At 44.3% G+C, this 144,179-nt stretch overlaps 1 protein-coding gene across 1 annotated transcript; it reads left to right on the top strand.

Annotated features, from left to right (window-relative positions):
* Positions 1-29,334: 29,334 nt before the first annotated feature.
* On the top strand, positions 29,335-133,554 carry PARM1 (prostate androgen-regulated mucin-like protein 1). The gene is made up of 4 exons (XM_045993455.1): positions 29,335-29,520; positions 97,176-97,982; positions 118,043-118,121; positions 129,558-133,554. The coding sequence occupies exons 1-4, from the start codon at positions 29,478-29,480 to the stop codon at positions 129,640-129,642; spliced, it is 1,014 nt and encodes a 337-aa protein (XP_045849411.1). The 5' UTR covers positions 29,335-29,477; the 3' UTR covers positions 129,643-133,554.
* The last annotated feature ends 10,625 nt before the right edge of the window (positions 133,555-144,179 follow it).

The raw sequence follows: 144,179 nt of genomic DNA, 5'->3' as shown, positions 1-144,179 counted from the left end.
AGTTGACTTATGGTTTCATAACATTGTGGTTTGAAAATATGCATGGTATTTTCTCAATCTTTTTGTACTTGCTGAGGCCTGATTTGTGACCCAGTATATGATCTATTCAGGAGAATGTTCCATGTGCACTTGAAAAGACTGTGTACCCTGCTGCTTTAGGATGAAATATTCTGAATATATCTGGTAAGTCCATCTGGTCCAGTGTGTCATTCAAAGCCCTTGTTTCTTTGTTGATCTTCTGCTTAGATGGTCTGTCCATTGCCATAAATGGGGTGTTAAAAATCCCCCACTAATATTATTATTAATATGTTTCCTTATGTTTTTTATTAATTGATTTATATTATTTATAATTGTTAGAACTTCTGGATGTATAGACCCTTTAATTATGATATAATGAACTTCTTCAACTCTTGTTTTAGTCTTTTTTTTTTTAATCTAGTTTATCTAAGTATGGATACTTCAGCTTTCCTTTGCTGTCCATTTGCATGATGGATGGTTCTCCATCCCCTCATTTTCATCTGTGGGTGTCTTTATGTCTAAAACGAGTCTCTTAAACTAGCTAAAACCTGGGGAAACAACTTAATCATATACCATCAGGGCAGTTAGGTGGTGGCGCCACAGGGACCAGATGTTAATAAAAAACAAATAGTTAACTTGCAGAGATCACAAACCTGCAAGACAGGAGTCTCCCTCGGTTTACAAATGTCCTAGTGATTTACAACAAAGAAGCCATCTTCTCAATAGCCCAATTTCCAGAGACAAATAGAGCAGTTCCTTGAGGCCTAAGGTCGCCCTCGCCACCATAAAACTGAAGAAGCTTGAGGCAGAAGGAAGGGTAAATAAAGTTAAATTTCTTCTGAACCTAAATCTCACTTAACTGCCAGGGTGACACCGGGGTGGCAAGAAGTTAAACAAAGTTAAACTGTCAAAGTGCGGCAAAGATATGTATGTAGCTATTAAAAAGTGCCTTGAAAATGCTATATAAACCCTTGACTTTAGTGCTCGGGGTCCTTGTTGAAACCCGCTGCGCTGGGCAGATACTTGGACCCCAGCTGGCTGGAAATAAACCTCGCTGTGTGACTTGCAAAAAAAAAAAAAACAAACAAACAAAAAAACAAACAAAAAAAAAAAAAACGAGTCTCTTGTAAACAGCTTATAGATGGAATTTTTTTTTAACCACTCTGAGACCCTATGTCTTTTGATTGGAACAGTTAGTCCACTACCATTCAGAGTGATTATTGAAAGATATGAATTTGGCGTCATTTTATTATCTGTAGAGTTGGTGTTTCTGGTGATGTTCACTGGTTCTTTCTAGTATTTGTTGCTTTGGGTCTTTTTTCCCCATTCACAGAGTTACCCTGAATATTTCTTGAAGAGCTGGCTTAGCGGTCACAAACTCCTTTAGGTTTTCTTCATCTTGGAAACTCTTCATCTCTCCTTCTATTCTGAATGACAGACTTTCTATATAAAGAATTCTTGGTTGCATATTTCCTCATTCAGCACATTGAATATATCCTGCCACTTTCTTCTGTCCTGCCAAGTTTCTGTGGACAGATGTGTTGTGAACCTGATCTGTCTTCTCTGGTAGGTTAAGGACTCCCCCCCCCCCCTTGCTGCTTTCAGGATTCTTTCCTTCTCTAAGTATTTTTTAATTTGACTATGATATGCCTTGGCAATGGTTGGCTTTTGTTGAATTTAATGGGAGTTCTTTGTGCTTCTTGAATTTTGATGCCTGTATCCTTTCCCAGATTAAGGAACTTTTCAGCTATAATTTGTTCAAATAAACCCTCTGCCCCTTTTTCTCTCTCTTCATCTTCCAGGATTCCTATTATATAAATGTTATTCTGTTTTAATAAGTTGCTCAGCTCCCTAAGTCTACCTTTTTGACCCATTACCTTTGTTTCCCTCTTCTTTTCAGCTTTGTTATTCTTCATAATTTTGTCTTCTATATCACTGATTCATTCCTCTACTTTGTCTATCCTTGTTTTTATGGACTCAATTTGTGTTTGCATTTTGGTATAGCATTTTTAATTTCAGTCTCACTAGATTTAGTTCTTTTATCTCTGCCATAAGGGATTCTCTAGTGTCTTCTATGCTGTTTTTGAGCCCAGCTACTATCCTTATAATTGTTGCTCTAAATTCTAGCTCAGACATTTTACCTATATATGCATTGATTAAATCTCTGGTTGTCATTTCTTCCTGTTCTTTCTTTTGGGATCAATTCCTCTGTGTGTAAAGGGGCAAAAAAAGAAAGAAAATGAATTTTAAAAAATGAAAAATGAAACAAATGAAAGAAAAAAATTAAAAATGTAAGATAGCATAAAATATATATAGGAAGCTAGATCCTAGGTGTGTTTTGGTCTGCTTGTTATGAGAAGCTTGTTAGGAAAAAAAGTTGAAAGAAAGAAAAGAAAAGGGAAAAAGAAAAAAAATAGTAAAAATTAAAAACTTATAAAGTAAAATAATTTTTAAAATGCTCTTTCTCTATCTTAAAAACAAAACAAACAACAACAACAACAAAAAGACACAAACAACAAACAAACCCCCAAAGGACATTAGGTCTTGTTTCCCTTAGAGCTGAACCTCTGCAGCACTCTGTGATCAGCAGACTTGGTGTGGGTGAGGGGTTTGTGCTGGTCTTTTGGGGGAGGAAACTGCTGTTTTGATTCCCAAGTGGAATTGCCCCAATGGACATGTGCCTGCAGGACAGGGCAGGGGGCTGAGTTTGGTGCAGCCACCACATTCTCCACTTGGCACTGTTTAGCTCACTGAGGTGAACCAAACTCACGGATATGCAGAGAAAATGGCTTCCCCGTTTTCTCATCTCTGGAGCAGGAAATGCACACCACCCCTCTTTAGTGAGCCCTCACATATGTGCAAACAGTGACGCCTCCTGTGTCCCTGGTTGCCATCAGAGCCCTGCCTTCACCCTGTCTGTGTCCCAGCTCTCTGCCCACCAAATGGTGCAGCACTCCTGTGTTTCATCTCAGGCACAGCTATGTTTCAAAACCCCACACTTCAGAGACCACTGAATTGCAGACCCATATTGATCCTCTGGGGGAAGATTCCCTTGTATTGTGGCTGCACTGGCTTGTAGGCAAAGACACTGGCATGACCACACGGCAGTTTGGAGTTTACAGTGAATCACATCACATAGCTGGCACCAAGGTTCACCACCCTCAGCCTTTGTTCCTGGTGGATGGGCAGCTCGATGGTGCCCACAGGGTTTTTGCCTGTGGACAGGCCATATCACCTCTCCCAAATGCATTCCAAGTAGGGGAACCTCATCTTCCCATGTGCCCCTGGGAATCTTCATGTGCCCCCTGCCGGGGCTTGGCTCTTCTCCCCCACCAGTTCACTGCTCCTTTCCCCAGATGCAAACCCGGCTATATCACAAACCTCCCATACCTCTGACTCTGTCCTCCACTGTGTATAGAAAACTGGTGGAATTGTAACTCTCTCCTTTTCTTCTGTCAGTGGTTTTAAGCAACAGTTTTCTCATTCAGATCCCTGCGTGTGTTTTCACTCTTTTCTTTTTCTTTTCTTCCATGCTTTTTTTTCCTCTCTCCTCTTTCTCCTTTACTAGTCCCTCTTTAGTTGGGGCTCCCTGCCCTGGGCGGCACCCACCGCTCTTTTCTTCCATGAATGAACTCTCCATAGTTCCTACCTTCCACAGGTCATTTTTCTGGTTTGTAGACATGCAGCTTCATTCTCTGAGACTTAGGTATTCAGAACAATTTGATACTTATCTAGCTGTGTTAGAGGGAAGAGGCAGGCTTAGGATTGCCATACTCCTCCACCATCTTACCTCCCCTCCTCACCCATGTTATCTTTAAATAGAGACAATTTTACTTCTTTTCTGGATCTGATGTCTTTTCATTCTTTTTCTTATCTTACTGCCCTGACTAGGACTTCTAGTGCTATATTGAATAGGAATGGTGAGAGTGAGTATGCTTGCCTTGTTCCTGATCTTAGATGAAAAGCTTTCAACCTTTCATCATTGAATACGATGTTACCTCTGGCTTGTCATACGTGGACTTTATTGCTGTATAATAAATTTCCCTCCATTGTAACCAACCTAATCTCTGGTGGTCAAGTCTAATTCCCTATGATCCCCATGAAGCAAGACCTGAGTGGGCCTCTAGGGAAGCAAGCTCAATGCTAGGGAAGCTGGATGTCCACCTTTGGCTCTCTTTTTCCCACCAGAGAAACCATAGGCCCCAGGAGGCCCTCTCAGTATGGAGATGTGCCAACCTGGGGGAGGGAAATGTGGTGAGAGCCCACCATCTTACCTTCCTAATGCTGTCTCTGGTCTCTGTGGTCCAAGGGGGTGCTCCAGCCTTACCCCATGTTCTGAGATTTTCACAATAGTGTCTTGTCGATGGATAGGTGCTAGCTGGTCTTTCTTTGAGAGGGACAGAAGTCAGGAACAACATATGCTGCCATCTTGATAGCATCATTGCCAAAAAACCTGCTTTTCTGAGCCATTAGTCAGAATTTTTACTAATATAGATCAGTTCCCCCAAACCTCATTAGCCTAAATAAAAAGGACTTACTAAAATATGATACATTGTGCTTAAAGTAAAACAACATGACAGTGTAAAATTAAAGATGGGAGCAAAGGGGTAGTTTCCAATAAGGTGGCTGATTGCTAGTGCACTTATTATAAATGCAAGTTTCACAAGCTGGTAGGAATTTTTTTCCTATAAAATGCACACTATTCAACAATATAGGCATTTTCTTAATATATTACGAAATAAAATAGGGAAATACAAGGTGTAGTTGGAGTTAAATAATATTTCCCAGTATAATGAAACAGAATTGAACTTGGTAACCTCAAAGATCTCTTTTAGCCCCCAAAGTTTGATTAATAGCTCAACTTTGTGTGAAACTTAACCTGCTCCAAGCACTTTGAAAAAGTAAACTTTTTAAATGTGATTCTAATATTTATGGAGTGCTTGCTGTGTGCCAGACCCATTTAAAAGTATTAACTTTTTAACCTTCTAAGCGGTTTGGTAATGCAGTTATTATTATTATTCTCTTTTTGCAAATAACAAGTGAAATCCTGGAAAGATTAAGTACCTTGACTCCAAGCTATTCTCCCTCTATTTTGTCAACCTACTGTTGTTCCCTTGCAGGGAAGGGAGTCAGTGGAACTGCAAGGTTGGGGATGGTGAGCAGGAGGCCAGATGAGGCAATATCCTGAGGCGGGAAAGCTAGAACCAAGGGTCTTGCCTCCAAGTTATTGGGTGAGATCGGGTAGCCCAACCCATAAGTGGGTAATCCAAAACCAAAACCAAATCAATCACACCACGGTTTCAAGAACCAAGAAGCTCAAGCAAGAGCTGAGTTGCCAAAACTCAGCAAGAGAAACCTAAAATAGCCAAATTGTAAACAAGTTATTCACTTAAAAAGCCAAGATTGTTGTGGTCATGGTGTGCAGCAAAGGGTCCTCCTGGAGAGGGAGGGAGATAACTCCATAGCTGGCAAGTGACCAGCTGCCTCAATTCCTATCAGTCTTGCAGTGCCAGGTGAGGAGGAATTCAATCAGATTGCAGAAAAAGAAAGCACTCCACAGAGTGAAAGGGACTTGGGGCCATTGGTAAAGGGCAGCTTTAGGAAGCAGCGATTGAAGAAAAGAGTCAGTGCTCAGGAACATTTTGGACTCTGCCACTCGTTGGATGTATGACTTTGGGGAAAGCCATTCAAACTCTCTGAGCCTTAATTTCTTCTTGTATAACCCTGAAATAATAACAACCATACAAACCATTTGTTACCCAACCTACAATAATCACATTGTCTGAAAATAGTAATTAGAGCAACAGACATCCTCATCCTGCCACTGACCCCCAGCCCATTCCTGAGCAAGGCTGCATCAACACAGTGCTATCTAAATGATCTGTGTTGTTGAAGAAAACAAATTTAACAGAACCTGGAACATAATAGGAATGTAATCACCAGTACCTGTTATAAGTGTTGGATTTCTTATACACAAAGGACAAGGGGAAATAGGAGAGACCTCTCTCTAGGGAGTAATTCTCTTGGACTGACAGATATTCAACTTGTTTCTCTCAATTAACTAAAACCTAATTAACTAACTAAACAATTAACTAACAATTAACTAAAACCTCAATTAACTAAAACCGACTCTAATAAAATTCATCTTGACTGTCTTTTAAGAGACAAATCTTTCCGCTGCTTTGCGCTTTTAGAGGTTTTAAAACTATACAGTATGATTCAGTACAGATGTTTGCCAAATTGATTTCTTCCCCCTTGGGTTCTGTGCCTGCTTTGTACATGAGGAAATCAATGCCTGGGGAGGAGGTAGCAGGAGAGAGCTCAAGAAGCACTTTTGATATGATAAGTATTTCTAGTACACAATAATCCAAAGCTCCTAGACATGAACCACTAGGTGATACAGGGGCTTCCATGGTTCATTGATAACTGCCTTTTGTTCTTCATGAATTCCTAAAGATGTATAGCACAGCGATTTAATATGCTACTTGCCTATAGTAGTTTTTACCCAAAGAAATATAATAACTGACTTGCGGAAGGAAGGAAGAGAAGCAGGAAGAGGAGGAAAAGGGGAAGAGGAAAATAAGTAAGTAGAATCAGCATGGCCTCACCAACTTTGGTTCTGACTTAAAAGTGCATTTGGAAAAATAATAAGACGAAATATTTAACACCAGTACTCCTGGAGAATCAGAGATGTATCATTGTCATATCAATAAAGGACAACTGCTAAAAGTCTGCTTATAATTAGCTGGTTTGTTCCTAGTCTGACACAGCAACAGGACAGCTTACAAAAGCAAAAGAAAGATACAGCTTATCAGGCCATACTAACTAACTCATTAGTTTCCATTTCAGATAGCACTGAAACCAATTTTTGATGAGAATGAGCGGTCACATCAAATCCCTTTGAAAACGTTAGTGCTGTAATTTGTCTGTCTATTAAAAAAATAATATATATACAAGAATATATGAGCCATTATCTTCTTTTTGTTCTTAAATTACATGCATTTTTCCCTTACCCTAAAGATTCTCACATATGATGTTGTGTTTGCTTAGAACACTTTCTGGGCTTCCCACCTCGATCTCCGTCTCTTACTTCTCAGCCTTTCTCTGATTCATTCCTAACAACATTTCTAACTTTAGTTTCAGAGTCACTTCACAGAAAGGCCGTCCTGACTCCCTAGACTGGGTGAGGTTCCCCTGCATACGTGTTCTCGCAACAGCCTGTGTCCTTATTTTCACTCATCATACAACTGACTTCTTTTCATTTTTTAAAGATTTTTAAAATTCACTAATTTGACAGAGAGAGAGCACAAGGATGGGGAGCATCAGGCAGAGGCAGAGGGAGAAGCAGTTCCCCCGCTGAGCAGGGAGCCCAACTGGGGCTCCATTCCAGGACCCTGGGATAATGACTTGAATGGAAAGCAGACGTTCAGCCGACTGAGCCACCCATGCGCCCCCTGGCTTATTTTAAGTACCTGTCTTCTCCTGTTTTTCCTCCACTCCATTCCAACAAATTCACCCCTTACACTCTAAACATCAGAAAAGATCCTGCCTATGTTTTCATTACCATATGCCCAGCATACCACCTGCCCCATAATACTCAATAAATATTTGTCGAATGAATGGATCGATAGGGCATTAAAGGAGAGAATCACACAAGTATCCTGATAGAGGTACTATATTAGTCAAAATAATACTAGCTTTGATAACAAAAACATCAAAATTATAACGGCTTAATACAATAAAAGTTTTTGCTTGCTCACATAATATTTTAATGCAGGTGTTCTTACTCGGGGAGAGGCAATCTTCTTCATGGTGAGTCAGAAGGTCCCTCCATCCTGGGAAAGGAGGAGAGGGAGCGTTAGAGAAGCCTCATCTGTATCTTAAAAGTCTCAGCCTGGAAGGGACACAGATCACTTCTGGTCACACTCCATTCAAAGGGACTAATCATCTGCCATTTCTGGAGGCACAGGTGCTGAGAAATGGAGTCCTCGTCTGGCTTTCTCCTCCCAGTGACAATACCACATGTGAAAAAAGAGTCCAAATTCTCAGTGGACAGTTAACATCTAACTAGCATGAATATACAATTAGGCCAATCTAGACAATTCAAACTGAAACAACCCTCCCTACCAAAAACACAGAAGCCCAAATTCTCGGGTCCACGCATTGCTGGTTAATGATGTAAACTTCTGCTCCATTTTGCACATGAAATCATGGCCCTATTAAGACCTTTTCCATACTGATATTTCACATTATTAAAAGTAAAGTCCCCAAAGTTCTCTTTAGCCTCCTTGAAGCTGTTGCAGGCTTACTGCGTTATTGTTATAGCTTTATTTAATAGTGTGTCAAAATTCTACATGCAGCAAAAATGACCTTAAGAGTTTTCAACATTGCCTTGGCTGCCAATGTTCTCTTCTAATTGCCAAGCCTGCCCTTATTAAATTGTCAGTGGTATAACCTGGGTATGACTGTATACCCAGAAACAGCTTTGCAATAATATATAAAAGTGTAAATAATTTAAAATAGGATGACACTGGGTTTTAAATTATAGCTCAGTATATTTTTTATGAGTATCAAGGAGAACTAATACAAGAATCTGTAATTGATTTTAGTGAACTCTTGCCACATCTGAAGACAAGAATTACTAGTTAATGTCTCTGGATGTTTTTTAGGCACACAATGTCAGTCAAATACTAGCAAGTGTACACCCAATGTCAAGTGGAATAAACAGAAAATAACTGCAAGAAATAGTCAAAACAAATGTGTTGAAGATCACAGACTTTCCTTGGATTTACTATAGGGAAATGGATTCCTATTTTAATGCAAATATCAATAAAATCACATTTTCAAAGGAGAATATTCTTTTTTTTTCCATTTTATTTATTTTTTCAGCATAACAGTATTCATTCTTTTTTCACAACACCCAGTGCTCCATGCAAAACGTGCCCTCCCCATTACCCACCACCTGTTCCCCCAACCTCCCACCCCTGACCCTTCAAAACCCTCAGGTTGTTTTTCAGAGTCCATAGTCTCTTATGGTTCGCCTCCCCTTCCAATTTTTTTTTTTAATAAACATATAATGTATTTTTATCCCCAGGGGTACAGGTCTGTGAATCGCCAGGTTTACACACTTCACAGCACTCACGATAGCACTTACCCTCCCCAATGTCCATAGCCCCCTCCCCCTCTCCCAATCCCACCTCCCCCCAGCAACCCCCAGTTTGTTTTGTGAGATTAAGAGTCATTTATGGTTTGTCTCCCTTCCAATCCCATCTTGTTTCATTTATTCTTCTCCTATCCCCCTACCCCCCATGTTGCTTCTCCATGTCCTCATATCAGGGAGATCATATGATAGTTGTCTTTCTCCGATTGACTTATTTCACTAAGCATGATACGCTCTAGTTCCATCCATGTCGTCGCAAATGGCATGATTTCATTTCTTTTGATGGCTGCATAGTATTCCATTGTGTATATATACCACATCTTCTTTATCCATTCATCTGTTGATGGACATCTAGGTTCTTTCCATAGTTTGGCTATTGTAGACATTGCTGCTATAAACATTCGGGTACACGTGCCCCTTCGGATCACTATGTTTGTATCTTTAGGGTAAATACCCGGTAGTGCAATTGCTGGGTCATAGGGTAGTTCTATTTTCAACATTTTGAGGAAACTCCATGCTGTTTTCCAGAGTGGTTGCACCAGCTTGCATTCCCACCAACAGTGGAGGAGGGTTCCCCTTTCTTCACATCCTCTCCAGCATCTGTCATTTCCTGACTTGTTAATTTTAGCCATTCTGACTGGTGTGAGGTGATATCTCATTGTGGTTTTGATTTGTATTTCCTTGATGCCGAGTGACATGGAGCACTTTTTCATGTGTCTGTTGGCCATCTGGATGTCTTCTTTGCAGAAATGTCTGTTCATGTCCTCTGCCCATTTCTTGATTGTATTGTTTGTTCTTTGGGTGTTGAGTTTGCTAAGTTCCTTATAGATTTTGGATACTAGCCCTTTATCTGATATGTCGTTTGCAAATATCTTCTCCCATTCTGTCAGTTGTCTTTTGGTTTTGTTAACTGTTTCCTTTGCTGTGCAAAAGCTTTTGATCTTGATGAAATCCCAATAGTTCATTTTTGCCCTTGCTTCCCTTGCCTTTGCCGTTGTTCCTAGGAAGATGTTGCTGTGGCTGAGGTCGAAGAGGTTGCTGCCTGCATTCTCCTCAAGGATTTCTCACATTGAGGTCCTTCTTGTGAGGTCACATTGATTTAAAAAGTTAAATGTGTGGTGTTTACCATCAAAGATAGGTGATGCTGATTCTATGACAGGGGCTCCCCAGATGACCATTTCTACTCTCCTGAGTTCTCAGGATACTCCCATCCAATGGTTGCTGATGCCGTAAGGAAGTAGTTACTCAGGTCACCACTGGTGACTTGTCATATATTTTCTATTTCAATGAGTAGACATATTGTGATCTTCAGCCAGGGGCAGCTGAGTTGACATTATTTATGTGGCTTTGTTTTCCTTTCAGACAGACAACTTATTACAACTTGAAGGATTAAGTGAAATGGGAGTCAGTTTTGGTGGAAAAGTTATACTGTTCCAAGTTTGCTTTCTAGCATGAGTTTCATCTAGAATGTAATAACATCAAACGTGATTAAATACTGAGGTAGGTTTATAATGGTGCTGGCATTCCAGTGCTTACCCCAAAAGTCTATTTCATTGTCTTGAAAGAAAACAGAGTTATCCAAATGGTTGTTACCCCAGAAGATGGTAGGGCCATCTTTGTTATTAGCCTTCTAAGTTTTAGATTTTCACTTCTGAGGTCGTAGTGTCTGTTTTTCTTTGGAGACCTCCCTGATCAACAGGCAGCACTTTACACAAATTAAACCAATGAACTCATTCCCCTAAGATTTATAATCCTGTGGGGATAGTCTTAACTAAAAATGGATGAAGAAAAGTCTACTGGAACCTCATGTGGGTGCTTGCCAAAGAAACAGTTCTTGAGTTCCTGCTGTTCAGGAGGACCCCTTGTTCCTGAGGCCTGATGTATAAATATTCCTTCAATTTCAAGTTGCCCATATCCTTCAAATAAACTCATTTATTGCTTAAGACTTTAAAATTCGTAATCAAATAGTTACCGCAAGGCACCAGATTTCAGAGATTTGATTGGATGTCATTTTTACAGCTTTAAGAGTTGAACAGTTCCACCAAACAGAAGCATATGAAAGAAATTCTGTCAAGTTTAAAGACTTTACAGCTAGGTTAAGAGCCAAAGAATTCAATAGAATATTTTTATGCCAACTTCAGTCAAGCCACCTAGATGGCAATACAGACTTCCATGAGCAGAGCAGAGAAGTGGGTTACATGGACTGGAAGACTAAACACTTTGCATTATGAAGTCCTCCTAATAATTGGTGTTGAAACAAGAGTCCTGTCATCACCTTGGCTAATATCTTTAGTCATTATACATGTGATTCCTAACTAGAATTTGGTAAATGTTTCTAAATATTTTAACACAGGAAGATTTAAAATTAAGAATAAAAACATTTCAAAGAATTATATTTAAAACAAACCAATATTAATAATAATAATAATAATAATAATATTTTTGGTTTAGGAATCTCCACATATTTTGATTTTATGTACTACCATTCTAGAAAATTTATCCTATTAATAAAGTTATTTTGTAATTATCTTTTATTTTTCCCCATTTTTATAAAAGATTTATTTATTTCAGAAAGAGAGTGTGCAAGCAGGGTTAGGGTGGGTTGGGGGAAAGGGCAGAGGGAGGGGGGAAGCAGACTCTCCACTGAGCAAGGAGCCCGGGCAGTGGGCCTGATCCCACAACCCCAAAATCACAACCTGAACCAAAACCAAGAGTGGTTTTAGAAGGGGGGGGCAGTGAATGGGTGAGCCTAGTGACATAATTTTCTTTTAAAATACACAAATATGTAATTTAAATTGGTGATTTTAAGCAGAAAATTTCTTATTTTATATAGTATTTGAATATTTAAAGGAAGTAAAGAGTCATTGTTTGCAAATTTAATTTGTTAGACTTAAAAGACTTAAAAGAATTATTAGACTTAAAAGAATTGTTCAAGAATTCAGAGAAGTTTTGTTCACTGAGTCAGACATCAGAAATCCCTAAAAGAGAAATACAAATATTAAATTCATAATTGAAGTTTAAAATGCCATAAGATACTTAACTTGCTTTGTATAAGAACCTGTTACTCCAAAACTTTAAAAATGATACCAGAATTTGACTAATTAACAAATAGAATAAAATCATAAACTGACGTAAAATCATCAGTATTTGTAACTTCAATAAACGGAATATTTTTATGTTCAAAACAACCAAAAATGGTAGGGGGAGAAACATAAGTTTCAAAACCAGTTCAGAGTGTGACATACAATGTAAATGTATTATTTAATCATCTTTTTTTTTTTTACTCAGCCTCAGAGTTTAATTTCTCCAGTGCTTTCTGAATACATGTTTTTTTTTTCTCTGAAGACACGCATAAAGTTATTAGAGCTTAAATCAAAGCAAGCATTTTCAAGCTTCATGGGTTGCCTCCCTTCACAAAGACAAGAAGACGAAGACATGACACTCAGTTAAAGGGTAGGATGCACAAAGCACTGACCCGAGGTTGTTGGAGCTGGGTTTCTTTCTGAAACCAATTACTGTGTTGGTCACATCACTGAACCTCTCTGTTCTGTAGTTTCCTCATCTGCAAAATGAAAAAAGACAATAAAACCACCAAGATTTTTCTACCTTCGAGATATCATTAGTTGTATTAATCCATTACACTAATTGTAATTATTCTACTATTCTAACAAGAATTTAGACCAAAGACATTAAATAATTTCATAAATTGTGATTAACCCGTAAAAAAATAGTTTTAAAAGGAAAAGTCATGACTCCTAAAATGAATGCCTATAAAAGGTTTTACTCAGCTCCCTAGGAAATGAGAGCACCAGTAAGATGTTACAACAGACTCGAGGAACTCAAAATATCGTACATTTCGAGACAGATAAGGGATGCTGTAGTGGATTTACATATGGATGTAAAATTGGCCAAACTCGTCACTGTCCACAGAGTGAGGTCCCAGCAGAAATCAGAAGTCAGGCTTGATTCCAGCCTCCCCTCTCAACGCCACCATGTTATCAGTTAATAGTCTTATTGCCTTTGCCTCCAAAATATCCCTCCATCCTCACTGCCAAGTGCCATCAGCTTTCATCTACCATTACCTTTAAAATACGTGGCGGGAAAATATTTTGAACTATTCATCTACTTCTTAAATTGTTGCTGTACTTTCTTTCTTCATTTGCCCCAATCCAGAGAGTCAATCCAGTTTTTATTGCTTGCCAGGTAGGGAGGAGGCAAAGAGAAAAGAACCTTGGCAGAGCGAAAATCAGAAGTAGCTTGGTAACCTCGCAGGCCTTTGTTTCCAAAGACGTAATTCCTACAAGTGGGAGAAAATTAAAGAGAGAACAAATAAAGCATCTAGGCCAGAATCATCAAAGAAAAATGATTTCCGGGGGCGCTCCAGGCTCAGTCTGTTAAGCATCTGCTTTTGGCTCAGTTCAGGATCCTGGGGTCCTGGGATTGAGACCCTGATCCTTGCTCAGCAGGGGCCTGCTTCTCCGTCTGCCCCTCCCCCTTCTTGTGATTTCTCTCTGTGTCAAAATAATAAATAAAATCTTTTTTTTTTTTAAGAAAAGAAAAGATGAGAAAAATGATTTCCCGAAAACAGGAAAGAAATTCCCAGGACTTTAGGGCATATGCTGCATAAAGAGAACAGAGAAGTCTGAGGGTCTAAATTCAGAGGAAAGACCCTAGACCAAGTCTGTTGAGGAGTGGGGAAGCCTTCAGTCATGAAAAGACTACCCTTTCAAGAGTCTGGACAGCCTTGCAAAAACTCCTGCATCCCCACCCTGACAGAGAGCCCCTGGATTTGAACAGTTGTGCTGAAGGGAATGACTGATTCTCAGTAATAACATGGATTTCAAAATAAATGACCCAATAGCCAGAGGCCATCATCTTCACTCCAAACATTAGTATTGCAGAAAACTGGAACAATCCAGAAAGCTGGGGGTAAATCACAATGACTAGGGTTCAAGTTTTCCACCAGTTTAATGGGATGTGAGGCTTATAACAGAAATCGAGTTAGACAAAGTAAAGAGAATTAAAAAAAGAAAATGGGAGGGGAAACAGAAAATACAAGGGACGTTCGTGTCTGTAAATAGGTAAGTCTAGTTATTTTGAAAAAAAAAAATCCCCTAGTTATTTTGAAAAAAAAAAAAAAACAATTTGCAAGTTGCTGTATACACGACTGCAAATTTTTCATAAAGCTATCACTGGACTCGTGAGAAAGCAAAGCCTCCCTTCCCCCAATGACAACAGAGCCCTGTGTGGAGTGGTCAGCAGTTCCTAAAACTGCAGATGCCCTAGCTTTAACCACCAGCTGGGGAACAAGAGACAAGAGCTTGACTTGCATAAGCTGGAGTAATAGGATTAGATTTCTGACCTCTTGCAGGGGTGATATGTGACCACATATTTTGTTTTCAAAGACATAATCCCCTTGAAGGGTGACTATAATTTCAATAAAAAAGGTAGGCTAGAAAAAAATAATGTGTCCGTTGGTAAAAGGAAGCAAAAAAGGTAACCTGTCAGGGCCTCTGCTCAGCTCCAGGTTTAAAAAAAAAGGAAAGAAAGAAAGAAAGAAATAGTAACAAGGAGAAAATAGTCCCTTATGACCAGAACCAGAGCCCTCACCTCACGAGGGTCTGAGGTGTGACTCCACCTTACCAAGTTCAGGAAACTGCAGGCTAATGATTTGAAGCTGTTACAGGTTAGAACCAATTCCAGGTACCCAGCAGAATCAAATGCAAATGTCTGCTAAAGCAGAGGTTGGTGAACTCTGGTCAGGACGCCGGATCTGTTTTTGGATAGCCTGTGACCTCAGAATGGCTGAAAAAAAATCAAAAGATGTTTCATAAGACATGAAAATCATATGAAGTTCAACTTCCAGCGTCTACCACTGAAGTTGTATTGGGACCCTCTTGTTTACGTGCTGCCTGTAGTCACTTTCACATGAGAGCAGTGTGTTAGTTAAGGAATCGTGACAGACTCCTGTCTGGGACACTACCAAGGGACACTCTCTGAATCTCTGACACACTCGGGGACACTCTCATGGCTTCACACTGCCGCTCAAACCACAAAGATGAAGCCACAGCCAGGCAGTTTGGCACATCACACACACTACCACACCACCACATTTTGGTTGACTTTTTATTATTATTGAATACCCACCGTGTCAAAACAAATTTAAACAATGAAAAGTAGACTCTAAGCACCATACAGTTAAAGAGCAATGGAATGTGGATGATGTTAGCTAAATGGAACTGCAAAACATCAGGCTATCGCTGAGCTAAGTTCAGGAGTACCAGACTAAATAATGGCCACACTCTTACCAATACACAGGATCAAACCCCACACTGGGCACCCCGCTCAGCAAGGAGTCTGCTTCTCCCTCTCTCACAAATAAATAAAATTTTAAAAAGAAAAAATATAAAATTTAAAACAAATATCTCATTAAAACAGAATTTTCCATGAAAATTCAAAATCAAAATGAAGCTGCAACCAAAGGAACATTCTCAGTAGCTCATTTGTTAGCCAAGCGAGGAAAACTGTTTACCAATTTTGAGTTAATTAAAGTATATTTGCTTGCAGCAGCCAAAAATAAGTGTCCAGAAAAAGTAAACTAGTTTGGCCTATTAGCCTTTTTGTTGCTCCAAGTGTTGAGGACATTGGGAGAGACAGCAATGGTCAATTTAAAAACCAGGAAAACGATTTCTAATGGTTTTTCCTTGGCTTGATGTGTCAGTAGATGCTACCAATGCTGTTCAGTTGTAGTTATTTGACTAGGTTTGAAATGACTGGAAAATTAGCCTCTGTGAATGGTCTGAATAAAACTAAAGTCAAGAATATTTTCGAAGAAGATAAAAAAATCCAAACTCAGTGCAACCTGAGGTGGAGTCTACTAAGATGTAATACAACGGATGGTGGCAAAAACATACCTAAAGCAGAAAAAAAGCTTAGTTGCATAAATTTACCAATATTATGAAAATGCAAGGTGTTTACAGCCAAGGTTATTCATTATAGTTTTCATTACAACAATTTGTGGAAATCCCTGGGATTTATCATGTATTTAAGTCCATCGTGTCATTGGTGAACCTTATTTGCTTTTATGAACTTCACCACTTTCAGTTGCATGAATTTTTTTCTAATAGAAGTTGAATATCTTAACTTGCTCCATCATACATTGGTTAAATAACTTAGTGTGGTTTTGCTGTGATTTTTTTAGCTTAGAGCTGAGAATGGAATTTTCCTGAACGAGAAGACTCCCTTCAATCTCTATTATTGAACCCTGAATGACTTTGGAAGTTCGCTTTTGCTGCCCTCTCCATGAGCTAATTTCTTTTGGTTTCAAGTGACAGAAACCCAGTTTGAACCAGCATGACCCAAAGGGGAAACTGACCGAAATTCTCGTAGAATGACAAGAAGGGCAAAGGTGTGGTGGCATCACAGACAAGTGTGGCTAGGAACCAGAAAGTCCCAGACAGACCTCTTTTCTCCCATTTCTCCTTTTCTCTGAAAGTCAGTTTTCTGGATCTTACCTCAGACTAGCTACTTTTCACATGCTAGAGTGGTCCACCAGAATACCAGAACCCCATCATTTCATCTTCAGAGAGCAACTCTTAATGGCATTCCCTGGCCCCAAGTTTTAAAATTCTGGGGAGTACACTCAGTCAAGCAAACAGAGTCTGATCCACCCTATACCAGTTACTGTGGCAAAAGAAGCATACATAGGAAGATGTAGTCAAGGGGAATAAGCATCTCCCTTAAAAAGAAAGAAAAAAAAAGGTCTTCTTGGGACAGATAAGAGTTCACATTCTTAGCAATCTTCAAAGATGTCCGCCTACACCAGCAGTTCTCAATGTGTGGTCTACTAACTCCTAGGAGTCCCAAGATCTTGTCAGATCTGTAAAGTCTGCAAAAAAATATTCTCATAGTAACACTAAGATGATATTTACCTTTTTAATTTTTTCTATTTATTTATTTATTTATTGGTGGATGTTGACTTATGCATTGGTGATACAAAAGCAGTTGTAGGTCAAACTTTGGTGTTTTGGGATGCCTCGGTGGCTCAGTCAGTTGTCTGCCTTCAATACAAATGAGAACCACAGTGAGATACCACCTCACACCAGTTAGAATGGCTAAAATTAACAAGTCAGGAAATGACAGGTGTTGGCGAGGATGCAGAGAAAGGGGAACCCTCCTACACTGTTGGTGGGAATGCAAGCTGGTACAGCCACTCTGGAAAACAGCATGGAGGTTCCTCAAAAAGTTGAAAATAGAGCTACCCTATGACCCAGCAATTGGGTATTTACCCTAAAGATACAAATGTAGTGATCTGAAGAGGCACATGCACCCAAATGTTTATAGCAGCAATGCCCACAATAGCCAAATATGGAAAGAGCCTAGATGTCCATTGACAGATGAATGGATAAAGAAGATGTGAGATATATATATATATATATATATATATATATATATATATATAATTCAGCCATCAAAAATGAAATCTTACCATTTGCAATGATGTGGATGGAACTAGAGGATATTATGCTAAACTAAATAAGTCAATCAGAGAAAGACAATTATCATATGATCTCACCAATATGAAGAATTTGAGAAACAAGACAGAGGATAATAGGGAAAGGGAAGGAAAAATGAAAAAGACAAGACCAGAGAGGGAGACAAACCATAAAAGACTCTTAATATCATGAAACAAATTGAGGGTTGCTGGAGCAGAGGGGCGTGGGAAGGATGGGGTGGCAGGCAGTGTTATGGACACTGGGGAGGGTATGTGCAATGGAGAGCAATGTGAATTATGTAAGACTGATGAATCACAGACCTGTACTCCTGAAACAAATAATGCATTATATGTTAATTTTTTTTTAAAAGTATCTGCCTTCAGCTCAGGTCATGATCCCAGGGTCCTGCTTCTCCCTCTGCCTGCCACTCCCCTAGCTTGTGTGCTCTCTCTCTCTCTGACATAAATAAATAAAAATCTTAAAAAAAAAGCAAACTTTGGTGTCTTAACATAACTGAAGGCAGCAGCACTTTGTTATACTGCTAGGCATTTTATTCCTCACCACCATGCCTGGTCCGTTTAAAAGGGGGAAAAAACAAATTTCACTCAGGAACGTCCTTAAAGAAGTAAAAATCATTTACTTGAACAAATTTCTATCTTAAACCCTCATCTTTTTCATATCCCATGTAATTAAATGGGATGTATAAAGCATGCTTGTTGCATCCCCAAATGAGATGACTATCCCAAGGAAAAGCATTTATGTGATGACTCAAGTTGCAAGGGGAACAAACCACTTTTTTGGGGAACGCAATTTTTATTTGAAAAAATTACTAAGACAGGCAATGGTTATTCAGACTTGGATATTTACATGACATTTTCTCCATGATGTTAGCCTGTGACTTCAAGGAAAACAGTTGACAGTATTTGGTGCCAATGGTAAGATTCAAGCTGTCAAGTGAAAATTAGAATTTGGGGGCACTTGGGCGGCCCAGTCAGTTCAGTATCTGACTCTTGATTTTGGCTTAGGTGATGATCTCAAGGTCATAAAATAGAGCCTCTTGTGGAGCTCCCCACTGGGTGTGGAGCCTGCTTAAGATTCTCTCTCTCCTTCTCCCTCTGCCCTTCCCCTAATCTCTTTTTCTCTTGAAAGAAAGAAATAGAGAGAGAAGGAAAGAGAGAAATAAAGAAAGAAAGAGAGAAAGGGAAAGGATAGGAAATTAGAATTTGGTCAAACTTGTATCCTCCACCATTAACTTAACAGTTTCCTAATATTTAAAGTCTTTTCTGATGATAGAGGTGCAGATACTAACAAATATAACTTTTGGATGTTGTATATAATAAAATGTGTTAAAATTTGGAAGGTCTTCATAACACCGAACCAGTATTTTCTGTATGACCAATGCATGATGTTATAAAACCATATATGAGTAAAAGATAAAAAGTGCAAGATAGACCAATGGATTTTAATGTAATTGAATATGAAAATTTCATTGAGATGCTTTCAGATTCTACATTGCTGCTTATTTATAAGAAAATACTGCTAGTTGGGTTTTGGTGCAGAAAAGCCATAATTATCTGAAAGTGTCCTTAAAATGCCCCTCCCACATAAACAAATGGTTTTTGGAGTTCTTGACCCATTTTTAAAATGCAAGGGGGTTCCTGAAATCAAAATGTTTGAGAAATACTTCTCTAAATTTTGCTTGCACACATAGACATCTAGGGACAAGCGATCTTGTCTATGCCTCTGAATAGTAAGGAACTTCTAATGCTACAATGCCAATTGGAAAGATTTTACTATTAATAATCATTTTTCATCATCATCATAACCATTCCTACCAAATAGACAGGCTCTTCTCTGTCTAGAATTTGTTCTAAATGCTTTCTGTGCATTTAATCCTTACAGTAATCCTTTGAAGCAAGATATCATGATTTATCATCACCTCCTTTTCAAAGGAGGGGAAACTGAAGGTTAAAGAGGTTAGTGAGGGTCAGAGGCCATGCAGTCAGCAAATCCTAGATTTCTAACTCCCCCACTGTTGGTTAAGAAAGTCCCAGAAGCCCAGCTCTGTACTTTCATAGGACGTATCATGAGACAATGCAAAAGATGCACTTCAGCCACACTACCCATTACGATAGCTGCTAGCCACGTTTGGTTACTGAGTTTTCAAAACGCACCCAGTCTGAATTAAGATGTTATGTAAGTACAAAATATGCACTGGGTTTTGAAGGCTTGGCATAAGAAAAAGAATGTAAAATATCTCCTCAAGGTGTTTATATTCATTAAACGTGAAATGGTAAGTATTTTAGAGACTTTGGGTTAAAAAACATATTATTAAATACACTTGAATTAATTGGTTTCACCTCCTTCTCCTTTTTTACAATGTGATTTCCAGAAATTTTAAATTACATATGTGACTTGTATTTTACTTCTTTTGAACAACATAGGTCTGCCGCATCCATGAAACCACGTTTCAGACTTGTTTAAATAAGAGTTTTCATTATGTGCATCACCTCCAAGAGGCCAGTTTCTTCCTTCCTGATATATTTTAAGGGCTTCCTCTAATTAATTAATTCTAATTAAAATAGAAATTAGTGACATGTGGTTTTGTGCCCTCAAAGAGCCCAGGTAGCTTCAAACAATTTTATTTAAATCAGGGAAGTAATCACATTTCATCATGCCTTTTTAAAATTGCTCTTGTTCAAGCAAATATTCCTTGCTAAGTTCCAAATTTACGCTTTTACACGTATCGCATAACTGCTTTTAATCTTTTTTTCGCCATTAATAGTTAAAAAGAAGGAATCACAGTTAAGAAGAGAAATGCAAAATGATGGGAGGAAATGTAGCAGAACCCACGGAGACATTCTCCCAATGCAATGTGAGAAAAGAAATAAAACGAAGACAAAATAGATCAGTGTCTTCCGGCTGCTGCCTTCCTGCCTTTGGGGAGGAGAGCAAGGTGGGGAAGGAGATGCCAGAGCCAGTTTCCAGCCTTCCCCTGCACCTCAGCCGTAGCAGGGGTGGAATTCCTGAAGGGCAGAGCCTGAGTCACATAACCGAATGTGTGAGAAACAGCTGCAGCAGGCAGCAATGCTTTGCTCCTGTACTTTAGATACAAAAATGCTTTTTTTTTTTAATATATCCCCCAAATTTCCCCTCTAATAACAGATAGCATTGATTGGCACAGGGAACATGCCAACCCTTTTACATATCTAATCCACTTAATCTTCCCAATAATGCCAGGAGGAAAGGGAGATACAGCAGTGCCAAGTAATTAGAGTCATTCAGTGAGTAGATGGTAGAAAGCAGATTCAAATCCAGCCTTCAGGGGCCATGGGCGGGACATCAGAACCCAGCCTCTAACCACTTCACAATACTGCTTCACCCAGCTCTCTCCACTAAGTTATTCTGTCTCTCCTAGGCTAGGAAGAGTCCAGAGCCCAAAGCTAATGCTTCTCGATTCTCTAACATACATTATTTGACATTATCTGTAAATTATAATAAATTCAGGGTGTTGAAAACGAAGTCAAGCAAGGGCAATTTTTTTTAAGCTGTTGAAAGTCTACTGCCTTAGAAATTCATTTTTAACAGTGATCAAAAAAGAGTGGAAGTCAGCAAAAGGCAGATTTATCTCAGATTTTATCCCAGTGGAGTCCATAAAGGAACTTAGAGAATTCTACGAAGAAACTGGTTTTTGCTATAAGGCGTAACTGAAGAGTAGCATGCAAATTCCATCCCGGACCCCACTCAGGAGTGTGAAGCCCCCTGGTGTAATATCTAGAGCATCTTTTGGTTTCCTTCACACTTACAGTCTCTATAAGTATCTCTCAGCTCTTTATTTGTAAAATTAGTATGACCTTATGGGGTATAAAGTTTAAACAGATTACATAAAATGTTTGGAATGATTCCTGATACATAGCAGAAGCCCAATAAATGTTAGTGGGTATTATTATTTCAAGTATTTAATGTAATAATTTATTGCATATATTTAAAAACCCTTTACAAATCAATTTATTTGAAATGCAAAAAGAGTTCACCTATTACCCCCATCCTCCATGTTTAACATCATAAATTATTGCATATTTTTTCTGATTGTTCATTCAATGTTTGACTCTTCACTACTCAAATATAAGCTTCCTGATGGCAGAAACAATGAACCACTGTGGCGTACATCGCAACTATTCCTTGCTCTCTAACTCTCCTCTCTATCTGGGCAAAGAAAAAGATGTGCTTCCTTGCTTTCTTGGAGTTTTGCATGGCCACTGACTTGCTTTAATCAATGAAATATAAGTTCCACTTCTGAGGAAGAGGCATAAAGCCTGCACGGAACTCTCCACTTCTCTTCCCCTGTCTCAGTGAGTATGGAAGTGGGTTTGGATATGGAGGTACAACATTGAGTCCCTCAACACAGAGGATAGATACTCTAGGAAATGACCTGGACCCATAGCAGATGTTGGTGAGCAAGGAATAAATCATTATTGCTTAAGTATCTGAGACTTTGGGGTGTTTGATGACAGCAGCATAACCTAGCCTACCCTGATTATTACAACCTGAGACATTCCTCCAGCCTAGCATATGATCTGGCATTTAGTAGCTGATCAAATATGTTTTCATTAAATTAATAAGAGGTTTTAGGGGCACCTGGGTGGCTCAATGGGTTAAGTCTCTGCCTTCAGCTCGGGTCATGATCTCAGGGTCTGGGATCAAGTCCCACATCGGGCTCTCTGCTCGACAGGGAGCCTGCTTCCTCCTCCCTCTCTCTCTGCTTGCCTCTCTGCTTACTTGTGATCTATCTCTGTCAAATAAATAAATAAAATCTTTTTTTAATAAATAAATAAATAAATTGAACGTTTTAATCATTAATAAGAATGAATTATTTCAGCTAAAGAAATCAATCATTTTCAACTCTATTCTGTGTACAGTGAAAAGCTTTGGAAATTTTAACTGAATCAGAAGTGGAGGTCACCATCATCTTAGGTATCAAAGTCAGAGTCACATATGCTTTGCACTCCAGGGAGGTTCCATTAAAGTTTTGCTGAATTACAATTGAATATTTTTTTCTTTGCAGGGGTTTTGAAAAATGTTTATTTATGTCATAGACTTACTTACTTAAATGGCCCGTCTTTAAAGTCACCATTACCTTATATAAATTTCACATCGAAATATATGAATTTCAGTTTATATATAAAATTCATCTGTGTGTGACCCTTGCCCCCACGACAACCAAAATTATGAAATTCTTCATAATCATATAGATTATACTAGAAACTGGGAAAACCTCAAGGTCAAAAGAACTCAGAAAACATGTTTAGCAAATTAAATGTGCAGTTTCTCTGACCAAGGTGGAGGAAAGGGGGGTAGGCATTTGGTTGTGACATATTTTACTTTTCATTCCAACAGTGATCAACAAATGAACCAAAACCAAACAACAACAACAACAACAACAACAAACAAACCATCAAAACTATGAGCCCATGGATCACAAATCAGGTCTCAACTAGTACCAAAAGATTGGGATCATTCCCTGCATATTTTCAGACCACAATCTTTTGAAACTAGAAACCAGTCACAAGAGGAAAGTTGAAAAGAACTCAAATGCATGGAGGCTAAAGAGCATCATACTGAAGAATGAATGGGTCAGTCAGGAAATTAAAGAAGAATTTAAAAAATTCATGGAAATAAGTGAAAATGAAAACACAACTATTCAAAATCTTTGGGACACAGCAAAGGCAATCCTGAGAGGGAAGTATATAGCAATACAAGCCTTTCTCAAGAAACAAGAAAGGCCTCAAGTATACAACCTAACCCTATACCTAAAGGAGCTGGAGAAAGAACAGCACAGAAAGCCTAAACCAGCAGGAGAAGAGAAACAATAAATATCAGAGCATAAATCAATGAAATAGAAACCAAAAGAACAGTAGAACAAATCAACAAAACTAGGAGCTGGTTCTTAGAAAGAATTAATAAGATTGATAAACCCCTGGCCAGACTTATCAAAAGAAAAGAGAAAGGACTCAAATTAATAAAATCATGAATAAAAGAAGAGTGATCACAACCAACACCAAAGAAATACAATTATAAGAACATATTATGAGGAACTATGCACCAGCAGATTTGACAATCTGGGAGAAATGGATGCATTCCTAGAGACATATAAACCACCAAAACCGAACCAGGAAGAAATAGAAAACCTGAACAGACCTATAGCAGTAAGGAGACTGACCCGGTAACCAAAAATCTCCCAACAAACAAGAGCCCAGGGCCAGACTGCTTCCCAAGGGAATTCTACCAAACATTTAAAGAAGAATTAACACCTATTCTCCTGAAACTGTTCCAAAAAATAGAAATGGAAGGGAAACTTCCAAACTCATTTTATGAGGCCAGCATTACCTTGATTCCAAAACCAGACAAAGACCCCACCAAAAAGGAGAATTACAGACCAATATCCTTGGTGAACACAGATGCAAAAATTCTCACCAAAATACTAGCCAATAGGATCCAACAGTACAAAAGGATTATTCACTATGACCAAGTGACAATTATTCCTGAACTGCAAGATTGGTTCAACATCTGCAAATCAATCAATGTGATACAATTATATTAATAAAAGGAAGAACAAGAACCATATGATATTCTCAATAAATGCACAAAAAAGCATTTGACAAAGTACAACATCGTTTCTTTTTTTTTTTTTTTAATTTATTTATTTTTATTTGTTTATTTACAGCATAACAGTGTTCATTGTTTTGGCATCACACCCAGTGCTCCATGCAGTACGTGCCCTCCCCATTACCCACCACCTGGTCCCTCAACCTCCCAACCCCCCACCCCCCCGCCGCCCCTTCATAACCCTCTAGTTGTTTTTCAGAGTCCATAGTCTCTCATGGTTCATCTCCCCTTCCAGTTTCCCTCAACTCCCTCTCCTCTCCATCTCCCCATGTCCTCCATGTTATTTGTTATGCTCCACAAATAAGTGAGACCATATGATACTTGACTCTCTCTGCTTGACTTATTTCGCTCAGCATAATTTCTTCCAGTCCCGTCCATGTTGCTACAAAAGTTGGGTATTCGTCCTTTCTGATGGAGGCATAATACTCCATTGTGTATATGGACCACATCTTCCTTATCCATTCATCCGTTGAAGGGCATCTTGGTTCTTTCCACAGTTTGGCGACCGTAGCCATTGCTGCAATAAACATTGGGGTACAAATGGCCCTTCTTTTCACTACATCTGTATCTTTGGGGTAAATACCCAGCAGTGCAATTGCAGGGTCATAGGGAAGCTCTATTTTTAATTTCTTCAGGAATCTCCACACTGTTCTCCAAAGTGGCTGCACTAACTTGCATTCCCACCAACAGTGTAAGAGGGTTCCTCTTTCTCCACATCCTCTCCAACACACGTTGTTTCCTGTCTTGCTAATTTTGGCCATTCTAACTGGTGTTAGGTGGTATCTCAATGTAGTTTTAATTTGAATCTCCCTGATGGCTAGTGATGATGAACATTTTTTCATGTGTCTGATAGCCATTTGTATGTCTTCATTGGAGAAGTGTCTGTTCATATCTTCTGCCCATTTTTTGATATGATTATCTGTTTTGTGTGTGTTGAGTTTGAGAAGTTCTTTATAGATCCTGGATATCAACCTTTTGTCTGTACTGTCATTTGCAAATATCTTCTCCCATTCCGTGGGTTGCCTCTTTACAACATCGTTTCTTGATCAAAACTCTTCAGAGTGTAAAGATAGAGGGTACATACCTCAATACCATGAAAGCCATCTATGAAAAACCCACAAAGATTATCATTCTCAATGGGGAAAAACTGAGAGCTTTTTCCCTAAAGTCAGGAACATGGCAAGGCTGTCCACTATCACCACTTCTATTCAACACAGTACTAGAAGCCCTATCCTCAGCAATCAGACAGCAAAAAGAAATAAAAGGCATCCGAATTGACAAAGAAGTCAAACTCTTACTCTTTGCAGATTATATGATACTTTATGTGGAAAACCCAAGGACTCCACTCCAAAACTGCTGGAACTCATATAGGAATTCAATAAAGTGTCAGGATATAAAATCAATGCACAGAAATCAGTTCCATTTCTATACACCAACAGCAAGACAGAAGAAAGAGAAAATTAAGGAGTCAATCCCATTTACAATTGTACCCAAAACCATGAGATACCTAGGAATAAACCTAACCAAAGAGACAAAGAATCTGTACTCAGAAAACTATAAAGTATTCATTAAAGAAACTGAGGAAGACACAAAGAAATGGAAAAACATTCCATGCTTATGGATTGGAAGAACAAATATTGTGAAACTGTCAATGCTACCTAGAGCAACCTATACGCTTAATGCAATCCCTATCAAAATATCGTCAACTTTTCTCAAAGAAATGGAACAAATAGTCCTAAAATTTATAGGGAACAAGAAAAGGCCCTAATTAGCTACAACAATGTTGAAAAAGAAAACCAAAGTTGGTGGCATCACAATTCCAGACATCAAGCTCTATTACAAAGCTGTCATCATCAAGACAACATGGTACTGGCACAAAAACAGACACATAGATCAATGGAACAGAATAGAGAGCCCAGAAATGGACCCTCAACTCTATGGTCAACTAATCTTCGACAAAGCAGGAAAGAATGTCTACTGGAAAAAGACAGTCTCTTCAACAAATGGTGTGGGGAAAATTGGACAGCCACATGCAGAAGAATGAAACTGGACCATTTTCTTACATCACACACGGAAATAGACTCAAAATGGATGAAAGACCTCAATGTGAGACAGAAATCCATCAAAATCCTTGAGGAGAACACAAGCAGCACCCTCTTCAACCTCAGCTGCAGCAACTTCTTCCTAGAAACAAAGGTAAAGGAAGCACGGGCACAAACTAACTATTGGGACTTCATCAAGATCGAAAGCTTTTAGATCAAAAGCTCATTCAAGATCAAAAGGAAACAGTCAACAAAACTAAAAGACAACTGACAAAATGGTAGAAGATATTTGCAAATGACATATCAGATAAAGGGCTAGTTTCCAAACTCAACACCCAAAGAACAAAGAATCCAATCAAGAAATGGGCAGAGGACATGAACAGACATTTCTGCAAAGAAGACACCCACCCAGATGGACAAAAGACACATGAAAAAGTGCTGCACATCACTCAGCATCAGGGGAAATACAAATCAAAAGCACAATGAGATATCACCTCACATCCGTCAGAATGGCTAAAATTAACGAGTCAGGAAATGACAGATGCTGTGAGGATGTAGAGAAAGGGGAACCCTCCTCCACTGTTGGTGGGAAGGCAAGCTGGTGCAGCCACTCTGGAAAACAGCATGGAGGTTCCTCAAAAAGTTGAACAAAGAGCTACCCTATGACCCAGCAATTGCACTACTGGGTATTTACCCCAAAGATACAAACGTAGTGATCCAAAGGGGCATGTGCACCCGAATATTTATAGCAGCAATGTCCACAATAGCCAAACTATGGAAAGAACCTAGATGTCCATCAACAGATGAATGGATAAAGAAGATGTGGTATATATATACAATGGAATACTATGGAGCCAACAGAAAACCAAAATCTTGCCATTTGCAGCCATGTGGATGGAACATAAGGGGTATTATACTAAGCGAAATAAGTCAATCAGAAGAAGACAATTATCATATGATCTCTCTGATATGAGGAATTTGAGAGGCGGGGGGGGGGGGCGTGGGGGGCAGGGAGGGAAAAACGAAACAAGATGGGACCAGGGAGGGAGACAAATCATAAGAGACTCTTAATCTCATGAAACAAACTGAAGGTTGCTGGAGGGGAGTGGGGTAGGGGGAAGGGATAGGGTGTCTGGGTTATGGACACTGCAGAGGGTATGTGCTATGGTGAGTGCTGTGAATTGTGTAAGAATGATGATTCACAGACCTGTACCCCTGAAGCAAATAATACATTATATGTTAATTTTAAAAAAGGAAAAAGAAAAGAAACTATGAGCCCAGTTTAATCTGGTTGTGGAAGGGAGACAAACTGCAGAGGTGGTGATGGTAGGGTCAGGCAGGGGAATGAATGTGGTCACAGGTACAGTGGCAAGACCCAAACAAGTGACAAAATGAAACCGGAGGCTCTGGTACAGGAAAAAGAAGCCACGGGAAAAAGAAAGCTTTTCCCAAGGTCTACAAACAGTCCTGAGCTAATTAATTCTTAGGAAGGCTCGTTAATTCCGGCCGCTTTCCAGGTCTGGTGACGAGGGGACCAGCAGACTCCTACCAGCAGAGAGAGCGCACATGGATCTGGCATCTGTCCTGACAGAGGTGTGAGAAATAAGCAAGTCTGAGTTGGTGGGGAGGCCTAAGGGCAAGGTCAGCTTTGATCTGTGTGGACATACAGAAACCCTGGGCTTTGGAGAGCAAGTACCCTACAGGGATGACCCAGGGTGCCCGGGCAGGCATGCTATCTGTACCACTCGCTACCTGCGTGACCTTGGACAAGTAGTTAAACCTTCCTGTGCTTCCACTGCTTCCACCGAAAATGAAGATACAGTAGTGCCCAGCTCAAAGGATTGCTGCGAGAACTTCACTTGGTTAACACCCGTACAGCACAGTCGCTCAGCACACAACACTCACTCAGGAAATGTCGGTCCTTGTTTTTATGGCCCTGATGCACAAACTGTTCGATTACGGGAATAATTCGATTAAGGATTCCAGTCCTTACCAGCCATGTGACCTGGAGTGTATTACGTATCTTCTCTGTGCCTCGGTCTTCTCGTGTATACAATGGAATAACAGTAATTCTTATGTCACAAGATTGTTAGAAGGAGTCACGGTACCACACCTCGGAGGTTGCCTGGCTCCGTTATCCCATGATCACTATTACCTGACATTAGTATCATCTCCCCTGGTAAGAAGCTGAGAAGGATAAAAGGCAGCCTGCCTCAGGCACCAGGAAGTGCAGTGGGGTTCAATGTGTGGGAGGTTTTCAAGTACACGCAGGAACATTAAAGAAATGAAAGAAAATTCCTTGGAAAGTAACGTGTATTCTCTTCTGCAGTAGTGGGGTCTTGGCTCTTCGAGGGGACGCCTAAGACGGCGTATGGTCCCCTGTGGTAAGCTCGCATAAGAAAAGCTGAGATGGGGCGCCTGGGTGGCTCAGTGGTTTAGGCCTCTGCCTTCGGCTCGGGTCATGATCTCAGGGTCCTGGGATCGAGCCCCGCATCAGGCTCTCTGCTCAGTGAGGAGCCTGCTTCTCCCTCTCTCTCTGCCTGCCTCTCTGCCTACTTGTGACCTCTCTCTCTGTCAAATAAATAAATAAAATATTAAAAGAAAAGCTGAGATAAATTCCCCGGGGGCAGAGATCCGCTCGTGCTTCTCTGAGTCCCCTCAGTTCCCAGCAGGTGCACCTTCGCGGAACCCGGTCCAAACGCGAGTCTCGCGCCCTCACTGTCCAGCAGAGGCCGCCCTGGGCCTAGGCTCCCGGGACCCGAGCGCCGGGAGAGTGGAGGCCGGGGGGTGGCCTTGTCAGCGCCGCGGGGCCCGGGTGGGAGGGGTTTGGCTGGGGCCCGCGCGGCGGCAGAGGCGGCCCAGGCTCGGGCGGCTGGGATGGAGCAGAAGCGCGCCGGGCGCCGGAGGACACGCAGCTGACGGAGCCGCGCTGCGTTCGTCTTGCTTCTCCGCCCTTCGCCGGAGCAGCCCGAGCCCGAGAGCGCAGAGCCGCCCTCGCCTCCCGGCTCCCAAGGCCGCCAGCGCGGCAGAGGAGGAGCCGGACGCGCTCCGAGCGCTCGGTGGGTCGCGGAGCTCGGCACCGCACACCAGGGTACCATGGTCTGCAAGACTCTCTTCGCTCTCTGCATCTTCACCGCAGGTATTTCGGGGCGCCGTCCTACCGGAGGAGCCGGGCGCGCTCGGGGCCCCGGTGGCCGGCGCCGGGTCTGGGGCTGGGGTTGCAGCGGCGACACCGGGAAGTAAGTCACCGCGCGCGGGTGGCCGGAGTGGGACGAGCCTCCGGAGTTGCGTGAAGGTATGTGCGCACTTGGATTTGGGGTGGTGCCAGCCTGTCGGGGTCCTGGGCCGTGTGGGACCGAGGGGATGGCAGGGTCCTTCCTGCCGCAGCCCGCGCCCACACAAACTCCGGGCGTTGTGGAACAGGTGGCCGCGCGACGCGTTCGGACCCCGGGTGGGCGACACTGCGTGCGACTCGAGGCTGCTCGGGTCTCCGAGCACACCGTGCCAGAGTCGGGCAGCACACTTCTAGAGGCGGCTGGACCCGGGGAGGGAGGGACGGGAGAAGCGGGGGGAACCGCATCTGGAAGGCTCCATCCAGGCAGTGGCTGCGCGCGCGGGGTCTCGGTCTCAGGTCCCCGGCGTCCCTCCGTGGTTGCGCGCTGGGGGCGATGCGGCACTAACAGCCCCGCCGGCCGCTGCCTTCACCCGGCTCAAGCTCGCCTCCTGGGTTTGCAGTTCTACCCTGTGGGCCGCAGCCTCCCTGAAATGTGTGCAGTGGCGGAAACTGCCAAGTTGGCTCAAAGTGCCCCCAGCCCCGACACTGAATCTGGGCGGCTTCCCCGCGCGCGCCTCGCTGGTCTCGGGACAGGCCGCGGCGGCCTCGCGCAGGGGCTGCGGAGAGGGGAGCAGGAGGACTGAGCCTGGCTGAGTGGGGGCCGGGAGACAGCGCGCTCAGCCTGGTGCTGGGGACCCAGTTTTTCCAGAAAATGCAGCCGCACCAGGGACAGCCGACTATGGATAAGGCGCCCGAGGAACGAGCAGCCCGAGCGCGCGGACGCGGTGTTTCGATAAGAATGTTCAAAAGCCACACCGCACAACCCGGTTTGACTTACGCTTCTAGTCCGTGATTTTGATTTTGATTTTGATTTTGATTTTTTTACCTCCTGAACTGCTTGGGATTGTGTTCTTGTGGACACAGGTGGTCCCAGCCCCTTGAAACGAAGCTAGGGGTTTCCTGGCCGCTCACAAAGGATAATGCAATTTTGAGGAAAAGTTTCCCAACTTAAGACTATAGCGTGTTCTGTTTCGTTTTTGTTTTCTTCCTTTCCTTGCTGCAAGTCGGAGGGAAAAAACCCTTTTCGTTTCGGTATCCGCACTGTTTGCAGTCGCGTCCGCGGACGGTTCCCGAACACTCTGGCGGCTTTGGCTCGCAGCCTCGCAGCCTCCTGCGCCGGGATCCCAGCAGGTGTTGACGGCCGCGTCCCAAACCACGGGACTGCCATGTGAGGCAGCAAGAGATGTTTGCGAAACGACAGGAAAGGTGCCTTTACTTCCCCCCTCACTAGACATCTTTTCATGAAGCCCGAGGCGCAGAACTCGAGTGAGCCAGTAGAGTCAGTGGGTAGGTTTGTTTCCTAATTTTATCCTGCGGCTTGTCTTTTTTTTTTTAATCGACAGCTCTGGCAGCTGACAATACCCGGATTAACCCTACCAGGCAGTGTAGTAGCATTTTTTTCTAAGGAGTTCAATTTTTTTTTCTTGGTCAATTTTAGAGTTTAGTCCAGCTGTTCTGGGGTGAGAATATTGCCCTTGTGCATCACTGGAGTGAGGGGGCGGGGGGGGCCAGCGGGGCCCACTGAACAGCCTCATCCGCGCACTAATGTTGGGGAGTGGGTCAGAACCAAGAGGATCACCGCCTCTCAGTTCTGGAGCTCTCCTGACCCCAGAAGACATGGTTATGTTTCTGCGTGCATCTTACAAACAGAGTGAGGACGCTTCAGCCTTCCCTCTTTAAGGATCCTTGTGTTGTTAGAGCTACTTGCAATAAGCTGTGAGAAAATAATATAAAAATTGGCATAAATACCTCATGAGACTCTCTGCATCCTAAAGCTGGGTGTTTTCAGAAACTGAAATAACGCTTTTTCTAGGGAAAAATAATTGCTGTGTTGGTAAAGGAGAGGGGTGAGGGTTCCTGAAATGAAAGTGACATTCCCCAGCTCCCTTGTAAAGCTCTGGTGAGTTTCACCCAGCAATTGCTTCTTTTCTGTCCTTGTGGTCCTGGTCCTCGTCCTCCTCCTCCAACTTCCTCCCCACCCGTCCTCTTTTTCCACCTTCTTTTCCTTCTTCTTTTTTACCCTTCCTGTAAAACTCTTAAGGTGATACTTTCTTTTCTTGAGCCAGGAATGAGGTTTGGCAAGGGTCTTTTTTTTTTTTTTTAGCTTAATAAATCCACTCATTAAGTACATAGCATTTGCTCCTGCCTGAATAACAGACACTTTCAAATATGTGGGCACTATCAACAACAACAATCTCTACACTTATTCACTTGTATTTTAAAAAGAAGGAAGGGAGGGGCGCCTGGGTGGCTCAGTGGGTTAAAGCCTCTGCCTTCAGCTCAGGTCATGGGGATCGAGACCTGCATTGGGCTCTCTGCTCAGCAGGGAGCCTGCTTCCTCCTCTCTCTCTGCCTACTTGTGGTCTCTCTCTGTCAAATAAATAAATAAAATCTTTTTTTAAAAAAAGAAGAAGAAGGAAGGGAGAAAGATCAGACTGTCTTCAGTTCTTTCAAAGTTCATTGTGGTGTAAAACTATCATGGCTGTTTTAGAGACCATTCTCAAACATCTCTGTGTATAAGGCACATAGGAATACTGCCTCCAAATTAAATGATAAGGCAGCACCCCCAAGTTTTGGCTACAGAACTGATGAGGAGGGAGGATGGCAGGATTCAGGAAGCTTCTGTCTTCATCGCTCTTCCCTCTGGATTCTCTCCTTTTTCCCACCATCATCATTACCCCCTCTGGTGTTCCATGGCCCCATTTGTTTAAAAACTCCCTCACTGAGACATTGGAGATGTACTGGAACTTTCTAAAGGCCTTTTCCAGCACTCAAGGAGGACAACAGGGAAAGAAGCATAGGTCAAAAGAGGCACAAACCCCATGATCCTACTCTACTGGTACCCTGGATTCTGCCATGTCTGTCCCTACTCTTCCCACAGAGAGACTATCACATCCCACCCCATGACCCTGGCCATTGGTGATCAAACTCAGGAGAGTTAGACTCCAGCCTGCCACCCAGCTAGAGATCCCATCTGTGTCCTGGGCTTGTCAGATCGCTCTTCTCTGGGTGACCAACATCTAGAATGTCCTTATCATTGACGGGAGACCCCACCTTACACGTGTACAGCTCTGCTGTCACTACAGATCCCAATGTATGTCAACACCTCGTCATAAGCATACTAAAGCTTCTTCAGGAATCCTATCATAAATATATTAAAAATAAACCAAAAATGCACACACTTTTAGAGAACAGCAAGGTTGCCTGTGGTTGTTTGGGAGTGGGGGTGAAGGGTTACTCCCATTCCTCTGAAGTCTGTATCTCAGTCCAAGAAGTGACACCTCCTTCCCATGAAACCTGACCTGAGGAGGTGGAAGGTCTTCACTGTTATCTGATACATGAGCTGAAGCAGTGTTGCAAAGTGGTAAGCGGGTAGATTCTGCTTCTAGATCATTCTGCCGCTAGATCGCCTAGGTACAAAGCTGAGTTTGACTACTTACTAAGAGTGTAATTTAAGGCAAGTAACTTAACCATTCTCAGCTTTCTCATCCACAACATTGGGGAAATAAAGCCCATAAGATTATTGAAAGTTTTAGATGACTGAATGTACTTACAGTGTCTGAAACGTAGGAAGCACTCAATAAGCATTGGCTGCCATTGTTTCTATTAATCTTATTAATAATGTTTACTAGTGTTTGGTACCCGTTAAATCATCCTCTCGGAAGTAGGGCTTCTACGTTTGTACTTAAACTATATAAATCAAAGATCTCAACTAATTTACCATCATAGTGCCAGCTGTTTGGGCAAACCTTAATGTGCAAATTAAGAAAATATTCAGCCTAGTCTACTAAGTGCCTAATTTGCAAAGGTTAATCGTGTGCCAGATTAGATTTAGCACAACAGTCCAAAAGAACGCTCTGTAACAAACAGATGGCAAGTCTCACGAAGGACTTTATTTCTTCCACAAAGTCTTTTGCAAACTGGTGTTCAGAAGCCCAACTCAGCTAAACCTTTAAGTCAGGTTCCCAGAGCCACAAACTTTAGATAATTCCGGTCAAAGAACTTAGGAAAGGGCAGCTCCTGGTACCTGAATGATCCAGAATAGCTCTCTCGAAAACTCAGAAGCATCAGTAATGGCCAGACCTTTAATTTACCTTGAGCATGTGGGCCAGGTCTAATTGTGCATGTGTTTTTATAAGGAAAATATTGGCCAACTATTTACCCTGTTTGTTCAGATTTTCTTAAGCAATAATTTTCCCTGTGGGAGTGGGAAGGTGGGGAGGTGGTTACCACATCCACTGGAAACAATGGAAAGGTGTATTTTAGAAATATTTTCAAAAGGGATTGGCTGTCTTAACATCCAAATGAACCGAACCCTGCCATAGTACTTCTATTAATTTGCTTCCTTTTGGAAGTAACTGTCCCTTAAACTGGACATGTTAGTTCAGGAATCAGATATTTGCTTTGCTAGTAAGACACTGACTGAAACAGTTGTTTGAAAAAATTAATGTTTCATTAGAAGACATTGGCAATTCTGAGAAGAGGTGGGCAAGTGGTAAGTGTGTGCCTTAGGCAATACTGGCTTTTTACTTGGAAATGCAAGGCTAATGGGTTATCGTCCAGTTGAGGTGACTATAAAATAAGACTGATTTGTGTGCGGCATTACTTTGCTTTTAGTCATAGCTTAAATTATTCAAATGTCAGAATTCGTGTAACAGCAGATTTTCTGATGTGTGGATCTTTAAACATTCATCATCACCCTTATACCAGCATAGCCCATTTCTTTTACCTGTTTTAATGTCATTTATAAACTTGAGACCTTTGCCACTTTTAAATAATAGAAATCTTTACAACAAAATAGACAATTACGTAATTCTTTTTATCCGTGTTTTCCAATGGTACAGGGCAGTATAATGTCAATTGAAAATAAGCTGTTTTAATTTTCCTTTGGCTAGTGGTGCCAGATTTAGCAAATAAAAATACAGATTGCCCAGTCCAATTTGAATTTCAAATAAAGAGTGAATTCTAAGCATGTCCTGCACAGTAGTTGGGACAAACTTAAACTAAATAATTCTTCCTGGTTCATCTGGAATCCAAATTTAACTGGGCACCCCGTATTTTATCTAGAAACCCTATGTTTGGCCTTTTATCTGCAGTTCGTCTGTACGATGGGTTTGATATAGGATTCACTTTACTTTGAACCCCGCCCCCAAACTAGGTTAACTTGCCTGCTCCATTTCTGTCTGTTCATGGGAAAACTGGGAAATTTCAGAGCAGCTCTCTCTCTCTAGTCTATAGCAATTGCCAGGAATGGGGTTCAGAGGCACCTCTTCAATGAAACATTTTTAATATGATTGTATTTCTTTTTATTTTCAAGATTTATTTGTTTATTTTATTTTTCTTTTTTTTTTTTGGTTTTTATCCAGATTGTTGATTTTGCTCAATTTTTTTTTAATAAACATATAATGTATTTTTATCCCCAGGGGTACAGGTCTGTGAATCACCAGGTTTACACACTTCACGGCACTCACGATAGCACATACCCTCCCCAATGTTCATAACTCCCTCCCCCCTCCCAACCCCACCTCCCCCCAGCAACCCCCAGTTTGTTTTGTGAGATTAAGAGTCATTTATGGTTTGTCTCCCTCCCAATCCCATCTTGTTTCATTTATTCTTCTCCTATCCCCCTAACCCCCCATGTTGCATCTCCACGTCCTCATATCAGGGAGATCATATGATAGTTGTCTTTCTCTGATTGACTTATTTCACTAAGCATGATACCCTCTAGTCCACTATTTGTTTATTTTAAAGAGAGCATGTGTGCATGCTGGAGTTGGAGTGGGGTGGGGTGGCTCAACAAGGAAGCCAACTCCTTGTTGAGCGCTGGAGCCAGAGCTGAGCCAGAGTTAAGGCTCAATCCCAGGACCCTGAGATCATGACTTGACCCAAAATCAAGAGTCAGACACTTAACCGACTGAGCCACCCAGGAAACCCTCTAATTGCATTTCCATTAACTGTGCATTGTTACGTGTTTCTGAACACCTGGGATTTCTATAGGCTTCCTGAAGCTACTTTACCTTGCCTCTTGTGACTTTTCCCTTAAAAAAAAAAAATACGTATTTTAAATGGTAGCAATGTTCTTGCCTGGGAGCTGGAACTAGAAGCCCTCTACAATCCAGCTGGCAACTGATTAAAAAAAAAGTTATAGAATAGCTTTGGATTTCAATGCTCTTTTCTGTGCCAGGATCTTAATACATCTCACAAATATTAATTATTATAAGGTTTACATAATTCCTGCAGGATAGGTCTATTGGTACACTTGAAATCTGTAGGTATGAAGCCTGAAGCGTCATATTAGAATTTCAAGGCAAATTGGAAAACAACAACAAAAAAAAAACCCCTTAAGCAATTGGACTGAGGTGGAAATTTGCACTTTTGATGGTATCTATGACAAAATCTGTGAAGTCAGTGAATAGGTAACTGTTAAGTGGGAAAAAAAATTGTGGCAAATTACCAGCGTGATATTTAAGAAAACACATCTATTCAAAACAAGATAAGATGCATGGTAGACTACAACTTTGATGATAATATCTTCCACTTCCATTCCACATTCTGCTACCTGATTTTGTTTTCTATCAGGGAGGAGATAAGGACATAGGAACTTGAGCACAGGTGCTGAACATGAAAAGAATTGGAGCAGAGAAAATTTTGTTTGATTTTGTGTGTGTGTGTTGGCCTTGATTGAATGGGGGTGATCAAAACATGTAACCTTTTAAATGATGATATTCTTGCCAGTTTTGTGTTGTCCAGAAGCATAACTTCATTATGGACAGTTTGTTCACTTAATATCATGTCCCGTGATGATGCTTCTGCTTTTTTTTTAAAAGATTTTATTTATTTATTTGACAGACAGAGATCACAAGCAGGCAGAGAGGCAGAGAGAGAGAGAGAGGAGGAAGCAGGCTCCCTGCTGAGCAGAGAGCCCAATGCGGGGCTCGATCCCAGGACCCCGGGATCATGACCTGAGCCGAAAGCAGAGGCTTTAACCCACTGAGCCACCCAGGCGCCCCAGATGCTTCTGCTTCTTATGAAATCTTTTCAGTTTCTGTTAGAAAAGCTTTTGTGATCCTACAGATGGACAGCAGACAGATACCATTCTACAGGTGTTGAACATTTCTTTGATTGTTACACACTCCACGCCATGTGATTCTTGCCTTGTACTGTCATTTAGATTCTTTAGGAAGAACGATACCAATTATGGTACAAAAGCTACAGTGCCTTTTCTGTAGGTGTTTAGGGAAATGTTAAAGATGCCATCATTCTACTGAGTTCCTGTAGGTGTCAAATTATGTCAAATTACAGGACGACTTCAGTACATCCCAGAATTACAATATAGGGGAGTCTTGATGCCCGTTTGTTCATCAGAGGGACCTAAAGAAATCTGGGGGACTGAATACCTCTTTGTTGGCCTGGGAAAATGGGCAAGTCACACTCTGCCAATGGGAAATTCTTGCTCTCCGTGGATCTGCTGCATGAGAGGCAACACCAAGATGAATATGGCCATCACCCAACTGGTGAGGAACCTGGATGTTTTGTCTTAAAAATTACAACTTTGATAGGGACAGCATTCAAGATGAAAGAGCCCTTTCATTCTCCCTTTGAAGGGCTATTCAGACAGTCTGAGCAAGGGAATGATGAGTTTTCAAGGACATAAGATCATTCATCATTTACCTTCTAGGAAATGTTGGTGGGGAAGTAAGTGTGATATCAAATTCCATGTGGAAACTGGTAAGAAATGGTTAGTAGGAAGGAGTCATGGCTGTTCCAGAAATTCTGCGTAGGATCATGGGAGAGGCTGGGGGGTGGTCTGTTACATGAGACTGAGAGTATGTCAGATGGCTGAATGTGGTGGCTGTGGAAGGGTAATTGGGGGTAATAAGTAAAATTATTGGGGACTACTAAAGACCAAACCACCCCCTTCCTGCTGCTCCTGCTGGGAATGGAAAATGCATCAAGTTTCGTTTTAGGTGGAGGGGGTAGGTGAGTGGGATAAGAGATTCCTCCTCAGATTTATGTGAATATAGAGCCTACTTTAGTACACCTTTTTAGGTTTGTGAAAAGTTGCAAATTGAACCTTTCTGATGAAACTGTGGTGGCCCTTAATGACAGGTAAGCAAGGTATCCTCAGCCTTGTAAAACAAGACAAAGAATGAGAAAATGCTTTGAGATGTCAAAAGGAATATGCTGCTTAGTTCAGATCCATTAAGGAGGGCTGAGTGGCCTGGGGGTGCTTACTTCAAGGCAGCCATCCTAGACCTCCACTTCAAAGAGTTCTAATTTGAGCAGGCGCCCCTCACGTGCTTATAGGATGAGGCACACTGTCCTGATATTTATCAGGTGAGGATGAGATTTTTTTTTTAAGATTTTATTTCTTTATTTGAGAGAGAGCATGAGAAACAGGACGGTCAGAGGGAGAAGCAGACTCCCCACTGAGCAGAGAGCCTGAGTGGGACTCCATCCTGGGACTCTGGGATCATGACCTGAGCCGAAGGCAGATGCTTAACAGACTGAACCACCCAGGCGCCTGAGGATAAGATTTGTGAGAAACAACAAGGCTGAACCAGGATTTGGCTAAGTCAGGCTGGCATGGAATGTCAACTCCCAAGATCTCAGTCTTCTGCCTTGTTGGGTTATGATATATACATTGATTACCCTGTAAGTAAGCATTCAACAAATGTTTATTAAGCAGGTACGCCAACAAATAGAAGATTTAATTTACTTTACTTCATCTGCTTGCCTGCATACCACTACTAGATTGTAAGGTGCAGGGAGAGCAGCAATTTTAGCTACTTTGTCCCCACTGTGTCCCCAACATATAGAACAGAGCAAGATACATAACGAGTGCTTAACAAATATTTGTTAAATTAATTTTTAATTGAGAAACTATATGTACTAAACATTATCCAAGATTCTGGAGAAACAACAATGAAGAAAATGGAACTCTACGCTCAGAGTATTTTCATTCTTTGAGGATGATGTATTTTGACTTGGTCGGAAGGAAATCAATGGTTGACTGTCTAATAGCCATCTTAAACTCAGCATGTCCAAGTCTGAACTCCTGGACTTCCCTCCCTCAGGAGGCTATGCATGAAACCTTCCCCATCTCAGTTAATGGCAAGTAAACCTTCTCATTGCTCACGCTGAAAGTCATGAGTCCTCTCTGAGTCCCTTTCTCCCATCACCCCTCATCCAATCCTTTCAGATCTCTTTGCCCTACCTTTAAAATAGATACATATTCAAACATTATTTGCCACGTCCACTGTCTTGCTTCAGGTGAACCATGTCTCTTTCCCCTGGAATACTGCAGTGGCCCCCTCTCAAGTCTACCAACTGGACCCTGCCCCTCCTAATGTCTGTTCTCCACATGGTAACAATTGATCCAATGGGAATACAGCAGATAATGTCATTGCTCAGTTCACGGCTTTGCAATGGCTTCCTGTTGCATGCAAAGCAAAATCCTGAGTCCTTCAAGACCATCAAGCCCTACGTGGGACCCTGCCTGCCCCACTCATTCTTGGACCCGGGCTTCTTCCTCTTCTTTGCTCACCCTACACCAGCCACACTGGCTTCCTTAGAGCATACAGTAGCTGGTTCCTCTGTCTAGGATATAGTTTTTCAGACAGCTAATTCCCTCACCTCCCTAAAGTCTTCGCTCATTTGTCACCTACATGAGATTCCTCCTGACCAGCATTTTAAAACTGCAGTCTGTTCCACCTGACAACACCACATTCCCTGTGCCCCTTCACTGCCTTTGGCCTCTATTTTTTCCTTAACGTCAATTTTCCTCCATCCCTTACCCATCCCTGCCCCCTGGGATTTTGTCTCTTATTTTCTGTGGTTTCCCCAGCGCTAAATACTACATGGCACTTAGGGTATACTCAGAATATATTTGTTGAACCTAATGACTAAAATATATTTTTGAGAGGCACATGTGACTCAGTGGGTTAAGTGTCTGCCTTCGGCTCAGGTCATGATCCCAGGGTCCTGGGCTCGAGCCCCACCTGCTCTCTGCTCAGCGGGAGTCTGCTTCTCCCTCCCCCTCTGCCCTTCTCCCTGCTCATGCTCTCTCAAATAAATAAATAAAATCTTTTTAAAAATATTTTTTGAGGGTTGGCAAAATGAAGACTTAATTCAAATTTTGCCTTAGATCACCCCAAAATGAGATATTTGGCAAACTTGCCTATAATCAGGTGCTTATGCCTAGTGTTTCCAAATAGCTTTTTAAAAAAATATGAGTCAGCCTTTAGTTTTCTTTGAGGGTTACAAAAGCTAAACTTTAAAATCAGCTCTTTTTTTTTTTTTTTGCGCATGCCCTTACAAAACATTTCTTTTAAAAATGTTCATTTTGCCCCCTCCCCCACCCCATGGATATAACTTTGAAACAGCTGAAATGTAGGGAAAAATGAAGAAAAAGAAGAAATAGCTGAAACATTTTAAGTTCTCTGGCCCATTAAGAAAATGTCACCTTTGAGCTCAGCTAGAAAAGATAAAGATAAATCTCCACTATTTGAACATTTTTGAGAATTTTCTGAATAAAAATAACCTGATGATAAAAAGTGAATTGAGTCTAAATGAAGCGTGACGGGCCATTTCCCACTGATGTTTGAGAAAGCTAAGTAAATTCAGGGCTGAATGTTGAGATCGTAAGAAGAACGAGGCATTCTCTTGGCCTTAAAGACTGCATTGCGCCCGCACTGGCGATTCTGAATGGTGTTGTAGTGCAAGCAGTAGTTCCAAGCGGTTCAAGTCCGGACTGGTATCAGGCCCGCATTCCTGTGAAGGCTTGTTATCAGCACTGCAGAACGGCCCCCCTCACGTGGCTGGTGTTACAGTCGCCCAGGCTGGCCTGGCTGTCAGCTTCATCATCCAACAAATACTCACGGTACTTTCGGGCTCAAATAGAAACATTTAAGTATTTAGCAGCTGCCAAAAAGAACACGGGCTTAGGAAATAACAACATACTTGTATTGAAGCCTCCGGGACAATGTTATAATTGAAGATTATGCTTGCAGAGCAACCTATAAACAATGAACAGAACAGAACAGAACAGAAAAGATGACACTTGGGCGCCTGGGTGACTCAGTTGGTAAAGTGACTGCCTTAGGCTCAGGTCATGATCCCGGGGTCCTGGGATCGAGTCCTGCATCGGGCTTCCTGCTCAGTGGGGAGTCTGCTTCTCCCTCTGACTCTACCTCCTCTTGTGCCCTCTCTCTCACTCTCTCAAATAAATGAATAAATAAATAAATTTTTTAAAAAGAAAATATGACAATTTATATTAAAAGCATCTGCCTTGCTTGTTCACTGAGGTCTGAGTGCCCATTTGTTTTGACATTTCAGTACTTTTATTCTTTTTTTATTATTTCTTATTTTTTTCTATAAACATATAATGTATTTTTATCCCCAGGGGTACAGGTCTGTGAATCGCCAGGTTTACACACTTCACAGCACTCACCATAGCACATACCCTCCCCAATGTCCATAACCCCCTCCCCCCTCTCCCAACCCCACCTTCCCCCAGCAACCCCCAGTTTGTTTTGTGAAATTAAGAGTCACTTATAGTTTGTCTCCCTCCCAATCCCATCTTGTTTCATTTATTCTTCTCCTATCCCCCTACCCCCCATGTTGCATCTCCACGTCCTCATATCAGGGAGATCATATGATAGTTGTCTTTCTCTGATTGACTTATTTCACTAAGCATGATACCCTCTAGTTCCATCCACATTGTCGCAAATGGCAAGATTTCATTTCTTTTGATGGCTGCATAGTATTCCATTGTGTATATATACCACATCTTCTTTATCCATTCATCTGATGATGGACATCTAGGTTCTTTCCATAGTTTGGCTATTGTAGACATTACTGCTATAAACATTCAGGTGCACGTGCCCCTTCGGATCACTACATTTGTATCTTTAGGGTAAATACCCAGTAGTGCAATTGCTGGGTCATAGGGTAGTTCTATTTTCAACATTTTGAGGAACCTCCATGCTGTTTCCCAGAGTGGTTGCACCAGTTTGCATTCCCACCAACAGTGGAGGAGGGTTCCCCTTTCTCTGCATCCTCGCCAGCATCTCTCATTTCCTGACTTGTTAATTTTAGCCATTCTGACTGGTGAGAGGTGATATCTCATTGTGGTTTTGATTTGTATTTCCCTGATGCCGAGTGACGTGGAGCACTTTTTCATGTGTCTGTTGGCCATCTGGATGTCTTCTTTGCAGAAGTGTCTGTTCATGTCCTCTGCCCATTTCTTGATTGGACTGTTTGTTCTTTGGCTGTTGAGTTTGCTAAGTTCCTTATAGATTTTGGACACTAGCCCCTTATCTGATATATCGTTTGCAAATATCTTCTCCCATTCTGTCAGTTGTCTTTTGGTTTTGTTAACTGTTTCCTTTGCTGTGCAAAAGCTTTTGATCTTGATGAAGTCCCAGTAGTTCATTTTTGCCCTTGCTTCCCTTGCCTTTGCCGATATTCCTAGGAAGATGTTGCTGCGGCTGAGGTCGAAGAGGTTGCTGCCTGCATTCTCCTCAAGGATTTTGATGGATTCCTTTCTCACATTGAGGTCCTTCATCCATTTTGAGTCTATTTTCATGTGTGGTGTAAGGAAGTGCTCCAATTTCATTTTTCTGCATGTGGCTTTCCAATTTTCCCAGCACCATTTATTGAAGAGGCTGTCTTTTTTCCATTGGACATTCTTTTTTGTCAAAGATTAGTTGACCATAGAGTTGAGTGTCTATTTCTGGGCTCTCTATTCTATTCCATTGATCTATGTGTCTGTTTTTGTGCCAGTACCATGCTGTCTTGATGATGGCAGCTTTGTAATAGAGTTGAAGTCTGGAATTGTGATGCCACCAACTTTGGCTTTCTTTTTCAATATTCCTTTGGCTATTCGAGGTCTTTTCTGGTTCCATATAAATTTTAGGATTATTTGTTCCATTTCTTTGAAATAAATGGATGGTATTTTGATAGGTATTGCATTAAATGTGTAGATTGCTTTAGGTAGCATGGACATTTTCACAATATTTATTCTTCCAATCTAGGAGCATGGAACATTTTTCCATTTCTTTGTGTCTTCCTCAATTGCTTTCATGAGTACTTTATAGTTTTCTGCATATAGATTCTTAGCCTCTTTGGTTAGGTTTATTCCTAGGTATCTTAGAGTTTTGGCTGCAATTGTAAATGGGATTGACTCCTTAATTTCTCTTTCTTCTGTCTTGTTGTTGGTGTACAGAAATGCAACTGATTTCTGTGCATTGATTTTATATCCTGACACTTTACTGAATTCCTGTACAAGTTCTAGTAGTTTTGGAGTGGAGTCTTTTGGGTATCATATCATATCATATCATATCATCTGCAAAGAGTGATAGTTTGACTTCTTCTTTGCCGATTTGGATGCCTTTAATTTCCTTTTGTTGTCTGATTGCTGAGGCTAGGACTTCTAGTACTATGTTGAATGGCAATGGTGATAATGGGCATCCCTGCCATGTTTCTGACCTTAACGGAAAAGCTTTCAGTATTTCTCCATTGAGAATGATATTTATGGTGGGTTTTTCATAGATGCCTTTGATAATATTGAGGTATGTGCCCTCTATCCCTACACTCTGAAGAGTGTTGATCAGGAAGGGATGCTGTACTTTGTCAAATGCTTTTTCAACATCTACTGAAAGTATCATATGGTTCTTGTTCTTTCTTTTATTAATGTGTTGTATCACATTGATTGATTTGTGGATGTTGAACCAACCTTGCAGTCCTGGAATAAATCCCACTTGGTCGTGGTGAAGAATCCTTTTAATGTACTGTTGGATCCTATTGGCTAGTATTTTGGTGAGAATTTTTGCATCTGTGTTCATCAAGGATATTGGTCTGTAGTTCTCTTTTTTGGTGGGATCCGCGTGCCCATTTTTGAGGGGGACAGGTGCTGGGCAGCTTGAAGGAGGACAGCATGAGCTGTTAACCGGGGAGTGGCCAAGGGCACTCAGCCTGTCCTGGTACTGGGGGGGCCAGGTGGGGTGATATGAGCGTGACACCAGAGGACTGGGAACAGTTCTGCCACTTCTCCTCTGTGGGAGGGACTGTGTTCCTAAAGGAACTGTCAGATGGTTTTCCAAAGTCGCTGCACCGCTTTGTATTTGTGTATCCTATCTCAATAAAGTGATTCAACTACATTTTTTTAAAAGATTTTATTTATTTATTTGACAGAGAGAGATCACAAGTAGTCAGAGAGGCAGGCAGAGAGAGAGGGGGAAGCAGGATCCCCGCTGAGAAGAGAGCCCAATGCAGGGCTCAATCCCAGGACTCCGGGATCATGACCTGAGCTGAAGGCAGAGGCATTAACCCACTGAGCCACCCAGGCGCCCCTCAACTACATTTTTTAAAAGAAGAAAGGAAAAGCCACATGCTCGTACAAGAGAAGCCTTCCCAGATCTCAAAGACGTGTGGCTGCTGAAGGAGGGGAAATTATTATATCACTGAGAACCGTTTGAGTTAGGAGGGATATCAGAAAGTGGGAGATGGGGTTTTTGAAATGAGGAAATTTGCAACCAAATTTTGGTTAAAAATATAAAATGTCATTAAGTGAAAGTCATGTCTTACAACAATTTTTCAAAGCGGCCCTCAAGCACTTTTTTTTTTTAAATCATTATGGAAACTAGAAGCAGGCACAGAAATTGACAAGAATGTATTTATCACCCACCCAGACCTGATTTTAGAGTCTGTCTTTAGAACTTTAAAAATATTAATATATTGGAAATCATGTAAATGTCTAACTATAAAGTGCTAGTCAGAAAGACTAGCATACATTCAATTTTCATTCAAACGGGCAACAGACATCAAGCACCTGCTTAGAAGTGTGGGGTGATTGGTTCCTTTATGGACCCACATATTAAATGGTTACAATATATTGAACTAATAAGTGTGACTTTATATTTCACAATTATATCGGAAAAGCAAACTACAGAAGAAATGTACATTGTGATGAAATATTCCAAACATTTTTATGTGTATACCTGTAGAGAAAATCATTTAGAAGAATACAATGGTTATTTCTGGCACTTGAGCTTTGGGTTAGTTTCACTTTTTATGACCTTTTCTTTTGTCTGAAATTGTTAAACTAGTTTGTATTGCCCTCACAATTAAAAAAGGAAAGAAAGATATTATCAAGATTTTAATCCCTCTTTATCCACACTTAATGTTGCTGTCGTAACTGCTGGGTAGCTACTTCTAACCCCAAAATCTTGATTCAGAAATCCTTCTGATGGATCCCTCAAAAAATACATCTTAGAAAAGCAAATAACTTCAGAAGGTTTACAGGATATCACTAATGTAATGGGTGGGAGGGGAGGTTCTGGGAAGAAATTGACTTAAATATTATATTTTATAAAACCAGAGTGCTACATAAATCATTGATCAGAACAACCATTTTGGATAGTGTTTTAAGAAACTCTGACTTAACTGATCAGTATTTGAGATACTTTGTTTCAATACCTTGGTTGTCATTTATGGGAGCAATTTTTAAATTTAAACATTATTCTATTCTTCTCCTATCATCCTAACCCCCCATGTTGCATCTCCACGTCCTCATATCAGGGAGATCATATGATAGTTGTCTTTCTCCAATTGACAAGATGGGATTGGGTGAGACAAACCATAAGTGACTCTTAATCTCACGAAACAAACTGAGGGTTGCTGGGGGGAAGGGGGGTTGGAGAGGGGGAGGGAGGTTATGGACATTGGGGAGGGCATGTGCTATGGAGAATGCTGTGAAGTGTGTAAACCTGGCGATTCACAGACCTGTACCCCTGGGGATAAAAATACATTATATGTTTATTAAAAAAATAAGAAATAAAAAATAAAAATAAACATTATTCTAAGCTTTTCTATAATGAAATCTGTCATCTTAGATAATAAATAAGAAAAAAAGCCCTCAGAAGAATATATGATTTGTTTTCCTTTGACAACATTAAATTTGTTATGTTATCTTTTCAATAAAATAATCAATAAAACGTGGTTTAGAACATTGAGATACCACCTGACACCAGTTAGAATGGCCAAAATTAGCAAGACAGGAAACAACGTGTGTTGGAGAGGTTGTGGAGAAAGGGGAACCCTCTTACACTGTTGGTGGGAATGCAAGTTAGTGCAGCCACTTTGGAGAACAGTGTGGAGATTCCTGAAGAAATTAAGAATAGAGCTTCCCTATGACCCTGCAATTGCACTGCTGGGTATTTACCCCAAAGATACAGATGTAGTGAAAAGAAGGGCCATCTGTACCCCAGTGTTTATTGCAGCAATGGGCACGGTCACCAAACTGTGGAAAGAACCAAGATGCCCTTCAACGGACGAGTGGATAAGGAAGATGTGGTACATATACACGATGGAGTATTATGCCTCCATCAGAAAGGATGAATACCCAACTTTTGTAGCAACGTGGACGGGACTGGAAGAGATTATGCTGAGCAAACTAAGTCAAGCAGAGAGAGTCAAGTATCATATGGTCTCACTTACTTTTGGAGCATAACAAATAACATGGAAGACATGGGGAGATGGAGAGGAGAGGGAGTTGAGGGAAACTGTAAAGGGAGATGAACCATGAGAGACTATGGACTCTGAAAAACAACCAGAGGGTTTTGAAGCGGCAGGGGGGTGGGAGGTTGAGGAACCAGGTGGTGGGTAATAGGGAGGGCACGTACTGCATGGAGCACTGGGTGTGATGCCAAAACAATGAACACTGTTATGCTGTAAATAAACAAATAAAAAAAAAAAAAACGTGGTTTAGGCAAATGCTGGAGCATCCGTTGCTAATAGTCCATGAGCACATAGGCCAACCCCTTCATATTCTAGATAAAGCTAAACATGCTGGTGTGGGATGAAGATTCCACATGTGTAACTTTTGTAGGTATCACACATTATATGATGTTCATTCCATTTCCAACTTCATGTAATGCTCCTAACAACCCCATGCGATGGACCATACCAATCCCACAGTGTCACCAAGTCTCAGAAGTAATGAGATGTAGATCCCACCGTTGGTAAGTGACTCAGCTAGGCTTTAACCAAGTCTTTTACCCTCCTTAATCCCTACTGTCTTGAATGACCAGAGCAGACTATGCAAACTTCGTCTCCAAAGTTTCTCACAGCTCTGATCCTCTCTCCCATCCCCACACCTACAGACTTGATCAAGAATCTTGTCATCTCTTCCTAGCCTGTCACAGTAACTCGTAAATGGTCACTGACCACCCTTTCCCTTCTCACAATCTCTCGCCACTCTTTTGGAAGTCATTCAGGCCAGGCCATACTGCCTGCTCCCCCCCAAAGGAGCAGAAGCCGACCGAAATCTGCTTCAGAGTCTTCCAGGTGCTTAGACTGTGGCTACTAAATCCCATTTCCACCGAAAAAAGAATGAGAACTCCTGGGAGAAGTGGTTACTTCCAAGGGTGGGTTAGAAACCATGTAAGATGAGTCTGGACTACCTTGTCATACCAGATAGCAAGGATGCTGTCCAAGACAACTGTGGCTCTGGTGGAAAGGACTCAGAATGCCTTAATGAGGTCCCCACTGGCCAAAGATGGAGCAAACTGAGCTGCAGTGAGGATAACTGCAATGGGCTGAATCACATTGTTCCAGCTCACGAGCTAATTATGATACCAAAACAAAGCAATAATAACACGAAACTACATTTGTCTCCATTGGAGGATACTAACAAACCAACACATTATTTTGAAAAATAATAGATAAATGGGAAGAACTAAAATTCTTGATCGATTGATTGATCTTATTTTTGCCTTTATTTTACGAGGTGTATCCCTGGGCAACCAAATATTAGATGATGGGAGGACCATCTTTATACAGGTTTTCCAGTTAGTAAATGAAGATGGCCCAGTGGAAGCAGGACAGCACTATACGGCATCACCTAGTGAGTTAGTGGTCTTGCCATTGACCTGCCGTGGCTGCCAACATCATGAAGTGTGATACAGCCAGATACCATATCTCCTGATGGAAGGGTACAATAACCCCTGTGAAACAACCTTGCCACATTGAAAGGAGCCCATGTCTGACCACATCCAACTATCAAGTCACAGGAAATACAGAGGACCAAAGAAGGTGTTAAATAACACCACAGGAGTGAAATCAGCAAATGCCCGATCACAGAAAACTCTACATGGCCAATAGACTGGCTTCTTCAACAAATAGATTGCAAGAAGAAAAGAGAGATTAAAGAGAAAGATAAGAAGGCAGGATTTATCAACGAAAAAGAAACTTCGAGAACCATAGCAACCAATCACAATTGGGGACCCTGTTTGGATCAAACCTAAACTGTGGAAATAAATTGTGACCTTCATGAGATGATTGTGAATTTAATCATTGACAAGACATTTGATGATATTAATGTATTATCATTTTCAGTATGATAATGACGTAACCTATATGTTTTCAACAATAGCCCTTATCTTTTAGAGTTATACACTATTATATTTATATAAGAAGTGCCACTGTGCCTGGGATTTGCTTCAAAATAATATGGGGGTGATTTATAGGTGAGGGTATTACAGAAAAAAAATTGTCATGAGTTTATAATTCTTGAAACTGAACAAAGGTACCTAAAGATCCATTATGCTCTTCTCTCTGAATTTGGAAATGTTTAATTTTTTCCATTATTAAAAGTTTTTAAAAAGAATCTTCCAGAAGCCCCCATTTCTCCAGAAACAAGTCTCAACCCCTTACCAAGGGGCTTAAGATCTGAGTTAGAGGCAGAATGAAAGAAAGGTGGTGCAGGTAGTCCCCGTGGGAGAGGCTAGAGAAGCAAATCATTCTTTTTGGAAGGTCTTCGCCAGGATGGAAACAGAGGCCACATAACTTCAGGCCTTTGCTCCTGCCAGTTCCTCGTTCTAGAATGCCATACTCCATTGTTTGCCAACCAAAATTCTCTTTGTCCTGCACGTTCAACGTTCCCCTCCACTTGTTTGCATATGTTACCCCTTTAGACTTCTGGGCCTTGGAGAGCAGAGATCTTAGTCTTCGCTTCGTATCCCCTGGGCCCGTGTGTGAGCGTGTACATAGCAGAGGCTCAGTACTTACTGAACTGGCCTAAGGAAGCAGAAGCTCGAACATGGAGACTGCAAGGTCTCCCAGCGCATTGGTGGCTGAACTTAGATTGCACATCTCATGTATAAAAGCACAGGAGTCCCCTGAGTTCAAAGACTCCAAACCCCCTTCCGCATTGTTTGCTGCCACGCCAACACTTGAGCGCAACGCGGGAAGGCTCCATGATCTCTGAGAGAAGATATGCGTTAACTTAGAGCAGCTGAAAGTGATTTATGGATTGGCCGGTAGAAGGGCGGAGAGCCTTGAGGGGCTGGCCTGTCAGACAAAAACGTGCCGAGAGTGCAAAGTGGCCTGGGAGCTGGGATACCACGTGGGGAAGGAGTTGCACAGGGAGGCACAGTGCGTGCACTAGACACCAAGGGTCCCTGGGGAAGCGCAGAAAGGAGAGGAGATCCAGGTAGCCTGCTTCACGTGATCGCACAGCAGCTCATGAAATTTGGAAAGGAGTTGTGATCGCTTTCCAAACAAGCCTGCTGTCTTTGGGCAACCACACTTAGCTTCACATATTTATGAAATAGAATTTCACTCTAGACCAGGAAATCCAGAAAAGATTGTCCTTTAAATCTTAGAAGTCCTAGGTAGAGGAATTCAAAAGGAAGTGTGCCTTCCTGGGTAGAAGGGGGAATGGGCCCCTGCCCTCTCTGTTACCCAGCAGCAGAGGACGCCAGCAAGTGTCCTGCCCCCAAACACCACTCCCCCCCATTCTGCTGCAGACTGCTTGCTCCCTTGGACTCTGCCACACTGCCAAGCTGGGGATAAATATAGATTAGCTATTGTCTTAGTTTCCTAGGGCTGTCATAACAAATAACCACAAACTTGGATGGCTTAAAAAAACAGAAATTTATTCTCTTACTGTTCTGGAAGCTGAGAGTCTGAAATCAAGGTTTCAGCAAGGCTATGCTCCCTCCGAAGCCTCGAGGGGAGGACACTTCCTTGCTTCTTCTGGTTCCTGGTAGCCCCAGGCATTAACTTCAGTCTCTGCCTCCAACTTTATAAGACCTTCTTCCCTTCGAGTCTGTCTCTGTCCAGATCCCCTTCCTATAAGGACACCAGCCATCCGGTCATACTGGATTAGGGCCCGCCCTAGTCAGTGTGACCTCCTCATAACTTGATTCTATCTGCCAAGACCAGATCTCCAATTAAGGTCGCATTCACAGGTACCTAGAGGTTGGGGCTTCATTATATATTTTTGTGAGGACACAGTGTAACCCAAGTCAGATATATTGTTCTCACATCTAAGCCATATTCGTGAAAGACCCACCCGATAAAAGCAATTAATAACTTAATCAGTTATAAGTTACTTTTATTCAAGATAGCAGCCGCAATAGTTTCACGTATTTTTTTGGTTTACTTGTTTGCTTTTTTACTTTTTTATTGCTCTTGATGATAGAAGAATGGTTGAGACAGTTTAAATCCGGCATGTCTCAGCTAGAGTGCTGTGGGCAGTTGGAGGGGACGAAGCATGCAGAGACTGCGTCCCTGGTCCCTGACCACTAAGCAACAGTAGTATCCTACAGACACTGTGACAAGCAACATAGAAGAAAAATGGAGGGGACTGGGGAATAAAAGGAAATGCCTTGGCATATTTCTAAAGTTATCAGCCTCATTGAAAACCAATGGTGTCAATTAATGAGATTCTTCTTGGCTCTCCTTAGGACACAGAGCAAGTTGCCCTAAACAATAGCAGTTCTGCTTATGTAGCCAGAATAGCTTCAAGAATCCTCTGGATGCTTCCGGAACGTTCTGATACTGGCATGATTTGTAGCATGTGTGCTTTTGGGAGGCATGGGGCAAATTTGAGGGTATTGTTTCACTTCTTTTTGGCCGTGGTTAATACAGTATCGTTTTCTAACTTTTTTGCCTAAGGGAGAGTCAGAAAGAGAATAGTAAGGAGCAAAAAGTTGCAGGGATAAAAATAGCCTCTGCTCTTTCTTAGTGTAGCTCATTGCCAGTAGATATGATGCCTTTTCTCTCTGTGGAGGGAAAGCTAAAAAAGAAAAGAAAAAAAGCCTCTTTTCCCCTTTCTATGTAATGTGTTATTGGATGTGGGGCATAGGTCACAGGAATCTTTCATGGGAAACTTGAGAAATTGTGACATTTCAGAGCAGTGGATTATTGTCTGCCAGTGTGAAGTGTGTGTGCTTGTGTGTGTAACGTATGAATATGCATATGCATGGGTAGCATGTGTGTTCCCCTCCTTTCTCACCTACATCCTTCCTTACCAAAGTGATTACAAGAATTTTAAGAGGAGGAGGCCAGGTAACATGGGGAAGAATTTTTTTTTTCAGGGAAAATTAATATTTAAGGAATTCATACATTTTCTATAGTATCTGAAATTCAACTCTTCCTCTCCATAAGAAGCTGAATATTCTATCTATATTTAATTAGTCATAATCATATGCATCCACATCTTCTGATTAGTAACTAGGATATTAGGTAGAACACAGGCATTTATTTGGTTCTATAGCTACCTAGTCATTTGTTTCAGAATTATAGCTTTCCTTACAAGTCAGAGTGGAAAATCAACATTCGAAATTCTTTTCCCTGGAAAAAATACAATTTCTCTTATAGGAGATTTAATTACTCAGATAGTTTTGCTTATATAGGCAAGAGAAATATTCTTTTCTCTTGTGAGAAAATGAGAGTGAGAGGTGTGTTGTTTAAAATCATTACTGATTTGGGTTATTCTCAAAGGAATAAAAAATTTAAAGCTATAATCAAAGCTCCTTGATGAGAACTGAGTTCATGCTGAGACAACAAGTTACAAAGCAAGAGAACGGCCTCGTTATATTTTTAAAATCCCAGGGAAAGCCATTGTTTTGCAAAAGCAATGTGGTAAAGCAGCCTGGGACCCAGCATCGGTGCCCAGGAGACTAGGAGTAAAGAGCTTTAGAAGATTTGAATTTTTTTCCAAAACAATTAAGATTAAAGGAGTTAATCAGGAAATCTGAGGTTATATAAGGGTTGAGCAAGTCAAGCAGCTCATATATCTGGTTTGGGGCACATGCTTGGGATGACCAAACTTTTCCATGGAAGATTGTTCTTTATGATAATTCTTCCAGAATGAAAGGAGTGACAAGAAACATTAAAGTCTGAAAAACGATCCCCACCGCTGACATCTGAGAACATCCTGGCCTCTCCAGAGGCATCTGACCGAGGAAAGCAGATGAGCCAGCTGGGGCTTGAACCCCCAAGGGCCTGACAGGAAGAGGAAGGAAAGTGGGTCAGGTCTGGTGAAACAGCTTGTCTCCCTTGGCAAGTGAAACTGGTCACTTTGGAGGCTACCGGTCCCATCGTGACTGGCCTGGCCACCCCATGACCTCCTCTCCAAACTGGACGTGGCAGCTGCTTGGGACTGCAAGGCACTTGCAGCAGAAACAGAGAGCAGATCTGGAATGAAAACTCTGAAGGTCTAAGGCTCAATTCCCACAACAAATTCTTCTCGGGAGAGACGAGATCATTCACTATTTTTACAGGAACTACCCCAGAAAAATTAAAAGCCTTCAGAGATGGTGCATGAAGAGACAGGAGTTCTTGGGGAAAGACCTAGTTTCTCCTTGACTGCATTGTTGTTGGGTTTCTAGGAAGGCACAGAAAACTTGAACTAGAGACACAGGCTCCACTGACATGTGCCAGGAAGGACTTCACCAGGTCGGTGCTAGCTAGGTGACCTCATTTCTCTTCTTTCTTCAGCTGTGCCTAGTCTGGTCAAACTATTAACAGTGGCAAGCTGGATTCAAAGGGGCACCTATATTTTTTGCTTACTGTAAAGGTTTGTTTTTGTTTTGTTTTTTTCCTTCCAATTTTTAAAAATCCTGGTATGGTTAACATACAGTGCTATATTAGTTTCAGGCGTACAACATAGTGCTTCAGCAATTCTGCACATTACTCAGTGCTCATCACAGTACGTGTACCATTACCCCCCTTCACCTATGTCTCCCATCCCCCACTCACCTCCTCTCTGGTGACCATCTGTTCTCCATAGAGTCTATTTCTTGGTTTGTCACCTTCTCTTTGTTTTGTTTCTTAAGTTGCCCATTTGAGTGAAACCATATGGTATTTGTCTTTCTCTGACTGGCTTATTTCACTTAGCATTACACCCTCTAGATCCATCCATGTGGTTGCAAATGTCAGGATTTCATTCTTTTTATGGCTGAGTAATATTCCACTGTGTACATACACCACACCTTCTTTGTCCATTCATCTGTCGATGGACCCTTGGGCTGTTTCCATAATTTGGCTACAGTAAATACTGCTGCAGTAAACCTAATAAGGGTGCATGTAACCTTTTGAATTCGTGTTTTCATTTTCTTGGGGGGGGAGCAGTTTCCATAGTGGCTGCACCAGTTTGCATTCCCACCAGCGGTCACAAGGGTTGCTTTTCCTCCAGTCCTTGCCAATACTTGTTTCTTGTGTTTTTGATTTTAACCATTCTGACAGATGTGATATCTCATTGTGGTTTGATTTGCATTTCGCTGAGGGTGAGTGCTGTTGAGCACCTTTTCATGTACCTTTCGGCCATCTGTATATCTTCTGGTGAGAAATGTCTGTTCGTGTCTTCTGCCCATTTTTAATTAAAAACTATTTGGATTTTTTGGTGTTAAGTTGTGTATGTTCTTTCTGTATTTTGGATACTGGCCCTTTATCAGATATGTCATTTGCAAATAACCTTCTCCCATTCAGTAGGTTGTCTTTTCTTTCGTTCGTTCATTCTTTTTTTTTTTCATTTTATTTTATTTTATTTCTTTTCAGTGTTCCAGAATTCTTTGTTTCTGCACCACACCCAGTGCTCCATGCAATACGTGCCCTCCATAATACCCACCACCAGACTCACCCAACCTCCCATCACCCAAAACCCTCAGTGTGTTTCTCAGAGTCCACAGTCTCTCATGGTTTGTCTTCCCCTCCAGTTTCCCCCAACTCACTTTTCCTCTCCATCTCCCCATGTCCTCCGTGTTAGTCCTTATGCTCCCCAAGTAGGTGTCTTTTACCCACTACAAGGTTTTCAACAACCCAAATTTGGCCTGTGTTTGATTCATAATGACTGACAAAATTTTAAAAGTGCTGCTATTTTGAAATGGCCCAGTGAGCAATGTGTAGATCAGACTTTGCTGTAAACTCAGTGTTCTAAACCAGCTCATTTGCTTTTCACTTGTGACCCTGGTGGCATACTCTAGCATCATGTTCAGGAAACACGAGCCAACCCACTGTACCCCAAGTGAGAAATTTCTACTGGTCATGATGACAGTGAACAAGTAACAAGCACCAAATCCCCATCTGCAAGAGAAGTGTTAGCCTTCATCACCTGGACTCCTTAATGTGTAAATTATATTGTTCACAAATTTTCTTCATTTAATTTTATAAGAATATGCTTTTTTAGCATCAGACTTAAGCAACACTCGATTTCTCTTTTTGATGAGGAATCAGGCAAAACATAAGCAATTAGCTAGGTGCTATGCAAATTCAGGATGACTGATTAATACTTAGATCAAAATTAATCTAAGAATTTAGGTTTAAGCCCTAGTAGATAAAGTATCCTTCTAAAAGCATTACCAGTTTGGCTTTAAATGGGACATTGGATTAATTCAATCTATCCTTCCTTGAGACACAACATCCTTTCAAGGTATAAATTCAATTTATGGTATGGAAAATGGATGAGATATGCACAAGCTTGCCTTGCTTAACAGGGATGACGAATTAGATATTTGGGTAAATAAAATACTCCAAATAACTGAGCTTTCTCTATGCAATACGGGTTACCGGTTTTTAAAAATGGAAGAACAATGTTTTTCAAAGTATATTTAACATCTGTGGCCAGGTCCCTGATAAGCTCCATGCGTCCATGTGTCATCTGTTAAAGAAAAGTCTTAAATGCAATGACCTTTCGCATGTGTTCTTTATGATCTGCAATAGACTAAACCTGAGGTCCACCAAAGCCTAGATGATCCATGAATGAGCACCAGGAAGTCCATGAAATGCCTAAAATTGTACCCAACATTGCATGCTTGGGATTTATGTGTCTTTTTCTCTTGGGAGAAGATCCATGGATTGCATCCACTACTTGAACTCTGGGTTGCTAATGAGGTGAAGGAACATCTGCTATTCATTCTGTGATTCATTTTACACTTTGGTGATTTACTCTTTCTTTGAAGATCCTTAGGCCTCCTTAGGATGGTCTGGTGCTAGAGGGCGGCCCTAGCCTGACAGTAGTGCTTCCTCATGTTGACTCGGCTTCCAATGTGCAGATTCTGCTGCGTGCATCCATGTCACCCTCGGATCACCCACAAAGGCAGAGATTGTCCTTTCTGATTACAGAGAAGGAAGTCATGGTGGGTCAGGGCAGAACAGTTCAGAGACGTGTCCCTGAAGTGGTAGGTGGGTGAGAGCCCTGGGAGTAAGCCATGGGTATTCTGACTTCCCGGCTCGGGGCTCTTTCCATGACGGTCTGTTCTGTAGAATGACATAAAAGCCACATTTTAATGCGCGGTGTAGTATTTTGAAAACCACTTACGTTAGTTGAAGTCTTTAAACTCTAAGCTTCCCAGATACCAGATCCAAAATAAATCAGACCAGTGGCAAGTATAAATTTCAATTTAAAAATTGAAAACACTACCCTAAGCATATAGGTCTTCAGGCTTTCGATCCCTAACTTCTGATAAACACGTTCAAATAGCCCCTGTGGTTTCCACAGAGCTTTCGGGTGCAAAACGACAGTCCATCCTCACAAGCTCTCAGCACTTGGCCCATACCCCCATTATATGGATGGGAACAATCAAGACTCAAAGAAATGAGGCGACATGTCCGAAGTCCCAGTGAAGGTCACTGAGCCAGAATTCATTGCCAGTCTCACGACTCAACTTTGCATCTTCTCATTGTACCACAGCTGTCTTTACAGTGTCCGAGATCATGGAGCATAGGGGAGGGGTGGACAGCCTGGATAATACGTTGTCACATGAGAGCATCTGTGAAAATGTGAGACCATGTTTACGGGGACTCGTGCGCCGGAGAGGAAGCTTTCTGCGGAAGAAATTCCATGGGGGCATCAGCGGTGCATTCCCTGGAGTCTAGATTTGAAGAATTTTTCTAAAAGCCCAGGATCTTCCACCATACCAAGTGAAGAACAAATATATCTCCAGCCAGCAAGAAAACTACTGAGACTGAAACCCTCCCCAGTCCTCAACGCAGCCTACAACTTAAAAAAAAAAAAAAAAAAAAAAAAAAAAAAATTTTTTTTTTTTCCAGAAGAATACGTAGCCTACTTCAAAGCAAGGGGACTACAAGCGAGATTTAGGGCAGAAAGGCTATTGTCCTCCTGCCATGTCTTACTGACTTTTTGCAAATTCCATAGGAACGGAAACCCAACAATTACTCTATTATCTTTTGCCGACATTAAACCTTTTTCCTAAGTATTTTATGACATTAAGTGCCTGGCAGAGACATTTTTACGAGCAGGCTGTGCTGAAGGTACATTAAAATGTAGTGGGAGATGCATGACTTACGTGTTTTGATTTTGATTTCTGGAAGACTTACAACTGGGCATAGATATATCAAATAATGGGGAGAGTGTTTGCCAGACCACTCAAGTTCAGCTAGTGGTAGAGAAGCACCTCGGTCAAGTTCTCATTCCAGGTCTGCAAAGAACTTGGGGTTTGGAGCCCATGACCCTGCTTTTGAACTCCAACTCAGCCATGTAGCAGACAAGGGAAGGGGGAACTAACCTTAAATCTATAAGGTGCCAGATACCACACTAGGCACTTTACAGAGATTTTCTTGCCCAGCTCTACAGCTGCCGTGGAAGGTTAGTACTACTGGTCTCTATCTCCAAATGAGAAAACAGAGACTTAAGGACATCCAACAATTTGTTCAAAACCGAAGAGCTAGTGGCACCCAAATTTGAGCCCATCTCTCTCTGCCAGGAAGTCCTGCCTCCTTTAATTAAGTATTCTTATAATGAATAATTGTAATTATTTTAATTATTTAACTATTTAATTATACAGCCCAGCGCCTGTATCCTGGGCTTGAGTATCTCCATCTGTAAACTGTGATCACTGGACATGACCTTTCAGCATTGTTGGGTTACAAGAGATTGATTCACCCAAAACAATGATGCTACGCAGGAGGTCTTCAATACATAATATTTCTCTTCTTACACCTTGTTGTGTTGATAGCTCTGTTTTGTTTTTGTTTGTTAGGTTAATCTGTTAGGGGTTTGGTTTTGTTTTGAAGATCTGGACCTAGCTCAGTTCTTTTTAAAATGCAGAAGCAAATGGTAACTCCAAATGCAGGGGTGTGGGTGACCTTAGAGGAAAGGAGGGCAAGCAGGGCTAAGTTCTGGTTCTCCTGCTTTCTGTAGGGGGGAAGAGCGGCAGGGCAGGGAGACCCATGGCAGGGAGTGGGGTCGCACTGTTCTGTTCCTGCAGAGATTGTGTGGGGTTACCGGGTAACTTTGCAACTGCGCACTGTGAATAACTTTAACATCCTTCAGAAAGCCCTGCCGCCCTGTTGCTTTGGGGAGGGCGTGGAGCAAGCCATGCTGCACCCTGAGAGGCCTGCAGTGTTTCTGCGTGTCCTGTGTCACTGTAGGTACTTAGTCCAGAACAGTGCCCCGGCCTGGGGCCTGGTGGAAAATGTGGATAGAACCTCACCAGCATTCGTAGGAAGTGGGAACATCTCCTTATCTATAAATGACAGCCTGTTTGCAGAAAGATTTGTCTCCAAAATAATGATCATGTATGTATGTGTACATGTATTGAACTTTGCACCCTGTCCGAAGGCCCCAGAACCCCCTGCTTACCTCTAACCAAATGCATCTAACCTGCAAGTTCCAGGGAAAATGGAAAGCATCTCGATAAGCTGGAGTCGTTGGAAAAGGTGGTGACTCTTGTCATCTTAGAAAGATATCTGGTATTTTTTTCAGGAAACATTGACTCAGCACCTTTCCTGAACTGAGGACATAAAAATGATTGAGGCACAGACTTAATCTTGAATGCACTGACAGTCTGGTGGGAAACCAGACTTGCAAACAGATGTCCTAACAGAACCTCCTGGGCTCTGTGCTTGAGGCATGAATGGAGGGTATCGGAAACCCAAAGCCGACAGGGTGACTGTTTTGCCTGATGGACAAGTGATATCTAAAAAGGATAAACAAGAAGTTGCCAAGCAAAGGAGAAAAGGAGAGGAAGGGCATCCTACATACAGCATGTGCAAAGGCCCCATGTCCACCCCAGGAGAGACTATAAGGAGTCCACGAGGCTTGGTCATAAGACAGTGAGACGAGATATCAAGCTTAGGGCCAGGGTAAAATCACAGGGGACTCTAGACTGTGACAGTCAGTGGGCTCAAGACCTCCCCCTGCCACTTCCAGGGTCTGGCTCTGAACAACTGACATAGTCACTCTGAATCTTGTTTTCCTCATTTGTAAGTAGGGAAAATAACAGTCCCTATCTCTCAGGGCTGTTGTGAGGATCAAAGCAAAATAGCTCATTGCACAATTCTAGCAATAGGAGTGTTCAAAAAACGTCAGCTCTTCATTGGTAGCAATAGTTTGTGGTAGCCATAGTTAATTTGACAATAAAATCAATCACTAGGAACATGAACAGTGTTTACATTAGACTCCTCAAGAGTCTCCTTCAAAGAAAACGGTCTAGAACAGTGCATCCAAAAAAGCTTTCTGTAGTGATGGAAACGTTATCTTTCTGCACTAGCTATCACCTGCATGGGCTGCTGAGCATTTGAAATGTGACTAGTGCAACTGGGAAACCAGCATTTTCATTTAATTGTATTTCATTCAAATGGCCACACGTGCATAGCAGCTACTATATTGCAGAGTGGAGGTCCAGCATCATGGAATCATAGAAAATTCAAGTTTTTAGGGACCCTAGAGATTGATGTAAACATTCTGCAGACTTTCCCCTCCACACATCATTATCCTAATGTGGAGATGGAGGCTCAGAGAGGGACATTGACTTGCCCAGGGTCATGCAGATCGTTAATGACAAACTTAGTGTTAAAACCCAGCAGGTCTTCGTGCACCCTGGGCAAGGCTCTTATTATCCTTAGTTTGGTTGGATTATCCTTTCCACACTAGAAGGTTCCTGGTGCATAAGCCTTGTGAGATCGGAGCCTTGGGCCACCTCTCTTTCCCTCACCATAACCATTTCTGCTCCTTTTGTTTCTCACACACATGCTGCGCCCAGTAGATCCCCAGTAATCCATAACTCATTGACGTATGAAATTTAGTCCCTGGTTTTGACAAGCGCTAATGGGGGCATTAGGTATCAGCAGCAGCTCATTTGGTACACAATGCTGACCACCACTATCTTTATAACTAGTGATTTGTTGTTGTGGTTGTTATACCATTATGACTGTTCGTGGCTTTGCCTGGTTGTTAATCAAACCTTGGACGAAAACATAGACCCTATTATACTATTTACAAAACACGAGCCTGGACTATCATTAGAAAACTGAGGCTGTTGAACCGTCCAGCAGAGTCACAGCTTGAGGAGGGATGATGTCTTTTACAAGAACCAGAGTAGTTTGTTATCCTTGAATTCAGAAGCAGGCGTGCTCAGGGGACCAGTATGGTACTAGGTACAGAAGTAGCTCTTTCCTTCTTTGGAGAGGGGGACCTCTCCCTTTAACTGTATCAGATGCTGGTTAGAAATGGTGTCAGGGAGCTGACCTTCGGGTTTGCTGCCTTACTGTCCTTCCTGAGATGTGGGTGTGGGTGTGTAGAAGGAGCAGGGTGGCCAGGAAGCGGGGGGGGGGGGGGCAGGTGCGTTAGCGTGTACCTACAGTTCACACAGGGCTCTTCCACCGGATTCCAATTTGAGTGGCGCCTAAACTATCCGCTTGACTCCTACCCGGGTGATTTCGTTTCACCCATCCTCTTGGCATGTTACAGACTGGCAGAAGAGCCCCCTGGGATTTCACATCCAGCAGCTGGATCGTGGCCACTGGCATGACCGAGTTGACATACTATGAGCCAATTTCCTCCCAGATTGATTGGCTTTGGGGTTTGGTAACAACAAGCTTCGAGTATTTGGAATGCAATTTGCAAATGCTTTGGTACCCAGATTCCACCCTGCAGTTTTTTTTCCCAGGGCAGAAGTCCTTTTTCCAAGCAAAAATCCTTATGCAGTTGTAAGAACTTTGGATATAGTGCAAACACAAATTCCACAAATCTTCTAGTTTAGGTCAAGAAGATGAACTATATGAGGCTTTTATTTCCCTCTGTGCCAGTCCAACACATTCATTTGCATTAACATATCCAGGCGTGCAAGGCTTTGCAAAAATTGATAAGCTCAGTCTCCACTTTGCATTGCTTTTGGTGGAGAATGTCATGGTTGTTTGTCATTTGGTAAGTCTTGGAGTGGTGTCTTTCCCTGCAAAGCCAAGCGATGAAATGAGGACAGCCAGGCCATTTTGAGCAGAACCAGTTTTTGGTTTTGGCCTGTACTCTGGCCTAAAATTATCTTCACAATAGTCCCATTTCTCCCGCTGGCTTTGGCTATGGGAACACTGGAGAGCCCAGCCTATAGAGAGACAGACTGTGTCACGGGGAGCTCGAGGCGGGAGAACCTGTTGTGGGGGCCGGCAGAGGTTGACCTTGGCACATGGGCCAAGCTGGTGAAAACTCAAGTTCAAAGTTTTTTTGTTGTTGTTTCAGTTCCAAAAATAATTTCATAAGCTAACACATTCTGACTCTCCCAACTCCTTAAATAAATTCTGAAAGGACATGAAAGAAGGTCATAAAATCCAACCAAATCCATGTCTACCTATAAAGTCCTCTTGTTCTGATATTTAACTTGTGGTTTTCCCTTGGGGAATATTTTAAGATACCAAGAAGGTGAAACAGTGGCTAGAATATTGGGCAAAATGTAGCCATTATTAAGCAACACGGTGATGGATTGTCAGCTAGTAATCCCAGCACTTGCGTGGGTTACTTAAGTATCCGAACCAGCACAGTGGACAAGGCAGCAAACACAGGATTCTGATATCCTGGAAGAGGCCAGGGAGGAAGTCTAGCTGCTTCCTTATTTCTGAAGTCTTCCCAGGATTTCTTCCTGCTTTTTATTTTCCTTGCAGAACTCTTTACTTTTAACGTCATCTCTTAGCCGGCTTTCAAAATAAAACTCATCTATGTCTATGACTTCATTTCTTTTCAGCAGTTTATGATATTTAAAGACAAGCCAACCATAATTTATTTATAGAATGTGATCCCATTTCTGTTTCTCTATTTTGTCTCCTAGAAAGCAGAGGAAAATAGCTCTAAATATATCAGAAAAATTAGACATTGAACTTTCCTTTCCCCCAAATACTACAAATAAAATTAGAGCATTTGTCTCAAGAAAAATTAAGGAAAAGAACATTGCATCATTTGGAAATCAGATTACTGAAACATCAGGTCTAGATAATTAAGTTTGTACAGGTCAGGAAATAAGAAAGTCGATTTATTCTGGTTTTATGCCTCACCCTTTATGTGGGTATTGTATTCTGTAATAAGACTTCTGTGCTTCCTGAATTCTATACCATCTCAAACTCAAAAGAGATTTGAAATTTTCATATGTCATATTCTGATTATTTGTCAGTGTGCAGAGAAGAAGGAAAAGGAGGGGAAAATAATGCTGGCACTTAAATGAACTGAAATAGTAATTAATTGTGAAATCAGCCTCCCTCCCCCTGACGTGGTCCTGCCGACTCCGGAGAGAAAAGGCAGTGTAGGATCAGTCATCCATTGTGCTTTCTTTGACCAATTTTGCATCCAGTTTCTTTCTTCTTTTTTTTTTTAAGTAACTTTTCCTTTTGATCATTTACTTCTGCCTCCCCGTTACTGAAAGGTAGCGAAATATATGATGTGATTTAAGCAGGCTGAATTAAACCAAAGCCGAAGTTTGGGAGGGTGTCAAAATCCTATCCTAGAAATACAGGCAGATCTGCAGGATTTGGGTTTCTGCTCCTTCTGAGAGTAGCAGTGCACTCCCGTAGGAAGCAAGAATGTCTCCAAGGACACGGTTAATGTCTGGAGGTGTGATGCTCATGCCTTCCTGCCCTGCCTGCCCCATGCCAGAACACATCAGCCTGAAACTCTGGGAACAGAGAGCTTGGCTCCTGGTCATTTCGCAGCATCACCACGTGCCTCTGATGCGTACCTCAAGCGACGAACCACAATTGTAAAAATATTTCTTTGCAAAAGAAGAGGAAGAAAATGCTGCAAAAGACAAGAGTAGATTATGAGCTAGTTTGCCTGAGCTGTTCATGTTCAAAAATAGAAATAAGCTTCCAGATAGAGAACCGGACTAGATGGAATTCTGGCCGGAAGTCAATGGTGTGTGGCTGCGGGCTCTCAGGACAGGAGGCTGTGGTCAAGGTGGCCTAAGGGGACGCACATAGGGCTTTGGCTGGTGACAAGGCAGAGAGTGGGTAGTAGCAGCCCATAGCCTCCCACTGCTGAGGCTCACTTTCGGGACTACCCAGAGAGAGCCCAGCTCACAGGCCCCTTGTGATCACATTAGGGGTCAAGGGCCCCTTCCTGGCTAATAAGTCGCTTAAAGAGAGTCTGTTGATAGCATTAGGAAGGAAAGCACAAACCTGACCTCCTACGGAATCTACGAGAAGGCTCTTAAACCAGGCCCTCCAGAATGCTGTGTTATCCAGCTTGCTGCCGTGCACACACCAGATCTGAATGCCATTGCCACCCCACCTTCTCCAGGTTGGCCCATGTGGCCTGCCTTCCTGAGTCCCACATCAGTCCTCCAGAGAAGACGGGGGGGGGGGGGGGAGGGGGGTGGCAGATGGCCTCCCATGTCATCCCGGGAGCTGAAGGAGCTGTCTTGCTTGTGAAAACAGTGTCTCCAGAGGAATGATAGAAGAAGTAGAGGTAGAAGGCCAGATTCCGAGAGTGTTTCCTTTCTTCCCTAGGCAGGGAGCACCAAGAAGACAAAGGCCAAAATGCCTGGGGTCGGCTTGATGGGAGCCAATACCGCGTGGGGAGGCAGTGCCTCGGTTCCTGTCCCGGCGAGGGCCGCCTAGCCGCTCCTTCTCTTTTCAGTGCTCTTGGACACCTTTCTGTCAGGCCAGGCAACCAGAGAGTGGCCAGGGCCCAGCAGGGTTTTGTTTCCTGTGCTTTTGAAATCACAGTGTACTGCATTCCCATCTGGAGATCTGTGGGCTGAGCTCCCAGGGCTCCTAACCAGGGGCCAAGTGAATCTGGGTGCGACCTTTTTTTTTCTTTATTGTCTAAGGCATTGGCATACTCAGGAAAGCATGGTGGTTCACAGCCACATGACCAGCCCTAGGCACTGGGGTGGGACATGGGGAGGGGATGAGAGGGACATTACGCACAGTCTCCTGCAATCCAGGTCTTGGAATGCTCCGAGTTCAAGGAGGCTTGTCCCCCCGTGAGGAATTAGAGGCTATGCCTCTCTGAGCTAAACTTAGAAGTGACAGTATGTAGATAAGAGGTACACAGAAGTTCTTGGATACCAGCCAGATGAGACATTCCAGATCATTCTCTTCCGACCCTAATTTATGCCTTGATGCCAGTCTGCCCAGAGGAGGCACTGAAGAGGGGGCCATACCCCCATGTGGCCTTGACCCTCTAACCTGAAAATGAAGAGCTTGGGGAGGCCAGGTCTGAGGTTCTGAGTGCCGCTTTGCGGAATCATACGTCACCCCCCGCCCCCTGCCTTCCTCCACAGGTGGGGCAAAGGAGGGACTGGCTTCACCTTTTAATAACCTTACACGTGATCCTAACTTTCCCCATCTGGGACTGCTCTCTTCTCTCCAGGAGAAAGTCTTCAGGGTGTCCCAGAAGTCGGAGGTATCAGAACACATCCTTCCTGCAGCACAGGTTGCCGGGGCGGCCCTTCTCCCTGCTAGGACCCGAGGACAGCCACCAGCAGAATGATTTCTTGTCACAGATCCTTCTTTACTGACCTACTGCTCCTTGATGTCAGAGATCGTAGGGACTGGGCTGGGGTGTGCAAGGGTGAGCAAGCATGAACGGGGTCTTGATGATAACACGTCCCTGTCTCTGAGCAGGTCGGGGGTGGAAATGTTGAAATTCCCGAGTCCTGCCTGGCAGCCTGCCTCCCCTTCCTGAGGAACCATAGAGCCAAGGAAGGATAATCTAAGGCTGTTCCCTTGTCTCTGGACTCTCCTGACCATCCACATCTTATGCCCCTGTGAGGGATCCCTGCCCTTTGTCCTAAATATTGGATTTGTGTGCTCTGGTTTTTTTACAATGTTAACAAAAACATGTGTGACGAATACCATGTTTATCCCCTTGGTTTTCAAACCACGCTGTTTCCTTCAGAACTGGTCTATATCATTGAGTTGTATGTTTATCTGTCTCATGATAATAAGATACCTTTGGAAAGAAGCACAAATCCAAGTTAAAACCTTTCTGAAATCTTTGCCTGTTTAAACAGCGCAGCTGAATCTGAATGGTCTCAGAACTTGTAGTGCGGCTCTTCCGTACTGGCGTTACTGGGGCTCTGACGTTCTGCTGTTAGTAGCTTCTTAGGAACAAGTGTTATGTTTGAGGGACTTATCTTCCCCTTTAACACCCTTGTGGAAACTCTCTGAGGAGACACTCAGAGTAATTCTCCACGATTCCGTCTTCAGATCGCCAGAAACTCTAAGAAAGTGATGCACTCAGGCTGAGCCTCGTCACGTGACCAGTCCTCTGCGACCTCTGGATGACTGCATTTTAAATATAAAGTCCTTGAAGATGTAATTTTGATGATGCACTGTGTTTCCAGGCAGAGAGATGAGATGGAAGTGTACAGTCTGGGCTTAGGAGAATTGAGGGGTGTCTGGGAGCTGGTCCAGAGTCGCAGAGAAGACATGGGCTTCACTTTCAGGCAGGTGATGGTTGAAAACACTGGCCCTGCCCCTTACCAGCTAAATGGTCTTTGTTTCTCTGAGTCTCATTTTCCTCATTTGTAAATGAGATAACAGTGCTTCAGAGTGTTGTTCTCTCACTCTCTCTTTTTTTTAAATTTTATTTATTTATTTGACAGAAAGTGCATAAGCCTGGGGAGGGGCAGGCAGAGGGAGAAGCAGGCTCCCCACAAAACAGCACCCCTGCACCACAGATCATGACCTGAGCCGAAGGCAGAGACTTAACCAACTAAGGCACCCAGGTGAACCTCTCAGAATGTTAGTCTTTTTTTTTTTTAAGATTTTATTTACTTATTTATTTATTTATTTATTTGACAGAGAGAGAACACAAACAGGGAGAAGCAGAGGGAGAAGCAAGCTCCCTGCTGAGCAGGGAGCCCCCTGTAGGGCTCCATTCCAGGACTCCAGGATCATGACCTGAACTGAAGGCAGATACTTGACTGACTGAGCCACCCACATGCCCCCTCAGAGTGTTATTCTTAAGGTTAAGCAAAGAGTATACAAATGTACCTACCACAATCCCATCCCACAGTAGGTACTTAAATTTACTCCTTCTTTCCCATTTCCACCATGCTTTTAGAAACTTTATTCAGTACTTTTGTTGGTTTGAATTTTGGTTTTGCCTTTTTATTTCAGTTGGCAGAGTGTAAAATCTAGATATTCTCACAGCCGTACATGTGTATGCAACATAACCTTGAAAGAGAATAAGTAGCAAAACCTGCCATTTAGGCGATGCTGGGGAATATATGTGGAAGAAAGTAACATATTTTTCCAATAAATGTGATCAGACTTTTAAAGAGTATTAAAGAGTAAATGATCTCAGCATATAAAATACTTCTGTTTCCTGCATAAAATTCTCAGCATCTTGAAAGCAGTCAAGTTATTTCCCAGCATTAAACCACAGTGCAGGGGTAGATCTGGGGACACTGTCTCTTCTGGAGGACACTGGAGGAGAGTCAGGTCTCCTCATCTGCAACTGAGTCCTGGAAGGGAGGATGAGTTGAAGACAAAGTCCTGCTCTGGGGTCTGGGTCACCTCAGATCCTCCCACAGACCTTCTTGCAGTGGCATAAGCCCCAAGTGGGACATTGAGTTGAACATATATTTTTCGGGTGTAGAAAACCCATAGTGTCCACACACTGTGGATTCTGGCTCTGCCCTCTCTCCTAACGTAAGGGAGCCCAGGCCACCTCCCTCAGGTTTCAGGACCCTGAGACCCCCAGCTCCCTCCTGACCTAGCAATGAAGTGCTGGGAGAAAGACCCCTGGGAAGTGTGGAATAGCATCCAGGAGAGGTCATGTCCAGCTTTCTAGACTCCCACATCTGTGCCAGTAGGGCTCTGTCCATTCCATTGCAGGAGACGTGGAGACATAGAAGAGGTTTCTTGGCCATACCAGCCTGTCAGAAGCTTTTCACTCCCTGTTTGGGTTTATCAACAGACACTGTGGAGGTGCCTGCATCCACAGCAGTCTCCCGATTTGGTCACCTGAAGGGGATGCATTTCGGGGCAGCACCAGACACAGCAACGACTCTCCCCCTGCACTGCGTTTGTCAGTAAGACTCTGTCCAGCACTACCCTGAAAGCTGCTGCCCAGCTCATGTTCCTCAGGAACAATTTGCACATTTCTCCCGTCCCCACCCCACCTTTGATTGTCAGCTCAGCTTCTGAAAAGCCAGAACAGGTGAACCATAGCATCCAGTTTTTGAACCATTATAGCCTCTATCAGAAGCATTAAATTTGGATGTATCATTTTTCTTAAAAGCATCTTTGGCCTAGCGTTAGAGTTCAGTGAGCTCTAATTAGACATGACCAGACAATGTAGTTAATGAGAGCTTGGCACATCCCAATAAAGTTAGATTATGATTTTGTTTTTGTTTCTGGAAAACAAAACAAAATAAAACAAAAATATGGGATACGAAGCTCTAAGAGCAGTTTTCACTGATATCAATTTCCTTGACCTACTACTCTGTGAGTTTTGAGGACATTGAAAGACATAAGCTTGCCTGGAAATACAAAGAAAAGATGTCCCTTACTAGGTGTTGACCTTTACCAGACATTTTATAGGCATCCAGGTGCCAAAGTTTGAGAAACACTGGTATCGAGTCACCTTTGACTCCATTCATTGTATTGACTAGATTAGTATAGTTAGGTGAGACAAGTGAATTGGTAATTTACCAAACCCTGTAAAATCAACCTTTCCACAATGGCTTGGACATAGTTTTTTTCTTTTTTTTTTTTAAATGAGCTTTGCATTATTATAGTTGCAGTATATATGTTTTATAGAAAATTAGAAAATTCAGGGGCGCCCAGGTGGCTCAGTCAGTTAAGCATCTGTCTTTAGCTCAAGTCATGATCTTGGGGTCCTGGAATCAAGTTTCACATTAGGCACCCTGTTCAGTGGGGAGCCTGCTTCTCCCTCTCCCTCTGCCCCTCCCCACAGCTCACGCATGCTCTCTTTCTCTCTCAATCTCTCTCAAATAAATAAAATTTTTTTAAAAAGAAAATTAGAAAATTCAGCAAACTTAAAAAAAAATTAACTTCCTCTTCCAACCACCTATAGATCACCCCTGTTCAATTTTAGTGCATGAGTATATTTTTCAAACAAAGTCACTGAGACCTGGAATTAAGGTTTCAAACCTGGCCACCACTGGTGAATGTGAACTTTAGTCCAGAGGCAATGGCCCTCCATTTCTAGGGACTTTCAGAAATACTTCTTTCAGGAATATTTTCGGAGAAGTTCAGTTGAGCTTTAAAAGAAAAAAAATTCTAAAGCAATTTCCCCAATGATATGCCTGAATTAAGTTGCCATTATTCCAAGGAGTAGAGTTTAGTTCTAATTCTTTTTATGCAGAAAATCATTATCACCTCTGGAGTCAATCAGCTCACCATTCAGAGGAGTCTGGGCCCTGACCCCATAAAGTGTGCTTCCTAGTCTCATGCATACTTTCCTACTTTTCCACTAACACTTTAACAGGAAAAAAAAAAAATCAGGTCTCCCTTGCCCTACCTCACCCTCATTAAAAAAAATTGTTGCAGGGACCAGATACTGTCATGTTCCTACGATGACTGCTCAGAATCGTATACTCCATGGGAAGAAAACCAGAGAGGTCAGTGAGAGGAGGGCACCAGGCCCGGTTCACGGAGGGGGATCTGCACGGCCCCTTACACGCTGGGAGATTCGTGGCAAAGTGTGGTTTTCATTACTGGTGATGGTCTAGAACAAGGAGGTTCAGAAAATGAGTATCTCTGCCCTTTTCTGGAGGGATGTGTTTGCAATCTTAACCCCTAACTCTTTTATGGGGGAAATCGTTTGGAGATGGATGGTTTCCTGACTCCGCAAACAAAGCAGACTGTATGTACATCACTCTCGCATCCCTGGGTGACACGAGGTCATTGTTACAGGAGTGCCGAGATGCAGCAATGCCGTGGGATGTGGGCGTGTCCAGCCACGAGACGCCAGTGGGAGTGGGTCCTCCCATGTGCCAGGGGCCATGCCACAGCTGAGGGCTAGTGTCCCTTGTATGCATCTGCTCCTGTTCCCCCCTTTTCCCTCTCCTTCCCATTTACTCTTCTCTCCCACTACTTTTCCTCTCTTCTTTTCATACCTTAGGTTCCAGAGAGTTTGCCTTTTGAACTAGAACCGGTGCCTGGAAATTCGTGGAAACTGAGTTATTGCTTCCCTTCGACTACCCTTGCCCCACCGACCCTTCACCTTCCTGTCTAGCAATCTTCCAAGACTTACCTTGTCTCCAGTCTTTATGTCCCTGATGTCTTCCTGGCTGTTTGAGGTCATCCTTCTCCTCAGAGGCCGTCTGCAGCATTAGGAGTTAACCAGGAAGTGAGACTTACCTCAGCTCCTGTCCTGTGGGAAAAACTGTCCCCTAGTCACCTGGGGTCAGTAAAGAGAACTGTGAGCCCCTCTCAGTCCCAGGCTCCCTACTCTAGTTGCAAATAGTGATTTGAAAATGTAAACCCCCCACCCCCATAGACCAGAGCTGTATTTAATCAAACAATAACTTACTGGCTTGACACAGAGCTTAACAACCTTGATCATGTTAAAAATGATAACGTTTGCCCAACACATGGGGTAAACAGAGGAGAGTGTCCAAGCCCAGTTGCCCAGCTGCTCTGAAAGCTGAGGGGTTCAATGTCTACACCCACACTTGTAATCTACTCTTTTTTTTTTTAACCTGTAATCTATTCCTGGCTCTGCGTCGGGAAGCCTAATAATAAAGAATTGTCCTGTAACCAAAGAAGCAGAACTCACTTGAGGGAGTGGAAAAAACTGGTCCCCGCGCATCACTTGTGTACCAGAAAGTTCTCCATTATTTGGGAACATTATTTTGAGTACTAAAAGGGTTGCCTTATGTTGAGAGATGAACAAGCGGAAAGCAGGAAGTGTAGGAAGAACTAATGTTTTCTGCATTTCCACTCATCCAGTACAGATTGTTTTAAGTGCTTTAGGTGGGTATCAGGGAAGAACCGCAGCTTCATAAAAGCAGGGGTCCTATCCAGCCCTCACTATTTTTGTTCAACGTGTGAACTGAAAATGGTTCTCACATTTTGAAAGGTCGTTAAAAGAAATTCACAAGGAAAAATATGCAGTGTAAATCATATGTGGCCCCAGGGCCTAAAATACTGACTGCCCCTACCGAAAATGTTTGTCAACTCCTGTCACAGAGGATGGCAAGGGGTAAAAAGCCTCCCCTCCCCCAAATATCCAAAGGACACGAGTAAGCAAACGGGAAGACTGGCTTGCCGAAACTCCATAGTTGCCAAAAGTAGACAATGAGCCTCGACGGATTCCAGCAAGACAATTTTTCCTTACAGTGTGACAAACAGTAGGGGTGTCACGTGATGGTGCCCGCACAGGTGCCCCTAAGACCCACACGACAGGATGGAACCAGATTGTGCCTCTGCAGGCAGGTGTGCTCCAGCCGAGGAATCCGGGGCCAAGGACTCAGCACCTCTTAGAGCAAGTAGCGAGCAAGCCAGATTCCCCCTGGGAGCTCAGAGTCTGAAGGCAGTCACTCTGTGTCACCTTCGCTTACTTAATTGGCTGCATGACTAGCTACAGAAATGGCTTAGCTTCGGAGGACAGTTGGGCCTTGCAGTTGGGCACACTCAGTAGGGAAGTTTCCAGACGCTTGGGTCTGGGGCACACTGTCTTTTCCAGCGGTGGATCGTCTGTTTCGTCCTCACCACAATCCTGTAAAGTAAACAAATACTGCCCATCTCCCATTTTACAGATGAAGACACTGAGGCTCAGAGGAAGGAGAGCAACAAAGTAACCTGCCCAAGGTCAAAAGTAACTTGCTCCAGATTACATAGCTCAGAGGCAATTTAACCGGGATCTGTCTGAATGCAGAGCCCTGAGCACACTTGCCTCATTTAATTCAGCAGGAAGCTAAGAACCACAAGAGCTAGGCGTACTTTCTAGACAGATAAAGTAATTCATTGTTTTGCATTCTTGCTTGAACAACAGTAATGCTAAGAGATGGCATTTTAAATGCATAGGACCTGCCATGCATAACTGCTTGAAGATTTACACGTGTTTAGATGCCAGCAAAAGTTTGCCACAAACTTCCTGATTTAAAAAAAAAAGGGATTTGGCTAGGTTTTACTTTTCTCGGTTGTTTTGAAAGGTTTCCTTTGCACTATGAAAAGCAAAACACGGATTTAATTACCCTTCTCTAGCTAATGTTGGAACTGCCTAATTACACTAAAAACATTAATTGCAGATATATTACAGACAGCAACTCACCATAAAATGTTTTCTCCTAATTTATCCTGGCCCATCAATTAAGCAAAGTCCTAGCATCTTCTTCCAAAACCTTTTGCATTATTCTCATTACATTTCCACAAACAAGTAACCGATTTGTATGTATAGCGTAGAAGCAGGTGCAAAGATGGCACGCGTGTGTTGAGCATGCGCAGAAAATAACACAGCAGCAGAGGAGGTTGCCGGAAGTGGGAATGGGAACGCGTGCACGTGAAATTCAATGACAAAACTAGGTCTGACATGGGGTGTCAATGAAGGGGGCAGGGCTGTTGTATGTGACTTTCGCATAGCAGGTAACAGAAACCTCTGCAATTGTTTAAGCCAAAGGGGGAGAATTTAATAAAAGAATTTTGTCTTGGGTGCCTGGATGGCTTCAGCTCAGGTGATGAGCCCAGGGTCCTGGGACCGAGCCCCATGTTGGGCTCCCTGCTCAGTGGAGAGACTGTTTCTCCGCCACTCCCTTTCCCTTTGCCACTCTCCCTGCATGTACTCTCTCTGTCAAGTAAATAAATAAAATCCTCAAAAAAAAAAAAAAGAAAGAAAGAAAGAAAAGAAAAAAGAAAGAAAGAAAAGGAGAAAAAAGAAATTGGTCTTCCTTATAATATCCAAAGGCCGAAAGTTCAGACAAGTCTCAGGTTAAGATGAGGAAATCTGATGAAGGATCCATCAGCTCTGCTCCCTGGGGTCCTGGGGTCCCTGCCCCAGCTTTGGTGCTCGGGAGCAGTCTAAGGTCACACTAACAAGCCCAGTTCTGGAGTCTGACTGCTGGATTCACACCACAACTCTGCCATTCCCATTAATCTCTCTTTGCCTCAGTTTCCTTGACTACAAATGCTTGAGTTTAATTGAGTTCTCTGAGAATTAAATGAGATAGTACTTGGTAACCTATTAAATGCTCAGTATTATTTGTGTTTCTTTTTGATGTTTGCTGCTTCCTGTTCCATCTGAAAATCTGTCTCCCTTTCCTTCTTCTTCATGTATATGGGATGATGCCATCCCAATGTAAACATTAATTCTGACAAACTAACTTATGTTTCAGTCCCAAATACAATTAGTTTTCCGGAGGAAGGGGTTGATTGGTCAAACTTGGGTCACGTGTTTACCCCTGATCTGGTCAGCTGTGCTGGAGGACAGGACCAGTGTTTGGGTGTGACTACAAGGCCCATTCCATTGTTCGTTTTTAGAAGAGAAGACACATAATATTTTCATAACACCTTTGTATTCCTTATAAATATTCACAGTTAAAAGTTAGAGGCAGTGAATTTTCTAGGAGCCCTATCTATAAACCAAAATTATATTAAGAAAAGGTGTGTGTAAAGCAAACCCTATTTAAAAATGTATGTAGGAGGACCATGAAGTAAGATTATTTTTATGTAAAGACTTCTTTTAAATTTAAAATAATATCTTCACTGAGTATCTATGTTGTATATTAAAAATTAAAATATCTGAGGGTTATTTAAGCCAGATGTTGTCAAGGTCAACAGATGAAATTGAAGTTTTTTTTTGTTTTTTTTTAATTAATTTATTTATTTTTTCAGCTTAACAGTATTCATTGTTTTTGCACCACACCCAGTGCTCCATGCAATACGTGCCTTCCCTAATACCCACCACCTGGTTCCCCCAACCTCCCACCCCCGTCCCTTCAAAACCCTCAGGTTGTTTTTCAGAGTCCATAGTCTCTTATGGTTTGCCTCCCCTTCCAATTTCCCTCAACTTCCTTCTCCTCTCCATCTCCCAATGTCCTCCATGTCATTTGTTATGCTCCACAAATAAGTGAAACCAAATGATACTTGACTCTCTCTGCTTGAATTATGAAATGGAAGTTTTAATGTCTGCAACTCAATTAGCTTAATTTCCTTTTGAAGAAACTAAACCTGACAGATTTTGTGTTGCTTGTGGTATTCCCTTATGGTTGATCACTAAGGACAGGATCCTTTCTGTTTTGAAAGGGATTGAAGTCAAATAAAAAGAAGTAACTAAGGGGCTACTGGGTGGCCCAGTCAGTTGAGCAGCTGGCTCTTGGTTTTGGCTCAGGTCACAACCTTGGGGTCCTGGGATCCCTGGGTCAGGCTCTGGGCTCAGAGGGAGTTTGCTTGAGATTCTCTCTCCCTCTCCCTCTCCCCCTCCTGCTTGTGCTCGCTCTCTCTCTCTCTCTCTGTCTCTTTCTCTCTGAAATAAATAAATCTTAAAAAGAAGGAATAAGTCAGCATCTACCTCCTTCCAGGGTATTAAATGACCTTTGTCCTCCTTTCAATTATTTAAGACATAAACAGATTGTCAGCATCCTGACTCTTGTTTGAGCTACATTTATTTAATTAATTCAGAAGTCATTAAAAGGTTCCATGAAGGGGACGCCTGGGTGGCTCAGTGGGTTAGGCTGCTGCCTTCGGCTCAGGTCATGATCTCAGGGTCCTGGGATCGAGTCCCACATCAGGTTCTCTGCTCGGCAGGGAGCCTGCTTCCTTCTCTGTCTCTGCCTGCCTCTCTGTCTACTTGTGGTCTCTCTCTGTCAAATAAATAAATAAAAAATCTTTAAAAAAAAAAAAAAAGGTTCCATGAAGGAAGTTAGGAGGAAGAAGATGTGGTCTTTTCCTTTGGGAACCTTGTGGGGGGAAGAAATGGCTGTGTATGCAGTGGACACATTCACGGAGCCATGGAAAAGAGATGACCACTTAGGCAGTGGCATGTTCACATTGCTATGAGAGAGACAGACATATATATTTTGACAGGACCATACTGTGGTGGGAAAGATAGCCAGGTATGCACTGGACACATTCACACTATTATGGAAGAGAGCCACATATATAGCAGACATTCACACTGCTATGGGAGAAATGGATGTGTGTACAGTGGACACATTCACACTACTGTGGGCAAGAGAGAGCTATGTATACAGTGGACACATTCACACTGCTGTGGGAGAGAGAACCATGTATACAGTAGACACATTCACACTGTGGGAGAGATAACTGTGTATACAATGGACATATTCACACTGCTCTGAGAGAGATAGCCGTGTACACAGTAGACACATTCACACTACTTTGAGAGGAATGGACCATTGTTCAGTGAACTCTCTAGCATGGAACCTTGCACATCGTGGGTGCTCAGTCATTTCTTGTTGAAAGGATAAACTAATTAGTGCATCAAGGCAGGATGATAAAAGTGCTGTTGGACAAGTACAAAATGTTACAAAAGCATAGAAGAGAAAGAGTCATTCATTCACCAGATAAAGACTTCCTTTCTGCCTTCTGTGTGCCAGGCACTATTCTGAGCATAAGTTCATGGCTATTACATCTGGCTAGAAACTTTAAGAAAATGACACAAAGGAGTTGACTTATGTACTGGACCTTGAAGTTCAGACTCATATGTTTAAAGAGGTGTAGCTGGGCCGAGAGAATTCCAAGAGAAGAGACAAGTGCAGCTTGGATATGGCAGCTATGGGGTGAGTCACGATGGCTAAGATCATAACAGTGGTATAAGCTAGAGTCACTGAGGAAAGAGTCTCTGCTGGAGGATGTGGGATGGACTGGTGATGCTAGAGGCCAGGTGCCAGGGATGAGGCCTTGAAGCAAAGGAGTGATGATGGGAGTGTAGAGAAAAAATGAACAAGAGAAACACTGGAGGGTGAGAATCTATGGCATACAGAAGACATCATAAATATGAAACTGCTGGAACTAGCAAACAGATCAGATGAAAACAGTAAGAGACTGAAGTGTCTCCGATGAGCCCTGAGCTTCAAGCTTACCTAATTAGGAGACTGAAGGTAACACTAATGAAAAGAGGAACCACAAGGTGGGGATCAGAAAGGCAAGAGAGATGAGAAAGTGAATTGTGGACAGACTGGGCTCGAGGTGATGGCAGAGTTTCCACATGGTTGACAGAGTTTCTAAATCAAGTAAGCAAGGCCTGGGAGCCACTGCAGTAGGTCCTTAAGGGAATGACTTTCACGTATGAGATAGTAATTTTATTGATATCGTCATCTACAAAACCAGTTTTTCTGGCTGGAAGAAGAATTTTGCAACTGCAGTATAAATAAGGATTACTGAGCTTCTTCAGATTATTGTTGGCCTCAGCACAAAACAGATCTAGCCAAAGATGAAATTTAAAACAGTACCAGAAACAGCAAATGGACCTTAGGCTCTGTCTGTGCTCCAAGGGACAGGGACTTAGGATCATCCAGGGAAAGTCTTGGAAAGTCACAGTTTGCAACCATCTTAGTTGGGAAGACACTGAAAATCACAGCAGAGAGCTGGAACTCAGGATCAGAAGGCAGGGAGATGGCCAAAATAATGGGAGTCAACCAAGTGTAGTAATTAAGATAATCAGACTAATTTTTTCCAGATGGCAGGTTTTTTTTTGGCCTGTGTTCCTCTTTAAGATGTTTGACACATAAATTCAAATTTGGGGCCCTCTGGTGTTATAAAGCTGCCACTTAGGATTTAACAGAGATAATAGTTGAAGCCATGATTCAGTGGCATTATACAGAGGAGCTCCTGTCTCTTTTAAGAAAAACTAAATGTGGAGAAAACAGAGATAAGAGAAGGACCATAAGGATGTACTATTACAGGGCAAACAGAAGATACCTCACAATCAGCCCTTCCAAGAAACTGTAAAAAGAAACATCTTTTCCAACATCTGCATAGCACAGTATTAGGTGCAAAAGAAGTCAAATGATACACGTTCTGCCCTCTGGGAGCACTTTTTCATGAGAATAAGGGATATATGAAAATTGAGGGAAGGAAGGTAAACTGTTATAGGTTACTGAAGCGTATGGAACAGATTTCTACTTCTGAACATAATGGAGTGACAGAGACCAGTTTTAACTTTCTGCCTTAAACAACTAAAAAACAAAAACAAACAGACAAACTATATAAATCAATGGTTTCCCAACATTGGACAATGGGCATTAATCTCTAAGAGAAGGGAAGCAAACAGGATGAGCCCCAAAACTGTCTCAGTTTGATACCTAGACAGAGTGTGGGGCTAGGGTACAGAGAAAAAGAACTTAGGGAGAACCAAACAATCTACCTGAGTTGAAGAGATAGAATTGAGAATCTTAGAGGAGGACAAAGCAGCTAAAATTCCCAAGGCAGTGTACCAGAAATACACACAAAGAGAGCTCGAGAACCTGAAGAAGTTTCCTTTCAAGTCCTGAGCTGAGTACTAAATACCGCATGCTTGCATGCAAACTGCTTAAAATTGAGGAAAGAATCACCACACACGAACATGATTTGACAGAAAAATTTCTGATATTCATTCAAGACTGGAAATAATTCACGTTCCCAGGAACCAGAGGAGAGAAACTCCACAATACATGGGATATTAGACTTAGTACTCAAGAGGATATTGCCTAAGTAGAAGGGCCAAATTAACCTTAGCCTAAAGCCAGCTGTGGTCCCACCCAACAAAGCTTAAAGGTAACCTGTGAAAAGATCAAAATGATTCCAAATAACCATGTTACAGAACAAAGTTCATAAACGGTTTCAATAATGCAAAAATAAATAGATACATAAATAAATGCCCAACATGATAAGATACACTGCCTGCCGCCTAATCAGAAATGACCAGGCACATAAAGAGGCAATAAAATACAACTTATAAGGAAGGGAAAATTAATAAATAGCATTTTAAGGAGACATGTGGGAGATTTTTAAAAGAGCCAAATCAAATGTATAGAGAAGAAAATTACAGTGTTGAAAAACCAAACCAAAAAGATAAAAGCAAAGCAATATAGCACTGAAAGGAACTAACAGAACTTAGACCTGGCATAAGGTAAATTAGTAAATTTAAGAACAGAACAATAGAAATTTTCCAAAATAAGATAGTGAGAAAAAAGAGCTAAAAAATAATAACTGAAAAAGGCAGCAATAAGTGGTGGGGCCTCTCTGTGTGGCCTCATCTACATGTCCTCAAGGGAAATGGGGAGTTCAAGAAAAAATATTTGAGGACCTTATGGCTGAAATTTGTCCAAACTTGATAAAAATTATAAAACTTAGAAGTCCAAGAAATTCCAACAAACTCTAAGCAAAAGAAACATGAAGGAAATTACATCAAGCCACATCTTAATCAAATTGTTTAAAACCAGTGAAAAAGAGAAAGCTTTTAAAGCAGCCAGAAAAAAAAAAATAACAACGAAGAACAAAGATAAAAATCATAGCAGATTCCTCATTGGAAACAGTGCAAATCAGAAGAAAGTGAAGTAACAACATTAAAGTACTTGAAAAAAAAAAATACTGCCAATCTAGAATTCTGTACCTAGCAAAAAGAAACAAATAAACTAACTTTAATAAACAAAGGTGAAATAAAGATTCCTTCAGACATATAAAAGCTGAAAGATTGTGTGTGCAGCAGCAAACAAGCAATGTGAGAAATGTTAAAGGAACTCCAGAAGGAAAATGATGCCATGTGGAAATCTGGATCTAACCAAAGGAATGAAATGCTCCAGAAACTGTCTTTCTAAAACAAACATGGTAACAGCATGTTGTGCACTCTATAACATAGGTACTGAAAAAAACAAAACAACGACAAAAACAAAAATCAGTAGTCCAATTCTAAAATGGCTCCCAGTTATTCCCAGTGCCTGGTATAATCCCTCTCCCTGTGTGTGAGATAGATCTGGAAACTTGCTTCTGGTGAATGGAATAGAGCAGGAGTGCTGGGATCTCACTTCCATTTTGCTCACACTCTCTGTTTCTTCTTGCTTGCCCACTTGGATGAAGCAACCCACCACGCTGTGCTGCACTATAGAGAAACCCATGTGTCAGGGAACTGAGGGTGACTTCTCACCCAAGACCATCACAGAATCAAAGTGTTCAGTCTAAACACTCTTCAGGACCTGAATCCTGCCAACCACCAGATGAATGAATTTAGAAGCAGCTCCTTCCCCAGTTGAATCCTGAGCTGACTGAAGCTCTAGATACTTTGTTTACAGCTTTGTGAAAGCCTGGAGACAGGGGACCCAACCAAGTCCCATGCTAATTCCCAACCCACAGAAACTGTAATATAATATGTGCTGTTTTAAGCTACTCAGTTTTGGGATGATATGCCAGGAGAAGGGAAACGGGATTTTTGGGGGGATAAATGTGAAATATTTTGCCCTATTTTTACATATCTTTATAAGATAATTGAGTGTTTAAGGCAAAATAATTTTATAACAAATGAAGAAATGAAATGTTTGGCAATTTTTTTTTTTATTTTGGTGACAGAAAATAGATCTTGTTTAGAAACAAGATGAGATAAAAAGAGGGATGGGATTTCAAGGGGCCACAGGGAAACTTGGAGGCGATGGATATATTCATTCTCTTGATTATAGTGAGGGTTTCATAAGAGTACAAATATGCTAAATCTCATCAATTTTGTATAATTTAGGTATGTGCTGTTCATTGTGCATTATTTATATATTCAAAAATATGTGAATAAAAGAATAAAAAACAAATAATAGAAGTTTGGAAAAGGGAAAAGTCCATGTAGGTTGTAATTATTACAAAAAAAAAAAAAGGTCACAGAGGACAGAAGGCCTAGGAACAGAGTCAGGCTTTGGTAGAGTGGTAGAAGGAAAGAGAGGAAGCAGTAAGGCAGAGGGTAGAGTACTCAAGACCAAGAAGCAGGAAGTGGTACTGGTGTGCAGACAGGAGATTTAGCCAGAACACCACCTTCCTCAATCTTTCAAGGATAATTTCTTCCTGAAAATCTCCATGGGGCAAATTCCTATAAGTCTAAGACATAGATAGATCCTATTAATTTCAAGAAATGCTGATACTTCCTGAACCCGGAAATTAAGCTGCTTATACTAAAACAGTATCAAGTCCCCTTGAAACGGACACTGTCACTTAAGTAAATGACATTAGTTATCATGGTGTGGACTTCCAAGGCAATTTCCCCTCATCAATTCCTCTGTGATAAAGCTGAATGCTTTAGTTCAGCTCATTATGGCTATTGTGTCCCATACATTTAGAGGTTTACTATTCTGTTTTAGCCAACAAAAGACAAAATAATCAATAAAAGCAATGTAAATAGTGGATCAGATTGTCCCTACTGTAGACTTGCAAACCAAAATCACTGGGACTCTTGCCACTGAGAAGATGACCTCATAGGGGATCTTGTTTCCTGGCGCTCGGCAACTTGGGAAGTATCCACCATCCAAAGCAGTTCTCATAAAGATGAATAAAATCATCATCATAACCAAAAGCCAATATTACATGAAACTCCCTGCAAATTTAAATTCTTGTAAGCCAGAAGGGCATACTCTGAGATGTAACTATAATGGGAAATAAGCTTAAGGAAGAGCTAATAAGACCAGGTTAAGGAAGGGTTTTATTGTTAGACTAAGGATTAGGGACTTACTTGGGAGGCCTCTGCTGTCTGGAAAGGAGAAGGGATGAGATGCCAGGTGCGCTGATGGTCACATAGAAGGCATGAGCAGAGTAGAGTTAGGCAAGGAAGGAGTGAGACGGGAGGACTGAGATGTCACCACAGGGTAGATGACGAGCATGAATAAAGCAGGTGGCAGTGTAATCCCAAAGACATGTCATACTGATAATTAATATCAATCACTTCTTATGTGCCCAGCCCTCTTCTAAGGGCTGATATATATGAGCTCTACATTGACTGTGTACTTACTACGAGGTGTATACTGTTGTTATCTCTAGTTGACATTTGAGAAAACCAAGGCATCCCGAGAAGAGGTAACTCCCCCCATGGTCAGAGAGCTAATGAGGAGCAGAGCTGAGGTTTGAAGAGGTGGTCTGGCCCTGCAGTGCCATGTTGGCTCTGCAGACCCTCGGATGCTCAGGGTGTTTGGCCCCATGATTGTACCGAGAATGACATGAAAGGAGCCCAGTGCACAAGACCCTGAGCGCACTCACTGCTCTCCATGCCCATGGCCCCTGCCTTTGTCCAAGACAGTGGTTTTTTTTTTTTTTTTCCCTGAAATAGCCTCCAGCTGCCTTCCCCAGCTCCAGACTTGTCCGCTTCCATTCAGTTCTCTGCCCACCTCAGAGCAATATTCCAGAAGCTGTACACTGATCACCACCCCCGCCCCCCGGTTCAGAATCACGGGGATGAAGGCCAAAGCTCATCTGTGCCTTCTAAGGCTCTACACGACCTGGTCCCAGATCCTTTGACATTCTGGGTTCCAGACATGCCATGAGACTTCAAGTTCTCTCATTCCTGGGATCTGGTACATGATGCTCTTTCCATCAAAAATACCGCCCCCCGCTTCTTCCCACCCTCATCGTTCTTCATGGACGAATTTCCACCCATCCCTGACACCCAATTGGAGCCAAAATTTCCCTCGGAAATTTTATACCGACACCCTGAGCCACGTGTGACTGAGGCCCTCCCTCTGATGTGCCTGACCGGCACCAGGTGCCTTCACTGATTATACAGCAGTCTAACCACACACTTCATAATTGGCTCACTCCCCTGTATAAAAGCTCTATGAGGGCAGTGACCTTGGCCGTTATTATATCCCCAGCACTTAGCATGGTACCTAGGACATAGTGGGCTCCAAATAACGTTTTAAGTTGGAGGATTTTAACAATGATTGAGTTTCACAGGATATAGAAAACAAAACTGAGAGAGAAATCAAACTTTCTTCTGATACACCGGACCTAACCAGTGCCACTGGCAGCACCAAGGGGGTATTTAGGAAGATCGTTTGGGAATTGCTCCGGTTCGACTGGGGCCTGTTGAATCTGGCAATTAAATGTTATCCCCAGAAGAACTGGTCTGTGTGCAGCTGGAATGATGGAACCAGGACTCATTTCTGAGTCTGGGGATCCAAGCTTGCTATTGCTACCGTCTGAACATTTCCCCACCTTTTTAAAAAAGAGAATCTTGCCTTCCCTGTCTTTGCGTGGTACTGTTTACTTAGACTGATTGTGGCTTTAGTACAGTGAAACAGAAATTGAAGTGTCAATATCAAGCATATTCTTCTCTTGGTTGTGTGTACAACCATACACAGGAAGGAGAATTAATTTTCTCTGCATGGTTCACAAAGTTTGCTTTCTGCTGTTCTTTGCTTAGGTCGTAAATGAAAGGGCGGATTTCAGAGAGAGACGCCAAAGCTGAAATGCTCTTGATTCAATTACACAGCAAATAGAAAGGCTATTCCTGATCTGGAAAGAATAATTTGGCTTTTCTATAGATCATCACTTGAGAAGGACTTAGTAAGGACTTAGATTTTCTGGATGAAGACTTGTGACTGTGATTCCAGGCCCATAGCCATACCAAGCTGAAGTGGTTCTGCTTCTGCCTGCAGAAACCCAGCTAACAGTTGATAAGTGCTTTTAGGGTGAGATGTGAATCTGTCATGTTCAAAGTACCTCTGAGCTGGAGAGAAGGCGTGTCGATAGTCTGGCTGGCAGACAACCTCTGCCAAAGTGTATGTGCGCATCTGTCCTCTAATCTAAGAATGACCCACACATTTCCTTCTCATTAAATAGACAAGGAATTTGTATGTTTGGCTGGACTCCATGTGTGTGCGCGTGTGTGTGTGTGCATGCGTGCACGTGCGTGTGTGTGTGCATGTGTGTGCAGTCAGGTGAAGCTTAATATTTCACCAGAGTGCAAACAAAATGCTTCCCTTGTAGCCTCCACATCCACAGGAATACAATTTTCCTTACAAAAAGACCTGAAGGATTACTTGAAAGAATCAGACACATCAGGACCCAAACCCCTGCTTTGCCTCTTGTGGGCTGTGTGGCTTTGCATGAATGGATAAAGAAATTATAGCGTATATATTTTATTTTTAATCAATAAAAGAGCTCCTGCCATTCGCAACAACATGGATGAACCTGGAGGACATGATGCTAAATGAAATCAGCCAACAAAGAAAGAAAAAAGAACAAATTTGTGATCTCCCTTATATGTGGATTCTAAAAAAGTCAAATATATAGAAGCAGAGAATAGTAGAAGTGTGTTACCGAGGGGTTGGAGGTGGGGAAATGGGGCGAGATTTGGGTTAAATGATACAAAGTTGCGGATACATAGAATGAATAAGTCTAGAGATCTAATGTATGGCACCATGACTGTAGCTAGTAACACTGTAGGGAGGGGTGCCGGGGTGGCCCAGTTGGTTAGGCGTCTGCCTTTGGCTCGGGTCAGTATCCCAGGGTCCTGGGATGGAGTCCTGCATGGGGCTCCCTGCTCAGTGGGGAGCCTGCTTCTCCCTGTGCCTGCTTTCCCCCTTCTTGTGCTCTCTCTCTCTCTCTGATAAATAAATAAATCTTTAAAAAGCATACTTACTGAATATTAGAAATGTGCTAAAAAAGTAGATTTCAGGTGCTCTCATCCTACACCCCAAAAATGATAACTTACATGAAGAGATAATATGCAAATATGCAAATTAGCTTAACTATAGTAATCATATCACTATATATATTATATATATATATAAATCATCATGCTCCTTAAACATATGCCATTTTTATTAAAAATAAAATAAGAGGAACTTGCGTAAAGGGGAGGGTGATGACGGGAATTAGGGAAGCCCGGAGGATCCGGTTTGATGGGGGAAAGATAAACCAGTTGCTGGACTTACTGAATTTGAATGCAGAGCCCAAAAGGAACAGAGCGAGCCCTGGAACCCAGGAGCGCACAGCAGGCTGGGTAGGTCGACCTGGGAATTGCTTTTAAAGATTTTATTTATTTATTTATTTGACAGATAGAGATCACAAGTAGGGAGAGAGGCAGGCAGAGAGAGAGAGAGGAGGAAGCAGGCTCCCTGCCAAGCAGAGAGCTCGATGCGGGGCTCGATCCCAGGATCCTGGGATCGTGACCTGAGCGAAAGGCAGAGGCTTTAACCCACTGAGCCACCCAGGCGCCCCGGAAATTGCTTTTAAAATAAAGCCACGAGGTAGAGCTGCCTCTGCCCCCAGAGGAAGCACGTGCGTGTTCCGGGCACCGCCGGGCTGTTCCAACATTGCTGGAGGGGATTTAGGAATATATTAAAGAATCTATTCAGAAGGTGTCAGAAGGTTCAGAAGGTATCAGATGGCAGAGTCACTTTTTGAATAACTTTTTTTCTGAGCCGCCGCACTTACAGATGCATTCCAAGTAAGTATACAGAAAGCAGAACGATGCTCCAGGTTGAGCTACCGATTTTGAATCATCTTCCGCAATTCACCCACGTTAGCTCACGCCGCCAGCTGCTGTCCTTCCAGATCGATGCGTTCAGTCGCACCTGTCAGCCAGTGGCTGCACAGCAGCATTGTAACGGATCCCAAAGGCTTTCCTTGGACGACGCCGGACACCGCTCACAGGGCCAGGGCGCCTGTCACGTTGGGCTTGCTGATGCTCTTCCCAGCAGAGGTGGCCTGGCTGCTGAGATACTGAGGGAGCAGCCGTGAATGAAAGCCTGAAGCCCATGTTTATGTGGCTGTGTGTTTCCAACCAGTGATTTATGGTATTTTAAGCAGAGACATAAACTCTGTGATTAGGGGAGTCAGCTAATTCTTTCTGGAATAGTGAATGTGTTTAGGAGCAAGAGCCTAAGAGAGTCTGGATTTTTAGGCAAATTAAAAATCAGAAAGCTTTCTTTACACAAGCGACAAATTAGGAGGTAATTAATCACATTAAATGAGGATTCACCATGGAATTCCTTCAAACCACCAGTTTCCCCGCACCAGTTAAAGAATTTGATTAACATTCATCACCCTCTTCTATCGAGCATGGTTCCTCATACTGATTTCAACTCATTTAGTTCCTTGCAGAACTATTTCTGCAGAGAAGAGTCACTCCCGCAAAATGAACAGGGTACCCTAATAGCACATGAACTGGAAGTAAGACCTGTTCTCACTTAGTTTCCGTTCTTCTTACCTTCACGTGAGCCATGACCTCGTACATGTGACTGCTACTCCTGACCGAGGACCCTTCTCTTTCCTCCGGGAAATAGCGGGCGCTTGGTTCTCTATTCCCCTGGGATGGGGTACCTCTCTTTGTCTCCGTTGCTCATTTGTTTTGTTTCTTAAATTCCACAGGAGTGAAATCATATGGTATTTGTCTTTCTCTGATTTATTTCACTTAGCACAGTACACTATAGCTTCATACACATCGTTGCAAATGGCAAGATTTCATTCTTTTCTACGGCTGAGTAATATTCCTTTGTGCATGTATGTGTGTGTGTGTGTGTGTGTGTGTACATATAAATGTATATATATGTCTTTATATCTTCTTTATCCATTCATCTCTCGACAGACACTTGGGCTGTTGCCACAGTTTGTCTATTGTAGATAATGCTGCTATAAACATCGTGGCGCATGTATGCCTTTGAATGAGTTGTTTGTATTCTGTGAGTAAATATCTGGTAGTGCAATTGCTGGGTCATGAGGTAGTTCTATTTCTCAGTCTTGGAGGAATCTCCATACTGTTTTCCAGAGCGGCAACCCCAGTTTGCATTCCCACCGACAGTGCAAAAGCCTCCCCTCTCTCTGCATCCACATGAACACCTGTTGTTTCTCGTGTTGTTGAATTTAGCCATTCCGACAGGTGTGAGGGGATATACCGCAACGTGGTTTTCATTTGCATTTCCCTAATGATGAGCATCTTTTCATGGTGACACTGTAATCTTTTAAACCTGTTGTTTAAGAGACAGTTTAAAATGCAGAAAGAAAGCTAAAGCACAGAAATTACAATTAATTAATTTAGTGTGTCCTTTAATAGTCTACCAATCCCTTTCACCTCGTTGTTTATCTGTTTCTGTCTTAGTCTGTCCAGACTGCTGCAACAAAATCCCACAGACTGGGTACTTAGAAGCAGCAGAAATTTCTTTCTCCCAATTCTGGAGGCTGGGAAGCTGAAGGTCATGGCACGGCCATTGTCGCGTTCTGTTGAAAGCCCTCTTCCTGGTTCACAGCTGGTGTCTTCTCTGCGTCCTCACATGGTGGAAGGGACTGGAAGCTCTTTGGGGATCTGTTTTATAAAAGCACCGGTTGCATTCACAAGGGCCCAGCCTCATGACAGAAGCACCTCCCAGAGCTATCAGGTTGAGGGTTAGGACTCCACGTATGAATTTGGGGAGAAGCAGACATTCAGACCATAGCATCAAGCTTTCAGCATACTTGGCAAGACAGATGACCTGTGGGGAGAAAAAAGTGCTCAAGGGGCCATCGCGACTGCACCAGTATCAGAGGTCTTTGTTCACAAGGGTCAGGTGCAGAAGGCATTAAGCATCGACATACCCAAGGGAAAATAGAGCCACACTGCCGAGGTCGGTGGAAAGCCTGTATGAGACACAATACCCACTTACATCGCTTGCAGTACGTCTTCTTCCTGAGCAGGCACTCGACAGGGCCTTGTCATGTTGGACTTAAACAAACAAAAGTCGAATTGCGTTTTTAAAAAGTAAGCTGCTGAGCGAAGTCTACAATTTGAAAATAACAGGAGGGTGCCGTTCTGACGAGGGTGTTCTTGCTTATCCCTGCTGGCGCCGAGGAGGGCAGGCCAGCCGGTCTGGGAATAAGGATAGGAGGTCCCTGGTGGCCATTCGGTGCTGCTTTCTCAGCAACTGAAGCCCGTCAGCCTCATTTATGTCATATCAAGATTCATGGTGCAACTGCCCTGGACATTTCTGAATTTTTTTTTCAATAAAGTGGAAAAACACAAATCACCTGTAGCTGGGTTTTGGTTTGGGTATTTTTCCCTTTCTGCGGCATTCTCTGGGTGTGGGAGGCAACTCAGTCTCACACGCATCAGCCTAGCAAATGCCTCCAGGAACGCTGACAGGTCCTGCTGCCTGTTGCTTCCTGGAAGGATATGGGGAGCTCTCTGTCCCTGAGGCTCATAGCTGATGCCATAAAGATTGATTGTCTCCCTCTGATTGTGCTACAAAGTGTCTTTTGCAGATTATTAGCAGATTAAAGGAGGTGAAGTCATGTGGGCCCACTTTCCAGTTAAACAGAGGTCAGCACAATAGCCTAATATTTATTGATCTCTTACTCTGTGCAAGGCACATTGGGACAGACCTTTGTACGTGGTCTGTCGTCTATATTGCAAAGAATGGAAAACCTGACCAATGATGCCTTAATCCCCAAAGGCATTTATGGTTTATACAGCGGGAGGTCTAGAGATAGGCAAACCAGTCTTGGCTTGGCAAGATCCACAGTGTCGTCAAGGAGAAAGGCTCTTTCTTTCACTCTCATCCCTAGTGGACTGACGTTCATCCTTAACTTCACAAGATGCTGTCCCTCGGCCAGACGTCACATCTTCATTAAAGTAAGGAAAGAGGAAAGAGTAGATACCATGGGAATTTCCCTTTCTTGCATATTCCTTTTATAAGGAAACAAAATTATAAGAAAAAAAATCCCCTTAATCTACCTCCCAACAATCCCACTGTGCAGAACTGGGGCTCACAGATATCTCTAGCTGCAAAGGAGGCCAGGAAGGGAGCATTTAACTTTCACAACTTTCATAGCCTTATAGGGAGGCAGGCAAGAGGGAATGGGGAGTGGATGTTAGCGTAGTCAAGCAACAGTGTCTGCCTTATATGGGTTATTGATTTCATCCTCACAATAGCTCTGTGAAAGGAGTACTGTCGTTACCCCAGTGTGCAGGTGAGAAGACAGAAATTAAGAGACCTTCCTGAGATCAAGCAGCTGACAAATCGTTTGATTTATAACTTTCACCATAGCAGGCAAACTTCCAGTAAGATGGTTAAGAAGGCAAGTCGCTGAAATAGATTGCCTTCTAGACTCTGAATCCAAACTCTCCTTCCTTCTAGTTCTATGTCTTGAGCCATTATTTAACCTCTTTTCACCTTGGATTGCTCGCCTAGAAAATAGGGGTAACCTCCCAATTATGGTGAAGATTAAGTGACTTAATTCTTATAAGGTACCCAGAAAATTTGGCTTGGAAAAGGCACCAGCAACATGTTAACTAAGAAGTTATGAAGCGGGCTCATTTATAATAGCCCTAAACTGGAAAGAACCAAATGCCCACCATTGGCAGAAGGGACCAATAAGTCGTGCTATAATCACACGGTTGAATACCATGCAGCAATGAAGAAGGGTGGGTTATTAACACACATGACAACACGAGAGAGTCTCACAGGGAGTGCAAGAATGCGGGCATGAAAGAGTACTCACTAAAGGATCCCACGTACATGAAGTTCAAAAACAGGCAAAACTGATCTATTGCGACGAAAGTCAGAAGAGTTACCTTGGGAGATTTCTGCCTGCAAGAGGGGATGAGGGAACTTTCTGGGCTGCCAGAGAGATTCTGTATCTTGATCTGGGTGGTGATTATGCCGGTGTACACACAGGTGAAAATTCATTGATTTGTACACTTAAGATGTGTGCCTTATTCTACGTGTATGTTATATTTCTATTTTAAGAGTACATTAAAAAGTGTTAAAAAGAAAACAGATGATGAAGCATACCTGTTTATGCTGACTGCCACTTCTGGAGGACAGTCTCAGAAAGAAAATGGCGGCAGGAAGAGGAAGGAGGGTTATGGGTCTCCTCTCAGAAAGCCTCTTCTGCCCACCCCCTCCCTTCAGCGGAAGCTTCCTCTGAATCATTTGCCAAGTCATGGAGATATGTTTGCACTGGAGCCCGCCTTGCCCTCTTGTCTGACCCCTGGGTGGTCAGGGGTGACCTTCAGTGGCAAGGCAAACAGAAGTACGGCATCTGATTGCATGTGTCGGCAATATCCTCTGGTGAGTCACATTGCCTACTAACTGCCTGATACGAATGCCCGGATACATCAGCCTGGGATGACCTCGAGGACTGTCCTTCCAAAGGCAGGCTGCCACGGAGCTGACCCCCTGAAGAGCTCCAGCTCTTTGTGTGGAACAAGGGGTCATGGATGGTGCCCTCAGCTGACCTGGCGGCAATGTGGGGGAAGAAGGCAAGTGCACGCAGGCTGATGGGCAGTGGTGCCCATGGCCCTGGGCTGCCTTGGCCATTTGAGCAGTTTGAGGCCTGAAAGGAGATCCTCTGAAGGAAGAGGTTCAGAGTCAGACCAGGACAGTGTTAGGGGCTTTCTTACATTTTATAGTTTGCAAGGGCTACGGGGGATGAGAAATAACTCGTTTGTGATTTGGGCTTATCGGGGTAGGGGGGAAGGAAGGATATGCCGCCCCTCAGCCAGGCAAGAGACCTGCACATTACAAACACCCAAACACAAAGATCTTTTCTTCTCTTCAATCCCATGAAGATTTCCTTTTTCTTTTGGAATTTCAGTGATTGGGAGAGCAAACAGGAGAGGGACAGGGTTGCTGAATTGTGCCCCCAGGCTGGAATGTATGGCCCGCAAGCACTCCAAGGGGTGTGGGGAAGAGAGATTCAAAGCCTCAGGTCTGGATAAGTGGAGGAGTGGCGGCCTCTGCTTAAATTTGGTCACTACAAGTCACCCAAAGTGCTGCCTGCACTCCGTCCATCCTCTGTGCTTGAGAATGCCTGGAAATCCTGCTTGAGAGTGAGGCCAGGGAGGGGGAGCCTGCCCACCAAGGCCGCCCGTGGAATGTGTCTTGGGCCGTCCCATCCTGGCTTTGGGTGGGCCCAGGCCCGGCGTTGGCCTGCAGTGCCCCAGCAGATCCCCGGGGGCTGGGACACTTGTTCCCACGGCACCAAGGGATCCCCTCGTTGTGGGCTACAGGGCCCTGGATGGAAGGCGGACTGGGCCACAGGCACGACATGACGTATATAGCAGGTACATACTGAGATGTTCTCTGTGTGGACCTTTGCATGTGCTCTCGTCCCAGATCCCACAAATGTTGGGACTGGACCTGACGCTTGTTCAGAAATTCCCCCACACACGCCTGACAGAGGTGACGGATTGCCTCCTTCTTCCAGCCTACTACTCACGGCACACACCCATGTTCCCCGCTACCACAAAGCAGCCATCGAGAAGGGTCTCGCCCTCCCTACACGGTCTCTTTCTCTCCAGTGCTCCCCCCTGTGGAACCCCTCTGTGGTACCTTTGGAATTTCAGGTACCAGTGGGCATCCTTGCTCAACACAGCCGCTGCCTGAGCCAAGCACCACAGTCCCCACACAACCAAAGATAATGAGTTGTGGGAGGACATCCTGCTGACAAAACACAGTTGTTGCTTTTGGAGGGAGGAAAGAAAAATCTTATATTTTTTTCCTCCAGGAAACCCAACCTTCATCCCAAATGTTATTCTGTCATTAGCCTTCCCAGCAGTCTCAGGGAGCCTGGTGATACCGTGAGCCCTGACTTTATGGAGAGAGAAATTGAGTCACACATCACGTCTGTAGGTTCGCATTTGTGGCTCAAAAACAGAAGCATTTTTTCTCTTTTTGGACTAGGATTGCATCTCATTTCCATAAACAAAACACTCTGGAGAATATGGCTTTTCTACTTCAAACAAGTGTCTTAAACACAGTTTGATGGCTTTGGGACATACACATTCTGTCTAGGCATATGGTAGCTGCCGAATACCGTATGGTCGGACCAGCCCCTGATTAGTGGTGGTTTTGCAGATGTTAGAGAAATCTTCTGGAGCGGTGGATGCCCTCAGTTGGGAATTTTTGTGAGTCCCTATCAGTGGCTTCACTCAACTAAAGAACGCAAAAGCCTAGTTTTGATATTAAAAAATATTTATCACCTTAAGATTATTTTTACTCTCTCTTTTTCTGTCCCTTGAACAGAAGGGTAGCCCGTTGAGTAAAGAAAAGGTAAGGCCGGCCTGTGTTTGGACCGACTGATGGGTGGCCAACCTCTCCAGGGCTGGTGACTCTGGTCTGTATCACCAGAGAGAGGAAATTCCTGCAGTCTCCAGAATGGAAACGAGCAAGCAAAAATAGCAAACGTCTGCTTGGAGACCCATCTCCAGTTTCGTATTAGCTGATGGTTTTTGTGGAACTTACAGACAGATCAAAGGGAAGATGTGTTCGTGCTCTCAGGGCCCAGCCTATAAGCCAGAGAACATTTCTGTCTTTCAAAGGGTAGAGAATCCGTGTTTTCACTCAATGAATATTTATTGAGTCCCTTATCTGTGCCAGGCACTAAGACACAAAAACCAAGCTGCACTCCCTATGATTAAGGCTCCCAGACTGATGGGAGACAAGCATAGAGAGAAAGCACGGCTCGGTATAATGTGCGCTACAATTAAAATCTGTGCGAAGTGCTGTGACCCCCGTCAGTTTGGAGAATACTTTATGGAGGGGATAAGGCTCTCAGAATCGGGCTGGGGAGGGAGATTTGGGGTGGAAAGAACAGCACAGGCAAAGGCAAGGAGGCAGAGTCGGGCATAGTTCAGTTTGCTCAAATATGTTTATTTTAGGAATTGCTTGAATTCCTATTATGAGCCAGGCAAGGAGGATGCGTGGTGAGCAAATCCAATATGGCCCATGTTGCATGTGCATTTTGGAGGATGGAGAGGGAGGCGTGCGTTAAACAAAGCTTGGAAGCAATCCCATAGTAACACGCAGATGTCAGATGTCAGTGCTATGCCGTTAAGGTACAGGATGCTCTGAGCCCAGGAGGGCTTGGGGGTGGGGGAGGTAGGGATTTAACAGAGAATCAGCAAAGGCCCTTCAGCTAACACTGGCATGATGAATAGGAGTAACCCAGGCAGAGAAAAGAGAGAGCGCTGTTTAGGCAGAAATGCCTGGTGTATTTGAGGACCTGGTGGGGAGCAAGGCTAGACAGACGGACTGGGGCTGGATTGTGGAGAGCCTTCCAGGCCTTGCTGATGAGGGAGCCAAAGGCTAACTGAAGACAAAGCGTAAATAAGCTGACATCCCCCAACACTCCTGGCTAGGACACGTGTGACGTTCTTCCATGAGTCTCCCAGCTACGTTAATGTTAATACCTTGCTGGAGAGGAAAACCAGCTTAACTTCACAATGGCAAGGCCTCTGGTATCTTGTAGGTATCTGCGGGGTGCCTGGGTGGCTCAGTCGGTTAACCGTGTGCCTTTGCCTCAGGTCAGGATTCCAGGGTCATGGGATCGGGTCTGTTATCCGGCTCCTTGCTCCATGGGGAGACTGCTTCTCCCTCTGCCTGCCGCTCCTCCTGCTTGTACTCGCACCTGCTTGCTCTCTTTCGCTTTCTGTGTCAAGTAAATAAAAAAATAACATCTTTATTTTTTAAAAAAAGCATACGAAACCTCCGTTTTCCTTACCTCTCCCAACTCCAGAGCATGTACTCACCATTCCTCAAGATCCCAGTGCAGCCGCTCTTTCTCTCCAGGGGTCCTGTCCCTGGGCTTTAATAAACCACCTTTTTGCACCGAAGACATCTCAAGAATTCTTCCTTGGCCATTGGCTCCGAAGCTCACCTCTATTCCAAAACGACATTGTTGCGGGGGATTTGCAGTTTTTGCCTTCGGTCACGGGAAAACCAGCGCAGCTGCCCATCCTCCTCTCAAGCCTCAGGGGGTGTGATGTGGCCCGGCTGGCCTTTCAGGAAGCTCACGGTGGTGGCCGTCTGGCTAACCTCAGCCGTCATTTAGCGTGCAGCCCTTCAGCAGCCCTGGGGGCCCCTGTCAGTCAGGCCTGGCGTGAGCCGGGAGACCGCAGGCAAAGGCAACACTCAGCCTGACTTGGCAGCAACGGGAAAGGGCCCGACTGCGTTTTGATCGAGTTTCACTGAATTTGCCAAAGCTTTGTCACGTGTTTCCTCAGGGACTTGACAAGCAAGGGCAGGAAAGGACATGTGGGGGGTGGGTCAGCAACACCCAGGCAACCTGGGACTCTGGCACCGGGCCACATTGCTGTTCATGAAACCCAGGAAAAGGTGACAGTTGGGGGCATTCATTGTCCACTGGCTGCCAGCGTGGCCGAATGCCGCTGACGCCCGGTGGGGCCGAGAGGCTGGAGCACGAGGGCAGAATGCAGGCTTTCTACCCGGGAATATCTCAGCCTGGGGGGAGCTCACCTACCCAAACCTGGCGACCCCCCCAGATCCCTTTTCCTTGCAAGGCAAGAAACTGGGGATCAAGCCAGACACCTTTCTTTCATACACCAAAGAGATAGAAACTCCGATACTGGTCTCTCCCATAATAATGGACAACGTACACGGAAACGAACAATTTTCTTTCCAACTAAGAATCCGCTCTTCTTCTGAGCAATAGCCAGCTCTTCTTGCAACAGAAAAGCTCCAAACTTCTGACCAAACTTCAGGAAAGGCTGCCATTTGTAAGCCTACACGGAGGAACTTCGGATTAGGTGAAGTTGGCCATCATTCCTCTAGAACTCTCCTCTGGGCCAAGTCTGAGAGATTTCCTTCCTTGAGTCAGCCCCTTTCAGGCACGGAGGCCTGTCACTGCCCAGGCCGGGCAAGCCACACCCGGCAATGTCACTGTTTTGGAACAAAGCACATTCACCTCTAAATCGAGAGTAATGGGTTCGATTTCTTCATTCTAGTTCTTCTGCCATTTCCTCAAGGAAATATGAATTCTTTTCTTCCAGGGAAAGTGGCTCTATTTGGAATGGGAAGGTATACGGGGCATTATTTCAATTATTTCAGCTTATTCAGCTGCCTGGCCTCCCGTGGACCCCCCTTCCCCCCCCCCCCCCCCCCCGCTGCACGTTTATCCCATAATGGCAGTTGCTACAGTACATTCTTCCACTCTTTTTGAGTCAAGGACACAGTCTGTGTCTATTGGGAGTGGGGGTAGGGGAGATGCAGGGTCAGAGGTGGAAGCTCTAGGTCTGATTCTGACCCTGCAGGATTCTCTCTGGGCCACATAGCCCAGCTCCTCCTCATGGAAGTATGAGTTCACTTAGACCACTCCATTCCCCACGTCTGTCCTCCATGTATCAAATGAGGAGCTGTACTCACACAGCATACCTTTCTAGCTCTAAAACACATTTTTTTAATCCTGAGAAAGTATACATCTTTATCTGTTTGATTTATTTAGTTTGGTATTCCTCTGGAAACACCAATCCGTCATGAGAAAGTAGAAATATATTTCCTGAGACCATCTCTGTGATTCTGAACGTCGAGGTCCTAACCCCCAGTGTGATGGTATTTGGAGATGGGGCTTTGGGGAAGTGATTCGGATTGGATGAGATCATGAGAGTGGGGCCCTCAGGATGGGATTAGTGCCTATCTGAGAAGAGATAGCAGAGATCTTGCCATCTCTCTCTCGCGCTCCACGAGCACATGTGAGGATAGGTCATGCGAGAACACAGAGAAGGTGGCCACCGAAACTGAATGGGCCCACACCTTGCTTGGACTTCCTAGCTCCAAACTGTGAGAAGTAGACTCTTGTGTTGTTAAAGCCACCCAGTCTGCATGGTATTTTGTCCTGGCAGCCTGAGCAGATGAAGGCAGTAGGCATTTCCTAGGATAGTCTTAATGGGCCTTGGAAGTCCTCATGCTGAGAGAAGACCCATGACCATGCGATCACAGCAGTATGGCATGCACCATCAAATAACGCAGATCAGAGCCTCCGAATGCCTTGTTCAAGTGCAGATGACCAGCACAGTCACAGTCTCCTGCATTGTTGTTTTGTTAGGAGTAGGAATGGCTCGAACTAAAATATAAAGTACTGTATTACTGTTAAAAAAAAAAGATTTTATTTATTTATTTGACAGAGAGAGCAAGAGAGCACAAGCAGGCAGAGCAGCAGAGGGAGAGGGAGAAGCAGGCTCCGCACTGAGCAGAGAGCCTGATGCAGGGCTCGATCCCCGGATCCTGGGATCATAATCTGAGCCAAAGGCAGTCACTTAACCAACTGAGCCACCCAGGTGTCCCTAGTCTTTAAAGTACTGTAAATAAGTACTCAGAAGGTAGCCATGGGAGATGAATGACCGCCTCCAGTCTTCTTTGGAAGCAGGAAGGATAAGAGCTATAAAAGTATATCAGTCAGAGTTAAACAAGGAAATAGATATTTCTAGCAACAAAACCAATTACCAGGCATGTTCCTTTCAGCACTGTAGTGATTTTCATGGTCCAGCTTTTAGCCCCACTGGAAATGACAATGCGGCTGTCACCCTGAACATCATATACCATAAGTGGCATTGTGTTCTCATTCTTTCAGAACCAACTCAAATGTCATCTCTTGTGTGGCTTTTCTAAATGTCATTTGAAAATGACATTTGTATACTTTAGCGTTTCATGGTCCCCATACAGGATGTATCCCTCATACTTCAGGGCTCCCACTGTAACCCACTTTTACTTCAGTGAGGCACTTACTGCATCATATGTCAGGAAGTTGGGGGTCCTTTCTGTCCTGTGGATATTGAACTCTCTAAGGGCAAAGCCACAGGCATAGAAGCTACTCAATAAAAGAATGAATGAATGAATGAATGAATGAATGAATGCTCCTTTGAGCACAACTGATTCCTCAGGTATCCAGGTTCCTAAAGGCTCTGACTTGGCTATCAGACTGCGATAGTCTCTTCCTCCTTCTGTCTCCGATACTATCAATAGTAGTTCAACATTGCCATTTTGGGGTTTTGGCCACAGAATAATGAGCCATGGGAGTTACCAGGATGCAGAGCCAGTAAGCTCCAAAGGTTGCATGTGAAGATCCAGCATTTTAATAATATTGTCCCAACCATTGTTCTGTCCGCATTTTAAAGATCTCTTGCTCTGTATTTGTTCTGAAATCGTTGGCACTTCAGTGCTCCCAGAAGTCCACTACAGCAACGTGGACTAATATGTGACCTAATTTAGAAGGTGTGCCCTCCTGTTTACTAGGAGAGTAACTCTCTTATAGTTTATGGCTTTGACCGATTCCTTTTCAATAAGATAAAACTAAGGACTTCTATAACAATTCAAACGTTAAACTCAGCTAAATATGAGAAAACTGTCTTCAGGATAGATTCTGTAGCACAACTTGTCATCAGCTGTGGCGTCTACTGTGTGCCAGAATGAAGAAGTAAGCGATTTTCCCCCGAATGCCTGAATGTCTCCACATACGTCTCTTCCCCCATCCTCTGGGCGGGAATCTAACCCATGTCTCATTCCTTATGAATTTTGATCATGGTTGGCCATTTCTTGGATGCTATCTCCAAGGAAATCTCCTCAGAATATGGAGAGTTAAAGAGTTGAAGACCTAACATGACATCAGGCATAGGTATGTGTCGTGGTAGAATGACAGAGAGTGAGGTTGGCTTTGAAAGCAAGGTTCCTGTGCTCGAGTAACACCAGGCGGGCAGCCATTCCTGAGGTAGCTCTGGTGGATATGGCCATACTAAGTGATACATAGAAGAAAATAGAGAGATTCTGGAGTATTTTTGGATAAACTTAAGTTAATTCATCCTCCCTCCTTCCCTCCTTTCCTTCCTTCCTTCATTCATTCTTTCCCTCCACAAGGATCTAGGCATTGTCCTAGGCTTGGGGGAAACATTAATGAATAAGACCAGGTCCCTGTGCCGTCATGGAGCTTACATTCTGATAGAAGAGAGAGATAACAAGTAAATAAATAGTAATGTGATTTCAGGAAGAAACTTCTATCTTATGAAAAAAAATGAGCAAAGGAGATGGTGGTTCCTCAAGAAATCAAAAATAGAATTACCATATGATCCACTACTTCTATTTCTGGATATACCCAAAAGAATTGAAGGCAGGGTCTCAAATGGATACTTGTACACTCAGACTTACAGCATTATTCATAGTCGCTAAAAGGTAGCAACAACCCATGGAAGTCCATCGGTGAATGAATGGATGAATACAATGTGGCTTATGTATATAGAAATCTATTATTCAGCCTTAAAAGGAAGGAAGTTCTGGCTCATGTTACAGTATAGATGAACCTTGAAGACATTATGTTAAGTGAAATAAGCCATTCACCAAAGGACAATTATAATATGACTCTACTTACCTGCATTACCTAAAGTAGTCAAATCCATAGAGACAAAAAGTGTAATAGTGGTCTCCACGGAATAAAGGAGAGTTACTGTTATTTAATGGTACAGAGTTTCAGTTTGGGAACATGAGAAAGTTCTGGAGATGGGTTAGTGGTGATGGTTGAACACTGAATGCCACTGAGCTTAAAAATGGTTAAAATGGGGCACTTTGGTGGCACAGTCAGTTAGGCCTCCAACTCTTGGTTTTGGCTCAGGTCATGATTTCAGGGTTGTGAGATGGAGCCCTGACCAAGCCCAGCATCAGGCTCCATGCTCAGTGTGGAGTCTGCTTGAGACTCTCTCTCCCTCTCCCTCTGCCCCTTCCCCCCAACCCCGCACTTCCTCTCTCTCTTTCAAAGAAATAAACTGGTTTTAAAATGGTTAAAATGGTAAATGTTACATGCACTTTAACAATTAAAAAATTCATCTTTTTAAAACGAAACAAGGAGCTGGAGTGGGAATGATTTCAGTTGGGATTATCTGGGAAGGCTCCTCTGAGAAGGAGGTGACGTTGGAGCAGAGACCAACCTGAATGATGAGGAGAACATGAGCGACATAGGGGATTAGTTTGGAATTTTGTTCTAAGTGCAGCAGAATGGCTTTGGAGGGTTTTGACCAATTAAAGAACATGCTCTGATATACCACTAAAAGATCATACTGGCTGGTCTGTGAAAAGAAACTGAAAGGGAGAAAATCCAAAGGGCAGAAGACCCATGAAGAGATTATGGCAGTTGTCTCGGCAAGTGATTGGTGGCTCAGGTGATTTGAGATGATGGGGAGGTGGAGGAAAGTGGTTGGGTTGGGATATATTTTCAAGGTAGAGTCATCCTGATTCACCAATGGATTTGATATGGGGTGGGAGGTAAAGGGGAGCATTAAGGGCGATGTCTCCATTTTTAACTGAGCAACTGACTGAAAGAAGGTGCCAACCACTGAATGGAAGTGACTAGAGGAAAAGCTCCTTGGGGGATGGTGAGGGGCATGGGGACTCAATCAGAAGGTGGTTTACATAAAAAGTGAAATAAAAATTCAAGACTGGGTGAGTGATAGCACACAGAAGTCGTTTATTAAGTACTTGAATAAATGAAAGAATTAGTTAATTAAATGGAATATGTAAATGGAGGGAGGGAGGATGGAAGGAAGAACAGAAACTAATTCTAAATGTTACAAAACGTGAAGGGGAACCATTTTGCAAAATGATATGATTGTAAAGACCCCAGGCTAGAATTTGAAAGAACTACGTTCCAGTCCCAGACAATAGTTCCAAAACATATTTCTTCCTGCCAGGTTTCTTCCAGGACTTAACTTCCTGCCTTTCCCCCTTCACAGAGAATGTGTTCACGTCTTGACTCAACCCACCAGCAAGCCCATAGTCCTAGTATCCCTGTGCATAAACACTCAAAAAGCACGCGAGCGCTCACACACACACACACACACAGCAGAGCTCACAACCTCTGGGCCAGGGAACAGCCGACCCAGGAGCTCCTCCAGCTCTGCACTCACCACCCCGGGTCCCCCACCATCAGCACAGGCCCTGGGCATCCCCGCAGGTACTGGGGTACAGCCCCCCCCCCAGCAATCCAGAAAATCCCCGGTGCAGGTCCGTCCCCCAGAGAGTCTCACTTTTTAAGGGCACAGTTTCAAGCAAGCCGGGACAAGAGGAGCTCCTTCCATGTATTGGCTACACGTGTGTGGACGGGTCGACCCATGGTCTCCCTGGGCCTTCAGGCTGGTCCCACCGAGAGACACAGCGGGACGAGGGAGCAGGGAGTGGGAAGGAAAGAGGCACAGGTCACCTTCCCAGCTGGGAGGGCACCGCGCCAAGCGAGAGGCCGGTGACAGTGCCGGGGCGCAGGCGGCCGCAGGCGAGCGCGCGCTAACCGCGTCTGTGCTGGCTCTTCCACAGGACTGCGGGTGCAGAGCCTGCCGTCGTCCGCCCCCTTCCCCGCGTCTCTTCCGGCCAACGCTCTCCCGTCCACGGCCGGCTGGACCAGCGCGCCCCGCAGCCCTCCTGCCTCCCCGACCAGCGGCGCCCCCGGCCACGCGGCCCTCCCGGCTCCGGCCTCGGCCCCAGCGCCCACACGCCCCAGGAACGTTTCCGCAGAGCCCGGAGAAGCGGGCCCGAGCAGCCCAGCCTCTCCCTGGGGAGGCCCGAGCGCGGCGGCCTCCCCCGCCGGCGGCGCGCCCTTAACTCCCACACCCTGGGAGCGCGGCCCGAGCACCCCCGAGGAGCCAAGCGCGCCCCCGACGGGGTCCCGGGCCCCCTCGGAGGCCCCCGCTGGGTCTGCCACGCTCCCCTCCCCTCAGGCTCCCGCCTCCTCGCCCCCACCCCTGTCGACCTCGCCAGCCGAGGAGGTTTCGTCCGCCTCCCCGGCCAGCGCCAATCACAGCTCTGCGGACACCAGCCCCGAGCCCACGGGAGCCCCGACCCCACCGGCGTCCCCGACCCCACCGGCATCCCCGACCCCACCGGCGTCCCCGACCCCACCGGCGTCCCCGACCCCACCGGCATCCCCGACCCCACCGGGGTCCCCGACGGAAGAGCCGAGCTCTGCGCACACATCCACGTCCCATGCCACAGCCCAGCCGGGGCCCGCGCACACGACGCCCCAAGCCACGTCGCCGGCCAAAGTGACCTGCCTGATGGTGGACACGGAGACCACCGCCTCCCCGGGCGTGATCATGCAGGAAGTGGAGCACGCGCTCAGTTCAGGTGAGTCTCGGCCCCGGAACCCCGAGGTGTGAAGAAAGCAGCCCCTTAACCCCGTGCCTTTGACCTCGGTTTGCGTCACGGGGCGCCACGCCGGAGGTCCATCGGCAAGAACGTCCAGCGAGGGGCCAACGTGGCTTTCAGTCCCTTGGTTAATTCCCACACGCTGTCTCACTGATTGCCTCGGGTCCATATGGCACCGAGAATGTCCGCAGGGGAGACGGCATCAACAGAGGGGCGATCTGTGTGGCTTTGGGCCCTGGGTTTAATTCTGGGTTAGATTCCTGGGTTTAATCCTGGCACCTGCCCTTGGGCAAGTGACTTCATCTTTCTGTACCGTTACTGTTCTTCGTCTGTAAAATGGGGACGAAGTAGGTTCTGTTGGACGTGATTCTTGTGGGGCTTGAGTAAGAAGACCTGTGAAGTGCTTAGAACAGTTCCCAGCGGGGAGGGAGCACTCAGGAAAGGTCAGTTATTAGAATTTTGCTTGGTGTATTAACGGAGTGCTTACCTCATGGAAACCAGTCAAGCCAAGTAGGAAGGCTGGGGGGGTGGGGGGTTAGAAAACTGGCTTATTCTTTAAAGTCACTGATATATTTCGTGAGAAAGACAATAAATTTTACAGGCCATCGCATTTGTTTTAATTCTCCCAGCAGTCCTCTGAAGTCAGCATGATTCTTATCTTGGTTTTGCAATCTTGGGCATCATGGAGAGAGATTTAGGGTCTCTTCTGAGGTCACATGTCTCTGGCATTGACGTAAAGATGGTCAACTTCAGGGTATTGGCAGGAAAAGGCTTTAGTGGGAGTGCTTGGCCTCTCGAGTGAGAAACAGTGAGGTGAGAGCAGCCAGAAGGTGAAGGGGGAAACAGAGCTACAGCCCCTTCCCTGGGGAATGTCGGAACACAGCCACACGACGAGCTGGGGTCGGGGGCACGGCATGGCTGTGACTGAGGAGAAATGAACATCGTTTAACAGTCAGTAAGGAAAAAAAAAAAAAAGTCAGTAAGGAACCCGCGTGAACAGAAGCTCCCGAAGACAGTAGAAGTGGGGAGAGAGGGCTGAGATGAACCAGACCTGATTCCTCGGGGAAGAGCTCACAGTTTACTGGGAGATAAAGTCCAAAAGAAGCGGGTATTCTTATTTCAAAGGCCCAGTATATCACTGACAGTCCCAACGAGAGAGAGAGAGAGAGAGAGAGAGATCCAGTCACACTGAGATAAAGGAATTAATCCCAAAGGTCTTGGCTGGGGTCTGGGGGAACAGCGGGGGGCATAATAGCAGAACTGTTATGAGTCAGGCCTAGAGGAGGGAACAATCACGAGGACCCAGAAGGAGAGTCTTGTGGAACAGACCACCTTGACAGAAGCAGTGACTCTTGGCTGAGACACCGCTAACCCAAAGTTCATCTCCTGGGAGCGAAGGAAGGAAATCTTCCGCTCTCCCGGTCTCCCTTCTCTCTGCTATGCAGCCGGAAGCCAAGAACGGGGAAAACCATGACGTCGTCCATCCAGCTCAGCCTCCCGGAGGGCTCATCAGAAGGTTGGAGAGGGGCACAGCCAGTTCAAATGCTGATTTCCTCTGTGCAGACCCCAAACCCACTAGCGCCCTATTTATACGTCCAGCTGACACTCATCCCACAGCATTTAGGTGTGCACTTTCCACACCAAGCCCACGCCCCCACTTGCTGCCTGATACTCACCATGGTCCTAAGGGACCATCTTAGCATGGACACGGTTCCTGGAACAGGGTGGGTGTGGACTGGACCTGGCACCTTAAGTCATCTTAAGGACTGTCCCTAGCAAAAGGCCCAGCAAGATACAGGCTCACAGGGGTCCTGATCTCTTCTCTCTGTCCCAGAGATCTCTTCCAGATCTCTGTCCAGATCTCTTCCCTCTGTGTCCCAGGGCGGCCCTCCCTGCCACCCCACCGTGACACAGTTTCTTCAGTTTTCCAACAGATTTCCCTTTCTCCACTTGCTGCCCTTCCAGGATAGTCCAGACACGGTATATTCATTTCCTGAGCACAGACTCCGAGCTTGGAAGCAAGATTCTCCATACTGACACTACCTGCTACTTCCTGCAAGCTCCCTCCTTCCACGGGCCGGGTTAGCGAAGGCAGTCCAGTCCCAGCATTCCGGCCTGTGTTGTAGAACCTGTGTCTTGATTTCCTTAAATCTGAGCCAGCAGGGTCAAGAAGCACAAAATCAGTGACGAACCTGGGTCATGAGCCTTGATAGTTCTAGGGAACACCGCACCCAGGGAACCTCAGGGTGAATTAAGGAAGGACTGAGGGACCGACCCCAGAGATCTGGGGGTAGGCTGGAGAAAGATCGGTCCAGGGAACATTTCATAGATCAAAAAGGATTCATCCTGTGACCTAGTAAATCAAAAGATATTTACTCTGCATCTACCAGTACCTTGTGCTCGAGGCAAAGAAGGAGAAGACCAGTCTTTGAGATTTCATAGCTTCAGGAGAGAGAAAGGGCATGAGTAACTCCTTATACCACTAGCATGACCACATTAGTTTCTAATCTGAGAAGGAACTGGAGTGGGCACAAGGATCTTTGAGCAGATGGGATACAATCTGCTCATTTCAAAGGTGAGGAAATTATGCCACACAAGTTTGGAGTACCTCGCCCAAGGTCACACCGCCCAGTGGCAGAACTGGGCCCAGAGCCCAGATCCCGAAAACCACAATCCAGCCTTCTTTCACCAGGCAGGGATTGCTGAGCTGCTCCTTCCCCAGCCCCTCTGGCCAGCAGCACCCAGAGCCGGTGCTGACAGATTACCATTCGGGGGTGGTCTCCTTTAGAGATCCTTGAGCTGCCTTCCATAGTGTCGATAATTATCCCGCACTTCCGTTTAGCGTTCTTGTCTTGTTCCTGATGGAGTTCATATGGCATATTCTTATTCATCCAAGGACTCTTCCACTCAACAGATACCCAGAGGTGGTCACCAGGGAATAATGCTAAAACCAGGTGAATGTCATGGCAGGGCGACGTGACTGAGGGAAGGTTCCATGGTGGAGGGAGCCTGTGAGCTGAGTCCAAGGAGGGGAAGGGAATTTGGACCTAAGGAGAGAGAGGGCCAGGGAGATTCAGGGAACTGATGGCAAAGTGGCTGAGAACCCACCCAGCACTGCAGGCACCAGAACTGTCTTGCAGAGGGGTCCAGTGCCCTCCACAGCTGCCGTTTGTTTCAGTGAACTAAAGACGTGTGTATCCAGCTGTCAACCAACATGGCTCATTGTCACCTCGTGTGGCTCGTAGTCATCTTGCACTGAATATGTATATGGGGAGTCCCTGATTCCCTCAGTCCTCCATCTGCTCCTCCCTCACCTTCCAGAAACCCTGGGCTAGTCCGGGGCTCCTTCTTTCCTCACAGACTCCTCATGCAGACCATCAGAGCCCAGGCTCCTCTCAGCCCTCTCCCTCTTCTCACCGGTATGATTTAGTAGTCCTGTCACAGATCCCCACTAGCTCTCCCTTGCCAGAGAGATCCTTTCAAAAGTGAGGACAGACCCTGTTGCTCCATCGCTTCCAGAAGCACAGCCAGAGCCAAGTCTGTGTCACACCCGCAGTGCTCCCACGGTCTAACCCACGCAGTGTCTGCTCTCCTCTTCCTCCACTTTCACCTGCAAACACACGGGAAGCCTCATTGTTTCTGGAACACACTGAAGACAGTCTTGCCTCGGGTCCTGTGTATTTGCTGTTCCCTCTGCCTGAAATATTTTCCCTCCAGGTCTTCAGTGGCTCACTCTTTTTCACCCGCCGAGACATTTTTGGCGTCCATCCCCTCAGTGAGACTGTCCCCTTATGCCTGTGTGAAATAGTCTTCCCGTCACTGCTGCTTCCATTGCCCTGACTTATTTTCCTTATGAGGACTTACCCCTTCTGGCTTTATCTCATTTATTTAGCAAGTGGGTGTCTGTTTTCTGCCATTAGACTGTCAGCTCCATGAAGGCAAGGAATTTGTTCACAAAGAGGAGGATGCAGGTTACATCCCGGATCCCTAGAACAGAGCCTGATATGTAGGAGACCCTCAGTAACATTTGTTGAATATGTGAATCAAAGTCAACCAGCAGCAGAGGTTGTAACCTCTCTGAGCGTTGGTCATCTCATCATTAAGGTGAAATAAGGATAGTATCCCCATGGAGGGATTATTGTAAGGTTTAATTAAGAAATTTACAGCTTAGCAGCTACTGACCAATGGCTCAGCCAATGTCTATGATTGTTATTGCACTATGATTTATCATCATCATCATGATTGCCATTTTACTATTGTTACTGTTATTTTTGTTGTTGTATTTATCATAACAAAGAATGCCCACCGTCTTCAACAAACTTCTACTGCGCTTTGGCTGTGAGGCTGGGTACGAGGGGTTCAGCCATGAATAAGGCATCACTGTCCTCATGGAGCTTACAAGGTAGCATGTGCCCAGCATGGCAAGTAGCCTAGGTTAGTGGATCCCAGACTGCACTGAAGGGGAACTTGTAGAAGCACGAAACAAGGTTTCAGGACAAGTGTTAGAGGACCTGAGTAAGAGGAGGAGGTGATTTTCTTTACTTGCCAGACCACCAAGAGTCATCACGAGCTTTCCACAGGAAGAAGAAAATGCTGAGAACTATATTGTAAGGATCTTCCTGTGGCAGGGATGGGTATTTTAAGTTTCAAGGTGTTCGATACCAGAAACACGGACCAGTTTCTACCTGGTTTCCAGTTTCCCATTGTCACTGGTAGACCATGTTACTTCATTACTCTGGCTTTAAGGGCTCTTACGTATAAACCAAATATAGGAATGCAGTCTTTTGGGTCTTTCTGGCTTATCATGCCAGGAAATTGTGTAGTACAATTATCCTATGCTGAAGAAGTGAGATTCATATTCGTATGGGTCTCAGAACATATATGTTCTGAGAGTCCGGCTAGCAGTGGACACAGGGAAGACCCTGGATGATCCCCAGAACATTCCAGTTAGGTGATCTTGATGGTATCTGTTCTGCCAAAGAGTTAGGGTTACGGTTAGGTTTCGTTGACTGACATTGCACACTAAGTTATATTGGAGATATCTTCAATTCTTGCAAATGCAAACTTTAAAATTATAGTCACTTTGCTTGTTGCACTTTGTCTGTAAAATCCAAGAGTCCGCTGCCTTACTGTACCACTTACACTTCTCAGGACAAGGGGAAGGCCACGTAATTGTGAAAATTGATGAAGGTCTTTGAACTTAAATTACTAGTCTGAACCCCAGCTTTATTTGGTAGGAACTGTGCTAATAAATCCTCTTCCATAAAGGATTTCACAGGCAGAGACATCTAGACAGCCCTGCAACCATACCTGCAAGGGACTTCTAGCTCCACACGACATTTCCTTATTCCATGATTAACTCTTGGGAGGAGCCATGGATCTGAAAAAGAATGAAGTCCTTAAAAAGTGGAAGACTACTTTTTAAAGTACACATGGAAAAATTTTAGGGAAAAAATGTGTATATTGTTAATACACTGTTAATGACTACGATATTTAAATAATGTATTTATTTAATACAATATAAATTTAATAAAAATATGTTAAATATGTTAAAAATATATATGACTTAGTGAAAACACAGAGGTGGGAGATCATCTAAAAGAATGTTAGGGCAACTGAGTGGCTCAGTGGGTTAAAGCCTCTGCCTTCGGCTCAGGCCATGATTCCAGGGTCCTGGGATCGAGTCCCACATCGGACTCTCTGTTCAGTGGGGAGCCTGCTTCCCTTCCTCTCTCTCTGCCTGTCAAAAGAATGTTAAACATGGGCACCTGGGTGGCTTCGTTGGTTAAGCAGCTGCCTTCGGCTCGGGGCATGATCCTGGAGTCCCGAGATCAAGTCCTGCATCCGGCTCTGGGCTCAGTGGGGAGTCTGCTTCTCCTTCTCATCCTCTCTCCTCTCATGCTCTCTCTCACTCTCTCTCTCTCAAATAAATAAAGAAAATCTTTAAAAAAAAAGAAGAAGAAGAAGAAGAATGTTAAACATTTGTCAATCAAATTCTTTCAGAATGCCCAGAATGTGTCAGGAAGCAGTAATCCTAAAATGCGTTCTATCCATCTTGACTCAGTGGTACAGACATCCCATCGTCTTGTATGCCCCGGCCTCACCTTCTGCCCTAAATGGTGCCGTCATCTTTCCACGTCACTCCTTCTTTACTCCCTATGTCCTCGCCATCACCAAAGTCTTAGCAGCTGCCAAATGCATCCACTTCTCTTCATTCTCCCTCTCGTGTCCAGGCTCCCATAATCCCCCTGTGATCATCTGCCACGTGCTCTCCTGCCCCAGCCTCATCCTGCCCATCTTCCACATGGCAGCGGAGGGACGATTATACACAGATCTGCTCAGGTCACACATCACCTCACTACGACCTGCATCCCAGCCCCTCTAGGGCCTCCCACTGCCCTGAGGATGAAACCCCCAAGCCCAAAGAGCCCTGCAGGGCCGGGCTGTGCCTGCCATCCCTGCTTCATCCCATCCTCTACCCTTTGGTCTTTGTACCTTCTACACTATTCTCCCTCTGTCCCATGAATATGCTGATCTCTCTCTTGACACAGGGCCTTTCCTCATTAGAATGCTTCTCCTAGGAGCCCAAAACACATCCCTTCACCCGTTAATTCTAACTCATTCCAGCTCAAAGATCACCTGTTCAGGATGTATCTCCTGGCCCCCAATCCCGCTCTGGTCTTCTGGTACAAACTGTCACAGTTTGGTTGTATCTCTTCTTCACATATACTCCTGTGGCTTTTTATTCTTTGTTTATGCTGTGTTTCCAAGTACACGAGAGTGGGGTCTTGTCTGTGTGGGCTCACAGACATATTCCTAGCACCCGAAGGTCTGGTTTAATGACAAAAATACCAAACTTTAGATAATAAATCCACATATTTTTCTTTGCCTCAAAAACGATGACTTTTGATCAAGAATGAAGAAAACACTTTCCCCTATTGTCTTAATCAGTCTGGACTATGAGGACAAAAATCCCATAGGGGTGGTGGCCTAAACTACAGGGTGGTCCTGAGAGTTCTGCAGAAAGCACAAGATGAAGGCACCTGCCGATTTAGTGCCTGGCAAGGCCCCCTGCTTCTCGGTTCACACACAGCAGTCTTCTTACTGTGTTCTCCCATGGCAGAAGGCGCACGGGGCTCTCTGGGGGTCTCTTTTGTAAGGACACTAATCCCATTCATGGAGACTCCACCTTCACACCCTAATCATCTCCCAAAGGCCCCGCCTCCTAATATGACCATACTGGGGGTAAGATCAAACATGAGCTGGGAATTTGGTGCAGACATTCAGTCCATAAGACCTGCACACACAGACACCCCCTAATACACAGCCATCGTTATAGACTGTCTAAAGCGCTCTCTGCTGCCACTGTGGGTTTCCCACCACAACTCTCCTCCTACCCTGTTGACCCCCTCCTGCTTTTGGTTCCCAAGGACTTCAGAGATTATGAAGTTATGGATTGCTATAAACCCTCACTCACACTTTTCAAATTTTGGGCCTACTTTTTGACACTTAGGCTAAACCTCAAATCTTGTGAATCCCAAGTAAATTCCCATTAAGAAGCTCCAATGATCAGGTTTTATTTCAGGTAAAAATTATTCTGAATTCTTGTCTCTGCTACTTTTATTTCTCCTTTGGTTTACTTTTACTACCTAAATCTTAATCTGAAATCTAACGATGAAATATTTCCAAATTACCCTTTGAAAAATATATGTCAAGGTAATAAAACCAGCTAGTTACCATTTATGTTGTTACCTAGGAGCTAGTAAGCAAGCTAGTTACCATTTCTGTTGTTACCTGGTAACGGTTCGACTCCATCCCATATTTTAATTGTCTCGGTATCACCTTTCATTACATTTGAACAGTTTCTGTCTCGGTGGAACACTTTTCTTATTTTCTGTCTCAAATACTTTCACCAGTCATATATGACTAAAGTGATTCTGGAAATGCTTCGCTGAGAGAGTGGGATTTCGCTTATAAGCACAGCTGATATCATTAATGAATCTATGGCTTGCTTTCTCACTGGGGAGACTGACTGGAGGAGACTCAATTCTATATCCAGAGCCTTTACCCTAATCTTCTCACTCTAAAGATCGTGTCTTTTCATTATCAAATAATAACAGGGAAGTGAAAATGGATCAGCCCCAGCCATCGTCTTTATCAGATAAGAACCTAAATATCCCACCCCAGAGTACTGACCGGGGAGCATTGTACTAGGAGAACACATAATGGATGCTTAATTAATACTGCCCTCGGCATGCCTTGTGCCTCAGGTCTTATGAAAGGAAAATATTGGCCGATAAGAGACAACATTTCATTTAGCAGTACCTTGCGTTTATCGTCAGACTCATGGTCTTCAGGTGGGAACCGCAGTCTCAGAAATAAAGGTGCAGCGTGCCTGAGTGGCCCAGCCGGTTAAGTGTGGGACTCTTGGTTTCAGCTCAGGTTGTGATCTTAGACTGATGAGATCGAGCCCCCCGTCCAGCTCCACACTCAGCACGGTCTTCTGGAGATTCTCTCTCTCTCCCTTTGCCCCTCTCCCCTGCTTGTGCTCTCTCTCTCTCTCTCTCTCAAACAAATAAATAAAATCTTTGAGAAAAATAAAGTAAATTTAAAAATGAATGTGAATTTAGGTTAAGATGATAAAATCTCAGTCAGTCCTTGGAAGTAGGCCATCAAAAACACTTTGCCATATTTCTGTTTGGAGAGATTGTGGGGTCGTTTTAAAGCCAGGCTCTGGAAGGGCTAGAAGTAATATTCTTATATTACTTAATAATACAAACCTTGGCCTCGGACGGCCGGGTTCAGATCTCACCCACACCACTTGTTGGATGGCAGACGTGGGGCGTGTGTTCTTCACTGGGCGTACATCTTCCTCATCTCTAAACATCTCTAAAACGACATCTTCCTCATCTCTGAAACGAAGGCCATAGAATTGCTGTCCTTGCCTCAGAGGCTGCTCGTTAGGATTAACTGAGACGAGGGCGTGCGGCGTGTCTTGCAGAACCCGCACCAAAGTACACATTAGCGATGATTATTCCAGTGCTAGCCAGCTCTTCACACAGATACCCACATGGGCTTGACTCTTCTAGACTTTAATCTTCTTAACCTGGAAAGTCAGAATGTTTGTAAAACACTTGCAGACTCCCAGAAGGATTGTTACGGTAAATCTTGGGGAATAAGGATCCATTTAAGTACCTGTCTATAACCCAAAACAGAAAACGGTGTGTGAAAGGGAAAAATAATGCCATTCACCCATATTCTGTGATAAAAATAATAAATTTGCACTCTGCGTGGCACACAGAGTTAGGACTCTCTTTCCGGCTCTGAGGTTCCTTCCTTCTTGCTCATGGCCTCGAGACCGAGAAAATAGCTCTGTGGAAGGTCTTGCTTGCTAAGGCTGGTGAACCCTGAAGGAACCTGAGCCTCACCTGCACCCTGGCTTAGTCTCAAAAAGACATATGCCACCTTCTCTGGTTTATTTTACCCTCAGGATTGTTTTTATCCATGGTCATGCCTCACTGTCATCATTGAAATACTAAAGAAACAACAGCAAAAAACTTCTCCTTTGGTGTCCATGGAGATAAATGAGCGCTCTTAAGCAAGATGGTGGCTTGCTTCCTGCCATCCATTATTTTTCCCCTCTGAGTCCTTCACAAAGGGATGATTCCCAACCTGGGCCTTCATGCCTAAAGTCAGAGGCTACAAAAGGCGGACTTGCCAGCCTACACATTCTTCCTCCTGCCCCCTGCCAGGCAGCTAGTTAAACCCAGCAGAAAGAACCCCCAGGAAATTCTTTTGGATCATTTCAATGCTAATTGCATTGAGGATGCTCTGGTGGCAGAGTGGTTTAGGGATTTCTTTTCCTCTTTCTGGTTGACTCCTAAACAGAAATACCTATGTCCCCAGTCAGGAATTTGGTGAGCTAACGTGACACAGATGACCCACTCACACTTACAGATCAGAATTTTCAGGAGAGAATTCATCTCATCCAGGGCAAACAATAGAAGGGAATCTCTGTTCTTTTTTTTTTTTTCCTCCAGAAATCACTCCAACCTGCCCCTCCCCCCTTCTTTATGCCCCCAGAGATCTGAGCTGCGATTCCCACCCATGGCAAGTTGTGCTGCTCGCAGCTCCTTAGAAGTTCTAACTCCCAGCCCAGGCTGAACTATGGTCATTGTATACAGTAATTTAAAAAATAGTGACGATGGGCTGTGATGCCAGGCTCTGTAAATCCGCGCTACAGGAGAGACCGAGAAGGGCAGAACGGACATGGGGCATGTGAGGGACAGACGTCGGGTCTTAGTTACCTTCACGGACCCAGAAGTCCAGTCTTCCTCCGTGTCTGCTCTGCTCCTCGGAGAGGCTGAGGCAGGACTGCTGTCCCCCCGCGTCCCAGTTCCACCAACTTCGGCCTCCACCCAGCAGCAGTCCCATTCCCTAGAGCGGTGGCAGGCGTGGACACAGGAACTGCTGGCCCCAACTTTCAACCGTCCGTGCTCTGCGGCCTCTTCCAGGGGCCTGAGGGCAGCTGCTTTCCCCCCAGCCCGACATCTCCTCCCGAGCCCGTTTGGGAAGCGGGTGGTCATGGGAGCCGTGTTCCCAAAGTACAGTCCCTACGTGGGTAGCACGCAAGATGCTGAATACATTTTTATTCTAATAAAACCTGCTTTGTTTTCCTGGGAATTTTAAAAAAAGAATAAAACAGCACACTGAATTCACGATGCCAGAGCTCTTATTGTTAAACGATATGTAGTAAGTATCTAAAGAAAAAAATGACTTGATTTGAAGACATATATTTAGAAAATTAGAGTGTAGGTGGTGTGGAGATGGCAGGAAAAAAGCCACGAGAGTGGTTTGGAGATGTTTGAATTTGGGAAAAAATATGCGGTGAGATAGAGGCCGGGATCTTACTATCCTCATTATTGTCTCCGCTACCAGCTTCACTGGGGATGAGTCCAAGAACTAGAGAATTTAAAAGATTGCAAACCAGAAATCAAAAGCTAACTAGTCCCAGCTCTGCAGTTGATGGAGTCTGATCTCAACCAAATCCCTTAATTTCTATAAGCTTCCATTTTATCATCTGTAAAATGAAGACGTTAGAGTCAATGAGCCTTCTTAGAATTTCCTTTCAGCAGTAAAATGACATTATCCCACTGGTCACGATCTCACTGGGAACAAAACCTGAATTTGAGATCCGCAGTCATTTCTGAGATGCCCAGGTTGGCTCACATCTCCTCACATCAGGCTTTCTTACTGGTTTTAGGATTTTATGGATAAGAGGTGCCGAGAGCCTGAGAGATCCTTGTATTGCACTTCCTCATGAAAAAAGCGTTTTAAGTACACTATTTAATTTGAAAAGATGCTCTGAGAGGAAGAGTGTGTTTCATCAAAGTTTGACACCTCGTAAACAATTAACATCAGCTGTGGGAATGATTGAATGAATCTTCATTTTGCAGGCAGAGATAGAGACAAAACTGAGGCCAGGAAGGCGGGGAGGAGTAAAGTGACTTGCCCAAGACTTTTCAACTCATGGGAGCGCCTGGGTGGTTCAGTCAGTTGAGCCTCCAACTCCTGGTTTCAGCCCAGGTTTTGCTCTCAGGGTGGTGAGATCGAGACCCCCGTCAAGCTCCTCACTCAGGGCAGAGTCTGCTTACCCCTTCACCTTCCCCTCTGCCTGCTGTCTCAGATAATTCAATAAAATCTTAAAAAAAAAAAAAGAAAGAAAGACTATTCAGCTTGTCTCTTACGAGGCCAGTCTCTGTACCGGATCTTCTAATCACATGAAATAGAAACACAAGTGTTCGTGGGATCCAGCCTTGAAGGGTGAATCCGTTTCTGCCCACTAACCAATCAAGCTGGTAACTTCTTGAGTTACTACATTACTTGAGTAACTGCTTGAGTTTTGGGGAACCACTTGGAGTCTCTATTTCCTAAGTGCCAAACGGAGATGACACATCGGTGCCCGGCTAGAGCTCGGCCCAGGGAAGCTCGAGGAAACAATGGCGGCTCTGACTTGGATGACCAGGGCTGCTTTCCTTTATGATGTCTTCACTGTTCTTGGCACAATACCGCACATGTCCCCTGAGAACAGTTGAGCCAAGAATGAACTCAGGGCAGTCTCTAAGGAGACTCTGTGAATAGCATTCAGATGGAGGCTCAGCCATGTTTCAGGAGAAATTCTCATTCCCCGTGGGCTCCTTTGGTCTGAGGAGTGCTGAGCGAGAGGAATGCTCCCTGATATTGACTGGAGCCTGCCCTGTGACCTTTGAAATGCTGTGGGAAAGGAGGATGGGGAGCACCATTTGCTGTTCCTAGAAGCCCAGTAGTTCATGTTACAAGTATCAAAGGAGAGCTGGGATCGAGGGACCTGAACACGTAGCTCGAACAATTCCAGGTGGGAAAGAAGCTTCATTTGTGTTGGGAGAGACTATAATTGTGAGTAAAATGAAGAAACTTTAAAACCATGACTAACAGGAACAGTGCCCATTTGTGTGGCCTGGGTTATGTCCATGGCAAACCCGGGTTCTCTGAAGTATAGTTCCTTTGCCCACATGAGAGGGCCATGAGGAAGAGGAAAGGAGCATTTGCTGGATTAATATTAAAATTAGTTAATATTCATGTTTTCAGGACACATCTTTTTTTTTTTAGATTTTATTTACTTATTTGACAGAGAGAGAGATCACAAGTAGGCAGAGAGGCAGGCAGAGAGTGTGGGGGGGGAAGCAGGCTCCCCGCTGAGCAGAGAGCTCGATGTGGGGCTCGATCCCAGGACCCTGAGATCATGACCTGAGCTGAAGACAGAGGCTTAACCCACTGAGCCACCCAGGTGCCCCCAAGATACATCTTTAAAGAGATTAATATTTTCAGTATACATCTTTAACTGTATGCTACCTAAGTAGGTCAAATGCTTAGATAAAAGTGAAGCCAGTCCCCAAACCAGGTCTTCTGATTGTAAGAGGAAAAGGGTAGGTTTGGGCTATCCTGCCCCAAAGTTTGGATCCCTGACCTGCCCACTAACCAATTCTGCCCATGAACGAGCATATAAATAAGCAAATAAACAAAATAAAAGGTCTCATTTGTGGTAATATTTAGCTAGATTTGATAAAGTTGACCTCGCCACTCTGTGAAAAGGAATGAGTAAGCAATCCCTTAATGATTTAAAGATTTGGGGATGTGGGGCAGTGGGGAGAAAGACTAACTTACTGAGACAAATTTAGGTTTTTCTAATTAAAAACATTTCTGTGGCATATTTGCATGCAAACTGTATGCCTTATAAAGGAGCTCCATATTTGCATCATAACTACTAATAAAGTCCAATTTTAAAAATAGCTGCACTTTCAGAAGAAATCATATATCCTCTGAATTTCTTACTTTGGGCCTAGACAGATGAAGAAGTATATTTGGTGTCCCTCAATTTAAGGAAATTTCAATCGAGAGAGCTGACATAAAGTCATGAGAGGGCTCACATAAAACCATTACTGTAACAGCATATATTGTCTTTATCTTGTACATATGTATGTAACTACCTAGTGCTACATGTGTCAATATTAGCTATATACTAGAATAAGTTTACTAAATCGTGCCATGCTAAGGAAAAGGGCAAACTTCTAGAAAAAGAAGGCTCAAGATGAACAGGCATCATTGTGGATGAGTTCTAAGAGGAGACTGGGTTTGAGAAGGTTCTTGCAAATCAGCCCTCTGCCCAAAACCCTTCCATGGTCCCCATTCCCCACGCTGTCATAGTGTCCCCAAACACATGTCTGGCTTTGAGACTACTCCCATGGTCCCTACTCATTTCCATCACATTCTTTTATGTAGACTGTGGCCTTGGTTTTGTCAGCTCTGTGAATTGGGTGACCTTGGGTAAGTTGCTCAGCGAATCCCTCAGTATTAGGGTCTCTTGAATCCTAAATTGGGTTATGCAGAGATCTCAACAGTCCCCTCAATCTGTGTTAATTTACAAAGCACTTGGTCTTATTTGGTCCTCCCAATATTCCTGTGAAATGGAGAAGATAAGTATTATCCCATCCTTATCTATAAGGACAAGGACACCGGTTGAGGGTGCTTATATCTCTAGACCAAGTGCTGAACATTCAGTCCTGGAAATGTGAGGTGTCTATTCTCCGTCTCGCTCACTCCAGCCTCACATCTTCATTACTGTCCAAGGCCTGCCCATCCTTCGAAAAACAGCTGATTCCTGAGATTCTAACTTTTATGGACACCCCCCAGTTAGAGGCAGAAATACAGAGTTTTATACCATCTACCTCCCACATTAACTACCTACCTATCTGTCCACCCGGTCCTACATTCTGCTGCATGGTTCCGGAACCTGACAACTGTCTCTGCAACTGGGTGGTGGAACCTGGGAGCCCTGCTAGTTGCTTCTCCACACCCTGCACTGTCCTAGCTCAAGAAACCCATGCAATTTATTCAGGAGAAGCTCATGGGATTAATTCAGGATCAGAGGAAGATAAGTTCAGCTTCTTCCCTTGTTGTGGGGGAGAGTGGGAGGAGAACCAGGAGTGAAATCCAAACAGAATTCAAGGCAAGAAGTCCAAGTGAACTGAAATAATGGTAAACTTAGGATCAACCTAGGTGTCAGCATCCAAAAGCTGAGATGTCCTTTTTCACTTTGTCTCCTGCATACCACATCCTACGTACATGGAGGGACACACACGTGCCCCAAAGTGAGTTGCAGCTAGCGTCTACCCCGGATCACTTCATACACCGCAATGAATAACACTGGGCAGGGTTCTCAGCCGTCCTTTTGGACCACAACTCATGCTGGAAACCAATGACATGGGCCCAACTAGCACATTGTTCTGTGACTGTTGTCCACCTCTAACGAGTTCTGCCTACAGTTACTCTGAATTAATAGAGTCTTAACCAACTTTCAGCAGGACCTACAAGAAGACCCAAACCACTGCACAGCCCCAAGTTAGGCAGTGTGTCCCAGGCAGCAAACAGAAAGCAGATAGGGGAGGGGCTGGGCCACAGGGTTCATCCCCGGGCGGACTCACATGGACCCCTCTAGCCAGGGCGATGGGAGAGCCCAGTGAGGCCCCGCATGGACCCAGGAACCTGTGCTGGGTCCCAGCAGGTCCGGCGATCAACTCTGTGCCTCCCAGACCCTAGTTTCTCTATGCCTTGGTGTCTTCATCTGTAAAGTGGAGATAATTAAATAAATGAGTCAAGTGTCCCTACCTTACAAAGTTCCCAAGAGAAGGACATGAATTCGAAGAAGTGAAACTCACAGAACAAACCCAGGTCCAGAGTAAGTAACGAGAAAGTGTCGGTTGCAATTTTTTTTGTCGTTGTTGTTAATACTATTATTAACGTTGTTGTCTGGAGGACGGAGATGTGATCTGAGACTATGACTGTAGTCATACTCAGGGGCTTTTCCTAGTGTCATAGGCAGCGATTCAGGCCCCCGTGGGGGTCTAACCTCCCAGACCCCCTCCTCCCAGCCCACTGCTCTCCCCTCTCCTCCAGTACATGCACAGACCATGCTGTTAGGAAGACCATACTGTTTCCTTTGAAACAGAGGTTCCTTTTCTCTCTGCGACCTTGACTGAAGGTCAAGTGGTCCCCTGCTCCTCTTCTCCATTTCTTACCTACTTTCTGGAGCAGGAAAAAGAACAAAAAGAACAAGACATGTCTGTTGTGTAGAGGCAGGTGTGGGGAAAGAGACCCCTTAACAGCATGCCGTCCTTTATTCCAGGCCAGCCCGGGACACAGAACAGACTCAAAGCAGGGTAAGGGATGACCTCTAAGGCAGCCACCTGCCTCCTGGGGGTGCCGGTCTGACCGGGAGCGCAGCCTTGTAGGAGTTGGCTGGGGCACCTCAAGGATTGTTAGCTGACTCCGTTCGGACAGTTATTCCCAAAATAACTCTCCTCCAGTTCCATCATCTGTGAGAACTCGCAGACACGTGGGGCAGGGGTTGGACCATCGCTGTAGAGTCGTAGGAGTAGATGCTCGGGTAAGACTGGAGCAGGGGATTCCGAGATAGAAAGACGGGAAAGCTGCTGCTCGGGAAATTTCTCGGCCCAGCGACTGGGCTCAAAATTAAGCAGTACTCACTTATCTTTCTTTCTCTCTTTTCTTTCTTCTTTTCTCTCTTGCTCTCTTTCTTTCTCTCTTTCTTTTTCTTTCTTTCCTTCTTTTTGCCAGTATTGCATTTACTCTTCTGACATTAAATAAACGAGTCCTGTGCCCACGATGAGCTGTAGACTGTGCCTGGGGTTAGAGTGCAGGAAGCAGGGGAAGAGAAACTAGACCAATGGTTAGAGCCTGCTGGGGGAGGATCCTAACACAACAGGGAGCGTCAGAAAGAAGCAGACACAAAGAGCTGAGAACCCACAGTAACGCGGTCATTTGCATGGGGGTGTCAGGAAAGCTAATCAGAAGCGCTGGTATTTAGTTAGGTCAGGAAGAAAGAGTAGGAGTTGGCCAAGCTGAGAAATGGGCCAGTGGAAGTAACCTGCTGGTGCGTGATTACAAATGCCAGGCCTGGAATGAAGTGGTCTCGGGTTTGAATGTCAGCTCAGCCATTTATCAGACTGTAAAACCTGAATTGAGTTCTCTTCTCTGAGCCTTAACTTTCTCATCCATAAAATGGGAATCAATCCGCTCATCTGGTAAAGAGAGTCAAGTGACATGATCGCTGTAAGGCTCTTGGCGTGGTGCTAGCCCGAAGCACCCACAGGTAGAGGTAACTATGGTTGTTCTTTAGTCTGCTTATTTTTGTCCTGCATTGTTGTGAAGCTGGAAAAGTGGCCCTCTGAGAAATCCCAGGCTCCGGAGAGACCCAGTGTTCCAGGAGGCTTTGCACAGATCTTCGGCAGCCCTCTGGTCAGGCAGAACATGTTGGCACGGTGGAATGTGCAAGCACAGTAGAATATTCTTGCATCTCAGCTTATAAAATATACAGATAGGTTTCCTCCAATTCTCTCTAATTCCTTCTGGCTCCAGGGCTTTTCAGCGTGAGTCACACCCAGTGTGTAACGGGGAAATCCCACCGAGGAGGAACTGAAATGCCAGCAATCTTCCCCTCCCCCGCTCTCAACGTCCTGCCCACCAAGCGTCCATACCCTCCTCACAGGGCAGAGCCTTCCCTGCCCAAGCCACACCTTCCTCATTCTCTGTCTCCCTGACCCTCCTTGAAAAAAGAGTAAGTAGGAGGAGAAGGGGAATTCCAGTTTAGTTTAAACAGAACTCAGGGGGAAAATGACATTTGTTTTCACAAGGAGGAAATCAAGCTTTTTCAGTTACCATAAAATTGTGCTAATGTTGGCTCAGCAACCCCCTCATATGCTCGAACCACGATGCCCTGAGGTGTAGAACTTCCCAGGATGAGGTTCCTGGCTGTCTCTGTAGGTCACAGCTGCTCTGGGGGTCAGAGCAGGCTCAGCCCACAAGACCTCCTAGGCTCAGGGCCTGATAGAGATCGGCCTCCAGGGACCCTGGCTCCCTTGACTGGCACCCAATGAGAAGAGCCAGTGGCTGGCAGAATAATTAAGATGTCCTGAATATTTAAGCATAGCCTATTTTACCCCACACCTTTTAGCCTCATATCAAGCATATCAACTCTCAGAAGTGCCCCTTTGCTCAGCTGCCCTCAGGAGCCCATCAGGGGGAAATCACCTGCTAATCCCAGCTCTGGTGATGGAGGCTGCCCTCTGGGAACCAGGAAGGATGGCCTGGAGAGCCCCACTGGAGGGCTGGGGTTACATCCAGAGCTAGACAGACAGCCACCGGCCATTGAGCGGGGCAGAGGGTCACTCCATCACTTACCATGTTTTGAAAAAGAGGAGCAATTTAGTTGGGTAACTGCCGGATTTATCTTTAGGAAGAGGCGATGTAAAATACATCCAGTAAATAGCATAATTGGAGGCGATCCAACTGCCTAGGGTTAGGAAAGAAACTTTGAAAAAGGTCAAACCTACAGTTTCCTGTATTAAACTCTGCCGGAGCAAGAAAGAAGAGTCTTACAGAGAAATCAACTGTAGTCTGTCTCTTCTCCCGGTTTTTGTGGGGGTTTTTGTTTGTTTTTTGTATTTTTTTGAAGGGGCAAATTAAATGTGAAGGTCAGTTTTTAAACGGCTCCTAATTGCAACCACTGTCTCTCTGACTCTCAACAGGCCCCCGTCACCTTACCTTGCAGTCATAATCCTCATGTCACAAGCTCTTAAAAGAGCTTTTAAGAGGCTTCAGTGAATGGAATTGTTCTCATTTCAGTACAGCTGGAGACCGTGGGGCCAAGTGCAGCCTTTCCAAGCAGGGGTGGATGTTTTCCACGAGGGGATCTGACCTTGAACTTTCCCTACTTGATCAGATCTGCACATCTGAGCATTCCATGCCATAATTCTTTCCTTACCGTGGTATAAAGGGGAAGACAATTAACCTGATAATTATATGAATCTGGCTCTGAAGGGTTCCGGGTACGGTGGGGGTGTGAGCATCCACGTGTGTGGCAGTTCTGAAATGGTGGAACGTGGTCAGTCCGTGTGGACACATCAGGCTCTGGTCTTCGCCTCAGTGGTAGTCAGCAGTGGACCTCTTTGGCTCTCTTTTAGACATTCTCACCAGCAGAGAGAGCCTTCTTTCACTCAGAACTTTTGCGGAGTTACTACAGAGTTAATAACTGGACTGATTTGCTTCTCAGCGCTGCTCTAATTCCCTTGGTGGAAGCACTAACTGGAACAATATACAAAAGTGGTTCCTAAGAGAGGGAAAGAAAGAAAAGGAGAAATGACAAATAACCTACAAATCTCCAAAAATGTGGGGGCAGATCCATCACCCTTGAGATCCAGTGCACGACAGGCCCAGGGCGGCATATTTGGGATAAGACTTTCACTTGGTGTGCACGGCACCTCATTTAATCCCTCCTAAAGTCATGGGGGCAGGGGGAGCAGCTCTTCCTCCTCGGTTGCCACGGGTGTTTGGCGTGTAAGTAACCCACACCACACACGCCGCTAATGGTGGACCTACACGTGGGCCCGCATATCCAGACTCCAGACCCCTGATGCTCTTTCTGATGTGGCTGAGTCCCGTCCACTCGCTGAAGCGGTAACACGATTTCCCAGTAGCCTGGGAGAGCACATGGAGTCCCCAACACCAGCCTTAGTGCCGAGAGAGTCACTCCCACTATGAGGGGACAAGAGCCCAATTGATTCTTTGCATTTCTCAGGTGAAATAAAGCTGAAGTATATATATTATTAGTCCAAAACTCACACAAAAAAGTGTTGTGCTTCTAAGTGGTAATCTTTGGAAGCCGTACGGTTATTCTTACAAGGTTACATGCTCGAAGGGTTTTCAACTGCCTGTTCATAGTTGTCTTTGGAGCCAGATTTCAGATTGCATGATAAAACATTCATGTTACTTTATAATTACACCTGGTTATTTCCATACACAGAAAATAGCGTTACCTCTCAGAGCAGCCCTTAGTTGTCCAGCAAGCTTGACTTTATTCTCTGCTAAATCAAACTCCCCTTTCAAGGGTGGAAACTCAACACACTCCCCAAAAAGGAGTTTAAAAAAAAATGCTTTGATTTGATGGCGTCATTAAAACGAGTGCATCTCCTACCAGGATGGTCCTTTTGAAGCGGACACTACTGGTTCAGCTGTGCGGTTCTGGTTTGTTGAAAAACCAGCCGTGGGGCTTTGCAGTGACCCTTGAATAAAACATCCTAAGCCTCTCCAGATCTCACAAGTGGTGGAAAGAGGAGCCAGAGCCCGTGACAGAAGAAAGTAAGATGTCAGGAGATTCGAAATCCCTACTCCTGCCACCACCAGCAGCAGCAACAGACCGCTGTCTCTCTTAGAGCAAGAAATATTACTGGAGGCTGTTTTCTGAACTGCAGGCAGGCCCGAAGGTCTTCATAATTTTGGCCGTTTACCCAAACTCTTAGAGGCTGAGAAGAGTATTGGTAACAGAGTGAAGAGCCTGGTTTCGTTCTAGCTCTGACTTGGGTGCCGACTGATCGGCAGTGAATGCCCTTCCCTCATCTTCTCCCTGTGCCTTTCCTCCCCCGCAGGCAGCGTCGCCGCCATCACGGTGACGGTCATTGCTGTGGTGTTGTTGGTGTTCGGAGTGGCAGCGTATCTGAAGATCAGGTGAGACGCGCCTTACTCTTCTTTATGGGGAAAAAGATTCCATTTTGTCAGGTTCCAGGCTGAGAGCTGGTTTGCCGAGTGCTGGCGTCCTGGTAAGTATGTTCGCTCTTGGAAACGCTGGTAGGGATGGAATGAGGGCCATGGCAGTGTGGACGGGAACCCACGGTGCGATCTTTGAACCTTGGCCGCGCTGAAGAAATATACGGCACAATAATGAATGAACATGCAGCCAGGAGATGGAGGCCTTGACCCCCTGCCCGTAAGGCCCCTCCTCACCCTGAGAAAGCCACATGCCTCCCGAACCTCCGGTTCTTCATCTGGGAAGTGGGGTAGAGGCGGGAGCTCAGTGGGTTACAAATACCGATGTTTGAAATACCACACTGTGTGGATGTGTGTCCACTCTGTAAGGAGGTTTTCACTGATGCTAAAGCAAAAGGTTGAAAATACAAGGAAAGTGTAGCGTCTTCAGGGCTCCTGGGTGGCTCAGTGGGTTAAGCGGCTGCCTTCAGCTCAGGTCATGATCCCAGGGTCCTGGCATGAAGCAGGTAACCTGCTTCTCCCTCTCCCTCTGCTTCTCCCCTTGTGCTCTCTTTCTCTGTTTCTCAAATTTAAAAAATCTTGAAAGGAAGGAAGGAAGGAAGGGAGGAAGGGAGGGAAAGAAAGAAGTAGTGTTTTCTATAAAATTAGATTCCCCCCACCCTGAGATTATGTCCTATATTTTTGGCTTTAAAATATCTCATCTTTTTGGGATGCCTGGGTGGCTCAGTTGGTTAAACAGCTGCCTTCGGCTCAGGTCATGATCCCAGCATCCTGAGATCAAGTCCCACATCAGGCTCCTTGCTCGGCAGGAAGCCTGCTTCTCCCTCTGACTCTGCCTGCCACTCTGTCTGCTCGTGCTCGCTCGCTCTCTCTCTGACAAATAAATAAATAAAGTCTTAAAAAAAAAATCTCATCTTCTTGAAATGAAGGTGATCACAGATGGCAGCGGAGTTTTTATTTGCTTCAGCCAAATAGAAAGTTGCAATAGTCTGTGGGCCCCCAATTTTGTCGTCTACTGCTTTGTGAAATCCCAAAGGCTCCAAAGCCACATTACTTACTCTGCACATGCCTAATGGAAGGTGACAGTCTTATTTGCCAGTCTGTGGCGCGCCTCTAACAAGGGACAAAAGGCCACATGCCACCATGATGAGCGCAGCCACCCTCTGACCTCCGACCCATTCTCTTGTAAACTGCTAGAGGCATCTTCATGGTGACTCCGGGCAGACCTTGTCACTCTGTCCCTTAAAAGCCCCGGTGGCTTCCCTCTGTACTTAGAATTAAATTCTAACCCTGCGGGTTGGCCCTCAAGATCACTCATGGAGCCTGCCCTACCTCTTCTCACTCATCACTTCTCCCTCTTCCTCAACCACAAGCCTCAGGCACACTGGCTTTCCGTCCGATTCCTAGAACACACCAGGCTTTTTCTCTCCAGATTCTTGTCTCTTGCCTGACCCTCTTTGGAGGCTTTTTTTTTTTTTTTTTTTGTACCTCTTTCTCAGGCAAGGTTTTCACATCATGTCCTGAGACGACTTCCCTTCCAGTTTGGTGCCTCATGACTTTTGTCCTGGCTATGACCACTGTGTATTATTTTATTCGTTGTTTTATGTATTTGTGTACTTGTTTATTGCCCCTTTTCCCCCCACACAAAAATCGTTAAGTTCCATGAGGACCCAGACTCGGTGAGCACAACACTGGGTGCAAAGAAGATACTCAATAAACTGAATAAGTAAACAACGTATTTAATGTATCCTCTCAATAAACTGAATAAGTAAACAATGTATTTAATTTATCCTCTCCTTCACACATCCCCTTTGCTGCCCTCTCTCATTTCCTCTGCTCACCCCAGCCCAAACCAAGACCCACCAGAACCTCTCCCATCCTCTTTCCCTTTTTCTCCCTCTGTCTTTTGTTCTAAATCCTGCCCCAGATCAGTCTAATGATGGTGTCAGTTATGAGAGTGACTCGTATTATCACCTCTGTCTAAGGTACAAAGAACAGGAAAGCCAGATTTCAAAGAGAAATTGGAATTAAAGGGCCAGCCTTACCTGTGTCTAAAAGCCTTTCTGGAAGCATCCTTGTCTCCTTCATAGCTTAAAATCATCCCTTTTCTTCACTAAGCCTGTATTTCCTTTAACAATAATCTTAATTTTATGAATTTTATCTTACTAGATGATACATTTTCCATCCATTTCGTTGCTGATTTATCACTGCAGATATGCTGTTTCCATCAGGACTTAAACTGGCTTTTGTGAGCTAGTCTGGGACCCCCTTTCCCACCTTGCAGCAGTGTCTCTGTGTGTCAGGGTGCAAGGAGGCAAAAACGGAACTTACTGATAAACTTCGAAATCACTTCGCAGTCACAGTGGTGAGTTTCTGAAGGGCTAGGTCACAAAACATATGACCTCCCCTGGAGTGCGGAGTGGAATAGAAATGCTTTCCTCTTGTCACACACTTGCCAACAACGATCTTCATCCTGACTCCAGGCAAGAATTCAGGCTCATCATCTCAAAGCACTGACTATAGACAGGCAGTCTAGAGCAGTGAGTAAGAACTCAGACTCCAGAAGCGAGGAGACCTCAGTTGGAATCCAAGCTCTACCAGTTTTTAGCGGGTTCTGGTAGGACCCGAGCCTGTCTCGGAGCCTTACTAACCCTCACTTCTCCCTCCCCCGTAAGATGAGGGCCGTGATATTACTTGGTAACTCTGTTGGGCAAGTTAATGGACACTGCTTCCCAAGTACAGAGCGCTGCCATCATCATCACCAAAGTGGTCAAATGGAAGGAAGGGCCCCCAGTAAAACAGTTGCTTGACAGTTCCTGAGCGTTAGTTGTATGCCAGGCCCCCCTCTAAGCACTGGGGGCCCATCAGTGATGAGACACGATCCTGCCATCACAGAACGCACTGCACTTGGAATGTTTTGTTAGCAGGTCATTAAAATCGGTTCTAATGAGTGCTGATTAAAATTGCATAACGTTTTATTTTAAAAATTTAAAGAGTGTTTTCTCCAGACATTCTCAACACCAGATTAATTCAGTGGATGATTAAAACGAAGTAGTCACTGTTTCTCTCCCCCATGTAGGTCCTCCTTTTTAAATGCAGGATGGCCCCAGTGGGATGAGTTTAAGGTGGTTATTTATCTTTGGGATTATAAATTTAAGGATGGATCAAGTGATCAGACCCCTGTTTAGAAAGCCCCTAAGGAAAGCCCCTTTCTGCTGCTCTGTTAATTATTTTGGCAAAATGATAACGTAAGGAGCTGAAGAGCCCTCACGAATTTTAAGGCTGTGCCAAAACCCTTTCAAGTGTTATTTTGCCAGATTCTTGGAAAGCCCCACTTGTATCATTCATCAGAAGTACATGTGGGTCAGTTGACAAGTGCATGTGTGTGCGCACACAAACAGACACACACATGCCGGCGTGTGTACCTGAGGTTACCTTTCCCCTTGGCTGGAAGTTTATTCCCTTCCGATGATCCCAGTTTCTGAGGAGAATCACATGACAAGAGGTCTGTCTCCTGTGGTCCTTCAGCTCACTTGGCTGGAGCAGGAAGAGACGAAACGGCGTGATAAATGTGGAGCACTTGGTGGCTAAGAATACGTACTGCAGGCAAATTGATTAGTCACTCCGTGATCCGTTTTATAGTTCTGTGGCCATATACGGTTGTGTTCGTATTATGGTACTGGTGCCTAACTCACGGCAGGTGATACTATACATGACTAATGTAAGACCTAATACCTAACTCGGGACCTTTACAAGGATTTAATTATAATATGGAGAAACATTCAGCTCCGGTGGACAGGTTAAGTCCTGTCATCGTGATTGTTACCAGGGTGCTTACTACCTCGGTATTCAGGTGGTCGCCGCCAACAGTCCCATTCAGTAGGCACCAGGGATTCAGAGAGGGAGAGGAGGACAGGGGAGCAGAAGATGCAGCAGCTCGGTTTTCTAGTTATGCACTGAGGGGCAGACGTCCAGGTTCCATTTGATGGTTTCAGGTGCGTTGTTTTCTCTGCACCTGGGAGGCCGCACCCCTGGTATAGGTTCATCAGCAGAAACTACTTGTAAGCAGTCTTGATTCCAAGGCTTGTCTGCCAAAAAGAAAGCAAGAGGCCGTGTGCCTCTTGCAGAAGGGTGCCTTTAATTAGTGCTGATGCAAGACCGAGGGAAGTCGGTTTTGTTTTTGTGAAATTGGCTCAGAACTGTTCTGCCACGAGGTAATCCCCTGCTCGGGAGACCGTACCTACTGTTGCCGGCAATGGGGACGCTGCTATAATTAGGGGTGAGTAACCCAGGCAGACAACACGGGCTGTTCCCTTCACAAAAATAAATGTGATCGTGATTTATAGACACAACAGGGCCTGGCTCGTAAGGCATTTTGTCAGAAGTCACCTGTTCTGCTTTCCGTCTTCCAGCGATGGCATGTTATACAGCTGGATGCCTTTTGGTGGCTGGTGGCTTTAAAGATTTGGCCCAGCCAGCCGTAAGGTCCGAGACTGTCTAGAATTTGTTACTGACAGGTTGGCTTTTTTAGATCTGCTTTCGGCATTCTTTGGGTCCGGCTGACTCGATTCTCTAGCTCAGTGGTTCTGAAACGTTAATGTGCATAAGAATCGATGGGGGAGCTCATTAAAAACACGGTTTCCTCCCAGGTGATGACTGGGCAACATTAGCAGCTTTTCCTGAATGTGCTCCTAGACCCAGTTGAGTCAAGTCTTAACGTATTTTGACAAAAATCCAAAAACAGAGGAAGATGCTTAGAGGTGATACTGTACAAAGTCTTCAGGAAGTAGGTCTTAAAAGAAATTAAATGAAAATGAAATTTAATTTAGTATCCTGTATTGTATCTGCAGGATGTGCCCGTGGCTTATCTAAGCAAAGTTAGGTGCTCCTCTCTGCTTAACGTTGGAAAAACAGCTTCGATGGGTACCGGACAGCTCAGTGCCATGTTCCAACTTAATAAATCTATGCTTAGCAAACAATTCTCTCCACTTAGAGGCCGATACCAATCTGTGACAACATGTGGGATTAGCAAATACTGGTCGATAAAAATGTTTATGATTGAAAAATCTGTATTTATATCTGAACACACTTATACAACCCTTTCATCACTCTGTCTCCTTCAAGGGTCTCGTGCGTTCCTCATGACCGTTGTCCCTGTTGCCATGTCTATCATCGTGGGTCTTTAGAGGAAATACATTTCAAGACATGTCCCCCCAAAATCAAAAACAAAAAAAAACAGCACAGTTTCCTGGGTCCGGTCCCCATGGTGCTGAAGCAGTGTGGCAGCTCACAGATGAGGCCAGTGCGGCTGTCTGGGAGAACCACCCTTTGAGTAACCCCGATCTACCCGTTTCCCGACACTCCACACACACGTTCTAGATGCGGTGCTCCCACTGTTTCGTGTCTTAGTTACTTTGCACGTGCCGATCCCCTAGCGGGAGGTGTTTGGGTCATCTCTTTTTCTATCTGGCTAATTCCAAATTGTCTAGCTTGAAAGAGATGCTCTCAGGGAAGCCTCCTCCCCGCCATCTCCGTGGGATGTCCCTTTCTGCATGTGTATCCTTTGTAGGACTCAGTTCCTTATCCTGGAATCACTGCCTTCTTTGTCAATCTGCTCCACCAGAAGGATAGCAAGCCCCTGGCTGTTCCCGACATACAGTAATTGTTTTACACTCACACTTCCTGGAGGAGCGAATGATTCTGGGTAGCAAAATTTGGGGTACGGCAGCAGTCTTTGTTTATTCCAAATATGGCGAAACAGGGTTTAGAGAAGGGGAAGCTTGTGGGAATCTGTTAAAACCATATACTCGTCATTACTTACTCGTGACTCTGAACTTTTTTACGAATAAGTGTTTCAATATATGGGCCCTTTCTGTGGTGAGCGTCTGCCAGGATGATACCAGCAGATAGTTTTAAAAGAGAAAACAAACAAATTTCATCTACTCCTTCAAAGGAAAGGTGATTATTTAAAGATAAATTCAAAAGTAACTGCTCTTTAAAAGAAACGCAGACTGTGGACAGAACACCTTGAAAATGAGTGATTGGGAGCTTTCCAACATTGGGATTTGGGCAGAAAGACAGCACTGACAGGTTTCCTAAATTATGATACTCATCCTGCCACTATCTTGCTACAGTAGCTGTAAATTCGCCCCTAATGGTCACAGCTTTCTTAGCCTCAACACCGTCACTGGCCATGTTCCTTTCCTACTTTGGAGTCGTGACATGGCTATACAACATGTCACTAACAAAGGAAGCGGGGGAAGGGCATACACCATTTCTTTGTCCCGTCTTTGCGATGTTTCTATAAATCTAAAATCATTTATTTTGGATAATTTATTTTGAAACGATTATAGTTTGGTAGCTACCACACAGATACGTTGTTTGCCCCTTCCTCAGAGCCCCTGCACTTTCTGTCCTCTCTGCAGTTTACCTCAGGCACCCACGTGCCTCACCCCACACCTCATTCGCCTTCTGTGCAACCCGTCATTTTAGTGAGACTGTTTTCCGATCGCCGTATTCCTAATGACCATCCCCACCTTGCGCTGGAACGCCTCATTCCCCCGGTTGCTCTGCTGTCCTCCACGGCACATATTACCATCTGCCATATTATTTTTCATGTCTTATTTGTTGTGCCTATTCCCACTGGAATGGAAGGTTCCTTAGGACAGTGGTTTTGGTCTGTTTACCTCACTGAGGTATCTCCCGGCCCCCAAATAGGGCCTAATGGGTCATAAGGTTTCACTGAATCTTTAAGTGAAAGGAGCCAGGCAGGGAAAGGACAATCAGAGAAAGCAAGAAGCCCCCAACGGAAGCAAAGGAGACAGTGGCAGCTACACCAAACTGGCTTTGCAAGTGGATGTGAGAGTCCGAGGCTCAGTTACCAGCGACTGATGAGCTGTAAGTTAGGCTGTGTTTTCCCAGCACTAAGCTATATTTTTTCCATCCTTATGTCCTTCCTTCTCGGCACATAGTGAGCACTCACTTTCGAATGACAAAACTCACTTGACTCAAGAGAACTTGGGGAGGTGTGACAATAAGCAAAGCTGGAACCCGGAGGGAGCCCTGGGCTTGACCCTTAGGAAGGAGAAGGTGTTTTCGCCAACAACTATGGGTCCTCACAAGGGAAGGAAAACACTTCATTCATTTTCTAAGACAATTGGTTTCCATTAGGTATTGCCGCTGCAATTATCTTAAAAGAGGTACCACAGGGACGCCTGAGTGGCTCAGTTGGTGAAGCCTCTGCCTTCAGCTCAGGTCATGATCCCAGGGTCCTGGATCGAGCCCCACCTCAGGGTCCCTGCTCAGCAGGAAGCTTGCTTCTCCCTCTGCACCCCCTCCCCATGCTCATGCTATCTCTCTCTCTTTTTCTCTGTCTCTCTCTCGGGTAAATGAATAAATAAATAAAGTTTAAAAAAAAATAGGTACCACAGTGCGGTTGCAGAGAAGGCCTCCAACCACTGATGTCATCGCTGCACGTACCCGTTGTCACAGGGCATCAGCAATGAGGGACGAGGGGAGGAAGAAGGGTTGCTTCCTGTTAGAGCAAGCCATTTGAGAAGGAAGCCGTGAGACCGGGACTTGACATAAATCATGCCCTGTTTTGTCCCCCGGGGGTTCTGCTTTTAGCTCACTAAGCCGCACAGTAACAGCAGCACGGGGCTCACAGTGCAGGGCCGTTGATTCACAGGGATCGTGAGCTCTGTGCTGAGTGCTTTAAATCTACATCCTTGCCTCAGAGAAATTTAGCTAAAATTCTCTTTCCTCTTCTCATAATTAAGGTCAGAATGGTGGCTCTGACCCATTGGCTTGGTTAATAATATTTTCCCTCCGCTCGGGTAATATTACACAAGGAATTGCCCCGGACTGTAGGAGTCCCTGCTGGCGTTGATGGAGCAAACTCCATCTATACTGTTCATATGTACCTGGTGGGAGCCCTTGGCATCAGGCATTCGTGGAATAACCACTGCCTCCAGAGCGACATGTGAGGTGTGCAGAAAAGTCAAAGAAAAGTAAGAGGCGGTCTGCCCCCAAGAGGCGTACCGTCTGAGGGAGCCCAGGCACGGCGAGGCTGCGCTGGCTGTGTGGGACGGTGCCGGGCTCGACAAAGAAATTGAGTAAACCAAGCTGCTGTGCACTAGCGATGATGCCGTTCGTACCCATTGCTCTTCCGAGTGAAATGAGCTGAAGGGGTGTTGCACAAGGGAGCCGGGAGACCCGGATTTCAGCACCAGCTCTGCCATTAAGTCACGTGGACACGGCATCTGGATTCTTCCAGCCCCACCTTCCCTAACTTGAGGGCGAGGTTGTTCGCCCCATGTGGACTCCCCGAGGACCAATATGAAAACCTCCCCTTCGCCATCTAAGACGTGCATGATTGAAGAAATTCTGACCTAGAGAGAGAGTTTAAAAGGATCATTAGTTACTTGTCTTATCTCACACACACGTACACACGCACAAACGTGTTCGTCTTCCTCTCTCTGCAGTATTAGAGGATTGATCCAAACCTGGCTTGCATCCCAGCACGTCCAATGCTTCTTGCTTAGGCTCATTAATATATTAAAACAAGCCCTCCAGCTTCAGTGCATTCCCAAATATGGCTTATCTATATCTCTGGCTTCACGTTCCTTGGCCGTCGGTATTTTGCTTAACTCCCTGTTCATTCCAACAAGAGGGCAAAGAAAAATGAAAGTAAAGATCCATGCTTTGCTTTTATTTTTCTGGTATTCACGTAGGGAATGTTTCTTATAATACAGCAGACTCGGGCAGAACTCTGATCAAATAGTCTTGCCTGGACTAACCATAAGCAGGAAAACCTGATGACCAAGAGCTTGTTAATCCTCTGACCCTCCAGCATAATGCTTTTTAAAAAAAATGCAAATAATCATATAAGAAACCGGTTTTATAACTGTGCCCGGAGTGTGCTTTTAGGAGTTCCTGGGAGGAGGGAGGCTTGCTTTTCCCTCCGTGCCCTTTTCCACTGTTTGCAGGTTTGCCATGTGCTTGTGTAAGTTTCATTATAATAAACATCAAAAAGCGGTACTGGCCAGCGCTTACTGTGCATTTACTATGTGCCAGGGTTTTATATGCATTACGTCATTTCATCCTCCCGCCAGCAATAACACGTTTTAAGTTTCTCCAATTTATAGGTGAAGAAGCACGGGATTAAAAAAAAAATAGCCGAGGACATACATCTGTTGACCTAAGTGATACTTCTTGGGAATAAAATTATATGATAGATATAAAACGCTGCAAGAAGTTATATTACCATACAAGGGTGAGACAGCAGTATCCTATCCATAAAGGAGCAGGTTTATTAGGTAGATGCTGGCCAGGCTTGCAACAGTAAGTCATACTAAAATTCAGGCTTGGCTCCAGTCGAGCAATCCCCAGGTTTCTACTTGTTCATTGAGCTCCCGTTTCTCAACCATACCGCTGAAGGGTTTGATGGAGGCAGGAGGTGTTAACTGCGGGGGAGGGGTTGGCAATGTGTGGCCAGTGACCTTGTTTACCAAAACTGGCCTCCCCTCTTCCTGGGGATCAGAAGATCACTGGTGTGTTATTTGCAATCTCTGTCCTTCTCACACCCACAGAAATGAGTGGGCCTTTAGGGTGAAGAAAGGGTCTTGTGGAACATCCTCAAATTGGCAGGTGCCCAGGCTGGGTCAGCTGAGCCAGCCTGCAGAATCCAGAGGACCAAGAATCTGAAACCAAGCCTGCAGGAGCCTGGTACTTTGCAACAGATCGTCTCTTTTCAGATATCTGGCATACGTAAATAACTTCAGAAGAGTGACAGCAGTGATTTTAGCAACAGAAAGAAGTAGAACAAATGCTTCTTGTGCCTTTCAGATTGTATTTTCATTTTGTTCAGTTTTCCTGTCAAGCTGAGAAAAAAATTAGGGGGAGCAGCCCGTGTGTCGGTACTCTATACAGCCGATGTGATTTCCAGTGGCAGGGTGTAATCGTCCACGCACGAACATGAACCTGAGAGCCAGTCTGTGCTCATTTTGTGATGTTCTCCTACTCCTGACCGCACTTTTAGCCATACGGTGACTGTAACCCTCTCTGGGAAGCTCCCTTCTTGTGAACAGGTTGGCTTTCGGAGATTTTTTTTTTCCAATCACTGTTTCTTCTGCAAACATTTATTAAGGACTTACTATGTGCTGGATATTTTTCTGGGCATTGGGGATGGTGCCAAGCACAAACAAAGCAGGCAGATCATCCATACGTAAAGTCTCGTCGGGGAAGGTGGCAATAACAAAATAAACGAGTAAATTATATAGTATGTTAGGAGGTGATGAGTACTTTGAGAAAGTTAAGCCGGGAAAGCTGGGAGTGGGGGGTGGGAGTTGCAAGTTAGGGTTCTTAAGAAAGGCCTCACTGAGAAGGTGACATTTGTGCAAAGACTTGACAGAGGTGAAGGAAGGAGATCTGGAGGCCAGCTGTTCTAAGCTAAGGGAACAGTACGTGCAAAGGCCCTGAGGCAAGAGTGTGCCAGACATGATAGGAAGGAGCAAAGAAGCATGGTTGGAGCCAAGGCAACAAAAAGGACTGGAATGGTGGCGGATGTGCTCAGAAAAATAATGGGCTGGATCGCAGAGGGTTTTGCAAACCATGCTAATGACTTGGGCTTTTACTCTGTGAGATAAGGAGCCCCTCTAAGGTTTTAAACAGAGGAGTGGGAAGTATCTGATTTCAGTTTCTTACAGAAATAATATTGTGAGACAGGTTCCCAAAATGACCAATCAAAGCCCATTAAACCCAAGGTGCCACTGAACTAACATGTTAATCACACTCTGGGAAGCTCAGAGCACGGGATCTAGACCCAGGAGGTGAGAATCTGACTCATAGCTCAGTTGGGTAACTTTGTGCCCATCAATCAAGAGCTCGGAAAGAGAAATTTTTCCTTGTCAGGGAAACAAGCAATACCTGCCCCGTGGCCTTAATTTGAGGATCACGTGAAAATGGAACACAGAAACACTGTGTAGATTGTAAAACACGATACGGTGAGAGCAATAGGGGTTGTGGTGGCGTCCTCATGACTCCTGGGAAAATTCAGTCCAGGACCGAAGTCAAATGCCAGGAACGCAACCTTCCCTTTGCTACTACTTCTTCCTCAGTAGCCAGAGGAATGGGTCCTCCTCCTTCTCCAGCACTAGAGATCACGTACAGAGACCAGGACCTGGGTGATCTCAATGGAGGTGCCAGCCGGGCTCCCACGTGAGCAGTCCTACCTTCCAGGAGTTTGTAGACTGAGGCCTCCAGGGCTGGTGGGTGGAGAAACCACATGTCCCCTCCTGTGGGCCCTGAAAGCCTCCCCCATGTAGGCTGCCGGGCATTCGGCTCCCCTAAGACAGGCAACCGCTCCAAATAACCGCAGCTCTCTCCTCCCCTCACCAGGCATTCCTCCTACGGGAGGCTTCTGGACGATCATGACTACGGATCCTGGGGAAACTACAACAACCCTCTGTACGACGACTCCTAACGAAGGAGCGAGGCTGGGACGAGGAGGAACTGTTTATTTATAAGCGCTTTCCCAGTAGAATCAATACAAGTTCCTGACACGCATCGAGCGACAATCTCTTAAGCCCTGTTTCGTTGGTTTGGTTGTTTTGTTTTCCTCCCTCTCCTCTGGCTGCTATCACATCCCCTTTCTGGTACAAAAAGAATCTTTGTTTAAAGGTGAGTGGAGGCTTCTCTGCTGCTGAAGGAGGCGGACCCGGAGCCAGACCGCCCTGGTGGAAGTCTCCTTGCCTGCGGCGGGATCCACTGTAAGAGGGACGGAGGGCCGGGGAGTGAGTCCTTGCATTGGGGGTTACTTTCAGGGGAACGTTTTGCTGGTGGTACTTCTCAAACTTTTGAGTTAGGAAATTGCATGAGATCTCAGTGCAGGGAAAGGAAATGCGCCCGGGGAGTATTTTGCCCTGCAGGCGAGGAAGCAGGGGCTGCTCCGATTCCTTTTTAATCTCTGTTTCTACCTGGTGTATCTGACAGGTTGCCTGCTTGGCTCTGTGAGCTGGATCCCGGCTTCCTAATGGCCTAATTAGTGGAGGAGAAAACTAGAAGGTGCCCCGGAGGAGGCCAGCAGGCTGAGGGACGTGTGGCATGTTGCTGTCAGATCGCAGCGTGCCCTCTACCTGTTCCCCCCTCCAGGCCGCCCGGCTCTGCTCTGGATGCCCATTGTGGTCAGCCGCAGCAGGCTATCCCCAGGAGAAGGCAGGGAGAGGAGCTGAGTTAGAGAAGAGAAAGGGGGAAGTGCGGGGGAGTGTCCGGTGGGCAGTGGAGGGGGCTGGGTTGGGAGGGAAGGGGTGACCCGCACAGACGACCGCCTGGGGGGAACAAGGAGTCAGCCCCCAATAACTAACAGAGACATCCACTGCTCGAAGGAACCTCTAGAAAGAACCCTTGCTTTATAGCCACAAAACAGCTGGCTCACTGCCTTCTGTCTGTTGGAAAACGGCTGCAGACCGTTTTGTAAAAATTGTAAAGGATTAGTCTATCCGCAGTAGCTCCGTGAGGCGTTTCCACAGGAAACAGACACCACGATTAATCCGTTTATTCTTCCCGTTCACTTACCTTCCTAATTCTGCCCTCAAATTAATGAACACTCCTGGGTACATGGCCTTACGCGCCTCAATCTCAAATTTTGAAGAAGAACTGGTGTGGTTTGCAGATGTCTGTACGCAACCGTGGTTACCAAAAAGCAGACAATTTTGCTCCCCCACGTGAACCTTTTAAAAATGTCTCCTGACATTTTTGAGTGTCACGATGTGGGGGTGCCACTAGGAGGTAGACGTCACAGAAGCTCTCAACATCCTGCAAGGCACAAGAGAGCCCACGGCAGCCAACAATCACCAAAATATCGGGAGTGCTGAGTTCGAGAAACCCTGGTTTACGGAAATGCCCGTGGTGGACAAAGCAAGACACTCCCAGATTAGTAACATTTTTTACTTTTAACTAAATGAAATGATTTGTTAAATTGTTCCCTAAAAAGTATTCAGTTTGTGGGCGGATGGATTGTTTTGGCATGTGTGGTTGCCTTTTTATCTCTGTGTGTTCTCTAGATAGCATAATTTCATGGCGAGAACTCTGTCCTCCTGAAGCACCTGATGTTAGTGACCGGCCATTTTGTGTCCTGATTGCAGGAGGAAACTTCATGGATTAGGAAGCATCCATTAGGTCCTGATTCAGAATGTGTCCTATTGTCCTACAGTGTCCTAGTGCCATAAAGAACTTGAAACTGATCAATTTTTATTTCTAAACTTGAACCTGCTGCCTTGCTGTTTCCAGAAATTTGACCCTCAGCTCGACCTGTCACTTACTGTGGTCCAGAAAGTGCCAACAGGAAAATCGCTGTGGCCACGCTATTCTGAGATTCTCGGAGCTGTGCCACTCTCCACAGCCTGCCTTCCCACACTCTGAATTTATCCCTAAATTCCTTACATATCAGAGGAGAATGAGCAAGCCCCAGAGGTATTTTACAATAGGACTACATAAGAAGAAACAGGCCGCCAGGAATTCTGATAGCTCCGATTATTTAAAAAAAAAAAAAAAAAGGACATTCTCAGAAAAATATCCAGGGATGACCCATGGTGCCCCCATGGTGGTGGTGCTGGGCCTGAATAATTGTCTCTCATCTCTACCCTCACTCCCTTCATAAAGCCTGTAGGCCTTCAGTTTAGCAAAGGACAATTCGATAAAAACAGGACATCCCTTTTATTCCTCCCTTAGCCACAAACATTTTGACAAAATGTCCATGAAACACCTTCAGAGTGGTTCTCTCCTAGATGCTGTTCCAGTCCTAAGTACTGGGTCAGAAGGACTGGTGTCTTCACGGGATACACTGACCAGTTATGACCACAGACTCAGTAAGCATCTCCCCTTACCAGAGTCTTCTATTGTGCAAGAGCATTTGATGGGTTTGTTGCTCCTATGAACTTCCAAATCCTTATGGCAAAGAGAGGGATCTATTCAGCAAGGTGACAGCTTCCCATTAAAAAAACTCTAACTTTCTTTGTTAGGTCAGTATAAAATACCTATAGGTTGAACCTTTTTTTGCCAAGTACTTTTTTTCTGAGTTGGCCAAAGAATTTGAACTGTATTCAACACATGTTGCTTGAAACACACACACACACACCCCAGAAATACACGCTGATAATTAATGTCCTCTACATCAGGGAGAGATTCTGTCCAGGTCTGTCCAAGAGAAATTGCTCCAGTAGATCTAAAACCACCATATTTCATCCAGGAACAGGACTAGTCATAAAGTGATAGATTGTCAGAGCAGGAAGGAGGCAAGCAGATTCTTCCAGACCATAGCCTGCAAATGATGAAGAGTGGGATTCAACTCTGTTTTCTTTCCTTTTGGCCCCAGTGAAGTCTCCTGCCCTCCCTGGATGTCTGTCTTCATTTCTTAAATGAGGGTGATGCTTTCCTATTGACCTCACCCCGCGCTACCTCACAGATGTGTTGTGAGGATTCATGAAATGATGTCTACAGTGTTTTCAGTTTCTGGAGAAAAATATTTATAGGCATCTTAAGTATTACCTAGATATATAAGTGATCTCAGTTTCAGTTTCTTATTTGTTGTTACACTGGTGTATCGTTTTGACTTAAATCTATAAAACGACAGCTGTATCTTGGCCACAGCAGGCAGCTGGCCCAGCTCTGAGTGACCCCCCAGTGCGGCTGACCGCAGGGTGAACTGTGCCCGGGACCAGGAGAATGGTTCCTATCTCCAAATGGAAAGACAGCCCCAGAACTGGGTCTCGCAGACTCTTGAGTTAGGATCCAGGAGGTTAGGGGAACAGAAGATGGACACCTGAGTGCTGAGAGCAGTTGGCCTCTGGCCTTCAGCATCCTGAAGTCTTCTGAGTTCTTGGTGGAGTTGGTTTTGGTTTGATGTCATCCGTTTGCCCTTCATCTTGCTTGCAAGGATGCATGGTTCGATCCCTCGTGCGTGGGAAATGAATTTTGCAACTGGGCCATGTTGATTTGCACGTTGATTCACCCTCTTTGCCTTTAACCTCTTTTTGGCAAATGAATGTACCATTTCAACTTTGATTTTTAAAGTGCTGGTTGGTACCGGTAATAGTGCTAACCAAGAGACCAATGTCAGATTGCTTTCTTGGGGTGAGTTAGCCAACATCATTTAAAGATGGATGTGCAACTTCTTTGATATTTGATGTAATTGTATCTACATTTGTTGTAAGACATATTGCATACTAATTATAATTATATCAATTAAAGTTGTTAAAAGCTTGCATCTGACAGCAGTGATTCACACTTTGATATGTTTTGTTATTCCGGCCATTCAGCTGATACGCTCATATTAAGTAGCCTTGACTTGTTCTTAAAAAAAACTTATCCCACATCAATAAATAATATTTTCTGCACAGCGGGAAGGTCTCTCTGATCTCAAAACAGAATTGAAGGGTGTCAGAAATGAAGAAACTTTCCAAGCAGTGATTTTGCTTTTAACAATACACCATGTCTTCTAAAATTGATGTAAAAATAAACATGTCGATTGAATAAGTAGGCAGGGGTACAAAATCAAGTCATATTAAGGCATATCAGCATTAGCAGTACATTTGATACCTGCTTGTTTCACCCTCCTTCAAAAAAATTAAGTTCATCATACGCATCCTGACAGTTAAAATAGCAAGCAATTTCAATCGTTCAGAATATAATATCAACCTTAGGGAGCTAAGCAAAGATTATCCTGACTCAGAAGAAAAGAGCAACAATAAAACCCATGCATTTTGCAACATAAGAGAGGAATGGAAGCACCTGCAAGCTAGAGCGAGGTGATCTGACGATTTGAAAACTTGGGGTCGGATTTAGTAAGTTTAGGTGCCCGATGTCCATTGGCACAGTGTGGAGGATTGACTGGAAAGAGTCAGGAAGAAGAAAGAGGACCAAACACGAAACAGACCCTTTCCTGTTGGTGATTCAGCCATCTCTGGAGGCCCTGCATGGGCTCAAAAGCAAGTACCCACTCCATTCTTCCAAGCTTGCCTGAACACAGTCGGTCAGAAAGCACTTCAAATGTGCATGGAAAGGAAAGGCCTAATGGTAATGTGTAGTGTTTACCTATTACGAATTATCGAGTCTGAAGCGATATATTTTCCTACATGTAGCTTTTCCAAGTCAGATCATAGTACCTTTTGAGTATTTACTGACCTGTCTGCCACCTTTTACTCTTCTAAAGGTCAGCGATACTTACCAATAGCTGGCTATATTTTGATTTTCATCAGAAAGCATGGAGCTTAAAAAGTACCGATCAGAATGGGGGAAAAAGCCTGAAAGAGGTATGCTCTCTTCTTTGAAAGGATCTAAACTTTGGCAAGTGTAGAACAGACTCCATTTACGGCACTCAAGCAGCAGTTATCAGTTTGACTCGAGAAATGTATTGCGTTTCTATTTTAAGCAAGATACCGAATATTTACTATAAAACAGAAGGAACATAGTTTCCAGTAGGAACGTTGGGTGCCTGCAGGCATTGTCTGATGCCATCCTGCATCAAGGTCGTGGTCACTGCGCTCTCTCCATGTTACAGATGGGGAAACTGAGGTTCCAGGACACAACGTGCAGTCCCACAAGTACTGACTCCTTCTATGGACTGTGTCGGTTAAGAGGGCCCCTGCTCACCACATATTTACAGTTTAGTCGATGGTAGGGGTGGGACTCCAACCAGGTCTGTCTGTCACCAAAGCCTTGGGTTATTTTCTGCTCAAGGGACTGGTTTCTGATCTAAGTATAACCCAGTGCTCACACCTTCTACTAAAATGGGACCTGCCACCTCTTGCCAAGTCTCCCCTCAGCTATTTTAGGTGATCTCAAGGGGGTCTGGCATGCGGCCCAGAGCAAGCCCGGTCAGCTCCCAGGCACATGTCCCCTGCCAGGCACTGTCACCTCCCTGCCAGTTCACGCTGCCCTCCTGGGCTGTGTTCTCTGCCAAGGAAGAGGCTGCCTCTGCCTCCCCAACTCTGTTAGAGCACCAGCACAGGCCCCATTGCCTCCCAGAGTTGAGTGAGAAACCTCCCCTCGTTTCCACCTGCAGCCTCCCCGCTCCCCGAAGGAAACTGGTGTGAGTCCACAGCAGCCTGGACTAGAGATTCTGTCCTCAGACTCTCTTCCCCCCTTGCCCTAAGGTCCCATTATTTCCAGAACTTGTCTTTCCTTCATATTGTAATCATAGCTTATTCTCACCTAACACTCACTATGAGTTAGATCCTGTTCCAAGCACATTACCTGGATTAACATCCCTAGGAGGTAGATATTATTGATGCAGTGTGCCCATTGTACAGATGAGAAAACTAAGGGCCAAGGGTGTAGAAACTTGACCATGGTCACTCAGCTCCGAATTGCCAGCAGTCGGACTCCGGAGTCCATGCTCTCCATCCCTTCCACGGAGCCTCCACTCAATGCCAGGGGTTCCTGCACATCCGCTCTGCCCGCCATCGAGACGCTCGTCTGTGTCTGGACCTGGTGTGGTCAAGGCTGGGCACCTATGGCTCTCTTCCATCAGAAGGGCTCTGGCCTCACAGACTGTGGGCTGCCTCTGTCTAGATTCTGGTGCTTCTGGGCAAGGTCGCCCACCTGACAACCCCCAGCTTGAAGGCAGGTAACTGACTCCAGGCTGACCCTTCCCTTGTCACCAGACCCACACAGTGGCTGTGGTGAGACAGTACAGAACACTCTCATGTTCTCCCACTCACGTGCCTGCCTGGGCATGGGGACGGAATTCACCTCAGCAAACACAGCTGGGCAAAGTGCTGAGAAGTTCAAGCCCGTCAGAAGCAGGGGTGGGCAGGTGGTAGAAGAGACAGATGCGTGCCCCCGCACCAGGACACTGAGGCTGGGAACAGGCACTCATCAGGGAAAACAAAAAACAACTGTCCATGTATTCCTGGAATATTAAAATCTTAATACAAAGCTAAGGATTTCACATAGAAATCAGTCTCACCCAGACTTTTCGAGTGCAGGAAGAGAAGTGGGTAGGGGAGCCATAGCAGGTAATGGCTGAAATTCTTGGGTGTCTGGGAGGCTGCCCCCATCTCTGGCTCCAGCAGGGAGGTAGTGGGGGTGAGGAAGAGTTGGGGTCCTCAAGATCTCATTGGAGAGCCCAGCTGCCCCCACACCTGACTGCAATGGTTTCTGGGGAATGGCTTTCCCTTTTTTCCTATCTCACCTGAGAACCTCTCATGGACAAGCTCCAGCCAAACCCTGCAGGAAAGGGAATTGGAAGAAATGCGATTTCTGGCTTTCCCCCTGATCTGCCAAGGAGACCTTAGACAATGTGGGAAGGATGTTGAGCAATGAATAAGTGAGCACAATCTACCCTCTCTCCTCCAAGATTAGAACTTGCCCAAAAGGAAAACATCATTTGATCCCAAAGGTGATGCAACTGTCCCTTTCACAACTAAGAGTACACTCACCTGCCCCTCAAAAAGAAAGAGAAAGATATAGAATATGCCATTTGTTACTTGAGCTCTGGGAACATCCACTCCTAGTCGAGATGTGATCTTCCTTTGATATCCAGCAACTTAAATGCCCAATTATGGGGTTAACCACCTTACATTGGATTAAGGTGGGGAGGAATTGATGAATACATACACACACACACACACACACAAATATGTGTAAAATCGGGGAAGAGAATATACATTGTTACAAAAAGACTTCCTTTCTGCAACTGATCACGAGACAGACAACGCTGGTATTGAGAAATTCCATCTTCCGATAGCATTTCATGTTCCTTTGCCCTGAGCCATAACTCATCTGGACATGGTTCTTTTCGTGGCAGGGGGACTCAGACCTTCTGCTGAAATGTGAGGAAAGCCTGGGGGCTAGAAAAGCAAAGCAGCTCCTGAACTGGATCCTACAAACAAATGAACATGAGAGAGAGAGAGAGAGGCTCACATGGTCCCCAAGTGCCCAGTATTCTCCTTCCCCATTTTCATTGCTCTTTCCTCTCTCCACCCCAACTCTCCAGCCCACCTCATCCACCCCCAAGAAACAGAAAAAAAAAAAAAATCGGGTAGAGAAGGGGTTCGAAACCATTCTCAGCACTTACCTTGGTGCATGCAGAGCCCTGGGTCATTCCACACCCCCATTCCCACCCACCAACTCCTCCCAGCCCCTCATCTCTGCTTGGGGTCTTCTGAGGACAATGCTGCGTGGTTCAGAAAGCCAGAACTTGATAAAAGGCCTGCTGGGAAGAGTTGGCGGGGGCGGGGGGCAGTAAGAGCAAAAGTTTCCCTTCATGCATTCACTTAAAACACAGAAGTTCCATGGCCCTTTCCGCCCTCCAGTACCCCTACTCCTGATAACTGCTACTTTCGTGCAGTAAATGGAGTCTGTTCGACACTTGCCAAAGTTCAGGTCCTTTCAGCATCTAAGCTCTGGAGCTTCTATGCAATGAATTGAAATACTTTTAACTTACAGGATGAGTGACCGCCAATGGTAATTCATCTCAAGTCCTGAGGTCCCAGGGCCTGCTGGAGGGACTGTGCTCTGTCCTTCTGAACAGCCATTTCTGGAAAGAAGCCGAACTCACTAAGCAGCCCTAACCATGGGGGCACAGCATTGAGGCCTTTGCCTGGCCCCTGCCTAGGGTTCCTGGCAATACCTGGCTGCTGGACTCTTCTCCTCCAGAGCGGAGAGGCTGGCTTCTACGTCTGTCTCCTGCAGGCCAGCTTCAATGCACCCATGAGTTCAGGTAAACCCTGAACCAGCTGCTCAGGGACTGACATCCTGAGCTATCCAGGGAGCTGACAGGTGACTCTTCAGTTTTAAAAAAACGCAAGTTATTCAGGACACCTGGGTGGTACAGTAGATTAAGCATCTGTCCTCAGCTCCAGTCACTATCCCAGGGTCCTGGGATCGAGTCCTGTGTCAGGTTCCAAGGAGACTGCTTCTCCATTTGCCTGCTGCTCTCCCTGCTTATGCTTTCTCACTCATTAATAAATAAACAAACAAATTTAATCTTTTTTTTTTAAAGGCAAATCAGGGACACCTGGGTGGTTCAGCCCGTTAAGCGGCTGCCTTCAGCTCAGGTCATGATCCCCGTGTCCTGGGATTGAGTCCCACATCGGGCTCCCTGCACGGCAGGGAGCCTGCTTCTCCCTCTGCCTCTCTGCCTGCCTCTCTGCCTGCCTGTGTACTCTCTCTCTCTGACAAATAAATAAAAATTTAAAAAAAAAAACTAAAAAAAAAGGCAAATCATTCTTTTCTAGCCTCCATAATCTTCTGGAAACTGAGGCAGCTGGTCCCCGGGGGAGTAACAAGCTCTCAGTCCAACCGTAGTCAAAACCATGGACAAAGGAGAAGTAGCAGGGAGACTAGGGAGTCTGCCCTGCTTTGTATCCCTCCCCTCTCAGTGTCTTCTCAATGCTTAGGACACCAGCTGAAAGAAGGGAGGGGGCAGCAGGAAAGCCAGGGTGCTACCTGCCAGAGGCATTATGGGACTAGGGGCCAACTGGAAGGCCCTTGTTCTCGGAGAGCCTCACTGCTCCATTAAAGGCCCCATGGATTCCAGTAAGGAGTAGACTGTGGTGGAATGTACCATTGGAAGCAAAAATTTCATTTATTCACCATTCAACAAACAGTGTTGATTTATATATTCTAGATGTATAAACAAGTGAAACAAAACATGATCCTCAAGATAATATTCATCCTCAGAATGCTCTCAGTCTAAGAATAGAACAGTCTAAAAATAAAACAGGGACTCCGCACAGAGTTACGGGTCACTAGGTAATGTGTAGGGACGCTGAGAACACAGGAGAGGATGTAGTAAAAAGAGCGGAAAGTGTCCTGACAAGCTGAGTTTCATCCTCCTTATTCCCAGATGTCTCTCTGATGCTCATTCCCCCACCATCTGCCTAGTCAATTTCCTGGATCTCAACTTGCCCTCTAGGCTATGCCTTTGAAGATCTGTCCTTTGCCATCAGTCCCAGAATTTATCTTAGAAATTTAATTTGTTCCTCCTGACTGACATTTGAGCCAAGGGTCCTGGCTTCTCGCTACCCTGGTCACACCCAGATCAGCCCTTGCTCCCAGGATTTGTCATGGCCCAGGATGCCTCAGCTGGAACGTGGTAAGTATTGTGTCTCTCACTGCAGAAAGAAAGGAGGAGTGAGGAGGGGGCAGGGACAGAGAATATCATCCTCTCTTCATCTTGCCACATTTTCTATGATCATAATTCCCTAAGGATCACCAGGGAGTTTAACTGGTTTTCCTGACTGTGTCCTCCGATGGAAGAGAGATGGGGAGAAAGGAAATGACATTTGTTTTTTTGGGGTTTTTTTGTTTGTTTGTTTGTTTAGAGATTTTTATTTGTTTATTTGACAGACAGAGATCACAAGTAGGCAGAGAGGCAGGCTGAGAGAGAGGAAGGGAAGCAGGCTCCCTGCTGAGCAGAGAGCCCGATGCGGGGCTCTATCCCAGGACCCTGGGATCATGACCTGAGCCGAAGGCAGAGGCTTTAACCCACGGAGCCACCCAGGTGCCCCAGGAAATGACATTTGTTGAAGGCTTGTGCTGTGCCTACTACCCCAGGAGGAAGATTGTTAGGTCTTTTTAGAGACCAGAAAGCTGAGGCTTGGGAAGGTTAGGTGGCCTTCCCGTGGTTACAGAGCTAGTAAGAGACAAAGTCTTGATTTCAACACTGGACCCTCTTACTCCAAAGCCCATATTCTATCTAGAATGATGATGCTTCTCAAACCTTAATGCACATGGAAATCATTGGGGAATCTCATTAAAAAGCAGGTTCTGATTCACAGGTGGGGGATCAGGGATGAGAATCTGCCTTTGTAACAAGCTCCAGCTGGTGCTGATGCCTGGGGTTCCCGACTGCCCCCTTGATTTTGAGAAGTAAGGGACCTTTCTACACATATCCTCAGGTACTCCCTAGCAAGCCCTCCTCAGTAGAGCTGATAACACCACCTCTTACCCAAGGGCAGCAAGGTGTAGCGGCATATTTTGGTTTGCTGTGACTGGCAGAGTTACCAGCATTTCATATCTGGGAGTTAAGGATGCCTCAAATCCTCCAGTGTATGAAATAATACGGGGTTGATATTCTTGGGACAGTCTTACACAGTACAGACTGTCTCACCTGAAATTCCTAAAGCATCATCATCAAGGAACCCTGAGCAGCAGCTGGCGGGGGGTGAGGGGCACACTACGGTCAGATGCAATCCCTTTGGCTGCCTTACCTTGTTCTTGGTCATTGGAAACATCAGCTCTGCCCTCCAGCTGCTCAGCTCCAAACTGTCGTCACCGACAGCTGCTCTACAGGCTATCATTGCACACACATGAGTGCATGTGGTTGTCTTGCTTCCTGGAAATCCAACATTTCAACAGAAAAGATGACCCAAGAGGGGCCTCATCAGAGGGAGGTATGTTCACATATTTCTTGGCACCCCCAAAGACCACAGTGATGCTGCTGTGAGGCAAACATGGACATTTTAGGATAGAAAAGCATGTTGGCCGGCTGATAAATTCACATTTTGCCTCCCACAGCAAAGGTATTTCTTGAGAAGATGAGAAAGGAACTGACATCTACTCGGCCTTGGTCGTGTGCCGCAAGCTGGACGGGTGCTTGGTGGCATGGAATAGACATTACCCACTCGCACTCTGGAGCTTGAGGGTCTGGATTTGAATCTCACCTCTGCTACTTACCAGTTGTGTCACCTTGAAAACAATATTAATCTCTCATTCCCTCAGTTACTTTATCTATAAAATGGGGATCAGAATGGTATCTGCCTCATGAGCCTATTACAAAAGTTAAAGGAATTAATACCTAAAGAACGCAGGGCACAGATCAAAGACCACAAAAACATATGCTTGCTAAATAGAACCACCATGTAAGATAATTTATTTTTACAGATTTTAAGGATGGGGAAACTGCAGTTTACTCAAGATCACATAGCTACAATGCGATACAAACTGACCAATCGTAATAAAAACTACTATTCACCAAAGGGCACCTGGGTGGCTCAGTCAGTTAAGCGTCTGACTCTTGGTTTCCACTCAGGTCATGATTTCCCGGTTGTGAGATCGAGCCCCACATCAGGCTGCATGCTGAGCATGGAGCCTGCTTAAGAGTCTTTCTCTCCCTCTCCCTCTGCCCCTCCCCCATGGCTTGCATGCGCTCTCTTTTTCTCTAAAAACTAAAAATAAAAAATAAAATAAATAAATAAATAAAATGCCAGATACTAATCATAAAAAGAAAAACCTCTCACTTTAGATACACACAATTGACAAACATATGTTTAAAATATACAACCAACACAAAATATAAATCTATATTTGAAAATATCTTGGTTGGCATAAGCTAACTTTTGTTCCTGAAAATTTGATTCAAGCAAAATGTGGACTGAAGGGATCTCCTTTCCCAGTAGGTTTCTTTATAATCAGAATCAACAGTTGTCATTGCTCTAGGGACCCTACATATGTTCAATATTTGGTTCACCTCAGGAAAATTTTCTACGGATGAGTTACTGAGCATAAATGGTCACTTCTCAGGGAGGAGCATCAAAGGTAGCCTCTCTTACAATAATCTCCTGTTCCCTTTTCAAAAACATGAAACACAGATCTTGAACAGTAACCTTCATCGTCAAAGACCAGCCAACTTCTCCAGAGAAGCCTCCCATGTCTTTAGATCAGCCCCTTCAGCTTCCCCTAACATCTCAAATTTACCAGCCAGTTGTCCTCTTCCTAATGATTAAACCATTCTTTACCACATTTGTTATCTTTTTTATGGTTTCCCAAGCTCTGTCCATAAGATTTTTAAAAGGTGACAACCAGCACTTATTAATAAGCCAAGAATTCATAGCTTAGTTGAGGAACTTGCTCCTTAGCCAACCAGGAATTCACATCTTCCAATGCTTTTTTTCATCTTTCAAATCAGCACGCTATGTGGTCAACACTAATAATTTGCATTGACTAAAGTCTATTCTAAAAACACATCAGCTTCAGCTGGTGAGTACACATAAACACAATGCCTGTTCAGTATGGTTAAAGCGTTACTTATGATAAGCCTACAAAGCCTACAAAGATTGCTCTCAACTTAAGACATGTCTTAAGGTGGTGTCTGTTTCCAAATATTCTGTTAAGTACATATGATGTCTTTGCTCAAAATGGGGATTCTGGTCTGTTAACTAATCCTACTAACATTGCCTCTCTCTAAGCTGGAAAAAGATGAGTTATTTTTGGCAGTAGGTAATTCCATGTCCCAGAGATGAAGTTCTTTGCATAATCAAGTTTTTAAATGTCAGTAGCAGTTTGGAGCATTATTAAAGTTTTCTGGTTTCTGAAAAGGTTTCCAAATATCCTTCACTGTGTTTAATCTTTCCTAATGAAGTCAGATAAAAGCTGAAGTTTTTGTCAGTCTGAAGTGTGACCCCAGTTCACGACCATGGATGCTGAGTGCTCTGTCTGCACATTTTGTCCCAAAATATGTACCCCTGCATCCAGAGAAAATAGCCCAGCCTTGGAAATTTTGAAGTCACAAGCTTGAAAAGCTTAAACAAACAAAGGAAAGTCATGAAGCATGTTTACAGTCCTCTAATAAAATACCTATTTATATCTAGCCCGTTTCCAACTCAGTTTTATTAATTGGCCCTTCTAGGAATCTGGGAGATTGCAGGGCAGACTAGTATCTTATTTGATGGTAAACAAGACCAGCATACTTCAAAATCTTCTGCCATGAGTCACGTGAAAAAAGGAGGAAAGGCGAAAAGAAATGGCTGGATGACATGTAAAGACCAGGTCCGGCAATATTTGTGCCTCATACATTTTAAGATTATTTTCAACCTTGCTAGTAAAAAATTCCAAATAAAACTAACACACCAGTTTGCATTATAAATTTAGAATATGAAAACTGAATCCCCAACTTTAAAAATGAAGGCATCCAAAAGCAGAAATTCTGGGATGAAACTATTATTTCATATATTTCTAGAGGACATAATTTGGTGCAAACCTTCTGTCACAGGTCATAAAGCCAAAAATCAGGCTGCAAGATAGAGATTCATGTGCAAGAGGTTTATTGGGGGTGATTTACATAGAGACCAACACCTGAGGAGGAAAGCAAGAATCAGGAGTGGGCAGAAGGTGAACTGGGACTCTCATACCATTGCAGAAAGGTCTTGGTCAATCCTAACAGGAGCTCTGGGGCTGAAATGGTCTCTCAGAGTTGTCTCAAATTGGGGTGTTAATTTCAGATTTCCCCTCTGTATAACTTTAGGCAAGGCAGCTCTCTCCAGCCTATAGAAAGTCCCAGAAGAGGAACTCAGCTAGAGCCATCTGCCACCACACACCTACCAGATGGAGGAATGGACAAACCGACCTGGAGGGGATCTGGGTGGCAGACGACAGCCTCATCCTCTGTGGACAACTCCTTGCTCCACTTGGATCCGCTAACTTCATATAATAAATTCTAAGAGCAGCTCTTCCGGTATTCTGTATTCTCTTCTTGGGAGAATCTTACAGCAGGAAGCTTAGTGGGAAAAAATAGCCATCCCTGCCATTGCACCTGATCTTGAAGAAGTAAAAAGCTCATCCTGCCTGTTCTTCACCCTCTATTCTATAGTCTCTTTGTCCTTGACTAGCATCTCTGCTGGTCTAGGTGGCTAGGCTGCTGAGAAGACACAGACACCTATTGCCGTGACCTTCCTGGGCTGTGGTTGCTGCCATGCTTATCATTAGAATTGGGCAGTTACCAAGAGCAGCCCGAGGGGAACCCCTGAGTGCCAAATGTATACTTCCCTGACCCTAGCATGGAACAGCAGCTCTCCCTGTGCTGGATGGTCAGGGTCAATTATTCCTACAAGTCTGAGGAGAACTTTCCTTGCCTGCTAGTAGGATCTTGAGACAAGATCTTTGGGGTAACCAACTAAGAGCCTAATCCTATATTACCTTAACAGGATCTTGCTGGGTTCCTTAATAGACCCGTAACCCTGCTAAGAATCAAGACTATGAAGCGTCCGCATTCACTGTTGTAAAGAAGGGAAGCACGAA

This window comes from Meles meles, chromosome 2, assembly GCF_922984935.1.
Source record: "Meles meles chromosome 2, mMelMel3.1 paternal haplotype, whole genome shotgun sequence".
Lineage (NCBI taxonomy): Eukaryota > Metazoa > Chordata > Mammalia > Carnivora > Mustelidae > Meles > Meles meles.
Note: the sequence above shows the minus strand (reverse complement) of the source record. Positions and strands in the feature narration are given on the sequence as shown.

What these genes read in the sequence shown, in the direction of transcription:
- PARM1 (XM_045993455.1), top strand. Translation starts at nt 29,478, where the DNA reads ATGGTCTGCAAGACTCTCTTCGCTCTCTGCATCTTCACCGCAG. An exon ending in TCTCTGCATCTTCACCGCAG is followed by an intron (nt 29,521 to 97,175) that starts GTATTTCGGGGC and finishes GCTCTTCCACAG; the next exon opens with GACTGCGGGTGCAGAGCCTG. An exon ending in GGAGCACGCGCTCAGTTCAG is followed by an intron (nt 97,983 to 118,042) that starts GTGAGTCTCGGC and finishes CCTCCCCCGCAG; the next exon opens with GCAGCGTCGCCGCCATCACG.